This window comes from Stylophora pistillata, chromosome 4, assembly GCF_964205215.1.
Source record: "Stylophora pistillata chromosome 4, jaStyPist1.2, whole genome shotgun sequence".
Taxonomy (NCBI): Eukaryota; Metazoa; Cnidaria; class Anthozoa; order Scleractinia; family Pocilloporidae; genus Stylophora; species Stylophora pistillata.
This window is the reverse complement of record NC_142522.1, coordinates 34,816,964-34,958,663: the sequence shown is the minus strand read 5'-3', so window position 1 is coordinate 34,958,663 and position 141,700 is coordinate 34,816,964. Positions and strand designations below refer to the sequence as shown.

General features: G+C 38.5%; 13 protein-coding genes, 1 long non-coding RNA gene and 1 pseudogene across 21 annotated transcripts in view; 4 read left to right on the top strand and 11 right to left on the bottom strand.

The window, feature by feature from the left end:
- LOC148733486 (melanocyte-stimulating hormone receptor-like) overlaps positions 1-1,625 on the bottom strand; it is a 4,320-nt gene extending 2,695 nt beyond the window's left edge. The window contains exon 1 of the mRNA XM_088758972.1: positions 1-1,625. This exon is cut by the window's left edge and continues 2,695 nt beyond it. Coding sequence (XP_088615098.1) covers positions 129-1,091 — 963 coding nt within the window. The 5' untranslated portion in view covers positions 1,092-1,625 and the 3' untranslated portion in view covers positions 1-128.
- A 1,092-nt stretch (positions 1,626-2,717) lies between these two features.
- On the bottom strand, positions 2,718-4,289 carry LOC148733485 (uncharacterized). Its single transcript, XM_088757998.1, has 3 exons — positions 4,246-4,289; positions 3,374-3,607; positions 2,718-3,168 (listed from the first exon to the last, which is right to left on the bottom strand). Exons 1-3 carry the CDS (start codon positions 4,287-4,289, stop codon positions 2,718-2,720), a joined length of 729 nt encoding a protein of 242 aa, XP_088614124.1.
- Positions 4,290-11,939: 7,650 nt separating this feature from the next.
- LOC148733484 (melanocortin receptor 5-like) lies at positions 11,940-13,590 on the bottom strand. Its single transcript, XM_088759033.1, has one exon. It carries the CDS (start codon positions 13,516-13,518, stop codon positions 12,547-12,549), a length of 972 nt encoding a protein of 323 aa, XP_088615159.1. The 5' UTR covers positions 13,519-13,590; the 3' UTR covers positions 11,940-12,546.
- Positions 13,591-15,573: 1,983 nt separating this feature from the next.
- Positions 15,574-19,721, bottom strand: LOC148733483 (histamine H2 receptor-like). Its single transcript, XM_088756437.1, has 2 exons — positions 18,658-19,721; positions 15,574-16,183 (listed from the first exon to the last, which is right to left on the bottom strand). The coding sequence occupies exons 1-2, from the start codon at positions 19,062-19,064 to the stop codon at positions 15,574-15,576; spliced, it is 1,017 nt and encodes a 338-aa protein (XP_088612563.1). The 5' UTR covers positions 19,065-19,721.
- Positions 19,722-20,714: 993 nt separating this feature from the next.
- Positions 20,715-22,266, bottom strand: LOC148733482 (melanocortin receptor 4-like). The gene has a single exon (XM_088758705.1). The coding sequence runs from the start codon at positions 22,182-22,184 to the stop codon at positions 21,255-21,257; it is 930 nt and encodes a 309-aa protein (XP_088614831.1). The 5' UTR covers positions 22,185-22,266; the 3' UTR covers positions 20,715-21,254.
- A 2,212-nt stretch (positions 22,267-24,478) lies between these two features.
- Positions 24,479-26,447, bottom strand: LOC148733481 (histamine H2 receptor-like; annotated as a pseudogene).
- Positions 25,812-27,743, bottom strand: LOC148733480 (melanocortin receptor 5-like). Its single transcript, XM_088757997.1, has one exon. The coding sequence runs from the start codon at positions 27,741-27,743 to the stop codon at positions 26,775-26,777; it is 969 nt and encodes a 322-aa protein (XP_088614123.1). The 3' UTR covers positions 25,812-26,774.
- Positions 27,744-32,203: 4,460 nt separating this feature from the next.
- Positions 32,204-34,792, bottom strand: LOC111322948 (grpE protein homolog 1, mitochondrial). Its single transcript, XM_022926189.2, has 2 exons — positions 34,387-34,792; positions 32,204-32,725 (listed from the first exon to the last, which is right to left on the bottom strand). Exons 1-2 carry the CDS (start codon positions 34,672-34,674, stop codon positions 32,303-32,305), a joined length of 711 nt encoding a protein of 236 aa, XP_022781924.2. The 5' UTR covers positions 34,675-34,792; the 3' UTR covers positions 32,204-32,302.
- Positions 34,793-36,112: 1,320 nt separating this feature from the next.
- On the top strand, positions 36,113-43,656 carry LOC111322939 (protein SET). The gene is made up of 7 exons (XM_088758221.1): positions 36,113-36,453; positions 37,826-37,948; positions 38,572-38,685; positions 40,267-40,431; positions 41,079-41,153; positions 41,614-41,844; positions 43,337-43,656. Exons 1-7 carry the CDS (start codon positions 36,202-36,204, stop codon positions 43,466-43,468), a joined length of 1,092 nt encoding a protein of 363 aa, XP_088614347.1. The 5' UTR covers positions 36,113-36,201; the 3' UTR covers positions 43,469-43,656.
- Positions 43,657-48,549: 4,893 nt separating this feature from the next.
- On the bottom strand, positions 48,550-83,693 carry LOC111322899 (kinesin-like protein unc-104). 3 transcript variants are annotated; one of them, XM_088757752.1, is made up of 55 exons: positions 83,296-83,693; positions 80,838-80,914; positions 79,930-80,006; positions 78,946-79,045; positions 77,790-77,855; positions 77,007-77,083; positions 76,221-76,322; positions 75,822-75,933; positions 75,276-75,353; positions 74,852-74,917; positions 74,154-74,235; positions 72,587-72,665; positions 72,214-72,277; positions 71,840-71,921; positions 71,089-71,168; positions 70,546-70,625; positions 70,097-70,172; positions 69,710-69,789; positions 69,173-69,264; positions 68,702-68,785; positions 68,520-68,576; positions 67,812-67,865; positions 67,220-67,319; positions 67,068-67,140; positions 66,914-66,949; positions 66,234-66,380; positions 64,939-65,005; positions 64,366-64,451; positions 63,930-63,998; positions 62,980-63,140; positions 62,397-62,516; positions 61,654-61,772; positions 60,889-60,983; positions 60,131-60,282; positions 59,929-60,022; positions 59,256-59,374; positions 58,421-58,464; positions 58,220-58,256; positions 57,777-57,848; positions 57,150-57,216; positions 56,829-56,913; positions 55,981-56,152; positions 55,848-55,899; positions 55,560-55,642; positions 55,428-55,469; positions 55,243-55,301; positions 54,661-54,806; positions 53,927-54,169; positions 53,530-53,580; positions 52,970-53,085; positions 51,843-51,915; positions 51,598-51,645; positions 51,447-51,506; positions 49,776-49,900; positions 49,035-49,218 (listed from the first exon to the last, which is right to left on the bottom strand). In XM_088757752.1, exons 1-55 carry the CDS (start codon positions 83,393-83,395, stop codon positions 49,182-49,184), a joined length of 4,815 nt encoding a protein of 1,604 aa, XP_088613878.1. In that variant the 5' UTR covers positions 83,396-83,693; the 3' UTR covers positions 49,035-49,181. The 3 variants fall into 3 exon arrangements, with proteins under 3 accessions (XP_022781853.2, XP_088613878.1, XP_088613879.1); XM_022926118.2 differs by lacking the exon at positions 66,234-66,380 and having other exon boundaries at positions 48,550-49,218; XM_088757753.1 differs by lacking the exon at positions 80,838-80,914 and having other exon boundaries at positions 83,296-83,412.
- Positions 83,694-85,482: 1,789 nt separating this feature from the next.
- Positions 85,483-102,043, top strand: LOC111322882 (GTPase-activating protein and VPS9 domain-containing protein 1). Its single transcript, XM_022926099.2, has 14 exons — positions 85,483-86,510; positions 86,932-87,063; positions 87,616-88,050; positions 89,571-89,751; positions 90,200-91,222; positions 91,974-92,217; positions 93,091-93,231; positions 94,927-95,061; positions 95,399-95,525; positions 96,218-96,284; positions 96,385-96,499; positions 96,966-97,038; positions 97,669-97,734; positions 98,176-102,043. Exons 1-14 carry the CDS (start codon positions 85,512-85,514, stop codon positions 98,449-98,451), a joined length of 4,014 nt encoding a protein of 1,337 aa, XP_022781834.2. The 5' UTR covers positions 85,483-85,511; the 3' UTR covers positions 98,452-102,043.
- On the bottom strand, positions 101,631-111,784 carry LOC111322915 (pre-B-cell leukemia transcription factor 1). 2 transcript variants are annotated; one of them, XM_022926143.2, is made up of 12 exons: positions 111,658-111,784; positions 111,087-111,296; positions 110,820-110,893; positions 107,795-108,027; positions 107,107-107,297; positions 106,652-106,787; positions 105,813-105,966; positions 105,338-105,516; positions 104,620-104,745; positions 104,251-104,316; positions 103,888-103,927; positions 101,631-103,741 (listed from the first exon to the last, which is right to left on the bottom strand). In XM_022926143.2, exons 2-12 carry the CDS (start codon positions 111,260-111,262, stop codon positions 103,563-103,565), a joined length of 1,554 nt encoding a protein of 517 aa, XP_022781878.1. In that variant the 5' UTR covers positions 111,263-111,296; positions 111,658-111,784; the 3' UTR covers positions 101,631-103,562. The 2 variants fall into 2 exon arrangements, with proteins under 2 accessions (XP_022781878.1, XP_022781877.1); XM_022926142.2 differs by lacking the exon at positions 111,658-111,784 and having other exon boundaries at positions 111,087-111,500.
- On the top strand, positions 111,744-116,241 carry LOC148733479 (uncharacterized). Its single transcript, XR_015999607.1, has 2 exons — positions 111,744-111,883; positions 114,673-116,241. It is a non-coding gene; the product is annotated as an uncharacterized LOC148733479 (long non-coding RNA).
- A 1,046-nt stretch (positions 116,242-117,287) lies between these two features.
- On the bottom strand, positions 117,288-126,890 carry LOC111322916 (extracellular calcium-sensing receptor). 5 transcript variants are annotated; one of them, XM_022926146.2, is made up of 3 exons: positions 126,730-126,842; positions 126,001-126,090; positions 117,288-120,274 (listed from the first exon to the last, which is right to left on the bottom strand). In XM_022926146.2, the coding sequence occupies exon 3, from the start codon at positions 120,249-120,251 to the stop codon at positions 117,624-117,626; it is 2,628 nt and encodes an 875-aa protein (XP_022781881.2). In that variant the 5' UTR covers positions 120,252-120,274; positions 126,001-126,090; positions 126,730-126,842; the 3' UTR covers positions 117,288-117,623. The 5 variants fall into 5 exon arrangements, with proteins under 5 accessions (XP_022781881.2, XP_022781880.2, XP_022781885.2 ...); XM_022926145.2 differs by lacking the exon at positions 126,001-126,090 and having other exon boundaries at positions 126,730-126,890; XM_022926150.2 differs by lacking the exons at positions 126,001-126,090; positions 126,730-126,842 and adding an exon at positions 124,649-124,990.
- Positions 126,891-130,812: 3,922 nt separating this feature from the next.
- LOC111322918 (uncharacterized) lies at positions 130,813-132,718 on the top strand. The gene has a single exon (XM_022926152.2). It carries the CDS (start codon positions 130,940-130,942, stop codon positions 132,335-132,337), a length of 1,398 nt encoding a protein of 465 aa, XP_022781887.1. The 5' UTR covers positions 130,813-130,939; the 3' UTR covers positions 132,338-132,718.
- Positions 132,719-141,700: the final 8,982 nt, after the last annotated feature.

Genomic DNA, 141,700 nt, shown 5'->3' with positions numbered 1-141,700 from the left:
TCTTATGAAGATTAGTGCAGGCGAGTCCAGGCTAAGATGTCACATCTGACTGTCAAAATCAAACTTTTCAGTATCTTTGGGTTGTAGTTTATATCATGGTTTTCAAAAGGCATAAAATAAAAACTCTTTCAGCGGTCAAAATACAGTACCGAGCTTCGTGATAAACAAAACCATCGTCTTAGCGTGTCCTTCACTGCTTGTCTCACTTCGCGTATCTTCCAGCAATACAAAAATGGATTTAACGTTGAATTAAGAAAAACCAACGATCCAGTTATGTTCCAAGCAATTAAACCACACTGCAGGGGTTCCTTACTTGATGTACTGATAGCAGTAACAACAGTATATGGAAGGTAACAAACTATGAGAGTTAAATACATCCACATTGCACTGGCCACAGTTTTTCTGTACCATGCCATGTTCAAAGACGCCCCAGGTTGGTGTTGGTGACTTTGTATCTCAACTTGTTGGCGGCGAAGAACGACGTAAATTTTGAGGTAACAAAATGATGAGACGGCTAGACATACCCCTATCCACATACAAGAAGTGACGAAGAAAAAGCGCTTATGAAACAAGATGGACAAAGCAGTTACAACGCTCATCATCCAAGAAAATATCACGAGAACACGAACCCGTGTTAAAGTAACAATTTGTCTATACCTTAATCTTAGCAATAGAGCGAGAAGCCTGTCAAGACTTAATGCGGTTAAAATGAAGATAGACTCGCCACATAGTATGCCACTGAAAATGCTGGCCAAAAGTTCATTTATCCGACATAAAATCTCATTCTTTCTAGTCAATGAAGCAAGATAAAAGATATATATCGGCTGTGAAATCAGTCCAACCAAGAGGTCCGTGCACGACAGACAACGAAATAAAAGCTTCGATGGCGGATGAAGAGAAGATTCTTTATGAAGAGCGATGAGAATCAGAATGTTTCCTATCAGAGAAGTGATGGATAGAATTGCAGTTATGGAAATAAACATATATATATTGGCCATGCAACTGGAGTTATCGCCTTGATCGTTCTTGACAGCGGAACATGCAGTGAAGTCATTTTCCTCTTTTCCTCTGTAAAATGAAAAGTTGATCATTTTTCTTTCCTTTTTAACTGCCTAAAGAATTAACAAACCAGTGACCCAAATTTTCCCTTCAGCCTAATAAAGTTTCCTTGAACGAAGTTGTCTTCAAAGGAAGTGCGATATCCAACAAGCTGACAAGCAACATTCGTGTTGGCTTTGATAACTCTGTTTCTGGCCTACCTCTGAAAAACCGTCTTAACTTCGTGGTGCCTTCTTCTCATTGGCAATTGTCAAAACAATAAATTACTAAGTTACAAATAAAAAACTGATAGTCCCCACTTCGTTTGTTTGTTTCTTTGATTTTTTTTTGGATTTTTTCTAAAACCCACTTTGTTTTTTCACTTGCTTACGTCCACCTTTTCATGGAAATTTGATAACCAAGGAGAATGTATCTTGCGTTTCGTCAGCAACCCATCTCTCGACGCTCCTCGTTATAGTTTAGATTTTTTACTTTTTATCTTAGTTGTTGTAATTAAGATAATTTCAATTTCCGTGCAAAGGAAACTGCGGAAACATTTGAAACGCGTGTTATCAATGCGAAGAGCACATAGCAGGTCCATCCTGTGCAAACAAATCTGTAGCAATAACCTGTTTCTAGTGTAGAATTAATTTTTTTTCAAAACACTAGTATCACTCGGTTTTTGGTATCAATTTTTATTTTATTTGAGATTAGTGAAATAATTTCATTAATTTTTTGTCATTACTTATTGGTTACATGTAAGTTACATTTGGCGATGAGTTTAGATTGCCTATATTGAGAGTCTCAACCGGATGATGACTTTTACCGTCTAACGGTTAAAATCTTGACTATTTTACGGCTAACGGTTCATATCCTTCCATTGCTTTTACCAGAAAATTTTTTCACGGTTGACTTTTTTAACGACTATCGGTTGAGATTTTTCAATTTTTTACGCCTCACGGCTAAAGTTTTTGGCTGTTTTACCACTATCGGTTAATCCATTGAGACCCTCTATTTTCGTGCATAAGGTGATAAAAATTGATATTTAGATCTAGATGTACTGTTCCTCCCGCTTCCTGTACATTTATTTATCTATTTATTGTTTGCGTTACTATGTAAATTGACAGGTCGGTTCGTTGCTATGGGCGAGGGCGAGTGTTTTTCAACAGCGAGTCGAGTTGAGTTTTGGAGTATCGCGAGCGAGTAAAGTGATTAAAATATACAAATATCGAACCAGCCGAGTGCATTGTCGTTCCACCACGACATGTACTGTTTACATTCCTGAAATTTTTCCCCGTTATGAGGTAAAGAACTGCAAGCTATCTTTCAGTATAACACATTATCAGAGTCATAGATTATTAAAAAGGGTATACCACGGTATACTTAGATCGAACTTAAGTCTTATTCCGATGCCGTGAACCAGTCAACCACAATGACTAAAAGATAATTGCTTTGGTTTTAGTTTTCCCTAGGTGATCCAGTGTCTAATGCTTAACTGTGTATAATTTCAAGGTCAATTTAAGAATCGCTTTTATGATGTTGTTATCATTTTGGGGCTCGTACAAGTTTTCGTTCAAGGGTGCGTCTCATTTCCCGAACAGTATAGTTGGTTTTCAAGCCATCTAGTTTACATGCCACACATTGGAATCAGAACAGGTACTCCCCGAGAGGCAAAATTTTCAATGTATCAAACCTCGTGATACGCAAAACCAATGTCTCAACGTGTTCTTCACGGTTTGTCTCACTTGTCTAATATTCCAACAGTAAAGAAATGGGTTCAGCGTCGAATTCAAGAAAACAAACACTCCCATGATGCTCGAGCCAGTACCACCGCAATATGGAGATACTCCATGGGAAACATTAACAACAGTCACTATAGTGTATGGTAGATAACAAACGACAAGCGTAAAGTGTATCCACGTAGCGCTGAAAACAGTCTTTTTGTAAAACGCTATGTTTAGGGTTAGTCCAGGATGAGACTGTAAACTTTGCACTTGCGCTTGCTGGCGACGAAGAGCGACGTAAATTTTTAGATAACAAAACGTACATACAACTAAACACATCCCAATCCAAGCACAACAACCAAAAAAGAAATAACGCTTGTGCCACAATAACGTGAAAGCAAATACATACATACATACATACATACTTTATTTATTCCAGAAGCAGATGATAACTATTATATACAAATAAAACTAAAAAGAAAATACTTCTAGAAAAGGAAGTTAAGAGGTTATCCCTGTGTAAAAACTCCCTTAAAAGAAAAGACAAAATATAAATCAAAATCATTACAATCAAATATTTAAGTACGATTTAAGTTTAGATTTAAAATGCGGTGTTCGTTGTCCAAGAACTTATAACCAAGATCCTAACTCCTTTTAAGGTCACAATCTGTCTGTACCTTGATCTCAGCAACAAGGCGAGGAGTCTGTCTATACTTATGGCGGTCAGTACAGTGATAGATTCCCCGCAAACTATCGCGCTTGAAATGATGGCTAAACGTTCAGTTATCAGACGCAAAGTCTGGTTATTTTTGGCCATTGCAGTGAGATAAATGATAAATAAGGATCTGTGTTAGGCCCCTTACTTTTCTTGATTTATATTAATGACATTCATCTTTGTAGCAATAAACTTGGCTTTTATCTGTTTGCTGATGACATAAACCTGTTATATGCTGACAAGGAATTGAAATCCCTGGAAACCGTAGTTAGTAATGAGCTAAAAAATGTCTGTGATTGGCTTAATGCTAATAAACTAACCATTAACGCGAAGAAATCAAATTTTGTCGTTTTTAGGCCAGCACAAAAAAGAATTAATCATCAGCTATGTACCAGAATTCCGGATAACAACAACAGTGGAACAGTGGATTCACACTTCTTGAATGGAAAGATTATGTAAAATGTTTGGGTATACCAATTGACAAGAACTTAACCTATAGGCCTCATATTGATCATATTGCTTCGAGGATTAGCAAAATAGTCGGTGTAATCGTTAGGCTTAGACATCATGTACCTTTAAATACCCTTCTTCAAATTTACCGTTCGCTGATTTTTCCCTACACACTCTACGGTATAGCTGCTTGGGGCCAGGCAGCTCAGAGTGATTTAAAAAAGATTCTCACCTTACAAAAGCGTGCACTCCGATTGATTTTCTTCTCCAGCAAAATATCTCATGCTATCCCTCTTTTTATAACTTCGAATATCCTACCCATTAATATGCTCTATTTTGAAACCATTTTTGCCATAATGCATGACGTTTCTACCAGCTCTACACCTAGGAATATTCCCGAACTTTTTATTAATTCATCTGACTTCCATACATATAACACGCTTTTTTCTTCCACAGAGAATTTTTATGTACAGAAATCTAGATTGCATGTGAAATTTGAGTCTTTCTCTGCGTTTGGTACGAGGTTATGGAAGTCTAAACCCTGACTTGCGTAAGCTCACGAAAAGAGCATTTAAAAGGAAAATTAATAAGTTGCTTTTGACTATACTTGGTATTGAGGACTGTTATGTTGACGCCCATTCACTAATATTGAAATTCAATACCAATGATTATCGAAAATTGTAACTGTAGTACTTCGCTCACATCCGTATATCACAATTCTCTCCTCTCTACTTTCCAGTCTGCTCTGCCTGTATTTGATAATTATGTCTTGTTTTAACTCACTAGTAATTTTATTGTATTTCATTTGTATGACAACTGTACGTATCTTTTAGCTTATAAATGTAGTAAACTAATGCATGGCTTATAACCCCAATAATATTGTAGTCATGAAATCTCTTTAGTTTATTGTAAAATCTCTTTAGTTTATTGTGATAATCAAACTTCTTTAGCTTGCAATGTGTAGTATTTACTTATTTATTTCTATTACCCGCCAAGACTAGCTAATGCTATATGCGGGTTGTGTAAATTTGCGTGTAATGTTCTGTAAAAATAATAATAAACAACAACAAAAACAACAATGGATAAAATTGTATTTACAGAAACAAAAATATTAACATGAGGCACGCAAGTAATGTTCTCGCTTCCCTCATCACTAAATGCGAAACACGCTGAAAGGTAAACTGTCCCTTCTCTGTGCTGTGAAGAGTTGGTCATTTTTTCCGTTTTTCTGTTACCGACTGGGAGGATTCCCAAACCAGTGAACTTTCCCTTCAGGTTGGGAAAGTTTTCTGAGAATAATCCGGACTAAAAGTTTTAAAAAAAGGAAATTAATTAAACATGAACTTCATGTCAACTGATTGATAAGAAAAAACATTTAGTTTGAATGAAATTTTGGATAACCTACCGCGGTCAGTTAATTTGTAATGTTGTCTCCTTTTGAATTTTAAAAATGAAAAGAACAGCGTTTTCTTACTAGGTAGGATTGAAACTGGCAGAAGCGCACTGCAGATTCAGTATCAGAAAATTGCGCAATGGTTGTATTTGTTAACTTTGCAGTGAGGCTGTAAAGCAATATAAAGATCATTCGTCACTATAGAAGAAGGACAGGTCAGTGAAATTAAACTTGAATATATAGTTACACTGATGAGATATTAAACATGTTATTTACTCAATGCATTTGGCACCGGATAACAATATGGTAGTTTACCTACGTGTTGACCTTTTGTCATTTCACAATTTTTTGGTTAATTAGCGGAAGGACCTTTCACTCAAACGTTTTGTTTTCGTGTATTTAGTCTGTCCTTTGAAACAATGAGGGGAAATAAATATAATAAAAAGAGACCTTTATTACTTTTTCTAGTCAGTCCTTCCTAGGAAAACATATTTTCTCAACTATTGCTGGGGGAGACGAGGGGGTAATTCGGGTTTTCTTTTGAATAAAGTCTGTCTACCTAATCAGCATTCCAAGATCGTTTGAGAAGCCAGAGAACCAGGTGCTTTAGTCAGTTTATACGATAGAATTCTGTGCATTAACATGCACATTGTCACAATAACGGAACAGAGATAATGCAAATAAGCAGTGCTGTCAACATAAGAGTTTTTCTGATTCTTAACGAAGTGAATAATTATTTTTTAAATAATAACTCTCATTCCGAAGAAGCAATGCAGTAAATAGCTAACGTTAGGTTATACACTTTTAAAAATCGAATTCATCAAATCTAATCGTGACGGTAATCATGGATCCATTATCAACAAGTTGCTCATAAATGAAAGTGAGTCATGAAACGTGCGAATCAAATACCGCAGTATGTTTTCAAAACAATAAAAAATACAATGGCCTGCACCTTACAACGTTTAATAAACACCTTCCAAATGTCTCTAACAGAAGTTGTCGACTAAAACTAATCTTCTATATTTGATTTTCTTCAGTTCTTGCTTCTTTTTCACTCTGTCATCATCTCCCTTATGCTAGCACTGGAAGGAGTCCTTTCTACTTTAAAAACTCTACATCGTTCTAAGTTCGCCCTTTCGTGAGCAAGAGAGTGGGGGAGGGGAGGGTAGGACAGGGGGAGGGGAGGGTGAGGAGAGTGTGGGACAGTGGGGAGGGGAGGGTGAGACAGGGGGAGGGGAGGGTAGGACAGGGGGAGGGAAGGATGGGACAGGGGGGAAGGGAGCCTAGGAGAACAGGGTGCGGGAAAAGGTTGGAAGCGTGAGGTTCTAACCTCCCTGTCCCTCCCACAGGAGAGGAGAAGATGATCATTCAATGCTGCCTAAACTAAGCCCATGTCGCCATGGTTACTAGCACGTCTGAGGAAGATTCCACCATCAATAGATGTAAAAGTTGTTACATGGCTTCTTGTCTCTGCATCTGTAATTGTGAGACCCCCTGTGGCTCGACATCTAGAACTGAAATGTCTCAGTCTTCAAGTGGACATGTTACCCCTATCTGAAGCATGTCGTTTGGAAGGTTTAACATGGGTATCGTCGATTACCTTAGGGGCTACTTTCTTTGTTTGTCACGAATGACGCATATGTAGAGACTGGACTGGAGCCTCCGTGCACTCTCAAAATTTGCAACTATCGTTATCATATGTTCAAAACAATTTTTTTATTAATGGTACAAATAAAAGACTGATGTCTCGGTATTAAAGCAACCTCAAATCAGTGATTCGAATTAGATGAAACTGAATAATGGCACCTTCCATGTGCTCTATGAAGATCAGATAGATCTTCATCTAACGTCATCATATTCATCATCGAACTGTCAGGAGGCGCGCATTTCACGGGAGAGTAATTTTCTCTCGTCACCATCACTATGCTCGGTCCATACATCCAAGTATACTGACAAAACTTGTCCAACGTGTCTTTGACTATCTATTTGAACTCATTTATTCTCCAGCAATAAAGAATATGGTTTAGGGTCGAGTTAAGATAAATTAGCGAAGCCGTAAAGGCTTCTACTATCAGAAGAGTAGGCGAACCACATCAAAAGGGGTTGGACAAGAACATGACATGGCATGAACATATCGAATCATTAATTACCAAAATAAATTAAAGAATCGGCCTACTGAAACGAGTCAAACATCTATTATCATCAGAAACGCGAATCACATTGTACAATTCCTTAATAAGTCCACTTTTTGACTATGCTGATATCATCTGGGTAGACAAGGATAACACTACTATCATGAAAGATTTGCAAATAATAAAAAATAAAGCTGCAAAAGTTATCCTCGATTTGCCGAACTACACCTCATCCACCAACGCTCTAAAATCTCTAAACTGGTCAACACTGCTCCAACGGCGCCTTGTACCACCTTAGGTACATTCACGGCCTTGTGGATTATAGTTTTAACATTTTAAGAAATTATGACTTCCATAAATATAATACAAGAAGAAAGAACGATTTCCGCCTCCCTCGTGTAAAAACGAACTAAGGAAAACGGACACTTTTATATACATGCGCAAAAGAATGGAATCTCTTGGACAATTCTTTTAAAGAAATCGACTCCTTTCTCATTTTTAAGCATAGAGTGAAAAATCACGTATTTAGTTAAGTTAGTGTAGAGATTTTGTCCCATCATGTTTACATACCTTGTGTATTACCCAGTTTTTATGTTTCTAATCTGTTATCTATTTACGATAAATTTTATTTCAATTATTTTTATTTTACAGGGCCTCACAGAATACCACTCTCCAGTGATGTGAGCCCCCTGTATAAAGACTGTCCTTATTATTATCATTATTGTTATCATACGGGAAAAAACATGTGGTCAGTGTAATAATATAGTAATAGATGAAGGTGTAGTCTGATCGTCCGGGTGAGTGTAGTCCTGAGAAGGACTGTTGTCGGTGGTAGTGACTGACGTGTCGACAACCTGTGCGGAAGTCATCACCAGAGTCAAGTGAATGATTGTTGTCAGTAGAATGTTCTTATTCCAGTTCGTGTGAAATGATCGGTTGGTTTTGCCGTGATGTTATTGGCTGTAAGACTCAAGTGACGTAAGTCGGTCGTGATTGGTCTGTTTCGATCTGTCGGTAAAGTTAGGTCGTTCTTTTTCGGTCGTTTGTGATGTTTATGTCGTGAATGAGTCGTTTGTATGGGGCGGGTAGTTGTTGACATCTGTTTAGGGGAGTCTGTTCTAAGTTAGTAAACCAGCTTTCCAGAGTCAGTCGTTGAAAATAGTCAGTGCTGTAGGTTAGGCATTGCGCAGAGTCCCAGTCAATGTTGTGGTTGGTAAGTCGATGGTTTTCAGCAATGTGATTGCTGACATCACCTTTCCTCGTCGCTCGTCTGTGTTCAGTCAGTCTTGTTGTGAGGTTTCTGCCAGCCTCACCGATGTAGGAGGCTTGGCAGTCGGAACAATTGATCTTATAAATCGTTCCCTGTCTGTTCCTCGGTTCGTCTTTTTCTTTAACGTTGGTTAGTAACTAACGTAGTGTGGTGATGGGTTTGTGGGCGACGCGGATATTGAAGGGTAGTAAGATGCGCGAGATGTTTTTTATGTACGGTATGGTTGCTGTAGTCGTAGGGGTTGCGGTGTCGTTTGTTTCGGTAGTGGTAGTGGGTCGGTGAATGTTCCGTCGGATGAAGTCGTTGTTGTAGTTGTTCTTCGTAAAAACACGGTGAAGGTATTTGTTCTCGTCGGATAAGCTGTCTGTCGAGTCATATACTAGTTGTGCGCGTCGTGTTAGAGTTCTGATAGTTGTGGCGTTGTGTGATGTAGGGTTGTAGGATGACTCGTCTAGTAATCTGTCGGTGTGTGTCGGTTTCCTGTAAACTGTCGTTCGTAATGAGTTGTTGTGGCTTACCAGGCAGTCTAAAAAAGGAAGTTTGCCATTTTCTTCGACTTCTCTGGTAAACTGTATGTCAGTGTTTTGTTCGTTAAGGTGGTTGTGGAATGCGTCAATTTCGTCGTGTCGAACGGCGGTGAATGTGTCGTCAACTTAACGTAACCAAAGCGGTATCGTTAGTCGGCAAGTCGAAAGGGCGCGTTCCTCGATGTTCTGCATCACAATTTCTGCTATAACAACAGAATCTGGAGACCCCATGGCAGTGCCGTGTAACTCACAACAAGACTGACTGCTGACTGAACACAGGCGGGCGACGAGGAGAGGTGATGTCAGCAATCACATTGCTGAACACCATCGACTTACCAACCACAACATTGACTGGGACTCTGCGCAATGCCTAACCTACAGCACTGACTATTTTCAACGACTGACTCTGGAAAGCTGGTTCACTAACTTAGAACAGACTCCCCTAAACAGATGTCAACAACTACCCGCCCCATACAAACGACTTATTCACGACATAAACATCACAAACGACCGAAAAAGAACGACCTAACTTTACCGACAGATCGAAACAGACCGATCACGACCGACTTACGTCACTTGAGTCTTACAGCCAATAAACATCACAAACGACCGAAAAAGAACAACCTAACTTTACCGACAGATCGAAACAGACCAATCACGACCGACTTACGTCACTTGAGTCTTACAGCCAATAACATCACGGCAAAACCAACCGACCATTTCACACGAACTGGAATAAGAACATTCTACTGACAACAATCATTCACTTGACTCTGATGATGACTTCCGCACAGGTTGTCGAAACGTCAGTCACTACCACCGACAACAGTCCTTCTCAGGACTACACTCACCCGGACGATCAGACTACACCTTCACATGTTACTCCCGGGTTCAAGCCATTTACTGCATATAGTAATATAGTTTATATCTGACCACTTGCAGCCCAGAGGCTGAATTACGGGTGCAGTGTAAGGTTGAGAACAGACGTCAGCATATCAGGCGCCTCTGGCAGCCACTTCAGTCTATCGATCTCACCTTCCCACCCATCCCACCCCAGGGGAGGACATCCAACACACAGTAATCTCGTGTGTGGGAAATTAACGTCTCCTACCCCTAACCCTGCAGGAGACGGGACCTCCATTTATTCGTTCCTATCCGAGAAGACTAGAATATCTAACTATTTCTTGATGTTATAGAAAGGTAGCAAATTCTTCTCAATTACTTTAAGACCTTGAGTGTTGGTCCGGCCGGGGCTCGAACCCTCGACCTCCCGCACAACAGTTCAGCGCTCTATCCATTGAGGTAACCGGGAGGCGGTGTAGAATGAATCCATAGCGGACGCCGACTTCCGATATCTCTCCCTGGTTATCGAGTCATTTGGGATGCTTTGTGTTCTACTGTCTTGGTATACCCTCTCTTGTTGTCCTCTGGCGGAGACCGTGGCAGAAATATTTTTGTGTAACAGAACGTTTATTTCGCCACACAGAGAGTTACATCTCGAGATCTCACCATTGGGTAAAACACAAAAAGTGGCTGCGAAGTCAGACCAACGCAAAAGTCTGTACACGTCAGATTGCGAAGAAGAAGCTTAGTTGGAGCTTGTTTTACGGAGGACGAGTAAAAAAGAAATGTTCCCCAGAACTGCAGTTACAGCAAAAGGAGTGTTTATACAGGCAATGGCTAAATTTAAACAGAAACCAGCATATTCTGCGCTGTAGATTGTTTTTGCGACGGGAGGGAAGGTGGAATATTAAATTAAACTAATTTTTGAGTCAATTCTCTTTGTTATGTTCATTATATTGTTATCTTCATTGCCAACCGGTCCTTACCAGTCGTAAGATCAAAGATTTTGTTCTGGCATTGGCTTTCGTTACTTGATGGCCATTATCATTTTAAAGCATAAATAAACTTTTATTTTCTCTGACTAATCCTTTATCAAATTTTCTGCTTCACTGTCTCAGACCAATATTTAGCAAATGTGTCTTAGTCATTGCTTTTTGTAGATGTTGTGACGTCTAATACAAATTAACTCTTCTAACGAAACCTTGCCTTTGTTCGATTAATTGTATATCTAGACTTCTTTATCATAACCAATGCAACATCATTCTGTCCCCATTTATTTTAAGTATAAAGATCCCTTTCGAATTCAGTTGATTAATCTGTGGATTGCATTAGCTTACAAAATTTTTGCCAGAATATCAACAAGCAAGATGATTTTCTTGAGCTACGGCGCACGTCTTTCCATACGCCAGTTTAAAGGATTCCGGAATGAATGTTTTATTAAATGAAGGATCAACAGGGAACTGACATTTATATATTAGGAGTTATAAAGATAATTATCAATTTTCTGAATTTAAAAATGTACAGTCATCTTGTGACTAATTATAGCCAATTATTATATTGGAAGTGTTTCCGTCACTGAAAATTCTTTATAAAAAGCAGTTCACCGAAATATTATTCTTTAGAAAGCCTGTTCCTCTTTGATTTCTCTGCATAGTTAATATTGGAGGAGGTGGTCCAATATTACCGCGTATGGCTTGTGAACTAATTAATAATTATTCCACGAGCGCGCGTTGGATATGAAATGATAGATAGCCAATAAGGCGCGAAGCGCCGAGTTGGCCATAATCAACTCTTATCCAACAAGCGCGAGTGGAGTAATTGTTTTATTAAAAAAAACGCCCCCAAGATATTAGACAAATCTTCTTGACTTTATTTTGTAAGAAGAAACCGGATATTGCAATGTACAGATATTAGATTATGGTATATTGGTTCATATACCATAATGGCTAAGCCAATAAAAACTCTTGAATTGCATTATTCAATAATCCAGTTTTTAATAATAATAAATACTCGTGGCTACTGAACACTTGGTGCTCAATACTCTTTACACAGTTTTTCGCCCCTTTTTTATCCTAGTAAGGTTTTGCAAGCGCTGAACGGCACCTTCTGTCTTCCTCGCTTCCTTTGCTTGCCTTTACAGATAATTACCGTGACTGGAAAATAGAAATTGAAATCGCCTAAGGATATATAACTTTTGAGCTTAAAATCAGCACTTGAGAGTCGGTAAAAAACCTTGTTTTTTTTTTATTTTATTAGCTCTTTGACACTTGAGGGATTTATTTCCTCATAAATTATCCAAACATTAACACGCAGAAAGGTCATCAAAACATGAGAACTTATCAACCAGAAGGCAGCTATGCCTGATTTGAAACTAAATTCTCAGAACTAACTTTCTAATAATGTATGCCTGCCTGTAAGGAGAATCGTGTTGTGATCGTGGGGTGAATGATTTTATCAACAAACAACTGTCTTCAAAATATTTTTCACCTCCGCTCTGAGTTCTTTAATTCTCCAGTAATAAAGAATGGGATTCAAAAGCGAGTTCAGGTAAACAAGGGAAGGAGCCGCTCCAAAAGAAACGATAAAGGCTGAAAATGAAATTGAGGGGATAGATCTGAGTACAAGAACTAATGCAATAGGTGAGTAACATGCTATCAAAGTGAGATTTATCCAAAGAGCTGTCGAGACTGATCTTCTGTATTGATTTAAGTTTATCGAAGAACGAGTAACCGAAAATCTGTTGTTGTTGCTACCTTGGTCCCGATTGCCGCTTATCTTTTTCTGATGACCTCGAAGAATGACGAAAATTTTCGCGTAACAAAACGTTGATGTTCCTAACCACAAAGCTATGCAAATGGCGCTGATGACAGAGTATATGCGAACACTGAACTTCAACAGGAGTGTCATGCTTGTAGATAAACAGAAAATCCAAAGAAACAGCAGCGAAATACGAACTCGTGTTAAGGTAACCACATGTCGATATCTCGTACCCGTCAACAAAGCGAGAAGTCTGTCCACGCTTATTGCACACACAGTCATGAGAGATACGCCGCATAGTAAGTAAGTCGTGATATGATTTAATTTTTGTGTCAACGGGCAAATGTCCCATCGTTCGTAAGCGATGATCATAGAATGCAGAATGTACAAGGGCTGAGTGATTAGTGAAACACAGAGATCTGTGAACGCCAAGTTTCGAAAAAGAAGTTTAGATGGCGGATGTAGAGAGGTGTCCCTGTTGAGGGCGACTAAGATGACGGAGTTCCAAGAGAAAATGAGAATCCAGATGGGTAGATTCAGAGCAGAAATGGCGAAGGTTGCATTGAGCCGTACCTTATCATTGAGATCCTTCTGAATGCGCTGGCAAAAGGCTTCTGGATGCATCATATGGTCTAGACTGCTTGAAATTTCATCTGATAAATTCATCATTTTCTTCGCATAGCCCTGATAACAGCTAAATTCGACTGAGTTCTTTTTGGAAATTTCTCGTGTTCCCTTTGGCCAGAGTGGTCAACAATTTGTTTATTGTATCGAAACTTTATAAAGCGAACCGGAAACAAGTAGACCAATATACACATCCGAAATCCTGTTGAGCTATCCATAAACAAATGGCAGAAATTTAATAAAAATGGTGCATTACCGTTGCCAATAGCAATGCCTCTAGGAAGGTTTTTATTCTGCACTTTGCCGGATATTAAGCTTACAAGTCAGTATTACTTATGAGTATTTGAAAACTTTTATGCAACAGTTCGAGGGTGGAATCGGTCTTGATTTTACCTATTTATTATTTTCAAGAATCTAACACCTGCATATAGCAAGTTTCCAGAGAGAGAGATAAGAAATTCTGCAAATCGAGAATTTTATCACACGCAAGCATCTGTAAGATTGTTTTCCGAAATGTTCAAGATAACATCGGTGCAACTTGAAAAAAGTTCGCGCCAGGAAATCATCTTCATTTGCTGATATTACAACGGAAGCATGGACGTATTTTGAAAGTCTAGGTGATGCATTAGAACACTTAAACAAATGAAAAGTGACATCCTGTTGGACAAATATAGATTTCCATCAGAAAAGACGTTATGTAAATGCGTGGGAGGGAGTATAGGTGAAACTAAAATGAATATGCTGCTACTAATTGAGAGTTAGGGGTTATAAAGTATATATATCTTATTAACCAAGCGCGAGGGCCGTACTGGGAGAATATTGGCCCGAGGTCTTGACAGTACGGACGATGTCCGTACAAAAAAGACCGAGGGCCGATATTCTTCCTGTACGGTCCCGAGCAAGCTTGGTTAATAAGAGATTTATTATACGACTGAAGTTCAAAGGGACACAAGTGCGGTATCATTCAGGACCATTCGGGACAGTGCCCGGTCCAATAGTGAGAGAATATTGCCCGGCAATAGAGCATTTTGATTGGTTGATTTTAGTTATTGGCCCTCTGACTGCCTGAGTTGTGTAATAAAGAAACGTCTTTGCCAAGCAATGTTTATATATATTGGGGACTGAGAATTCAAACTGAAAGAATGATCAAAACCTTTTGAAATTTATCAAATAATTGAGGATGCAAGCCACCTGACCCTTACTCTAGCTGTCAGTTTCCATTGCACATTCATAACAAATTAACAAATGGTAAACACCACAGCGTACACTATTGAGTTATGGATGCACGCGTGAGGTTGCTAAGCACGAAAGAAGCGTAAGAGTCGCTCGAGGCGATAGCCGAGAGCGACTCTAGCTTCTTGAGTGCTTAGCAAACCTCCCAAGTGCATCCATAACTCAGTAGTGTACGCTGTGGTGTTTACCATTTGTTTTATAACATAACATTGATACGTTGTAGCTAAAGAGTTCCCTTTTATTTAACAAATCTTTTACGCGACCAGAAAAAACAAGCGCGCGCGGAAAAATAGTCTTTGCTCACGTCAGCAGCGTACACCCATGGGCAAATGGGGGACGCTAAATTGACCAATCAGAGCGCGCGCTTTATTTTGGTTATGTTATAATAGCAATTGTTTGCCACGAAGCACTGATAGATCTACGCTAGCCTCTGAAAAAACTGATAAGTCTTCAGCACGTTCATTTGGAGAGTTATGTACTTAGCTAACATAAGTCATAAAAATGTTTCTGAAAAAAGAATAATTTCGTAACCTCTCTGTGGTTTGTAATAAGTATACGAAAAAGTTGACATTTTCGAAACCAGCTTGCTGGAGCAATTAAGCAATAAGATAACCTGATTTGGAAAATACTCGACGAGTGTCAAAAAGTATCGTCAGGCGACTGGTGGAAAATAGTTATTCTGATATTCTCTGCACACTTTCTGATATTCATCAGCGGATTCACATCTATATGTATCCGTTTGCAAGCATGCGTAGTTACTTGCTTTCTTGAACTATTTTCGTAAACTGAAATAGTTATTCAGCTCTTCACAAGTAAGTGAACTCAGATGTCGGAGTTGAGAATGAAATAAAAATTGTTGTTGCTGCGTCAGAAATTTGGAGAAAAAAGAAATAGTTTAGCTAAGAGAGATTGGGCAGAAGTAGAGTTAAGCGAATTAAGGTTTGTACCCGACCTCAGAATAAGCTGAACCATCGTCAATAAGCTGAACCAAGTGTCCTTCACTGCTTGTCTTACTTCCCGAATCTTCCAGCAGTACAAGAATGGGTTTAAAGTTGAATTCAAGAAAACCAGAAGACTTGAAATGCTCCGAACAAGATATCTACAGGGCGACTTTCCATGGGAAGTAATGGCGATAGTTGTAACAGTATAAGGCAAGTAGCACAAAATCAGTGCTAGATATATCCACAATACACTGGAAACAGACTCTTTGTATCGCTCCACATGTATAGATGTAACAGGGTGGAAAGGTAAACTTTGCACTTGAGCCTGTTGGATTCGAAGGGAAACGTTTATTTTGAGGTAACAGATCGACGAAATAATCAAACATATTCCAATCCAAACAAAAGACCCAATGAAAAATAACAGCTTGTCCCACAAATACATAATGCTAAACGCGGAAGTGAGCATCCACGAAAATACAACCAAGCAGCGAATGCGTTTTATAGTAACCACCATCCTGTATCTTGCCTTAAAGTCCCTCTGACACTTATTTTTTATTGTTATTTTACATCAAAATATAATGACTCTAGAACATGTTTTAGCAGCATTAGGGGTATTATATCGTTTTCTAAATTTTTTATCAAGCTCTGTAATCCGTAGATAAAATCTCTGGCCGAGCAGAGAGGCGACTGGGCGCCGGCGTCACAGTAGTAAGCATGTGTTCTTATCATGACAGCAAGTGGGCTTTGTAATTAGTAATTTCCCTAACTATTTCGGTGATAGTTTCGTGTCATTATGTCCGATGTTTCTTGTTGCTCTAACGAAAGTTTCTTCTTCGATGACTTGGAGTGTAAGCGGTGAGATGGAAGACAGGGAGGACAACATAGAAGGGCCAAATTCAAACGAGCCATTAGCGTATCGAAAAAAATAGAAAAGGGACAGAATGTTAACAAGTCGTTTGAAAGGTCTCGAATCTACTTCGGTGACCGCAAGTTCAGGCTGGACACCGTCGTCTTCTCAAGCCGGGTTCTCGAATCTTACATCAATATCGCTCTTATTTCTCTTATATATAAGACTTACAAAGTTTTGAAGCAAACAACTTGCAACTTGTTTAATATGGTTGGACATATACAAAAACATAAATTTTGTAATCAGCACATCGTCTTAGATCTTTCGAGCGGGAATTTACAAACTGTAATCAGTTTTCTACTTTATGCTGCGAAAGTTATTAGGTGTTGCTGAGGCAATTGATGCACCGAGTCCTTGTTAAATTTTAAAGAAAGCCATTGTTGTCAAAAGAGCAAAGAATGCACGGATTCTCTCAAATCACCGACTGTACTGGAAGATACGAGAGCCGCACGATTACCAAACACACAAATTACTTGTCTTGCGCAAAATTATAGTTACCAAATTACTTTTATTTGAATGGAGCCGTTTTGTTTAGTGGTAGTTTCAAGAATGAGTGTTAATTCGTCGTCTTCTTCGCTGTCAGCCTCACGGCCATCCTATCGTCCGCTAGTTCAGGCAATTTCATCCGTGTGAATGTTATCATCTTCTGTGCCGTTGAGCGCGTTCGAAATCCCGAATCAGTTTGTAGATGATTTCTCCATCATCTGCTCTGGAATTTCTCCTCAAGCCACAGGTAACCCAGGCTCACTGTTTGTGTCACGTACACATGGTTAAATAGAGAGAACATATGGGGCGAGGTTTAGGTCTGAAAATTTGCTTGAAAATGGAAATAAAAATCAATGGAACTTACCATGTGGTGATTTGTTGTTGTCCTCAATATGTACAAGAAGTTTCGGGAAAAATACCCTTCTTCACCTTTCCTTCATAGGACAGAGACAAGGTAGGAGGCTGACGGCAGCGTCGGCGACCGATCGACCCTCAAACCAGCACATTTTTTTCGCGAAAATCCAATGCAGTCGCCAAATAAACACGCCGGGCTCGTAGAACAAGAATAACTATAAACCGTGAATCCACTAAAGCAGCTCCAGCTTGAAACGCAAAGCCAGCAGACTCCGTAAAACTTGTACGTTGACCCACTAGAATGGCGGCCGAAACCGTTAGGATCACAATTGGTCAAATTCAAACTGGCACTGAGCTCGGGGCACCTGGTGACGAGTATAATAAGTCCCCGTGGAGTGAGGGGAGTCCCAGATTGCTCAAAGGTAAAACTCACCGCCCGACTACACCCTCGGGAATATTGGCCAGAATCCATTCTTTCCCAACAGCCAATCACACGCCGAGAAAAAGCTGAGGCTTTGCTTCCCAACATTGCATTTTGTCCCGACTATTCTGTCCCGAAAAGGCGAAAACCAATCCAGAAGCGTTTGATATAATACAGGATACTTCGAATACAGCTCGTTTTGCTGATATTTGCAGTATTGAACATATGCATGAATTGGAAGTCGGTGTCCACTTATGGCGTATTTTTCATAACAATCCAACAGCTTTTGAAAGCTAAAAGTCTAGGGTCTCAGCTAATGGCCAGGATCGCCTTACAGGCAAATAATTACGGTATTGAACATATGCGCGAATTTGAAGTCGGTGTCCCGTTAGCCCACTGCGCTCACAAACTGAATCTAACTCTTTCGGCTTTTCATAGCCTCTGGCCTCTGGCCTTTGATCACCCTCGAAAGGAATCTCGTGGAGCGAAATATTCTTCTTCGAGTCAGGGGTATTCGAACAACCCCAAACTACACATCGAAACGGCATTTTGTCTATTTTATTTTTTGCTTAAAAGATCGTAAGCAATAGGCTCCAAGCCCACTTAGCTTCTTTGATAAACTTGGACTTACTACCATGACGTCGCGAATATTTAGGTTCCAGTACTCTTCAACACGGCCAAAGAGATACCGGAAGCCCAAATTCACCGCAATTTCGGACTTTTGTCATCTCGTAAAATAACAAAGAAGCACCAGAATCACCCAAAAATCTTACCAAACACCTTTATGATTCTACTTTTATGATTTGATGCCAAAAAATAGGTGTCATAGGGACTTTAACAACAAAGCGAAAAGTTTGTCGACACTTATCATGGTAAGTGTTGTAATAGATGGGCCACAAAGTACAACACCTGAAATGTTGCCAAAAACCTTAGTAACTTCACAAAGATTGTGCTTCTCTTCGGCCACTGCAGTGTAATGGATGCCAAGCATGGGCTGCGAAACTAGTCCAACCAAAAGGTCCGTGCACGACAGACAACGAAATGAAAGCTTCGACGGCGGATGAAGTAAAGATTCATACTGTAGAGACAAGAGAATCGGGATGTTTCCTAAAAGTGAGGTGATGGATAAAATCGATTTAAAATTAAAGAACAAAGATATAAGGATGGGAGGGACATTTCGTTCCCTCGCTGCCATCCGTACGAGGAAAGCACATGGAGAACTGGATTTCTTTTTGTGCCGAAAAATCATGGACCATTGATGTCATTGCACTGTGTTGTAAATCCTGAGCACTTTAAGCGCTAACGGTTGGTGGAAGAGCTAGTGCCAACTTTAAAAGCTAGAAGATGGTCCGTTATCATAAAACACCACAGTTTTTTTATCATAAAGTGCGACAGGTGTCATTAAAAAAAGTGGGACCATTCACTATTACAAAATGCGACAACTATTAAAAATCGGGTCAGAACACTGTCAAAAATAAAATTGATTTGGGGCCAAATTACAAGCAAAAGTGATTAGAATAGAAGTCGAAATGTTCCTTTTCAGCTGTTTACTGAAATACTGTCCTATCTCGTAAGCATGAGAAGTCCAACTGGAAAGAAGGTGTAGCAGACTGTTAAAGAACTTAGTCGTCGTTGAAGCATTTTGAAATTCGAAATCATGATTAAAGCTCAATTTTCTCCAGTCATCCTGAATGGAATTAAAAAAAAAAACAACTTAAAAACAAAGACAATGAACTGTTTGCACATTAAAGTATGTTGTGCAACTAAAAGAAGACATAATAGAAGAAGGATCGAAAGCGCAACGGATTTTCCGGTAAAAGCCATTTGCTTGATATGTCACGATCATATCGGGGCGCAAGAGATCCATTAAGATTACTGATTTAAGTGCACCTCCGCTAATATCATTTTTTACACTATAAGCCTTTGCTTTCCGTCATTATTTTCAACTTGGAAGTTCCAAAAATGGTATAAAAAATATAACACCATTCAGTATTCTTCCGATCAGGCAAACTCAAAGTAAGGATCCCTTTTGCAAGTTTTCGTAAAATTTGAAATTTCTTTCGAGAACCCAAATTTCCCATCTATTAGTCTATTTTAATTTCGTTCCAGAAGATCAACAATTTCGGTAACGTGCAACGTGCGTAAATGATGCGGAGAGCACCTAGCACGTCCATCTTGTGCAAACAAATGTGTATTAACCAAGTAAGAGAGACGAGTATGATGATGCATTTTGTAGCCCTTAGATTGTAAAAATACGAGATTGGTTATTTTTTATGGTAATTTAGGTCGTAACACTTAATAAAAATCATATTTTGTGTAAATAGGTGAAGGGAGGAGGGTAAAATTAACATTTAGTAGTCAGTGGAAAGAAGAAAGTTGTCATACGTTCGGTCTACAGTTGTTGAAAAATTTTCCATGTTTTCTTTTCTATCTTCGCGAAAGATGCCTTCAAAATTGCTGATCCAGGCTCTCTTCAGGACGCGAGCTCGTCAGATATGATCCACAGAAAATAGCCTGGCCAATCATCATGAAGTGCTAAGAGGCTCAGTGATTGAAGTAAGGTTGACACAACTTACCTAGTAAAAGCATATCTTGCTGAAAATTTGATCGGTCCGGATGGCTGAAAAAAAAAAAAAAAAAAAGAAAGAAAAAGGTTTAAAAGCGTAGGAATGTACGTGTTGATATGGTGCAACATTCCGCTGAAAACTGTTAAGAAGCTTGTGAAATACGCGCAAATGGTTAAGACTGGTACTCTTGAGATGAATTGCTTTTAACAGTGACAGGCTATTCTTGTTGGCACTATTAATACCTGGTTACACTCTAGAAACATGTTTCCGTTTCGTGGGAAAAAGCCAGTTGGCCAATTCTTTGAATCAAGCAACGCCCTACGATGTTTATGATGAAGACTTTATTTTTTCCAGAACACTGGTATCCTTCAGTTTTTGTTTTGATTTTTATTTTATTTGATATAAGTTAAAATTTTTCATCAATCTATGCAATTAGTTATTACTTACATGTAAGTTGCGTTTGGCGACGAGGAAAGATCGCCTATATTCATGTAGAAGGCGATAACAATCTATATCTATATCTAGATGTACTGTTTCTTAAATTTTCCCGGTTTTGAGTATACCTAGATCGAAATAATATCTTATTTCGATGTCCTGAACCAGTCTACCACACTGACTAAAAAAGATATACAACGGCTTTAGTTTAAGTTTTCCCTGAGCGCTCCACTGATCCATGCTTAACTGTAATCCCTTCATTTCGTTGGGTATCATTTCATGGTCAATTTGAAAATCACTTTTATCTTGTTATCATTTTGGGGGCTGTACCAGCTCATTTCATTAACAGTATAGTTGTTGTCAACCCATCTTTACATGTCACAACTTGAAGTCAAAACATGCTCTGCCCGCGAGGCAAAATTTTGTATCAAACTTCATTATAGGCAAAACCAATGTCTCAACGTGTCCTTCACGGTTTCTCTCACTTCTTTAATCTTCCAACAATAAAGAAATGGGTTCAGCGTTGAATTCAAGAAAACAAACACTCCGGTAATACTCGAGCCAGTACCACCGCAATATGGAGATACTCCATGTGAAACATTAACAACAGTCGCTATAGTATATGGCAGATAACAAACGACAAGCGTAAAGTGTATCCACGTAGCGCTGGAAACAGTCTTTTTGTAAAACGCTATGTTTAGGGTTACACCAGGACGAGACTGTAAACTTTGCACTTGCGCTTGCTGGCGACGAAGAGCAACGTAAATTTTTAGATAACAAAACGAAGATACAGCTAAACACATCGAAATCCACGCGCAAGAACCAAAAAAGAAATAACGCTTGTGCCACAAGAACGTGAAAGCAAATGCGGTGTTCGTTGTCCAAGAACTTATAACCAAGATCCTAACTCCTTTTAAGGTCACAATCTGTCTGTACCTTGATCTCAGCAACAAGGCGAGGAGTCTGTCTATACTTATGGCGGTCAGTACAGTGATGGATTCCCCGCAAACTATCGCGCTTGAAATGATGGCTAAACGTTCAGTTATCAGACACAAAGTCTGCTTATTTTTGGCCATTGCAGTGATATAAATGATAAATAAAGGCTGTGATATAAGTCCAACCAAGATGTCTGTGCACGACAGACAACGAAATAAAAGCTTCGATGGTGGATGAAGAGAAGATTCTTTATGAAGAGCGATGAGAATCAGAATGTTCCCTAACAGGGAAGTGACGGATAAAATTGCATTTACAGAAATAAAAATATTACCATGAGCCACGCAAGTAATGTTCTCGCTTCCCTCATCACTAAATGCGAAACACGCAGAAAGGTAAACTGTCCCTTCTCTATTCTGTGAAGAGTTGGTCATTTTTTTGTTTTTCTGTTACCGACTTGGAGGATTCCCAGACCAGTGAAAGTTTCCCTTCAGGTTGGGAAGTTTTCTGCGAATAATTCGGACTAAAAGTTTTGAAAAAAGGAAATTAATTGAACATGAACTTCACGTCAACTGATTGATAAGAAAAAACATTCAGTTTAAATTAAATTTTGGATAACCTACCGCGGTCACTTAATTTGTAATGTTGTCTCCTTTTGAATCTTAAAAATGAAAAGAACAGCGTTTTCTCACCAGGTAAGATTGAAACTGGCAGAAGCATACTGCAGATTCAGTATCAAAAAATTGCGCAATGGTTGTATTTGTTAACTTTGCAGTGAGGCTGTAAAACAATATAAAGATCATTCGTCACTATAGAAGATGGACAGGTCCGTGAAATAAGACTTGAATGTATGGTTACACTGATGACATATTAAACATGTTATTTACTCAATGCATTTGGCACCGGATAACAATATGGTAGTTTACCTACGTGTTGACCTTTTGTCACTTCCGCACAAGTTTTAGGCTAACTAGCGGAAAGACCTTTCACTCAAACGTTTTATTTTCGTGTATTTAGTCTGTCCATTGAAACAATGAGAGGAAAATAAATATAATAAAAAGAGACCTTTATTACTTTTTCTAGTCAGTCCTTCCTAGGAAAACATATTTTCTCAACTATTGCTGGGGGGAGGAGGAGAGGGGTAATTCGGGGTTCTTTTGAATTAATTCTGTCTACCTAATCAGCAATCCAAGATCGTTTGAGAAACCTGAGAACTTGGTGCGTTAGTCAGTTTCATACGATAGAATTCTGCGCATGCGCATTAACATGCACATTGTCGCAATAACAGAACAGAGATAATGCAAATAAGCAGTGCTGTCAACATAAGAGTTTTTCTGATTCTAAACGAACTGAATAATAATTTTTTAAATAGTAACTCTTATTCCGAGGAAGCAATGCAGTAAATAGCTAACGTTAGGTTATACATTTTTCAAAATCAAACTCATGAAATCTAATCGTGACGGTAATCATGGATCTATTATCAACAAATTGCTCATAAATGGAAGTGAGTCATGAAACGTGTGAATCAAATACTGCAGTATGTATTCAAAACAATCAAAAATACAACGGCCTGCACCTTACAATGTTAATAAACACCTTCCAAATGCCTATAATGAAAGTTGTCGACTAAAACTAATCTTTTCTATTTGATTTTCTTCAGTTCTCGCTTCTTTTTCGACTCTGGCATCATCTCCTTTACGCTAGCACTGGAAGGAGTTTTTTCTACTTTAAAAACTCTACAGCGTTCTAAGTTCGCCCTTTCGTGAGCAAGAGAGTGGGGGGAGGGGAGGGTGGTACAGGGGGAGGGGGAGAACAGGGGGAGGGGAGGGTGGGACAGGGGGGAAGGAGCCTAGGAGAACAGGGTGCGGGAAAAGGTTGGAAGCGTGAGGTTCTAACTTTCCTGTCCCTCCCACAGTAGAGGAGAGTGCTTCCTGAACTAAGGAGAACTACAGGAGAGGAGAGTGCTTCCTGAACTAAGGAGAACTACAGAAGAGGAGAGTGCTTCCTGAACTAAGGAGAACTACAGGAGAGGAGAGTGCTTCCTGAACTAAGGAGAACTACAGGAGAGGAGAGTGCTTCCTGAACTAAGGAGAACTACAGAAGAGGAGAGTGCTTCCTGAACTAAGGAGAACTACAGGAGAGGAGAGAGCTTCCTGAACTAAGGAGAACTACAGAAGAGGAGAGTGCTTCCTGAACTAAGGAGAACTACAGGAGAGGAGAGTGCTTCCTGAACTAAGGAGAACTACAGGAGAGAGTGCTTCCTGAACTAAGGAGAACTACAGAAGAGGAGAGTGCTTCCTGAACTAAGGAGAACTACAGGAGAGGAGAGTGCTTCCTGAACTAAGCCCATGTCAACATGGTTACTAGCACATCTGAGGAAGATTCCACCATCACTAGATATAAAAGTTGTTACATGGCTTCTTTTCTCTGCATCTGTAATTGTGAGACACCCTGTGGCTCGACATCTAGAACTGAAATGTCTCAGTCTTTAAGTGGACATGTTACCCCTATCTGAAGCATGTCGTTTGGAAGGTTTAACATGGGCATCGTCGATTACCTTAGGGGCTACTTTCTTTGTTTCAGTCACATATGACGGATATGTGGACACTAGACGGGAGCTTCCGTGCACTCTCAAAATTTGCAACTCTCGTTATCATATGTTCAAAACGACCTTTCTCTTAATGGTTCAAATAAAAGAATGATGTTTCGTTATTAAAGCAGTCTCAAATCAGTGATTCCAATTAGATGATACTGAATAATGGCGCCTTCCATGTGCTCTATGAAGATAAGAGAGATCTTCATCTAACATCATCATATTCATCATCGAACTGTCAGAACGCGCGCATTTGACGGGAAAATAATTTTCTCCCGTCACCATTACTACGCTCGGTCCATACATCCAAGTATATGGACAAAACTTGTCCAGTGTGTCTTTGACTATCTTTTTCACCTCTTTTATTCTTCAGCAATAAAGAATAGGGTTCAGGGTCGAGTTACGATAAATTATCGAGGCCGTAAAGGCTTCTACTATCAGAAGAGTAGGCGAACCACATCAAAAGTGGTGAAAATTTTAATTGTAGCATACGGTATATAACACACAGTCAGTGTAGGGTGAATCTATTGCCGACACTGACTTCCAATATCTCTTCCCGGTTATGGAATCATTCGTGTTGCTCTGTGCTCTACTGTCTTGGTATACCCTCCCTTGTTGTCCACCGGCGGAGACTCGGAAATATTTTTGCGTAACAGAACGTTTATATCGCCACACACAGAGTTACATAGATACAACTGATTCCTAGGAAGACGCGCATGTTCCAAACAAATGATACGCCGGTAAAAACGCTAGAAGTCTAAAACATGGCCAATAGAATACGAATCCGCGTGGGTGTCGCAAGTTGTCTGTATTTCACACCGCTAAACAGCACAAACAGTTTATCCAAACTGATAGTGGTGATAGTCAACAGTGGAGATATCACCAAGTTCCTCAGTGTATCCAGTGTAACCACGCAGATCCCAGCGCTTTCGAGATATCACCATTAAGTGAAACACAAAAAGTGGCCGCGAAATCAGACCAACGTAAAAGTCTGTACACACCAGATTGCGAAAAAGAAGCTTAGTTGGAGCTTGTCTTGCGGAGGGCGAGTAAAATAGAAATGCTCCCCATAACTGCAGTTACAACAAAAGGAATGTTTATACAAGAAATGGTTAAACTTATACAGACACCAGCATATTCTGCGCTGTAGATTGATTTTGCGACGCGAGGGAAGGTGGAATATTAAATTAAACCCATTTCTGGGTCAAATCTCTTTGATATCTTCATCATATTATTATCCTCATCTTCATTGCCAACCGGTCCTTGCCGGTCGTTAGATCAAAGATTTTTTTCTGCCATTGGCTTTCCTTACTTGATAGCCGTTATCCATTTCAAATATTAATAAACTTTTATTTTCTCTGACTATTTCTTTATCAAATTTTCTGTTTCACTGTCTCTGACCAATATTTAGCAAATATGTCTCAATCATTTCTTTTTGTAGTTGTCATGACAACAAATGCAAATAAACTCTATCAACAAAACCTTGCCTTCGTTCAATTCATTTTATGTCTAGATTTTTTTATCAATATAACTTCTGTCTCCATTTCTTTAAGTATAAAGATCCTTTTCGAATTCATAGCTGATTAATCTACGGATTGCGTCACTTTACAAAATTTTTGCCAGAATATCAACAAGCAAGATTCTTTTCTTGAGCTACGGCGCACGTCTCTCCATATTTTGGTTTAAAGGATTCCGGAATGAATGTTTTATTAAATGAGTGATCAAAAGGGAACTGAAATTTATATAGTAGAAGTTATAATGATAATTATCTATTTTCTGTATCTAAAAATGTATAGTCATCATGTGACTAATTATAGCCAATTATTATATTGGAAGTATTTCCGTCACTTTGAAGATTCGTTATAAAAAGCATTTCACTGAAATATTATGTTTGGGAAAGCATGTTCCTCTTTGATTTCTCCACACAGTTCAGATTGGAACAGGTGGTCTAATGTTACCGTGTATGGCTTGGGAACTAACGATAAATGCTAGAGGCTACTTAACACTTAGTGCTAAATATTCTTTCCAGAGTTTTCCGTTCCATTTTTTATCCTGGTAAGGGCTTGCAAGCGCTGAACAGCACCTTCTATCTTGCTCACTTCATTTGCGTGCTTTTACAGATAACTACACTGGAAAAAAGAAATTGAAATCGCTTAAGGATACATAACTTTTAAGCTTAAATTAAGCACTTGAGAGTCTTTGGTAAAAAACCTTATTTTTTTGTTTTTATTAAGCCTTTGATATTTGGAGGATTTATTTCCTCGGAAATTATCCAAACATTAACAAGCAGAAAGATCATCAAAACATGAGAACTTATCAACCGGAGGGCAGCTATGTCTGATTTGAAACTAAATTCTCAGAACTAACTTTCTAATAATGTATGCCGGCAAGTAAGGAGAATCGTGTTGCGATCGTGGGGTGAATGATTTTATCAACAAACAACTGTCTTCAAAATATTTTTCACCTCCGCTCTAAGTTCTTTAATTCTCCAGCAGTAAAGAATAGGATTCAAAAGGGAGTTCAAGTAAACAAGCGAAGGAGCCGCTCCAAAAGAAACGATAAACGCTGAAAATGAAATTGAGGGGATAGATCTGAATACAAGAACTAATGCAGTAGGAGAGTAACATGCTATCAAAGTGAGATTTATCCAAAGAGCTGTCGAGACTGATCTTCTGTATTGATTTAAGTTTATCGAAGAACGAGTAAGCGAAAATCTGTTGTTGTTGCTGCCTTGGTCCCGATTGCCGCTTATCTTTTTCTGATGACCTCGAAGAATGACGAAAATTTTCGCGTAACAAAACGTTGACGTTCCTAACCCCAAAGCTATGCAAATGGCGCTGATGACAGAGTATATGCGAGCACTGGACTTCAACAGGAGTGTTATGCTTGTAGATAAACAGAAAATCCAAAGAAACAGCAGCGAAATACGAACTCGTGTTAAGGTAACCACATGTCGATATCTCGTACCCGTTAGCAAAGCGAGAAGTCTGTCCACGCTTATTGCACACACAGTCATGAGAGATACGCCACATAGTAAATACGTTGTGATATGACTTAGTTTTTGTGTTAATGGGCAAATATCCCAGCGTTCGTAAGCGATGATCATGTAATGCAGAATGTACAAGGGCTGAGTGATAAGCGAAACGCAGAGATCTGTGAAGGCCAAGTTTCGGAAAAGAAGTTTAGATGGCGGGTGTAGAGAGGTGTCCCTGTTGAGGGCGACTAAGATGATGGAATTCCCTGATAAGATGAGAATCCAGATGGGTAGATTCAAAGCAGAAATGGTGAAGGCTGCGTTGAGCCGTATCTTATCACTTAGATCATTTTGAATGCGCTGGCAAAAGGCTTCTGGATTCATCATGCGGTCGAGACTGCTTGAATTTTCATCTGATAAATTCATCATTTTCTTTGCATAGCCCTGATAACAGCTAAATTCGACTGAGTTCCTACTGGAAATTTCTTTTGTTCTTGCGGTCCGAGGTAAGCCACAATTTCGTTCGTCGTAGCGAAACTAATAAAGTTAACGTTTAAACAAGTAGACCAATATACACATCCGAAAGCCTGTTGAGCTAGCCATAAAATAGCAGAAATTTAATAAAAACGGTTCATTACCATTGTTGCCAATAGCAATGCCTCTGTGTAGGTTTTTTTTGTGCACTTTATACAATACAATATACAATATATTCTTTATTTAACGAAGGTGACGTAATTAACCCAATGAGTTATCTAACTTACGGCCTTCACTTTGCCGGAGCTTACAAAACGGTATTACAACTAAGTCTTTGAAAACTTTTATGTAACAGTTCAGGGTTGGAATCGGTATTTATTTTGCTTATTTCTTTTTTTTCAAGAATCTAACAGTGACTCACGCGAAGAAGACACCTGCATACAACAAGTTTTCAGAGAGAGATAAGAAATTCTGCAAATCGAAAATTTTTGCCGCAGCTTAAAAGACGGTATTACAACTAAGTCTTTGAAAACTTTTATGTAACAGTTCAGGGGTGGAATCGGTATTTATTTTGCTTATTTCTTTTTTTTCAAGAATCTAACAGCGACTCACACGAAGAAGACACCTGCATACAACAAGTTTTCAGAGAGAGATAAGAAATTCTGCAAATCGAAAATTTTATCACACATAAGCATCTGTAAGATTGTTTTCCGTAATGTTCACGATAAGATCGGTGCAAAAAAAGTTCGCGCTAGGAAATCACTGATATTACGACGGAAGCGCGGACGTATTTTGAAAGTCAAGGTGATACCTCTCAGAACACTTAAACAAATGAAAAGTGACATCCTGTCGGACAAATATAGATTTCCATCAGAAAGGACGTTATGTAAATGCGTGCGAGAGAGTATAGGTGAAACTAAAATGAATATGCTGCTACTTATTGAGAGTTAGGGGTTCTAAAGTATAAAATATAGAAACGTCTTTGCTAACTGAGTGTTTCTATATATGAGGGAAGAATTCAAACTGAAAGAATGGTCAAAACCTTCTGAAAATTATCAAATAATTTAGAATGCAAGCCACCTGACCCCTACTCTAGCTGTCAGTTTCCATTGCACATTCATAGCAGATAGCGATTGTTTGCCACGAAGCACTAATCGAGGTGCGCTAACCTCTAAAAAAAAAAACTGATTAAGTCTTCCACGTTCATTTGGAGAGTTATGTACTATTCTTAGCTAACATAAGTCACAGAACAAAATGTTTTTTAGAAAAGAGTATTTTCGTAATTTCTCTTCCTGTGGTTTGTAATAAGTATACGAAAAAGTTGATGTTTTCGAAACCAGCTTGCTGGAGCAATTAAACAATAAGATAACCTGCTTTGAAAATACTCGACGAGTGTCAAAAAGTAGCGTCAGGCGACTGGTGAAAAATGGTTATTCTAATGTTCTCTGCACCCTTTCTGATAGTCATCAGCGGATACACATCTGTATGTATCCGTTTGCAAACACGCGCGGTTACTTGCTTTCTTAAACTATTTTTGTAAACTGAAGTTGTTAGTCAGTTCGAAACCAGTCGCTAGACATTTTAATTTACCTAATCATTCTAAGCAACATATGGCAATCTGCGGTCTTTCCTTACACTTAGGTAGCACGGAAAGCCGTAAAACTCTTGAACAAAAGCTCATCTTTCAAACCGGCAGTCTAAATCCCACAGGGATCAACGAACGCTTTTCATTCCACTAATTTATTCGTGTTTTTCTCGTTGCCATGTTCCCACCAATAACGTAGCTCCATTTTCTTCCTTTAAAAGCACACACAACCCACAATTCCTCTATTCGCTACGACGAAGGGTTAACGCTCGAAACGTCAGCCTTGGTAATCTTTACGGTGGCCAATTTACCATTTTAACTTTGTTGATATATCCAAATTATTTCGTTACTCCCACAGACGCAGCCCCAAACAGTTTCTTTCGAAACTATCAGCCTTTATTCAGTTCTACACAAGTAAGTGGACTCAGTTGTCGGAGTTGGGCATGAAATAAAAATTGTTGTTGCTGGGTCAAAAATCTGGAGAAAAAGGAAAAAGGGAAGGGGGGGGGGGGGTGGCAGTGTTTGGTGTCAGCCGGCTGGAAAATTTATCAGGATGTCGGCTGCCGTAAAGTGTACTTTGCATGATGAGTTATCAGCCCTCCACTTTCATAATAAATGCGAACTTTGAAACAACTGAAGAATAAAAAATAAATAAACTTTTTTAAATAGCTAACACAATTACTGGTAACCCAGTAGTTTACATTGTGGGCTATAAACAAACTGAATTCAAATTGAACATAACACTGTTAAGAATCCCACCTGGCCGGAGGCAAACCAGTTGGCTATTTACAAGCACGGCCGAGGATTTGAACTCGGAGCTACCGTGAAACAAATCCCGGTGGTGGTCAGGGCGGGACTCGAACCCGGTAGCGACGGATTACGAGTCCGACACGCTGACCACTCGGCCACGCTGCGTCCCGAAACATACGCAAGAGCCAGGTAGAGGATATAAATAGGCCGGCACCTTTGAGGACTCATTCACACTGGCTGAAATCTTATTCAGAAAGCCTGTGTTCCAAACTAGTTTTAAGACTGACATCATGCACGCGATTGGGGGCGACCTATGAATATTTCCACAGCTTTTCGAGTGCGTGATAAAACAAGCTAAAGCCGGCTTACTGAAACAATAAAACAACAGACAGATAGATAGATAGGTAGATAGATAGATAGATAGATAGATAGATAGATAGATAGATAGATAGATAGATAGATAGGTAGATAGATAGATATATAGATTTAACAAATGGTAAACACCACAGCATACATTATTGAGTTATGGATGTACTTGGGAGGTTGCTAAGTACGAAAGAAGCGTAAGAGTCGCTCGAGGCTATCGCCTCGAGCGACTCTAGCTTCTTGAGTGCTTAGCAAACCTCCCAAGTGCATCCATAACTCAATAGCGTACGCTGTGGTGTTTACCATTTGTTTTATAACATAACATTGATACATTGTAGCTTAAGAGTTCCCTTTTATTTAACAGATCTTACGTGACCAGAAAAAACAAGCGCGCGCGGAAAAATAGTCTTTGCATTTGCTTACGTCATCTGTACCAAGAATGGTACTTTTTTTTTTCCCTTCCCCTCCCTCTTCCCCGTTGCCCATTTTCCACTTAACACCTACTCCCTCGGCAAATATTTCCTCGCCCCAGTCCTCCACAGTTACCAAATCTAAGATGGCGGCCTAATACGAAAATGTGCACGCGTGCGCCCAAAATACGCCGGCACTGCAGGCTAGTAAAAGAACGCTTATGACACAGCTGGTAACAGGAAGAACAAGTCAAATGACAATAAAAGGACAAGAACACAGTGTAGTGAATTTTACTAAATCTTAGCCTAACTAACCCAGTTGATCAAAGTAACATTGAGGAGCAAATTCCTTAGTAATATGAAAATCCTTGCTGAACAAGGTTCTCTTATAGGAAACCTGGCAGTTGCTCAGGATAGAGCTATCTCAACTTTAATTTACCCAATACATTCACACGAACTATGTGTTGAAATTGCTGATATTATTGTACAAAACTGAATGTTGCACACAGAGGTTAGGAGCTTTACAAATAATGCGAATTTTGAAAAAAAAAAAAAAAATTTTCCATTTATGTCCCATATCAGTTTCAAAGTACAAAGGAAAAACCTCAGATACTTACAAATAAATTCATTAAGCACTAATTTACTAACAGAAAGTTATACACATTGACACACACCAAATATCAATATGTTAGTTCATGGTCAAGGAACTATGAAATAGAAAGTTCAACACCATTCAAGTAGACATGATCAACTGATGTGGGCATGAAAAGCTATTATTCAGGAAATATCAGAGGGTTGTTGTTATGTATAGCATTTTCTCCAAGCATTGTTAACATTCTAGATTTCTGCTTACACTAGGCAGCTGAGGGCAATTGGATAAATAAGGAGCAAGCAACATGAGATCTGTTTTTAAGGGCTCAAGATTTAACATATTTTCAAGAAATCATTTGACTTATGATCATTGATAAGACCTAAGGTCCTCTAGCCTCACAAGCAAGGAAATAATTATTGTCAATGTATCTCGCAGGTAAATCATAATTTGGATTTAGAGTCTTTAATATTTGAAAGGTGAGAGGGTTAGGGGGGGAAAGCAGGTCCAATGCACATATTTTCAATACATGAACTTGCATGAAGCACATTTACATTTTGCCCTGGTATTTGTGAATTTCAAGCTTTCGGGAAAGCTTAAGGGGATACTGCAGGTACTGTACATGCATGATGGTAGACAATTAATTATATAAACTTAATTGCATGTGATAATGATATTACAAATTTGATTGTAATGCAGTCTTACAAGGATGTGGCTGCCAGGATTCTTTATTTTCCCCACCACTATCACTAAGCATAGTTAAAATCCAGAAACCTATAATTTTTAATGAATAAAAACATCATCCAAAGTTCTATTCTTTTACAACTCCCACAAGAGCTGGTCTAAGTGTCCTTCCATGCAGTTTATATCCAACTTTTTCAACAACAGCAACAGAGCCTTTCTCTTTATCTGGTAATGGAATCTGGAACAATGCTTCATGACTGTGTGGATCAAATTTTTCATGTAGTGGATACACTTTCTCTAAACCATTCTTCTTAAAAACCTTCTGTAACTGGGCTTCAGTCATTAGAAGCCCATCATACAAGTTCTTCAAGTGAGTATTCTTATCTATCTCCTCCTTGGGAACAGTTTCCGTTGCTTTTCCTAATATGTCTGCAACTTCAAGAAGGTCTTTGGAGAAGGCCTGAATACCAAACAGCCTGGCTTCATCAATTTGCTTCCTGCTGCGGGATAATATGTTCTCATTATCTGCCAGGGAACGTTTGTACCTGTCCTGAAATAGAAAAGTCATCAGTTATTTTATTATTTTTTTTTTTTGTAACATAAGCAGGATAGAAAAAGCATTTAGTAAGCATGTTTGTTTGACTAAAGACAGGTTCTCACTACTGACAGAGTCAGTCATAGGTGCTCTTACAACCCAGCGAGAATAAAAAAATCAGAGTCCATCATAGGAGCATTTCACCTCAGTGGAAATCCAAAATTGAAGTTGTAAGCATAGTCATAAGCCAGAGGGAATCAACATCAGAAGAACCAGAACAGTTTCATATTCTTCTGATTCTGTTTATGACTCCCATGCTTATGATCCAGTGAAAACCACATTGTTGGAGTCACAAGGAGAAGAGGAAGAACCAATTGATTTCTTGGCCAGTTCTCTGGCCATCTACAGGCTCACACCTCCCACAATCCAGTTTTTACAGAGTTTTAAAGTGTCATTGATATTTTTTCTTTCTATTTTGTTGGCTAGATTTCACCAGAAATTGCTTTGCTTCGCTTTAAATGGCTTCAACTCCATTATAAATAAAAACCAGCCTTAATTGGTTTGTTTACTGATTGGGCAATGGTAGATTGACAGATTACATCAGACAACAGAATCACTCAAGCCTGGTTCACATATAATTGCAGACGATCGCACGACCACTGAAACCACTCAACCAAAGATCATGAATTGCATGTTCACATATGATCGTAGCAATCTGTGACAACTGAGTCCATGGCTTACCATTCAGCGGTAATACAATGTAACTCCAGTCAACCAACATAAACGCTAAGGACGCTGAACTTTCAATTAATAGATGTTAACATTCTGCTTCTGTTGTCTTTACTTAAATGGAGAATTGCTGCCAGATCAAAGAAGAAACATCACTTCTTGGTGCAGAAAGTCTTAAGAAAGAGAGAATTCTTTGCTAAAGCGATTGAACAAACAATCGTATTTTCTAATTTCTTCCATAAACTGCTCCGTGTCAATTTTGACCTTCCATCTTGTCAAAACACACGCACGTGTAAAAGTTGATAAACAACTGGTTGTCTTGGTATCATGCCGCTTGCCACATTATTGGATACATTCCAATCGTATGATCGCAGAACTTTGTTCACATATGATTGCACTCCATCGCAGACGATCGCACAGCTGTTCACATATAATCGCAGATGATCGCTGGCGATCGAGTGCGATCGCCTGCGATCATATGTGAACCAGGCTTTACTTGAGACTTAATCACAATGTTCATGTTCAGAAGTGAAACCCCATAAACAAACACTCTCCCTTATACTGATTTGAATGCTATCTCAGTGAACATTAGGTAACTGAATACATTCAAACGTTAAGCAATATTTGGTGCCTATAATTTTTCCTTCTCTTTTTCAAGTAATCTGCAAATATTGGTGACTTACAGGACGTTGTAACATAAGTCCTTTACGCAAATGTTTGCGCTGACATAACTCAAATTATTTTAGATATAGAGCACTATAACAAAGTCATCGATCCTGTGAATTTTTCTTTTCCTAACCGTCTTCATACTACCGTGCAAAGTTTCCCAGCATCGAGTACGTCTTAAAAATTAAATATATAATTTAGAGATCTTTTAGTTCATAGCTTCATGATCTCCTTTAGAGTGCTGTTACAGTGTCCTTCTGCCATTGAAGTCTTTCACCTACCTGAAGATCTTTTATCAAACTTTCTTTTTCTTTTAAAAGACGATCGTTTTCGGTTTCTTTAACTTCATTGGCAGTATCTGATGCTTTCCCTCCTGGCTGCGAGGATTTCTGATCAGATTCAACGCTTTCTTTCGACGTAGTTGCGTTCTTGTTGGGACTTGACTGAGCAGTGCAATATCTAAATTTTGTCCCCAGTAAACGCGACAGCTGAACGTAAATATTCAGTTGCCTGGAATGCTCGGGCTGTAAAACAGCAGTTCTTACGGTTGTTAAGGTAGATCTCAACATCGTTCTTACTGAATTTGAAGAAGAGAATTTTGATTAACTTCACTACTGCCGTAAATTATGTGCAAGTTGCATCACATTCACGTGGGTTTTTTTTCCTCGAGCTGTGTAACCGAACCATTCCATGGCTATTCAGGCCGCTTAGCTCCCCGGGTATTTATTTGCCTCCTTCCACTCGTAACCAGTCTTTCTACTTCAAGGCATTGTCATGATATTACATGCCAATCACTCCATATTGTGAATATAAATTGTAGTCTTGGAGTTCATTTATCGGTCGCCTGATTGATAGACTGAATAAATAAAATAAGACTCAGGAAAGCCTATTTCCTCTACAGCGTGGAGAGCAAAAGCGCTGCTAAGGGTTGTTAAGGACTAAGTAAAGTTACGTTTTACAATAGTAACACAGAGGCACCTGGAATGTTTCAAGTTTCAATTGTGTAAGACCCCCCAATCCTTAGAAAATAATTTTACAGTCTACATTCCCGAAAAGGAAAGTCCTATTACGGGTGCTGTCCTTTTTACATTGAATTACCACTGTGTTTGTTGTTATCATTGTTCTTCTTATTATTAACTGCTCTCTGAGGCCCCAATTATACGGTCGTCGGGTACCCGAGACAGCCCTCCCCCCAAGAAAACTCTACGGAGCGTTTGTATGAAATTTGACATCTGTGTTAGCGTAGCTTGCGTACATCCGGTTATATTACCTGACGGAGTTTAGAATAAACGGCGGCTGAACTCAGGCTATGTTAGCGTAGCTTCTTGTGACTCTCCTTTTTTTCTGGCTATCAATCATCTCAAGATCATTCAATTTCAAGTGTGAAAAAACTGTTCGAACTCATCTATTCGACTTTACTTTCCCCCTGTTCATTTCTGACAAGTCTCTTTAAGCCGAAAATTAACGCGGGCACATGAATATTCAATTCACAGCTTTTTAACCTCCACTGAGGTAGATCTCAATCATTTACGGCCCATTTTTTAAATTTCATTTGACTTGCGGATGAAAAACAACTGAATACTAGTTTCTGGGGGCAATAGTTGGAACTCCGTCAAGTCTGAAATTTTTTCAGGCTTCCTTCTGCAATCGTTAAAATTTCGGTCCACCTGTGAAGATCCCTTTTTGCTTGACCCCTTTTTGTAATTCCATCTCTAAAGGCGTTTTACGAGCACTCAACTAAACGCTATGGACAGCTCGAAGCGACGGCTTCGCCCTTTGCAGGTCGGTGGAGAGGAGAGCTCATTTGAGAAGAAGCCAAATATAATCACACTTTTCTCTACAAAGGTATTTTGATGAACGCTAGAGTCTCTTTGCTGGTGGAAAAACATAGTGACCTGATGACGAGTCCCTACCCTCCCTCCCTTATACCCAACCAATAACCATTGGACCCTTATTCAGCGAGAAAAGGGCGCCAAAACAGTTTATATCATGTCAGCGGATACTCCCAAGTAGACAAGTAGAACGCGGGCATCTCCGAACTCAAAGAAAGTTCGGAAACTTGGAGTGAGCTTAGAGAATTAGTCTTATATTTTATCATGTCTAATCTAAGTGTAACTCCAAATAAGATCCGGAAGGTCGACCCCGTTGACGGAGCACAAAATTCGCATTCCGATCAGCAAGAAATCATCGAAGAAATCAATGCTGTACAGAATCAAATCGACGCACTAAATGAGCAAGCGTCCGAGGAGATTTTAAAAGTTGAGCAGAAGTACAACCGACTTCGAAAACCACACTTTGAGCAGAGAACGGACCTCACGAAAAAGATACCAAACTTCTGGATGACGGTTGTATCCTTTTGTTACTTTCGTTTTGTCCCAAAATTTCTCTACACATCGTTCATGTTGCACACTGGGTAAAGGTCTGTGACATGTTGCCTGGAACATTTTAGCATATTTTGAAGTAGGGGATCACTGGTTAAGCTTAATTCCCTTAATCTTCTCTCTTTTAACGAAATTAAACACAATTATTAAATTTATTGTTCCATTTAACATCAGGAGATCGGTTGCGAAGGAAGCTTTTTCATTAGTGAACAATATTAATAAATGCACGAATATATCTGTTTATCATCTGTTTTCCTCGAGTAACGCAACGATCCGTACATTTGCATCGTAAAATTCACCCCGATTTTGTTAATTTACTAGCGGCGTGTTTTCCATATGGCTTTAAGTTATAAATCCTTCAAAGAACAGATGTATTGATCATATAAGCCTTGTTAGGTAACCCTTACTGACTAATTTTCAATTTACATTTTTCATTTTGGATGCAATAATCGGAACTGACCCTAATTGAATTCGCGAAGGAACCACTTATGATGCTTTACGCGGCCAAGACTGGATTTGTTAACACTATATTTCTGCAGCCTGCGAAAAATTTAAGTCTTTGATGTTGAAGAGAGATACATGCTAGAAAATCAGTGAAATTTGACCAAGTCAAGTGAGAGCGACAAATCAAGATGGAGGAAGAACAGAGTATCTACATTCTAGTTACCAGACCCCCAACGAAATTCCACGGGAAGTGAAACAGATTACAATGTGGGGCCGGAAAAAATTTGAAATTAGTCACTTCTTGAGGACCATCAATCACTTAAGCCACATGTATTTTCTAAAGATAAACTGATCTGTTGATAGATTTTTAAATTTTTCAAGGTTAAGCACTGAATTGAATCCTTTAGAATGAAATGCCTTGTTAATTTAGTATTTAAGTAATAGATTATTATTTATACATTGATATTTAAGGACTTTTAAAAATGCATTTTAGAAATGCTTAAACTTGAATATAACAAGGTGTCCAGTGAATATAAAAGATTTCTTGGGTTAATATTCTAAAATACTCCAACTGAATTTTTGTGGCTGGTGCTATTTTTCATCCATACATGGAACCATTGGGATGTGTTTTCTCTTGTTACTTTTAACTATTCCTTTCTATATTTCTAGATCAATGCCCTTTAATTTAACTTTGATTTAGAAATATTCAGAACTCTCGGAGTCCATATCACATATACAAACCATGTGATTTTTGGTACATCACGTTAGATATTTCATCTTTGAGTGGTAGTTTCTTAAATCAGTTTTGAAACTCTCAAGCTGGAAATTGATATCTGTACACTACCCATGGTAAACTAAACTCTGGAAAAAAATTTCCTTGACATTTGTTGCACAGTTTATAAATCATCCACAGATGCAGTTGTATATAGATGAGGAAGACGAGGAAGCTTTGCAATACATGACATCCTTAGAAGTTGAAGAATTTGAAGATATTAAGTCTGGCTACAGAATAAAATTTGTAAGTCCTTGCTTTTATTAATTTAGTGCCATATAAATGTTTTATTATTTTGACCACCTCCCGGTTAGCACAATGGATAGAGCACTGGACTGTTGTGCGGGAAGTCGAGGGTTTGAGCCCCGGCCGGACCAACACTCAAGGTCTTAAAATAATTGAGAAGAATATGCTGTCTTTCTATAATATCAAGAAACGGTTAGATATTCTGATCTTCTCGGATAGGGACAAATAAATGGAGGTCTCGTCTCCTGCAGGGTTAGGGGTAGGAGACATTAATTTCCCACGCACGAGATTACTGTTTGATGGATGTCCTTTCCTGGGGTGGGATGGGTGGGTTACTGGGCCTGCAGTAATTGGCGCAAAGCTGTTGCGGTGTCCCTGCCTGTCGGCAAATCTTGTAAATTAAATCAAATCAATTTATTGTAATTATAGCTTAGATTTACCAGTGTTGTTTTCTTTCTGCTCTTTCTTTGGAGTATAACTGGTATTGAGTATCTCTTATTATCATGAAATTAACTGTGAAATTAATTGTGAAATTAACATAGTCAGGAGAAGTTGTATGGGGATTGCTTCAGAAAGAGAAAGTGTTTGAAGTTCATTTGCATTAACCTATGGTCCTATTTCAGGGTTTTGCAGAGAATCCATATTTTACAAATGAAATGCTTTTTAAGGAAGTTATTGTCAATGAACATGGCCATCAGTTATCTAGGGCAACTCCTATTAAGTGGAAAGGAGGAATGGTAAGACATATTTTTATTGTGTTTGTAGTAGATACTGCTGCACTGTTAACCTAAGGGTTATTTTGGACAGCATGCTATGATCTCTCTGTTATTAATAGGGACCTAAAGCAACCATGACGGCAACGAGGACATGGAAAAACAAGAGATCTAATTGGCAGAACAATAGCTTAGCACATGCGTTTTGAAACTTTGTACATTTCTTAGCCGTCCTATGCAAAACAACAATGTGAAATCGCCAAAATTTGCGTCTGCAAACTGAAACTGCGACGGCAAATTATTTGAATTTCCATTTGGAACTCAATGCTACTTTTAAATGTCATGCTGAAGTTGAGCTGTGGCGCCGTATAAGACAGTAAGCTCCTGCAACCATTTTGAAATTCTAACTAAGAGTAGAAATTCATTTTTTAATCGAAGTCTTCCTTGGCGTTGCCATCCTGATTGCGTAAGGTCCCTAATAATAGTAACAGGACTGATTGGAATCTAATTTAGTCTGTAATCGTGCAAGTGGTCACAAAATTAGATGAATCCCACAGGTATCAACGAACGCTTTTCATTCCACTAATTTATTCGTGTTTTTCTCATTGCCATGTTCCCACCAATCACGTAGCTCCTTTTTCTGCCTATAAAAGCACACACAACCCACAATTCCTCTATTTGCTCCGACGAAGGGCTAACACTCGAAATGTCAGCTTTTATAATCGTAACGGTGGCCAATTTACCATTTCAACTTTGTTGATATATTCACAAAATTAGTTGACTGCAAAGGGGGAGTCTGATTTATTTATCAAGAGTATGACTGCAGACCAAATTGGATGACACAAAGTCCTCTAACCAATTTATTTTAACCAGTTCAATTTCTGAAAATTAACAAATACAATCTCTTTGGTAGAGATATTGTCTAGAGTAAAAAATTCTTCTACTTTGAAATTTCCCAGTTTTGTAGGGTAAGTGGTCGTGGCTAGGGTTATTGTAATCAATTCTGTGTTTGATGGATTTAGCTAAGGGGAATTTTTATGATTGGCTGCCTTAACTGTCCAATTACAGGTGTCTGATCACATTGTCAGGCTGCACTGTCCAATCACAATTCTACAGAATAATTAGTGTAAAATAAAGCAGCTGATATATGAATCAAATTTGGGGAAATTGTACTGGTTGTGATTAATAGTTAGGAAACTCAGTGGCTCTAAGTTTTTTTGCACATAGTATTGAACCTACAGACCAATAAGGACCTCTCATAAATTTGTATTGATAATAACGTGATTCCAAGTGCAATGTGATGTAAATAAGCACAAGTAGCTTTTTTACAGACAACAAAATTGAGTGAGTCCATAGGGCAAATACAATTTGTAGTCTTTCAAAAATTTACACATGAAATAGCATTAGCAAAAGTCATGAAAGAGAAAATCATATTTGTTGCCTCTTCTCCACCCGATGTCTTATATGAATAAAGCAGCTTTGCCCATGGTAAACTCTAATGAGACAATCATTTATATATCACTGTCAATATTTCTTTTTTGTAAAAAACACAGATCCCTCACAAAAGAATAATATTAATGTCTTCATCATGTGATCCCTCAACAGGACCTCACTGAGCGATACAGGAGGCAAAGAAGAACAAAACTAGAAATAATGAAAGGGGAAGAACCACAAAGTTTTTTCAGGTGGTTCACAAATCAAGAGTCTGGAGATGAGTTAGGAGACACAATTAAAGATGACATATGGCCAAACCCTCTGCAATATTTCTTGGTATGTTGTGTTATGTTACAGTGTTACAACAAACTGTTTATAAACCACTATGGTCTAGTTCTCAAAAGAAGTCTTGGTACTGGTTAGTCTGTATGAAAAAAAAGAGCTGTCCTCTTTATAGTAAGGGACGAAGGGCTAGCGTTCCGATGAAGGGCTAACATTCCTTTGCTCCGATGAGGGGCTAACGCTCGAAATGTCAGCTTTTGTAATCGTTACGGTGGCCAATTTACCATTTCAACTTTGTTGATATATCTAAATTATTTCGTTACCCTCACCGATGCAGCCCAAAACAGTTTCTTTAGAAACTATCAGCCTTTATTCTCTTTATAGTAAGCACACTCATTTTTGTACTTGAAAACTTATGCAGAATGTGTTATTGTTTTGTTTTTAGCCTAGTAGTGTTTTTTTTTTTTTGTGGGGGCGGGGGGGGGGGGGGGTTAACTCCCCACAAGATCTGGCTGTGGGAGTACACCCTTCATAGGACAGAAACCAAAATGTATTTCAAAATCTATGCAAGTCAGTCTTGTTTATGCCAGCCTCTGTAATTTACATGACTTGTGCGGCATCACTGAAAAAATATCTTTTTCCCTCAAAGAGTAAAGCAGATATAGTTTTGCAGCATCTTAATATTGTTTTCAAATGTGTAGGGTTCCACAAGTGGAATTCAGGAAGAGGATGAAGATGATGATGATGATGTTGACGATGACGAGTCAGAAGATCAGGTCATGTCTCTTGCATTTATAATCTGCCAAATTTTTTTAGGTGTAGCTTCTACATTTTCATTGCCTTGTCATTAAGTCAAGACTTTTTTGTTACAAAGGAGATGTACCAAAAATTGCAAAGACCCCTAACTAGTCTTTTTTAAATATCTGAAAATGCCCTATTTGCGTGGTAAATCAACTGATTAATTGATATTGAGTGAGGAAGTGGGTGATTTAGAGACTGAATGACCGACTGATAGACTGACTGCCTGACTGACTTACTAGCTAACTGACTGAAAGTCTGTTGGCTAACTGACTGATTGGCTGATTGATTGATTGACTGTTTGAAATCATCAATTAGTTCATCATGAGTGCATTTATCAAAAAATGTAACTGAATGACCAAGGAGAAGGTTCAAAGCTCTCATTAATCACTTACATAACTGCATCTCAACTAAATCTGTGTCTGCCTTTATCTACAGGATGATGTCGTAGTTGTGGAGGAAGAAGATGAAGATGATTTGGGTGATGAAGGGGAAGGAGAAGATGATGATGAAGAAGACGACGAAGATGATGACGATGAAGAAGAGGAGGAAGTGGTTGTTGAAGAGGGAGAAGAAGAGGAATTGGCAGAAGGGCAGGAAGGGGAGACACCTGTTGTGTATGAGCTGGAGGAAGAGGATGATGATGGTGATGAGGAAGCAGAGCAAGGGGTGAGACATAGAGGAACAATTTGACTCTTAACTCCCATGAGTGACCAAGGCAGAAGTTCATCTTAAAATATCAATACAGTATTAAGCAGAAAAAGTGATAAGAATAAAAGAAACAGATCAATTAAAGAAAAATTGTAAAATGATCTAATACCAAATTCTGTGAACTATCTTCATTAAAATTGTTTGGCAGACAGTAAGGAGAATTACTTATGAGATCGTGGGTGTGAAATGGTTAAAGAATCAAATTTGATAAGGAAGGGGGGAGTGGAAAAGTTTAGGGAAAGAGGACAGAGGTAGAAGGGGAAAAAGGGCCCCTAAGTGTTTCCATTTACAGCAGAATTATTGAGAATTGCATCCATAATTATGATGCTTGTATCAACTGTGAATGCATAGACATGTCTTATTCCCATAGGTTCAGAACAAACACCAAACAGCAGGGCTATGCACTAATTTTTCTACTTACTAGCCAAGTGGCTAGTGACAACTTAGATGTTACAACAATTTCAGTTTGTTTACTCACCAAACTAGGTAGTGGAAATTGAAAACCACTGGCAAAAACTGAATTTCTATCAGTCTGTGGTTAGTTGGCTACTGTTAGTGTTAAGCTCTGCAAACAGGCTGTTACTGCTTTTGAGCCATTTTAGTCTAAATTTATGAATGGTTTTGAGGATGTAGCTCATTTAATGCCATAGCCTAATCATAGTTATCGGGGACGTAGCGTCCATATACGCACGTACGCCCGTGCGTACAGCTGAAATCTGGAAAAAAAAAATTTTATTCCCCTATGGCATTTGTCACAGTTACCATAAAATAGGACCGATTTTTAAATTTCGAATTAAACTGACGCGTGTGTATGTTTTTCCAGTACCTTTTCTACCCCCTTTTTAGTTTTAGGTTACCGAAAACTCTAGAGATGGGTAAAATAAACAACTAACTACTACATTTTCCGACGCATTTATTTATAAAAAAGTTCCGCGGAAACAGTTTGAAATAGCATTTCCGAGACCCTAAATTTCAAAATTTTCTGGGGGAGCATGCCCCCAAACCCCCTATAGTTAGGGGCCCTTTCGGCGCTCCCAATTTCCGCGCTGTGTATACACCTTCAAAATCTCACGCTACGCCTCTGTAAGTTATACTTTAACTTGCCACTCTTCATAATAGAGTTGACGAAATTTTAAAGCAATTGTTAGTATCGAGGACTCTCGCTTTAAGGGGTGCTTTGACTTCTGACCAAGTCATTGTGTTATATGCTAAGACATAACACTTGTCGTAGTACCTATTTCCACCCAGGGGGTACAAATGGGTAGTATTAAATTGAGGAAAACCTTAGGAAATACAGGACCACACTACGATCCTATCGGCTAGTGATCATACTCCTTTTCCCTTCTTGCCAAAGAAACTCAAGCTCTGACAACCATGCAAGGCAGTCTCATGTAGATTTTGCCTGGAGGAAGCTGAAAGTTGAAGTTAACAGTTTTGTTTACTTTTTAAGGAGGAAGCCCTTCTCGAGGGAGAAGAAGACGAAGAGGATGTGGAGGAGGACGAAGGAGTTGAACAAGAGGATGATGACGAGGGAGATGAAGGGGAAGAAGAAGAAGAAGATGACAGCAAGACAGAAGAATAACAACGTTACATTTCTACCTTTGTGTAATCAAGATATCGTGTTCAAGTCATCCACTAAATTGTGGATGTTTGACCTTGACACTCGAGTGAAACATCCAAGTTTCTCTCCTACTGAAGTTACACTGTGAGAGTGCTTTCCAGTCCTCAATCAAAAACTTATTGTTTTACAAAATTCATATTTTTTATATGCGCTTTATCACTTCATTTATTTCCATTCACAGGTTTGCATGACTCATTGTGTGATGCCAAGTGTCACACTTGTTAGTCTTTGGTAGGTTTGTCGGATGGCATACCTTCGCCCTTCTTCTATTTCTCGAATTCATTGCCCTATTGACGCAAGTTTATCCTTATTAAGGAATACCTGTTGAATTTTCGGGCTATGGATCGCTGATTTCTGATTGTTCATCCCGAATTAAAAACCCATGTAGATAGAAGGTGATTATCGAAGGTATGTGTGTAATCAAAGAGATGTTTCTCACGAAGGTTGTATGTATGCTATCTCAGGGCTACGCATGTAATCCCAAAGATATTTACGTTATCCACAGATACATACGGGGACATGCGTAGTCCTAAACTTGTGACGTAATGTGCTCACAGCATTTATAGAATGCGGGAGGTCCTTAAATTCAGAGAAAGGCTTTTTTAAAAAAGTTGTCATTATTTACCCAAACGTTGATCCTAAGTGATAGTCACTCGACATATTGTCGCTGTAACGGTTCTTGTAAAATTGTACCACTTCAAGTCACCAAGTCTACCTACGCACAAAGAAACTCGCAAGCCAATCTGGATGTAAGGCAAACGGAGGAAAACGAATAAACGACGAGGACAGATAAATAGAGAGTGGCTTAAAGAAAATAAAACGAAAATGTATCAGACAGGTACTAAAAAGTTATCAGGCTTAACCTACTTATTGGTTAAACGCCTGCGCATGTGTGAACATTGTAGCGACTTGGTGGCGTGGTTTTAGGCTGTCAGAACCAAGTTGTCTTACACGAGTTACAAACAACCGCAAAAGCCAGGAAGTCGGGGTGGTTTAGAAGCGGAAAACTGTATGTTAAATCAACATGATACTCATACTTGGTGAAGCTTTGTGTTCGAGAAGTCTTGAATTTTCATTTTCCCAATTTTTGTCTCCTCTAAAGGTTTCTAAACGAATGCGATTTTTCCTATGTTTTCCTTTAAAGTTTTGCGCGGGAATTTGGCGCGCGGCTGGGCAGGAGTAATCCCCTCGCGCATGCTCGACGTTTGACTGCTGTGTTAGCTTAACCTTGCTTTCAATTGGTCTGTTAATCATCTGATCTATTAAATTAGACCGCTGGGTTTCTGTTGTCAATGTTGGTCGTCACTCCTGGCACTCTAAGTTCGTTTGCCAGTCTTGCAATTTGTCAGACTCGTTTAACGACCGGTACCTCCCCCTTAAAAAGCATCATAAGAAAGGATGATATGAGGTTGATACTTGCAAATCTTCTGAAATCCTGTTAAGTTGAACGATAGAATAGTATTCCTTTGCCCTTTTAACGGTATTGCAAGCACTGACTTTTCTCTCTGAAGGGTTAGCGATAAATCATGATTTTCATTGTTCAAAAGAGGAATCTCAAATCTTCCAATCAGACTTTTTGCACTTTCATCGTGTGATTGCCGTAATTTATTGCAAACTGTTTATCATTTGATTGTAATAAAGGTTTTTAAGTACAACTGCTCGTTCCACTTAACCGTAACTTAACAGAACTTGACCGTCACTATCTGTACTTCCGTTAGACATACTTAACCGTCACTGGACGTATTTGATCGTTCCTGGACGTATTAGACCCTCGCTGGAAGTATTTGACTGTCATTGGACGTATTAGACCGTCCCTGGACGTATTTGATCGATATTACAGCACATATTTCACCGTCTCTGGACGCACTGGACTGTCACTGGAACAACTTGACCCTCACTGGACACTTGAAACCGTTAATTGACGTATTAGACCGCCACTTCACGTATTGGACCATGACTGGACGTATTAGATCATTACTAGACGTATCTGACCGTCACTGAAGGTATATAACCGTCATTAAACATATCTAATCATTACTGGATAGAGCGCTGGACTGTAGTGCGGGAGGTCGAGAGTTCGAGCCCCGGCCGGACCAACACTCAAGGTCTTAAAATAATTGAGAAGAATTTGCTCCCTTTCTATAACATCAAGAAATGGTTAGATATTCTAGTCTTCCCGGATAGGGACGAATAAATGGAGGTCCCGTCTCCTGCAGGGTTGGGGCAGGAGACGTTAATTTCCCACACACGAGATTACTGTGTGATGGATGTCCTCCCCTGGGGTGGGATAGGTGGGTTAGGACAGCAGGTCCACATCAGCTATTACAGCTGCCAAATTAATCAACCTGCTAAAACAAATAAATAAATGAAAAAAAAAAAAAAATGACTGGACGTAAAAGACGTCACCACGTACAGTCACTGGACGTGTTGGACCGTCACTTCACCTGATTGACCGTCATTAAATGTACTTTAGAGAAAATAAGGGGTCCCTTTGTTTTCTTTGGATGTTTTTCACCTTAACAAGACGAATTTGACGGCAAACGGTTAAAATGTTGGCAAATTTAAGGCTGACGAAATATCTTTCCATTGCTGTCACCATAAAAAATTCTTACAGTTAAATTTTCTTACGACTGAACGGTTAAAATTTGTCAATTATTACGCCTTACGGCTAAAGTTTTTGTCCGTATAGCGGCAAACGCTTAACCCCATTGAGACCCTTACTTAACCATCGCTGAGAATATTTTGCGGTCATCGGAAGTCCTCGACTGTCACTGGAAAAACTGATCGTCACTCGATATCTTCCCCGTCTCTGGATGTATTTGACTTCATTTCGTAACCTACTTCCATTCGTGCTTGATTAACCCTTACATTGACTTAAACATCAGTATGCATATTCTCCCTGTCGTTCTCCATACATTTCCTTGAGGCACTCAAGGAGAATTTGTTTAACAATCAAGAGCTTTTTCTTAGTTGATGATCATTTCCTTTATTCTCACGACCTTAATGTTTGATTCAGGGGTGATATTGTATGGAGAAATGAAATTAGATATTAGTCACTCTTGGGTCAAAGGGTAACAGTATGTGTGCTTCAACATCACTGGTCGTTTTTGATCGTCATTTCATCAGTCACTAGAAGTACTTGATGGTCTTTAAACGCGCGTGACCTTAACTAAGTGTATAATTAACAATTGGTTCATGCTTTAGCGTGCACTATCGAGTTATGGAGCACGTGAGAAGTTTGGAGAGCACGAAAGAAGCGTAAGAGTTGCCCGAGGCGATAGCCGAGGGCAACTCTAGCTTCTTGAGTGCTCTCCAAACTTCCCTCGTGCTCCATAACTCGATAGTGCACAGCTGAAAGCATGAACCAATTGTTTTAGAACATAGCCGGTGGAATTGTGCCTCAAATGTGACGCGAAAAACGGACAACAATATCAGTTGAAGCGAATCGTGAAAGCGCTGATGCCAAGTCTCCTTTTCCTTTGTTTTTCTCTTTTCCTGCCTCATTTAAGAACTCTAGCCCATGGGAAAAGGTCGAAACATTGTCTTCGTGTTCGGACTAGCAGGCCAAGTTTCTGTTTGTATCCGTTATTGTCGCGAAATGTATTATTTTTCCCCGCACTAGCAATGGCCGCTCGCGCGAAAAAAAAATTTCTGGCGAAGTCGGATTTGTTGACGCTATCAGCGTGCACTATCGGGATTTTGAGCACGCTTACTTATAATGAATTTGATTGCGCGACTCTGCTAGCTATGTTCTAATTAACAATTGGTTCATGCTTTAGCGTGCACTATCGAATTATGGAGTACGCGGGAAGTTTGGAGAGCACGAAAGAAGCGTAAGAGTTGCCCGAGGCAATAGCCGAGGGCAACTCTAGCTTCTTGAGTGCTCTCCAAACTTCCCACGTGCTCTATAACTCGATAGTGGACAGCTGAAAGCATGAACCAATTGTTTTAGAACATAGCCGGTGGAATTGTGCATCAAATGTGACGCGAAAAACGGACAACAATATCAGTTGAAGCGAATCGTGACGGCGCTGATGCCGAGTCTCCTTTTCCTTTGTTTTTCTCTTTTTCTGCCTCATTTAAGAACTCTAACCCAAGGGAAAAGGTCGAAACATTGTCTTCGTTTTCGGACTAGTAGGCCGAGTTTCTGTTTGTATCCATTATTGTCGCGAAATATATTATTTTTCCCCGCGCTAACGATGGGCGCTCGCGCGAAAAGAAAAGTTTCTGGCGAAGTCGGATTTGCTGACGCTATCAGCGTGCACTATCGGGATTTTGAGCACGCTCACGTATAATGAATTTGATTGCGCGACTCTGCTACCTATGTTCTAAAGGCTGATAGTTTCTGTTTGGGGCTGCGTCGGTGGGGGTAACGAAATAATTTGAATATATCAACAAAGTTCAAATGGTAAATTGGCCACCGTTACGATTATAAAAGCTGACGTTTCGAGCGTTAGCCCTTCGTCGGAGCGAATCAATCAATTTTCACTCCGACGAAGGGCTAACGCTCGAAACGTCAGCTTTTACAATCGTAACGGTGGCCAATTTACCATTTCAACTTTGTTGATATATTCAAATTATTAACTAAGTGTAATTCGTCATCACTGCATGTATTTGATTTCCTTTAACATCAAATATGGAACCTTTCATCAGTTATCTTTTATTTTATTTTTTTCAATGCCTTAATTTTTTTTTTTAAATAAAGAGCACAAATAAAGACTATTAGTATATACTAAAACAGTGGATGGCGTTGAAGGCGCGCTCTGATTGGCTAGTCAAACTCCGAATATCCTTTGCTATTTACCTCCGAGCAACTCGGGAAAAAATGGCGCCCGGTTTGCATCCGTAACAAGCGAAGAAATCACTCAAATTAACAACGGTGGTGTATATTATCTCACTGTGTTAGTATATACTAAAACAACTATTCACCTCAGTGTCGGTGGTTAGCGTTGGATATTTACCTCGCCGCTTCGCGGCTCGGTAAATATCCACCACTAACCACCTCCACTTCGGTGAATAGTTGTTAATTATTGTCGTTGCTGTTCATGCACACTGCCAGCTTCAATGAAACCAATTGTTTTTCCATAAACACCCCCTTTTCCCTCTCATTATTTGGAAAAAATTCTACCACAAGTATCCCTTCATTAGTTGGCGGTTCTCCACCAGCCAATGATATATTGAAAATATTAATATGTAAGTCAACGAGGGCTTTTTATCCCATTCACGGAATATTCTATGGATACAATTATGAAAAGATGTCCTTTTCCCGCAGCTACAATTATATGGATTTTAAAAAATAAAACAATTCTGTTAAAGATGATCACCTCTTTCCTTATGAGGTAACGAAAGGGACATTGGCAAATTGAAAATTTTTACACTACTATTATATTTAAATATAGTTATAGGAATTTTATACATAAAATTTACCTTTAATCTAAAACTTCCAACCACTCTTAAGTCTACATCCCCTCTGGCGTATTCAACACTAACACAAAGCATATAAATTATGTTAAATACTCTATACTTTAGATGACAAGCCCCTCTCGTGGTGCAGATGCCTTACATTTCTGTACAGACAGCATCCTGACTTTTGAAGAAGCTTATCATCAAATCTCTCCAAGTAAATTTGCCAACGAGATTTCTAAAGGCATCACAATCTTTTACGGGCGCGCCATCATTTGTGTCCATGTTTTGAACTTCCTTTTCTTGACCTGTGAAGTTGGGAGATTCACTCAGTTGGCGCAAGACACGATTGATGCACACGCAAACCGGTATAACAGACGTTCGGTCAGAACGCGACTTTCACGCGTGTGTGTTGATATGAATACCTCACGAATTGTTATATCAGTTATGAGGAACGCACACCTACAAAAACAATGCTCCCTGAGGTTTTCTCGATGTACGAAAGGATTTCAAATTGCCCCGATTTTTTCTACGGACCCTGAGTTTCTTTGGGACCAGCAGGAACCGTGATTAGGATAATTCAATGAGCAGATTACCACGGAATTGACAAGAGGTAACGAGACAAGTTTGTAAATAGCCCCTATTTTTGGGTCTTGCATTGTTTGACGGGTAGGAGGGGTGTAAATAAATCCTTTCTCCGTATCCACAGGGGGCAGGGGAAGCCCAAGACCCTCTTGACCCTTCCCACACGGAGGAGGTCACTGTGAACACGCAGCTCTTTTCTCAAAAACCCCTTACCTAGACCTGAGCAGAAATTAACCGCCCCTCACATTTACGGTAAATACACGTTAAATGTACGAGATACCTCAAACTTCCAACTAACAGAGGATCGAGCGCATAGAGCCAATCATAAGCATCTTCCTCCTTCTCCGTTGTGTTACGCACAAGAAATCTGCAGTGTTTCGTGCGAATTGAGAATACACTGAACGACTGAAAGAGATTGTAAAGCAGTCCCAGTTTCAAGATTTACAAGATTAATTTCTCATTCATTCGTATGGGGAAACAAATAACTGTAATAAAGCCATAAAAACGGGCTTAAACATCCAACTTTTTGTCATTATTTCAGTACAACTGTTCCCTTTAAGCAGATTTCAATTGACTGCCGTAAAACTAAAACCAAAGTAATTTGGTAATACCAACTACGTTGAAATTGTAAATTGGCCACCGTAAAGAGTTAAAAAGCTGACGTTTCGAGCGTTTGCCCTTCTTCAGTTCGAATTTGCTCTGACGAAGGGCTAACGCTCGAAAAGTCAGCTTTTTAACTCTTTACGGTGGCCAATTGACAATTTCGACTTAGTTGATATTACCAAATTACTTTGTTACCCCCACCGACGCAGCACCACAGTTTCTTTAGAAACTTAACCCCTTTAAAAACCAAAGTAATTACAAAAGAACGTCATAACAAAGATTTGAATCATCCTTAACCCAGGAGGAGTCAAAATTCTGACCACACTCAGGCAAGATATTCAACGTGAAAGTTTATTTAGGATGAGTCAGCCAGTCTTGTAGTATACGCACCCTACTACAATCTGCAACGTACTGCAAGTATTCACTGAAACTGAAGGGTTATACAAAAATAGCCTGTGCTACGCCAGATACGAAAAACCACTAAAAAACCACTCTTAAGAAGTGGCCAAAAACTACGTGGAAACGTATTCCTCATCTACTGCAGCAGCACTGTACCCCGAGGAAAGGGTAACTAAAATAAACCTAGTTACACTACTAATCACACAAAAATTCAATGAAAGCCGTGATATTTTACAGAGAGTTGTAAAACAAAAAAGAAAGTGATCAAACCCTAGACTGACCGACCCGGCTAGAATGACTTAATTTTCCCGCGAAACGCTTAAATAATCCGAAACTAACGTGCTGCCACGCGAACCTCTTCAACGTGCCGTCAGAATATTAATTTCTGACTAATTCGTTCCCACGTCACTCAAACGTCAGAAATTACATCTACCAAGAGCGCGGGAAAACACAGACGACCAAATCAAGATTGGTTTTCATTTGGTGTCTGATTGGTTTGGAGCATGGCGCGTGCTCTTTGGACCAATCGAAGACCAAAGAAAGCAAAAACCAAAGAAAACCCAAATTACTTTTGACAGGAGGTAGTGTGGCCGAGTGGTTAGAGTGTCGGACTTGTAATCCGTCGCTCCCGGGTTCGAGTCCCACCCTGACCACTGGATCTGTTTCACAGTAGCCCCGAGTTCAGATCCTTGGCCACCCTTGTAGATAGCCAACTAGTTTGCCTCCGGCCAGTTGGGGTTCTTAATGATGTTCTTAATGATGTTATGTTCAATTTAGACCATTTGTTTCATTTATTTGCAAGGACCACAATGGAAACTACTGGTTCACCAGTAATTGTGTAATCCTATAAAAAGACTTTTTTTTTTTTAGGTCAGGAAGATTATTAACTTGAAACTAACAGTCTCGTATTGCTATAATATACCCAAAAAAAAGAACTACAAATTCTCACCACAACATAGTCAGGACACTCCACTTTAGAACGCTTCAAGTTGATCAGAAACTGTTCAACCTGTGACCAATCACAATCAAGAACATTAGATGTAAACTGAGGCTCTAAATTTCAAGTCACTTAAACTATTTTTCTGGAAGATTTTACTCACTGGGTCCCCTTCCTGGCGATAGAGAAGCACGTAAGGTTTCCGAACAACCTGAAATGATATAAAATAGATGAATAAAACATCACACCGTTCTAAGAGACGCTGGTTGGTTCAGTAGAAACTGTGCTGCCAAAAAATGAGAACCTCTGCGCACGAACGAGGAAATACGCTGCGAAAATTTCTCACTGAAGGCAAACCCATACGAGATGTAGCAAATTACAAGAGTTGCAATGAGATTTTATACTCACTACATAACATTTGCTCCATCTACAGCTGCACTCGTCCATAATGTGAAGGTAACCTCGCTTGCTTGTCACCGGGCTGTGGATCACAGATTCAAGATCGAATCACGAGTTTTTGAGGCAGTGTGGCCAAGTGGTTAGAGTGTCGGACTTGTAATCCGCTGCTCCCGGGTTCGAGTCCCACCCTGACCACTAGATTTGTTTCACAGTAGCCCCATGTTCAGATCCTTGGCCACGCTTGTAAATAGCCAACTGGTTTGCCTCCGGCCGGTTGGGGTTCTTAATGATGTTATGTTCAATTTAGACCATTTGTTTCATGTGTTTGCAAGGACCACAATGGAAACTACTGGTTCACCTGTAATTGTGTAATCCTATAAAAAGACTTTTTTTTTTTTTTTTGATTTAATCCATCAATATCATTCTCTCAGCATGGGACACACTTAAAAATTGCATTTTTTCGCAGTTCGACGTAGTAGCTTTGTCTGGCAGGTTTCCAGGATGAACTATCTAAACTGATTAGCTAATGAAAATAGAATTGTAACGGAAGGCCCCCCCCCCCCACAAAGTTACAATGGATAAACGTAGCAGAGACGGTAGTAATTGTAGTAGGTATGTTCTCGAATGTGGTTGTGTTCATACATTCTTTTTGGCGATTCTCCCTTTCACTGAGAGATCACTCAATTATTTATAAAAAATGTAAACTCGTCATTCTATGACATCGTTCACAAACCGTCTGGAACACAATCCGGTAATGGAGGACAGTTAATACGCAGAAATCGAGGTCAAAAATAAGAAATAACTACTACAAAAAAACTAACAGAACAAAATCAACAGACTTCTCGTTGAAATGGAAGTTCAATAATTGGAAAAATGACTGGGCTCAAAGTTAGTATCTGAACAACTGTACACCTACCCCTCCATCCCCTAACCCAACAAGTTAGGGATAATGTTAGGTTGGGAGAGGGGTGGGTGCGTAAGTGCTTAGACGCTGACATTGATCCCATTTTTCCACCTTAGGACACTTTTGACGCTCTCAGAGCGACACTCACTCCCACTGTCGCTAAACAGAAAACATGGAGGCCAATAATAAAAGCAATAAGAAAAAACAAAAATTATGGTGGGGGATTACTTACTTTCTCCTGACAAGAAACACCTCTGGTACGTAATACTCCACTTTAGATTCATCTTCTTGTTCTTTTTCTTGTATTTCCAACGCGCTCGCACTGCCCTCAGACGAAGGAACTCGACTCTACAAACAATTAGAAGAGAGAAACTCAAAGCATGTATTACAAAATACGAGAAAGAGAAACTGCTTTCTGTTGGAGTCTTGATTAAGCGTTAACGCTTTCACACCCAAGATCTGATAGGTAATCAGTCTCCCCTGAAGCTGCTACACACTTTTTTGTAAACAAGTTACGTAAATTTGGTTCTAGATCAATATTTCAACTTCTACTTAAAAAGGTTGAGTATTCTCATAACCTGTTTTCTGGATAATGCATGGATATTTTAGGGAGAAGTTACTTGTCAATCACACCTAGGAATTGAAGGGTTCAATTTTATTCTTACTTTCAAGCATCTTTGGGTAACAAGTACGCTTCAATTGCAACCCTTAACACTATCCCAATTACATTGACTTCATCTCTTAGAGAAGGAGATATAGTGTGCCAAAGACAATAATGCATAAATCACTCACCAAAGCCTTGGCTTCACACAAGTGCTTTCTCCACGTTAGGAGACGAAGACACTGAAAAACAACATGTAAAAAAAAAAAAGCCAAATCATGCAAAAGTGACTGCTTCTATGATGACACTTATTTATTTATTTATTTATGCACCGACAGCCAGCACTTCAAAGAGCTTCTAGGAATATTTTCGAGTCAGCGAAACGCTACGTGGCTACAAAAAAGGTCCTAGTAACCTCCGGTGGAATCGCAGGTTCATTAACTATTCGAAATCTAGTGTCCATAAACTATTTCACGTAAACAAAAATTTATCTCTTTTTTTCTTTATTCTTTTTTATTTTCTTAATAAAGATACATGATCACATCGACGTGTCTATCATTAACAAAAATAACAGTAGTCGTCCATTACCTTTGTTATCAAGTTTTCTTTAACTTTCTCAGGGTTAACATCTCTTGTAAAACGCAGTGGTTTCCCAGCCGGAAGTGACGCAACTGACAGAAACGAGGAAGATAACGAAATAGAACCCAGGCTAGTCCGGCTGGAATAGGTACTTCCAGCCGAGAAAATTCCCGGATCAACCAACACGTTGTCGGGACGGTCAGAGGACATGAGCGTCTCACCAAGGCACAGGATGTGACGAGTTTTACTCACCTTGGAAATAAGAATTTGTTACAAGAAAACTTCACAAACTATGTTTGACGAAAGGTTGGACATTGCTACAATTACTGCAGATATAAATGGCTATTTAAAATTGACCTATTCTTCAAAGACTGACGAAGAACCCGGTTCCAAGACGGAAAGATTTCTAAAGCAGTGTTTGATAAGAAAACCGTATTCGTTAAAAAGGCGGCAACATTTGACGCGCTATCAAAGAGAGAGAGTTTGAAATCACGTTAACTCCGCGCAAGGAAGTTTGAAAACTCTTTTTTAATGGCATTAATTGGCATCAGCTCTTTACTGGTCTGCAACTACTCAGCCACTCCACTACTTTCATTCCATTCCGCCTTAAGTATTAAACAAGGATTCCTTCCTTGAACCCCTAGTCTTCCTTAGTCTCTCACAGTCCTCCACGGTTTACTCTCCTTTTTTCCTTTGCGCATGCACAAAAACCCGAGTAGGAAGCCATGGCTATCATCACTTACCTCCTGAATTCTCTCCAGTTTATCTAAATGTGACTGATGCTCATCAAGCAGTGATATCCCCCTCGGTTTCCACTCACCAAGGTTTTCTTCTCCTCTTACATAAATACTCGAAGTGTCCATCACTGCTCTCTTCTTCGTTTTCATCACTACACAAACAAGAATACACTTCGGTCACATCAACAGCGTACATGCAGGTACATGGGAAGAAATAATATAGTTTGTTGGTTTCGTTAAACGAGACTCTCTGAAATAGCAGATGTGTAAAAGCGAATTGGTGAATTTAGCATTGCTTTACTCCGTGGCGGTAATTCAAAACCAAAATAATTACTACAACCATCGTACGAAAGGAAAATCTTGTAGGGAAGTAAAGAGAACTTGAAGCAAACACATGTAAACTGTCTGAAGTGTGGGGAAACATGACAAGTCAGGTCGACATTGCTTTCAGTTTTGTATCTGATTGTTAGAGAAGGTTGAGCGAAATTTCTGGAAACCCACAGCGCGTAGAAAAGCAAAATTCAAGCCGTTGTAGTTCCCAATTACTTCCGACCCTCGATAAGAAATTCCTTGAAGACAGTTACTTACGTTGGCCGTGCTCATCAGCGGGATGGAATACCAGTTCAAATATATCGCTGAGTTTATCACTACACAACAAGAAAAAAACAATAAATCGAATAAGCTGACACTAAAGATCCAGCAATTCAGTTAGATAACAGCAATTTTAAAATCCAACCATCTGCTTTAACGGCGTAGGCTGATGTATAACTTACTTTTCAGGACGTCGCGAAGAACCGAACAAACTCCACACAGACCTGTAATTAGACAAAATAAAGCTTGGAAAAGAGTCCTGAGTGCCAAGTGCTGAACAGACAAATAAAACCAACGGTATGTAGTTTTCCTACCGTGAGGAGGTTTTGGAATCTCTTCCAAAAACGCAAACGGGAATATCCTTTGTGAGACACGAAGTTTGGCAACAGTTTTCGAGCTGCCAGTAAAAGAAATTCATGAGTTAAAAATTGCTAGAATCTTCCATACCCCGAGGAAAAAATGGTCTCATTCTATTGTCTTGTTCATACTCATGAGAAAGCATCTTGGTTGATTTCAATTTCTTTGAAATAAAAGCGAAACTTAACACTGAAACAGTTCTTACAACACAAAGTTGAATTTTGATGTAATCAAACAAAACGAACCTCAAGGTACGCAGATATGGTAACGAACACAAGCTCTCCTGGCGGAGTCACCCTGCAAGGTAGCATACGTGAAAAACGTAAGGCAAATCACGGCATTCTCACAACCTACATACATACAAATCCGGCAGTTCACCTGTTCAGTAAAATGGAATTATGAAGCGATGAGTCCCAGGCTGCTTCGAACCTGAATACGCATTTGTTTTCATCCGGGTGGGACTGGACTTGAGGTGACAGCACGTTTAGTGATACAGTATGAGGTGAACTTTCCCCTGAAGGGGGAAGGGTGACAGTTGTGCGTACACGACCTGTGAGGAAACCAATAAACTCAGGGTAAGTCTTTTGCGCGTCCTTCGACTGATTTTGTTTTAACCATCGTTGAACAAAGTTGGATGTCCGTTGAGACAGCTGTGACAATGATCACAAAACGAAACTTAAGCTAATATTTACTCTCTTGCACCATTAGGTAGACCGCGAATTCTTTAAAGCAAGATTTCCACGATTTATCCGGTTAAAGATGACTCGTGAGTAGGTCCTTTGTCGTCCTTACATTCCGAGCTCGGAATTAAGGACTTTTGACCAAACCCAGTTGTCCAAACCCAGTTGTCCAAACCCAGTTGTCCAGTCCCTAAGCCATTAATTAAGGGCTGTTGTCGCAAACCGATAGAGTACTGAGGAGCGTTTCGATTGAATGTCCAAGATTGCATTAGTTTTCCCAAGAGCATATCAACCCGTTGATATGCCCCTTGTTTTCATTGACTTCGCTATGTTTTTCATCTAGAAAACTCTTACCGCTAGCACGACCAAAAGTAAATCGAGTTGGTCACTTGTGTATTCTGGCGCTTAAGTTCGGTTACGCGTACTTACTTTGAGTTCTGAGTGGCTCTTTGTGGTATTTTTCCTTTGTTCTAATTGGCTTCTCTTTTGGTTTTAAAGCACTCAATCGAAAGGGCACTATGTCATAAGAATAAACAGCTGGCTTACCCACAGCAAGTTCTGTGATTTTTCTGATTCTGATGTCCATAGAGTTCTCGTGTATTATTGTAACAACAAGGCGCCTTTGGATTCCCTTAAAATAAAAATCATCCCGAGTCAAAGACTTTTCATCAACAACACTACTCTGTGAGAAAATATGCTCAATAATCTCATTATATACACAGCTACTAACAAATCTACTAACAATGGTTATGATCTTGACTTCCCATACCTTTCCCTGAGTCTGCAAACGATGTCGAAGTTGCTAAGGACAGGTAAGAAGCATAAATCACAAGAGAATGTGTTACACCTAAGAAAAAACAATGATACCTGATGAAGAAGGAAAACTCCACCACAAGGTGTGTCATTTTTACGTCTCACAACACAAGGAAAATACCTAAAAACAAGCAAATCATAGCACGGTTATAAAAATACAGCAGGGAAAAAGGAACTTGAAAACAATCTGAATATCTATTTGGTTATACCTAGTTTGCTAAATACTGTGGCGCGACGAATTAGCATAACTAATACGAAGGAGAACAGGGAACGGAAAACAAATTTCACTTGAGGAAAACAAATTCCTTGATTGATAAGGATCAATCCCGCAGTGTTTGTGGGAACATCTTTGAGGAATCAATTATATTTTAAAGCACACAGTAATAATCTTAATCTGCTTCCTAATAACATTCTGGCCATAACAATAATATGCCCTTTGCAAAACAATTTTCGACCCTATCACTTCCAAGCGCGACAAGAAAGGAATTTGTCTTTGTACCAATATTTTGTCAAGTAAAATGATGACGAAAAGTAAAAGAAATACCAAAAAGAGAATACTCTGATTTACGATCAAATTCCCAAAGCTAGCAATTTCATAAATGCATGGTATGTTGGGTGGAGAATTGGTATTTTGATGACGGGAGTCCATTGGCACATCCCTGGCAAGATTTCAAAACTTACTCTCCAGACGGTGACATTTCGAAGACCTCAACCCACACCAACAAATCAAACTTAAGAGTTCCTTCTTCGTCACTAAAAAGAAACGAAAATATCACGCATAACACGATCAAATGTTTTTCCTCATTTGGTATATTGGGGTTGGAGAATTTTGGTTGTGTCATAACAAAAATTCACCTTATCCTCCCCCCCCCCCCCCCCCGACTCTAGTATTCTACTAATTCCCCAAATTGACAGTATCCTATTTATACTCTGTTAGCGACGACTGATTCCCCACCCGTCCCCCCTGAAAACCATGTGATCCCACCCAAACCCCGCCTCCCTCCAAGGATAAGCAGTGACTTTTACCTCAAGTTCAGAGAAATTGTTCTGTAATATTTCTACAGCGCAAAACAAGCGGAAGTTTAAGAACGGTGTGCATCAACTAATACTGAGCAATTACTTACCAGGATTGAAGTGGCAAAGGAACAGCAGGTGACGATTCTAAAACAAAAAAAAAAGGACAACAACAAAAATAATCTTGCCTGAGTAATTGCTACTCAACTGGCACAAGCTTCTTAATATGCAAAAGTTTAAACAAATGAACAATTTTGTAATCATAAACTGAAAAGGAAAGAAGCAAGAAGAAGTCCAGAGTCATTTGTTACCTTTAAGATGTTTAGAACCAGTTTCCCCTTCCTTCACTATAGCCCTAACAGAACAAAACCACACTACAGCAAATCAACACTTTTCTGGTTTGAATAAACATTTAAGTAGAAAACTACTCCTGTTTCCTTCCCTTATCTCCCTTCACAAACCATTCAACAGACTAAGGCGTATCATAAGGTATATAAAAAAAATTACGCGGTTCTGATTGGCTAAAAACGAGTACATTCTCATGTAACACGAGTGTTCATGTGTAACAAGAGTGCAAATTTCAAAACTTCGTCTGTCTTGTAATATGATTTTTCTTGCACTTTGATGTAATAAGCACTAGTAAATTTTTCAAAGGCTACAAATTTCACTCGCCCTTCGGGCTCGTGCAATTCACTTGTGCTTATTTACACCAAATTGCACTGGAAATCACGTTATTATCCATACTAAACGTATTGCTGATCCTAGCAATAAGCAGGACGCATGTTACATATGAACCTACGTAATGGCCTCGCTCACCAATGAGTTCCTTAGAGTTCATAGAGAGCGAATAGAAGCGCGAAATCTGAAGGTCTGGGGTCCGATTGCTCGAGGACGACTAGGTTCTCTTCTTGTTCCACACTCATGACAAAACATATAAGTGCTTTTTTTACTTAATATATCAGTTTCCACTCAGGGATCGATCGACACTCTACAGGTAGTCTCCGAATAACATACTAAGTGGGCAGTATTCCTAACCCAGAAAACACAGTATTAACCCATAAACAACTGTAAAAGGTTCAAATATAAGACTATACATTCTCCTCAATCGAGCTGGACCACTGAGGAGAATCTGCATATTGATCAAACCTTGGAAGCTGCGATCTTGATTGATGCTGTGGGTGATGCAGATAATGACCGAACACTTCAACCTGCAGGGGCCTGGTGCTGATGTAGTCTATGAACTCTCTTGTTACCACAACGCCAATCTTTAAAAGAAATCAGAGAACAGGAGTTAACGGTGATGTTAAATGGAGAAAAACATCTGCGCATCCCTCTCTTTTTCCTGGAAATTTCTGTCTCTAACAGCTGTGCGATCAAGGCTCCTGGCTTTTGGAAGCAACAGAAGTTAACAGTTGACGAACTGTAATGGTATAATGCTACCGTTTGTCTACCGATGTGAGCCCTTCCGATGTGGATCGCGAAGTTTCGAATGCATAATGGCTGGTCTTTTTCAGGCAATAAGGTTGAATTGTACACGATAAAAAAAAGATAAAAGGCTTCCTTTCTAAAATAGTAAAACTAGGCATAAGTTTTTCCCCAGCTGTACATAGATGTCTGCAAAGTCGTACTGTACCATAGAGTTTTCATTCTAAGAGACATTTATTAGACTACCAGTCCCTTCTTTTCGGCGAATCCGTCGCGCGCGTCGAAAAAGATTTGTGAAAAAAGTTGCGAAGGGCGCCTCACCGCTTTAAGAAGTGTTTAGCCAACATCAACGCAGTCAACACATAGTTGTCAAATTTTCAGGTTACTCTGGTACCTTTTGGTTAAAGTAAAATCCCAGAGGACCACCATTTGGTTTGTTAGTAACGGGCTCAGTGGAAAATCCTTCATCTTCTTCACTGCATAAAAACCTACAAATAACCAGACATCGTCACAAAAGCAAGCTACTTTTTCAATTTTTGGAAATACAAGCATGTTTTAAAATATTTTTCACTCGTGTGAAAAATCTTAAAGTTCACCTTATTTGACAGAATATATCAGTGTATTGAGAAGGAATTCCACGAGCCTGCTGTACAGTGATGCTGATCACATAGGGCTGGCCGACATGAAGTGTCCCTTTAGAGAAAGGAGGTTCCTGTACTTCGTCTGCTTCAACCGCTTCTTCAATCTCCTGCCGAAACATTCAGATACGTCGCGGTTTGCAATTCGCGTTCATCTTTTTCCACCCCTAACCATGTTCTCTTCTTTTTGCTTAATTCTTACTTGTTTGAGTAGTAGGGGACCCTGATAGATTCGTAACCAATCAGAGAGCAGATGGAACAATACAAATGCGTACTTGACCAGTCAGATTTCTGCATTGGAAACCAAAATGGCGCAAGTGATTTCGACATTGCTTCATGAGCCCCTGTTAATATTTTTTGGTGTTTGTCTACCCCGTTCCCAATCAACGAAATCGTCCAGTTAAATTTCCGGATAACTCCGGGGAATAATCGTGCGATTTGAGATCGGATGATAAGAATCGAAAATTTGTCGGAATTTGTCGCAAGATCACCAGAGCCATCCTCGCACTTTTCTCAAAGATGGTTAATGAAAGAAGGCAAGTTTAAGATCCGGGACAATTTAACAAGACTTTGTACTTTTCCGACACAGAGACCTACATTTTTAACTACTTTATCCTCTTGAGGTCTCGTTATTCAGTTACAGTTGAGAATAGGAAAACAAAAGACAAAGACTTTTAGAGTCTAATAAAATATATTTACTGCGGATCATGTTTCACCTCGTTCTCACTCTTCTGTTCGGGATCATCAGATAGGAAATTTAACCACAGAACACAGGAGTAACCCGTTTCGTCCACCTGCCAAGTGCCACGATCTGCGACCGAAATATGGTAAATATTCAGAACAGTAATGCGGTCGAGGGATTCAGTCCTTAATAGCTGGCCACTGCGGGAGTTTATCGGGGTCTCCGTCGGACGAAGATCCACAAAGCACCTACTCATCCTACCTTACAAGTGGGCTTTCATGTGCTGGGGCACGACGGGCAAAGCTTCGCGAGATGAGCCGGTTGAGAAAGTGAGGCAGAGAGGCGAGGGAAGGGGGGGAGGGGCAAGGGAAGGGACAAGGGGGGAGGGGCAAGGGAAGGGGGAGGGGCGAAGGAGGGAAGGGGGGAGGGGCTCCCTCGAAAATTCGAGAGGCTCTCATTTATTGCCGACATGCTTCACTCATCGACTCATATCTAAGGGTTTCCCCGCTGGTACAGGAGCCCTAAAGAGAATTCGCCTATTCTTTTTCAAGAAAGGATGGTTTTAATGTAGCAGAAGCCTGCGAAGAGTTGTGCTCATATCAAGTTTTCAAGACAGTTCTGGGTTGAGAGAACCTGGGCTATGTATGAGTCAAGTGTGATGTCCGCGAACAAGACACAGTAATCCTTGGCCAATGGACTCAACATGAATGCCAATGAAACTTAAAAGTTTCATTCTAAGAGGACTAAGGAAGGTGAAAAGTTATCTAAAACAGTATTGTTTAAGTGACAGAATCAGTACCAGTGCACTGCTGAATGTTGATGGACAGGTTCCCTTGTATGTCTCCCAATTCACTTACAATCGGTACCGTTTGCTCCAGCGCAACACCAAATATCAAGTTGCTCAGGTATACAAACGATCTGTTGACAAAAATGAAGCAGAGATTTAGTTGTCTAATGGTAATCCCTGTGTTTATGTCGCCAATTTGGAAACCAAAGCTCAGACAAAAAAGGTAGGGCTTCAGACCTGTTGGGGCCAGCTACGCTTGGCGAACTAAACACAATAACTCGTACGCGTCCAGATTCTTTGTAATGTAATAACAACTACAACGATTTTCATGCAGCTATCTAACGATTCAAAGTTATAGGGCTTATTGCTTCTTCAAAACCGACCAAAAAAACTACGAACGCACCTGGCGTGGGAAACTGCGCCATCTATCCATATCAGCAGCACTTATCAGTTCACGTAAACTTAACGAATCGTACAAGACCTATCGACAGCACGCAAATTAGGGGACTTGGCGGGTTGCCTGCGATCATTTCGTAAAATTTACAAATGGCTTCTGAAGGTAAGATATCGACGAAGACATAACTAGCTATTACCAATAATGGACCCGGTTGGAAATTTTTCACACAATAGCTTACTTTCTCAATTTTTCCCCTTTTTTTGTAAGGGAAAAGAATTCAAGACAAAAATTATTTTAAAACTTTTTAGAGACTCTCAGCTGCAATAGTAGTTTAAATCAAAAGCTAAAGCTGATATACCTTCCAATGAGTCTGAACCATGGAAGTGAGTCGTAGAAAGGGTCAGCAGAGTCAAAAGAGATTTTACTGTTAGTTTCTGCGGCGGTGTCATACAAAAAGCGCATGTCTTCCAGTCGGTCCCTAGGGAGCAAAATAAAACGGTTGAGAAGTAATGCCGTAATATCGGTACTTTTGTTTAGAAAAAACAAAACCCTTCTTACATAGAGTTGTTTTTTTTTTATTATTTAAAGCAAGGTTTGATATAGGCAAGCAAGTTAAATTTGATGAGAACCTTACTCTTAACAAAGACACCAAATTATAACAAGCCTTTTGTAAAACGTTGCAAAATAGGTAAGCAAAATTAAGTCCACCGAAAAACCATAAAAAAACTTACGAATAGGAACCTCTTTTTAAGGGTGAAAAGAAGCATAAACCGTTCTCTTACACTGTCACGAAAACACATTTTCGTGAGAAGATAACATTATTCCTGTGATATAAGAAGTCAAATGCCCTAAAGAATTTTTGTCGCCGACTTGTCCAAGAAACAACTGCGTAAGTTGTATTATTAACGACAAGTTTGATTGTGTTCTGACTGAGCGCTCACCGTAGCTTTCCAAGTGACCAGTAGTGTGAGGCGCCATGTTTCATGTCTTTGACCTCCACAGCCAGTACAGTGGGGTTATCCTTGTGTCTGACATCACTCAAAAGAAACGATGGAAGGGGAGTGTAGAGTGTGTCTGTTAACAGCGTAAATTGAAACTCCACCTGCAATGACAGAGACGGTTGAGTCTTCACTAAAGACCCTGCGAAGTTGCAATCAACTCTCTCATGTTTCCATCACCGTGAATATACATCACCGTAAAATACCGTCATTATGAAAAATTTAAAAAAAATAATAATTTCAAAAACCCTCGTGTCGTTCGCTGGGGACTAAAGCGCACAAGATAAATGACCGATACCGTGAAATATACATCGTCGTAAAATACCGTCATTATGAAAACATTAAAAAAAATAATAATTTCAAAAACCCTCGTGTCGTTCGCTGGGGACTAAAGCGCACAAGATAAACGACTGATACGAAACACAGACTATGGTTGCTATTTGAATAAAGGCTGAAAGTTTCTAAAGAAACTGTGGTGCTGCGTCGGTGGGAGTAACAAGGTCATTTGGTTATATCAACTAAGTTGAAATTATAAATTGGCCACCGTAGCGAATAAAAAAGTTGACGTTTCGAGCGTTAGCCCTTCGTCGAGCTTTTTATTCGTTACGGTGGCCAATTTACAATTTCAACTTAGTTGATATAACCAAATTAAGGTTGCTATTTAACCACTGGACCCCTTTGAGTGACTAGTATCTAATTTCTCCGCACAATTTCACCCCTGGATCATTCTTATAAGGTCATGAAAATAAATTAGATGATCCTCAATTAAAGAAGCTCTTGATTCTTCAACAAATTCTCCTTGTCAGCACCTTAGGAAATGTATAGAGAATAGTAAGGAGAATACGCATACTGATGTTAGGATGTGAAAGGTTACGGTGCATGGTATTACCTACCTTCTTTCTCAACTCCACGCTGATGGCGTTCGCTTCTTTTAACAGAACTGCATGACTCAATAAGTCATCCTAAAGTTCAAACAATGAATATAAAGCGCAGAATGAAAGGTTCATCCAGTGGTATCTACATAGAAGGGACCGGTCAAAGAGTTGATCACCTGATGGGGAGGGGTTCTAATAGTCCCCTCTCATTGGCAATCAATTTTCTTTTTTCTCCCACCCATTAAACTTTGTTAGAGACGACTCTAAAAACCATGTGATCCCCTTCCCAAAAAAGCGCTCCGACACCCCCCCTCCCCCAAACAGGTGATAAACAGTGACTGGTCCCTATGTAATCAACCTCGTTCCCAGGGCCTCTTCGCTTAGTTGGTGAAAGGCCCTGGAAACGATGTTGCTACGTAATGATAATAAGAAACTGTAACAGATTCAAACCAACCCTGAGTGAGGTGCATACATAACATCTCCACTTGTCGATCACTACTTCCGCCAAGTTGAGCTCACGTTCGGTCAGTGGGCTTTCGCCTGTAAGAAATTCAATTTCTTGTTATTAATATGAGCTCTCTTAGGGGAGTGCCATCGCAACAGTTCTAACGTTATTCACATTGACATACCCTGCGAACATTTTGGGGTTCTAAACTGTGACACAGTTCGAATGACAACAACAGAAACGTGTTGTGCGCCACAACGCAAAGGTTTATGCCCAACTCTACTGACAATTTCAATTTCAATTTCGCTACAGGAAACGAGCAGGCACCCACAAGACTTTTTCCTTCTTCTTCTTTAATCTACGTGACAATCTGAGAATTGATATCAGCGAAGTTTGGTTACAAGTTTTCAACACGAACATGCTCTTATCCTTCTCGTCTTACTTGCATTCCCCTATCTTCTTCTTCGTTCTAGGAGGGGCACAAGGCCTCAACTGACCCTAACATGTCAACGCGTGTTATTCTGTTGGTCACAACAATCACTGAAGGAAGGTAATCAAAAAATAGAAGAAAACGATTCTCACTGTCAAAACTGTCGACATCTATGTCACTGTCCACTGATTCACTGGATGGTACTGACGATTGATCCATCTGTGAGACAAAAAAAATCCACAATTGTTTCTCTTAAGAAACTCATAAAAAAGTCTCGTTCTCGAGAACTAAAAAACATATGAAGTATAAAGAAAAAAAGGATATCAATTCACCAGCGGTTTGTTATCATGCACTAAAAAAAAAATACCCTGTTTTAAGACTCTGGGTGAATATGGAATTATTCCAAAACCTCTAAAGATACTGAGCCTACAAAGTAGAGAGCCTATGAGTTACCTACCAAAATATCTCAATGTTTACATCACGCAACGACTAAGCAGAGAGAGGGGGCACGTATTACATCGTATGCGTAAAAATAAGTCTGGACACAAATGCCATGCTTACAACCTCGTTTACCATCAACATTTTTGTTACAGTTATTGAGTCAATTTAAGAAGTGTTTTCGTCCCATATGCATCACTCAGTTATATTTGAATATTAGGTCTTTTATAGTAGAAGCGGGACCGTTAAGTGTTTTGCGGAGAAACACTGGTTATGATGGCTCTTTGCTTCTAAGCGTGCCGTGACAAAACATACCTCTCTAGACCCCAAGATTTGGTAATATCTGCTCTCTTGTTACAATATCGACACGAATTCTTACAGCATTACCTAACTTTGTTCTGCCACTGCTTTAAATAAACTTTGTTCGCGACAGCTATCCGCTTTAATAACTGCAACATGGCCACCCTTTTTGTGTGTGTGCGTGTGCGTGTGTGTGCGTGTGCGTGCGTGTGTGTGTGTGTGTGCGTGTGCGTGTGCGTGTGCGTGTGTGTTTTTAACGAAAATTCACTTTGAGTTCCTAAGGGTATCAGTTCAATTTAAGCATATCAGTTTAGTTTAAAGTAACGCGAGGAGTGCGATTGTGCTACTAGGAAGACGAGACGAAAAAAGAACTAAGTTTTTGCTGCTCTCGCGTCTGCCTTTCACTCGCGTTTATGTTAGGACAACCTAATGAAACAGCTATCACTTAAAAACAATCATACAGTAGTTAAAATACTGAGTTGTCCTAGAGAAAACTCAAAGGCGTAGACATGAAGTGTAACGAGGATGATATCGAGCATATGTCTTGAAAGGAGCATGTGCTTTAGAGTGTAGTCCAATGATATATATTTTAAAAAAAAATCAAGTCTGCACAACGTAAAAGTCCAAACTTAGGTCTTGTCTGGCAGTCTTCAATAAAGAGATCTTATCGATTCATCACCAGAGTTCCTCCAACCGAAGCATTAAGTACCTTAGCAAAGCTTTCAGTAGTTGATGCCCGTCCGTGACGAACACGGCGAGTATCCTTCGAAGAAAAGTGAATTTGTGCTGTTTTCGTTTGTGGAAAGATCCACATGAGTTTTTTCTTTTTACATGAAGAACCGTGCAGAGAAACCTTCTAAAAGGTGAAAGAGAGAGAGAGAATAAGAAATTACAGAGCAAAGAAATCTATTTGAGATGTTCTTTCACCAAGCAGTGCACAGGTACCCTGCAGCCTTGTAACTAGGCGATCTCGTCTTGTTCACTTGATTTGGTACAAAAATTCAGAACACACTAGATGACAATCTCAGGTCCCGCTCACACGAAGATGACTCTTTCGCGACTGGACGAGAGCTCCTAGGAACTAGCCTGGCAAGTACAATGACATCTAAAAGTAATTACGCATACTTAGGAACAATACTTACTCTACCTTTACCATATTAATCATTAGTATTATAAAATCTAAGAGTTTAAAAGTTAAGACAAAATTTAATAAGAAATAGTTGTAATTTAGGTTGAGACTCTCGAAGAATTTGCTGCTTCTCTGTTTAGGACTAAAAGCTTTATTGCATTTTAGACGTTGGAATATCAGTCTGTTTAGATGTTGAAAGATAAAAAAGGACAAAAACATTTCAGATCATATTTTTTGTTGTACTCAAAAGGACGAGTTACCTGGCGCTGAAGTTCCAGCAGTCGCGTTTCATAGCTCTAAGTAAGGAAAACAGGACAAAGATATAGTTGAAGGTTTCAGTGTGGGTCGATTTTCATGGGTCGTTATGTCAATCAATGCATTTACGATTTACATAAATTGTTCGATTGCCATTACCAGTCTCTGCTGCTCTAAAAGCAAATCTGCTTGATCTTTTTCTCTTTTAATTTGCTCCTCGAGCTCAACCACCCTAGTTAAAGAAAAAAAAAAACAGTTACAAGTAACACAATAGCCAAAATTCAAAAACTAACATAAAATAAAAGCCATACCTTTCATTCATCTCTTTTACATCCCAACCCTGTTCTCTTAGCAGTTCCAACACCGCAAATGACCAGTCCACGGGTTCCTCTGCTTTACTCTCACTTTTTCCTGTCCAATAGTGGAAAAATAACTTAATTGACCAGATTTTTGAGATCATTTTTTCAAACACATGTTAACTACCAATGGATTCATCTCTTTAGTCTTTTTTTACTGGAGATCAACGTGATCAAAATCAAGATGGTAAGACGTGGAGGCTTTTAGATCTCTAAATAATCAAATAGCTGCTTTCAAGAGCAATTTTTCCGGGATTGTATCGTTTTTGCCTTACTTCGCTCTGTGATTGGTCCAAAAAAAGCACTCCATTCTCAGCACGCCTCTCTCTCTCTCTCTCTCTCAACCAATCAGATGCAAAACTACAACAAATCGGAAGAACGCCGCTCGTGCCTTCACGCTTATTCTCTTTGAGTTTTTTGGCGCCTTAAAATATTTTGCGAGACAAAGAGACCAAAGACAGAAGACCAAACATGAACAACGAAGCAGACTACATTCTATAACTCTCTATTTATAATTGCATTAACGACAAGTGAACTGTTAACGTACCATTTAGGTCCTCGAGAAGATTCCCTCGAGACTGACGGATACGCTCCTCACGAGCTAAATGACAGTGTAAAGAAAGCAAGAGGGTTTCTTGAAAAAATATACAAACAGTGCCGAGACAGAGAGTCCATAAAACAACGAAACAACCAAATATTCGAATAACAATAAATCCAGGTTATATTTTTAGTCCGAGAAATGGGAAAAAAACAAAAACAAAAACTTCTTTCCTTTCGATTGGTAACCGGAGTAAAGGTCTACAAATACTTACACATGGGGTATCTGTTACAAAATGTGGTTTTAGAAGACCATTAATGATGTCAATTAATTTGTCAATCATTTAAGTGTAACATAATTTTATATTTAGATCTTCTTCTGTGGGAACACTTTGCCATCATGTTGGCCATATGAACGCCATGATCTCGAAGCCTGGCGAGATTTTTTGCGCTCCTTCCCTTGCGCGTGATCCACGCTCACGCTCACTTCGTGCTTACCTCAAATCGCCCAAAAAGTGAAATTACGCCTGTTTTGCAGCTAGAAACAGCTGACCATAGCTTCTTACCTGGTGGCTCAAATTTTTTCTCGCTATGACTGACGCCTCGTGCTAATTCTGTGCTGTAACATTATCTACCATCGTAATTTCAATATACTACCTAGACGTAACGAATGCTAATTGCAGCTTAGAAAGTTAGCAATTACTCATTACATCCTAACCTTGATCGGGAAAATTAAATCTGAATACGTGATTATTTCCAAGAATGATACGAGCCCCTAAAAAACACAATTGTAAAGAACAACAATACTGAGTCTGAGCAAGATAAAGTGAACAACTACTCTTCGAAATTTACAAGAAAACGGATAAACAATGAAGTTTATTTCTTCATTACAAAATTGACCTGATCTCAACAGTGTGGATTCTGTGATCAGCTTTCCATTGACGAACGTACGGCTATTCTCGCATGGAATTATCTTCACTACACCTACAATAAACAGGACAATAACAGTCTAGTTTCAATGATATCAGCATCTTCGTAATTTTATTCGTCATCATCACAGTTTTTACTTTAATTTCTTTTGAAAGTTGTTAATAATATTACTGTCGTCAGTACACAAAAAGCTAACATGGTGTTTGTCATGAAAGAGATAAACTCTATCCTCTAATCTCAAGGGCTATGGAACTTCAACTTACTTAACTACTGCAATAGTTTTCCAACCTGCGACGAAATCTTGCGGATTTCGTACAACGAGAAGATCTTAATATAGCGAAAACGTTTATAAATTGAACGACAACGAGAATCATTCTTGGCAAGTGCGATTGAAAAAGTATCACCTTAACAACATGCAGTCTTCAAAGTTCACCCACTCACCTTGGGTGTGTTCTAAGAGACAGTGCTCATCAAGAATATTTTCCCCGCTGAGCTGAATATCTTGATGACTCTTTGCCATAGCTTGACCAACTCTAAGACAGTAAAGAAAAGAAAAGAAAAAAAAAAAACAAAACATTACTATCAAGTTTAATCCTCTCTGTATTTTGTGTCCTTCGTAGCCATTCTTTGGGATATCACGCAGCGCCTCCCTCTCTTGAGGGGAGCGTTGCGTGACATCCCAAAGAACGGCTGCCAAGGAGTACTCTGTATTCGATCGAATCAAAAAGTTTCACCAAGAAAATTGCGCTACTTACAATACACAACTTGTGAAATACAATACTTGTACATGTTCTACTACGAATATGAACAGCTTGTAATCATTAGATTGAATATACTACTGCTGTTATTTCATGGAAATTGCCACGCACACACGCACACACGCGCACACACACAGACACACACACACAAAACATTTACAGACATCATTTATCAACAGTGCGGTTAAAACTTGTATGCTCAAAAACGTGGTTCATTTACCTTGTAATTCCGTCCTTTATGTAGTACAGAAGACACTCGGACATCAAAGGATCCTCATTTAAATTGACTAAATGAGGTCTCTGAAAAGAAAAAAAAAACAGAAAAAGGACTATTACACTTGTCTAACTTAATGAACAAGTATCGATTTTTCTTACGTAGCAACACAAAAGGAAATACAACCACTGACTTCAAAAACTAATAAGTGTTATTTTAAGAAGGTTGAATGAAGATACTATAATTAATCAAAGTAAAAACAGTTTAAAAAGAAGTTCTTCATCAAATTGAAGAAATGGCTTTTGACGGGACTCATTGTTTGCTGACCATGCACAACTTGTTACGGTGAAAAAAAAAAATGGTTACAAAGGTGAACAACTAAATTTTACTCACCCTTCTTGGCTGAAACAGCCCAACTGTATGACCATCGGTGTGGATGGCCACACCCATTTCCGCTAACATTGCCTCTCTGTCGACCAATTGAAACAAAGTTACTCTATTTGCAATTTCTAAACGATAGAGGGGAGAATCTATGAAAAGAAAGATACCTGTCTTTGCTAATACCACCAAGAGAACAAAGTTCTTTTTGCCATCATTGGCCAACTTGGCCCAGTATGGTCGGCCGTCATTTGCCCAGTATGGTCGGCCTTCATTGGCCCAGTATGGTCGGCTGTCATTGGCCCAGTATGGTTGGCCATCAAAAGAACTTGTGATTCCTTTAGCAGACAAAACATGACCTCCCCCCCTCTCCAAACATGACATATCTGGAAGTCTTATAAAAAAATCTAAATTTCAAATACGTGTAGAAACATGTACTTCATATTCCAAATTTTCATACTTACCTTTCCTGCTTAATGGCCTCTGTTTTCCTCAGCTTTTCTTCCCAAGTTTCGTTTAGCTCAGCTATCAGTTTCTCAGATGCCTGAAAAAAATGATAAAAAGTAATGAAAAGGAAATTATACCTCTGGTTAATTGATATTTGGTGGAGGCGGAGGTGGAGGAAGGGAAAAAAAAAATCATTCAACAAAATGTAGGTAAATTCAAACATTAGGAGCTTACAAATAGGTAGGTAAACTCAAACATTTAGCAGCTTCATACCTATTTGATGTGTCTTTCTTTCTCTATGTTGTTCCAGTTATCATCTCAGTTTTGTTTATTGTAAGTAATGCAGTGTAAGTGTTTTATCGTAAGAAATGTATTGTTACTAGCCAAGGTTAAACTATGTGTTCTTACATTTTATTACAAAATGTTGTCAGAAAAACAATAAGTAAAAAGAATGATATTTGCACACGTAATCAAATAGAGCAAAAGTTACTCTCAGGGTTTCTTTCTTTCTTTACCAACTTTGTTCTTGTCTGGCAACAGCTAAACTGAAAGAATCTAACCTTGAGCCTCTCTAGGGTTCCATCATGGAATTCTTGACTGTATCTCCTTGGTAGGTGTGTAGACCCTTGCTTTAACACAGCTTGATAAGGAAACGTTAAGAAATTAATAAAAAAGATTGTAAGGGTAAATGAATATGATGAGAATGAAATAATAAAAGGTATTGCAGCATAACGTGGCAATCAATTTGAAGCTTCAATATCCCCCCTTCCTGGGCAACCCCTGGGCATTTGCCCCAGGGGCAAAAATTGCATTAAAGTGCCCCCCTCAATTTTTTAGTTAAAGGTAGAATCAGCAACCATGACTTTCTACACATTGACCAAGCTTTAAAATCTAGAACTTGTAGACCTTTCCTTCTGGGCCATTTGCTCACAAGAGTGAACCATTTAAATTCAAACACCTTCATATTTAAAGATACAACACTTCTATTATCCCTGGAAAGACTGGACACTCCCAGTACAAATTCCCCACCCCAGCCAAGCAAGGTTCAAATTCCCCCTCCTCTGGGCTTGGACAACCATCGGAAAAAAAAAAAAATACACCAAAGAGCTTAATTTGTGTTCTGGGGAAGATGTGTACAGGGGAAGATGTGTACAGGGGAAGATGTGTACTGGGGAAGATGTGTACTGGGGAAGATGTATACAAAACAAAACATAAGTGCAAGAAACTTAAGATCATAGATATAGAGATTTAATATGAATAAAGTCCAATTCAAATCTGAGAGAACACATTTCTTGTCAATATCAAGCTTACATTGCAGGTCATTAGGATTGTAGCCTTCATTGACAAGTAGCTCCTTTAATTTTGACACTTCTTCCTTTAGTTCGCGAATAATCTATATTGGGTAAAACCATATTCTATCAAATTCTTATAATACTCATAACAGACAAAAGTAGGTACCAATAAGAACTATTTCATTACCAGTAGTAAGTAATGATTTGGGATACAGGCTTAGCTAAGGGCTATCTAAGCTCAGCTCAGTTGTGAGTTGCATTTGTTGCAATACTTTGAGTTGTGTGTGTAGCAAATTCAATTAAATTTTAGATGAAAAGCAACCTCAACACAGGAATTTCAAACTTCCTTAAATAAGAAGTCTAAAAGCATGGCTAGTTTTTGTATTAATGTACCTTGGCATTGGGATCCTCATTTACTATAGCTTTGCATAAAATCTGTTTTGCACGATCAGCATACCTACCCAAAAAATTGCACAACAATTAAAAATGAAAATAAAGCATATGCCATTCAACTTACAAATTTCTGACCACACACTAAATTCTTCGAACCAATATTAAAAATGAAGGGACAACAGTGTGGAGATTTACTGCTGTGATCTTGAGAGTATAAAAAATGCATATTAAGTAGAAGTAAGAACTTTTTCCTTAGAGTTCTAATCAATCATTCCTACCCTTTGAAAAAAAAATTATTTCAGACCTTGTTGAATCAAATACTTTGTGAACAGACACATCATTTGTTTTGTGCATCAACATTTATGCGGCATACCTCAGGGTACTCAAAGTTTCCTCAAAATTTATGTCTGCTGGGCTAATTGCAGCAATCATAGCTGTCTTCGAGTTTCCACCTGTTTTGAAAAAAACCAAGATTGACTACCATAATTTTACATATTTTTAAAACGTACTAAACAAATGAGCTCAGGGTTACACGTAAAGGATACTCTTTTGCAACTTGAGGTAGCAGAGACTCAAGGGACTCGCATATACTGTAACCCTCTCATCCCAGAATTGACCATTAAAAGTACTTTCTCCCTACAATATCAATTTCCTACCAAGTTGACCTGTCAAAGTAATAAGGAGATCTTGAGAGGGAAAGGGTTAAACAAGAAATTTATACTTGGTCTAATGTTATCAAAAGTTTTATTCTACTGGCTTGAAAAACACATCTATGTATCTCTCTGTTTTCTAAATTAATCATTCTTTGGACATTGTAAGAAAGAGTGATATGCACTCCTACAATACACGCAATAACGATACTATAAAGCTACCCAAAATCAAATACAATTGGGGAAAACGTCGTTCGCAGTATCACTGTTTCAAAGACTTTAGTGAGTTAGAGAGAACTGTAAGAAACTCAGTAAGTTTGCCAATTTTTAAGAAGTGTCTTTTTTCTGCTTTTTATAATTAAGTTTTTTTTTTTAATTAATTTTTGCAGTGTATATGTTGTAATCATTTTTATATTTCGATTTTAGCTCAAATTTCTATATTTCAATTGTATTTTTATCTAATACACATCTAGTATTTAGGACCTCTATGTAAACCACTATTGTCATGGAGCTTCCCAATAAAAGATTATTATTATTATTATTATTATTATTATTATTATTCTACTGTCTTTGACAAAGAATGTGCATTATAAGCCTCTCAACTGTGTCTTAGTTGCTCTGAAAAAGGGCTAATGTATGAGTTGTGAGCATTACAAACTCTTCACGGTGACCAATTCACATTATCAACGCAGTTGATAAAATCAAATTATATCGTAGCATCCCACCCCACCCACACGGTTTTGCTAACCATGTCTCACAGCTTGACAAAATAAATATAAAAACTTATTAATCAAGCGCGAGGGCCATACTGGGAGAATAATTATTGGCCCGAGGTCTTGACAGTACGGACCTCGCTGTGCTTGGTCCGTACAAAAAAGACCGAGGGCCGATATTCTTCCACTACAGTCCTGTTGTATTCTGTCTGTAACTACATCTCTTTAATCACATAATAAGATAACTAACAACAAACGAATTCAATCGACGTCCACCGCTCCTTGCTCCACGTGTCATTAACCCCCAGGTCATGTGACCGACACAAAAAGTCCCGAGCAAGCTTGGTTAATACAAGATTTATTATACGACTGAAGTTCAAACGGACACAAGTGCGGTATCATTCGGGATCATTCGGGACCATTCGGGACAGTGCTCGGTTCAATCCTTTGAGAATATTGGACCGGCAATAGAGCATTCTGATTGGTTGATTTTAGTTATTGGCCCTCTCACTGCCCGAGTCATGTAATAATTTTAAATACACAGTAAACACAATTAAAACAATAATTCAGAGTGTACCTAGATTTTCTCTCAACAGCCATGTCAAAACAGAATCTCTGAATGGAATGAAATCTGATTTCCTTTTCTTCTTCTGAGATGACTGAAAATTTTGAGGAAACAGTTTATTGATCAAGTAGAATCACATAATTACATAAAATCTTGCATTCTGATTGGTTAACAAAGTGAGGTATTAAGCATGGAATTGGGAGTTAAAACGGGGGTTAGTGATATTGTTTTGCATCTCTTGTTTCATACGATATCAGTTTTTGCATGCAATTTAAGGTGGAATTCCCTCGCCAGGTAATGAATTTTCCCATGAAAGCAGTGGTGACTTAATATTCAATTCAGGGGCCCATTTCTTGATGGTTCTGGTAACTATACGAAGCCTTTACACTGTTCTGTTTTGATTCAAGATGGGGTTTTAAAAAGTTTTGAAAATTATACAATATATTTATCAACTAATGAAACAAAATGGCCTTGTTAGGGTGCCACAACCTGCTCCTCTATTCTTTACATTTTGATTTTAAGATTATAGTTTCACGCCCATTAAGTTACCTGGATTTTAGAGAAACAGGCCACTGGTTTTTTAACAGACAAGGAGGTCACCACTAACAATGTTACATTTGATTTTAAAGATTCAAATCTTTACAAGAAAAAAAAACAGGTGGTATCATAATTCCCCTTTCAAAAATTGAACACCATTATCAATAAATCACCTGTTCTGCGAGAGCAGATATCACCTTTCCAAGAGTCGTCAATGATTTGTTGATGTTTGCACCTTCCTGAAATATTCAAATAGGCAGAACTTCATTTCAAAATATGTTTTGGGTAAAATGAGATTACCGTGGAGTCATGATTATTGTTTCTTACCCAATGATCTTTGTTTTAGAAACACCAAGAGCATTACTTTGTAAATGAAACAATTAATCACTATAAGTACCACTACATGTAAGAGAAAAAATCTAGAAGGAGTAACTCCATAGCCTTCTGAAACATCCTTCGGAACTTAATGAAGGCATTTTTGTAACCAAGTTTTTCTTCAGGAAAACAGTAGCCATTTTTAGCTTCTCACTGACAATACTTGGTGTCTAAAATAGTATTAATTTATAACTTTGGTATTACCAGCACACATTCACACACCTTAAGTCTCTCCCCTTTGGCTCCTGTTGCATCTGCTCTCTCACTCCCAGCAAGATCTACCAAACTCAGTTTGCTAACCTTCAATTAAAAAAAACAAAATACTAAGCTTAATCATCATGGTTAGAAATAGAGGAAACTCTCACTGGTCAAAAAGGAGAGTGTCCGTACAAGTATGATACCTGCATTATGACTATTAAGTACACGACTCGGGCAGTCAGAGGGCCAATAACTAAAATCAACCAATCAAAATGCTCTATTGCCAGTCAATATTCTCTCAGTATTGGACCAGGCACCGTCCTGAATGGTCCCAAATGATACCGCACTTGTGTCCCTTTGAACTTCAGTCGTATAATAAATCTCTTATTAACCAAGCTTGCTCGGGACCGTACTGGAAGAATATTTCTGCCCTCGGTCTTTTTTGTACGGACCGAGCTGTGCTCGGTCCACACTGTCAAGACCTCAGGCTGACATTCTCCCAGTACGGCCCTCGCGCTTGGTTAGTAAGATATATTTAGTGTATTTAGTGACAGCAGAAATATCACAAACCTTTGCTGATGATAGGTCCGTTAAGGAGTCATGTCTCCTCTGTGTAAACACAATACTAAAGATTGCATGGGATCTACTGCTGGTTTCATTCATGTTTGTTGCTGCTACTGTCCTGTAAACATTGAAGAAAGCCATGAAAAAATCTTCTTCACACTACACAAATATTGTTAATATACATGTACCTTTAAGCTGCCTCACAAAATTAAAATACTTGGTGAAAGATTCCTTAGCACTACGTGCAATAATGTCAAAATCCATACATGACCTATATCAAGATCTTAAATTCAAAAACACACTGTCTTAAATTTGAAAATTTTTCCTGTTGACTACAGTCTAACAAATGACTGTTTTATTAATATGACCTTCTTTAAAAAACCAAGAGAAACCAAATTTACTCACCTAGCTTTGTTGCCTTCATCAATAAGGTCATTTATATCCTCAAATGAAGTGACAGCAAGTTTAGTCAAGTCTTCTACATATGGCCCCAACATTGGATGTTCCCTGAGGAAATAATCATTCCAGTAAAATGATATTCATGGGGAAAAAAGATCTTTAACTAATAGGTAGCCAAAGGCACTTTCTCTCATGGGTCCTCAATTGATCCAGCCAGAAATCACCAACTGACAATAATTTAAAGACAATTATATGAGTCAGTGTAGTCGAATTATGGCCAGGACCAATTAGAGTCAAACTACAATTTGCAACAAATAATAATAATAATAATAATAATAATAATAATTATTATTATTATTGCTATAGTGCAAAATCCATTAGATATATGATCTAATGCACTTTACAAGTTAAAAAAGAAAACTAACTATGAAAATATTATTTTAAATCAATGATATCATCATTACAAGTCATTTGATATAGTACTTAATAACACTTTATATAGTAGATAAAATTGACAAACGCAGCTAACTAACAATGTAATATAATAATAAATCGTCGGATAGATAAAAACTCTAAATGCTTTCCTTGGCAAGCAATATTTTGGTGAAGCACTAGTCCAAAAAACTTTTAAGAAAAGAATTTTCATAACAAGTGTTGGCTTGAAGGTCATCTGTATTAAGTTCAAACGTCAAATTTTGTTTAAATTGTCAAATTTTTCTTTAAGAATTAAGTCTTCTTAAACAAAATAAACACACCAAGTTTGAGGTAATTTGGGGAACTTGTCAGCCTCACCTCACTCTTAAGTTGTTCTTAGCTTTTGGACTTAGCAAATCCCTCACTCTTTCACAGTAAATCTCAAGATAGCTGACCTAATGAAAGATTAAGAAATGCACTGTAAAAAAGAATGTTACTTAATATTCAATTGATTAATATGTATCAAATACCAAAACAGAGACTGTAGAGGGCCATTGGCTGAAATAATAAAGTTTAAAACAAAAACTGTTCATATCAAAAATGAACATTGCGGCCAAGTGACTGATGGACCACACAAGTGGTCTTTGCACATGCAAGTGAGGTTGATGGAAAATTTCATTTTAGTAAAAAAAGTAAAGTCTGTTTACAAGCCAAGTGGCCCATCAGGGTGGGGCTTAACTCCAGTTTCCATAGCATTAAGAAACTAGGGGTATTTCTACTCCCCCCTAGACGGGATGCTAGTCCATTGCAGGGTTACCCCCAGCATTACATTCACTGGCATTTTTAACTCTTAGGTTATTTCGGGCAGCCAGCACCCCTATCATTGTCTGTACTATTATTATAAATTTTTCTTTCTTGTATATTTTGGGGTGAAAAAAATAAAGTTGTTGTTGTTGTTGTTGTTGTTGTAAACACCTGGTTGAAGAGGAGCATGCACTGTGAGAGTAAATTGTCTTTCCCAAGAACACAACACAATGTCCCAGGGTTGAGCCCAGACCACTCCCTCCTAAGTTGAATGCACTAACTGTGAGGCCACTGTGCCTTGCCCAAAATCTCATTCAGTCATGTGTTTTTTCCTTTTTGCTTTAAGAAGTCCTATACCTCAGCAGATAAAATCAACTCATCACTGCTCTCACTGTCAATCTTTTGAAACAGCTCTTCACAAAGCTACATGGAAATAAAGGAGAATGTCAAGGGCAACATCTTAATCACTTTTATATCTGAGAATGAAACTTTAAACTCCGTAAGTTATCAATAAGTAACTAATAGTTTCTCTACACAATTTCAGTTATAATAAAATAAAAGATAAATAAAGAAATGGGATTTAGCAGTGGATGTTCCATAAGGTGGCTCTTCTCGTCCACTGTTTCCAGGTCAAATTGGAATTTAGAATCTTGGTTCTTGCTTACATCCTCCACTTCAACACATTCTTTGCTCAACAAAAAAGTGATCAGAGCAGACAAACTTATTAACAAATAGATTCCACCTTCACATTTACATAAGTCCAAATACCCCTGATAAACACTTAGATACTTTAGATAAGATAAGATAATTTATTTAATGTCAAAAAATACACAGGTGGTTTCCCAATCCCCCAAGCCAGAGGCTCATGATAAAAGTGTTTGACAATATAAAAGAAAGCTAAAATTGTAATAGCACTGATTAAATTAGAAATAATGTATATATCTATTTAAAAAAAAAACCAATTAAAGGCAACCACTGCATTCCCACGTTCTTAATAGAGATTCTCCCTTCTGTTTGCTGTACATTTCTTACAACAATAGTTCTGAGAATTTTGTGTTGAATCAAATGGTATCCCCTTGCTGACATTTTTCTTTACTCTCAATACTCTTGTATGTGATATAATAATTATAATGAACGAGAAATCACATATTAATTGCTTTTGAGAATGAAAGGGTTATTACTAACTAAAGGAGGTTAACTTATATGAGATGTTTAGCAGCTGAAAGTTAGAATCAGTTTCAATATAAATACTAACAGTTAAATTTGATCTTTGCCATCAGCTTGAAATCGAGGAGAGTCATTAATAAGATCTCGTTTGATGAAATATGTGAGCTTCTCCTGAAGTACGTAACATTTTCAAAAAACAAATTAAAGAAATTTTACTTTTTTTTCCCAGATTTAACTGCAAGATGAGCACTCCATTTCTTTCTTAGTTTAGAATCAATCAGTTCTTTTCTATGAATTTAATTCCTTCACGACTAGGTCTTCCTGAGGTAGCTCTTTAATATCTCACCTGTGGTATGATTCCTTTCTGGTCAGCCTCCTGTTTGCCCATCATTGTATAAGACTTTCCGGAGCCTGTCTGGCCATATGCGAATATGCAAATGTTGTATCTGAACAGAAAAATAACAATTTAAATTTTTTTGCATAACTGGAAATGCAACATCATTCATATCAAGTGACTGACTGAATATATGGAAATCATCTTGTGAACTGCAGGCTAAGAATTGAATATCAAAGCGATCTATGCAGTTACAAATTATTATTTTTCACTTCTGCTCATTCAAGTAGTATTCACCACTGCAAAGATTGCTTTGATATTCATCATTCATATTAATAATTCTCATGAGATGTCAATCTGACTTGAAAATTAACAATTGAATGACTGATAGAGTAATGAAAGTTGCAGTAATTTTTAATTCCAGATAACAACATTTCTTCTATCCAGGATGATGTGTAGTTCTTTTCTTTTATCTCATGGCTCACCCTAATTATGAATAATTTGAGTCAAGAAAGATATTAGGAAATTAAAAATCAAACTAGGTAGACAACCTTTCAACCTAATATAAAATGAAACTGTGGCATGAGCTATCAAATGTGTTAATACAGGATTTCGTATGAGTAAATAACTGTTTAAATAATTAGATAAAAGGAATTAATTAAAACCTTTTCACTCTCAAGATCCAATTTAATTTATTTTATTAGCAATTCTCCTTACTGTCAGCTACACAATTCTTATGATGTTAGTTTGGAGAATCTGAATCTTCCAATCGATAATTTTCTTTATTCTCATCACTGAATTGTCTGCTTGATAATGTACTGTTGTTGCTAAGAGAAATTCTGTCTTGGTCACTTATTAACAGCTTCTTAATAAGAGCTTATTGAGCTTCTTTCTCCTCTCTTTTCCAATCATTGGTTAGTTCACTGTTGACATTTCTAGAGAATTAAATTATAAACATCTTGACTCATGTACACTTAAAAGCATGCCTTAATTTACCCCTCAAATGCATGTGCCAACATTTCTTTGCCAATGTCTGCATACACTTGCTTCTGTGATGCAAAATGGGAATCATTCTATGAGAAAAATAGGAAAGAAATGAAAAACATTATGACAAGCATTGAGAGTTAATCAGTTAACTCTGAGACAAGATAATTCGGTTTTCTCAACTGAGTTCATAGGCTGACGTTCAAGTGCCAGCTTAGAAACTCTTTATGTTAGCCAATTTACATTTAATTATCAGTTTATAACTTGAACCAAACTATCTTGTTATGCACCCCCGCCAATGCAGAACCTGCGTTTCTTTAGAAACTTACCCTCTTAACTATGAGACAATTATCCCATTGGAACTTTTACTGCAATACAGTACAATACTTTATGAAGACATGTAACATCTAAGAGATGTACAAGCTCCTTCAAAATGTGTGTGCATATTTACTTTTCCTTGAAATTTTCAGTGAGAGTTAAAAAATCTTAAACTTAAAAAAAAATTATAATTATAATCTGATACATAACTTATTCACTATTGACTAAACATTGGCACTAAAGAATTAAATTTTGATAAAATAATGATGGAATAAAGTGAGCAATTCAAAGTTTAATGTTCTAAGTTTACTCTTAAAGTGGGCAACATTCATAGTTTACCTGTTAATTAAATTATGGTTTTACAAGTTACATTCAGCTGAATTTACAATAAGCCAGTACAGTGAATGAATTAATTGTTGGTGACCTTCACAACTCTACTTTGCACATAAAGTCACCAATGATTTGAATCCCAACCCTTAATCATGAATTCTGCTAAATGTCTTTTGAGCAGTTAAACAGTTACAAGATTAAAATAGAGCAAAGTAATTGGACACCCAAACGGGAAGATTTAGGTACCAGATAGATTTATTATCAAACCTTACTTCATCATGAGACCAATATGAGTAATCAAAGTTAAAACTCTTAGGCTTTTCACTCAGGTTTCGAGGATTTAGGATGGCTGAAAGAAAAAAAAAGGGAAGTTATAATGTCACCTTCCGCATCACATAGCTTTCACGGCAATATTGTGGTGAGGGATTGGGGGCGGGAGCCCAGAAAAATGGGGTAGGAGAGGTCTGAAAGCAAAATATAAATTATCTTAGTACGGGAGGTGAGAGCAGAAATTAAATAGGCACTGGTTTGTTGTTTATCACTGCTCATTCAATCAAAATATGGGAGTAATACAGTAAAGGGTGGGCATCAGGAAGTAGAGGGGCACAAAATTATGGGAGGCGGGAGAATGTGTTATGGGAAGTGGGAGGTGGTAACTCTCCTGTTCCCCTCCACAATAAATTATCATCACAAACAATCACTACCCCATGGACTTAGTCAACAGAGTTTGGCCCATGAAATAGATACACCTTATTCGATGGTAAGACATTTTAATTTATAATATGTGCAGATATTATGCCTGGATATTATGCATGTTACACAGTATTTTTCTGAACCCCAGATGGACATGGAAAAATAGTAACAATCAGCAAAATGTCCACTCATATCATATATCAAACTATCCACTAAAAATTCAAGTGGGTCAGGACATCACTTAAAAGGAAACATCACTAGATTTCAGATTTCCAAAGGTTAGCATCTCTTTTGGTCAGGAACAAAACTTGACAGTGAACCCCTATCCTGTGCACTAAGAGGCACCGTGTCGTCCTTTGTGCTTTTTTCTGACCAAAATAATATTAAACAATTTTATTCTTAAAAAGCTTGGGCCAGCTATTTACATGATGTCTAACCCAAACTGCAGTTTTATGGAATCAGTGGACCTCAAACTTTCTCTATAAGAGAGTCATTCTCATTTAAATAAATGCCCCTCTACTGGTTGGTAGCTTTCAATCCTCTTGACAGTGTTCACAAAAATAAATGTTCAGATAAAAGATTCAGCTAAATTTGAGATAGTTTAAAATATGGTTTTGTTGAAATAAGGCTAAACTTTGTTTAAATAACTGGCCCATTGAATTTATTTTCTGAACCTTATAACTCCTGGGCAGGACTGCATGACTGTCCAAAAAGCAGTTTGTCTTTATCTCAGATTAAAAGTTTCACTTGGTTTTGATTTCTCTTCTAAGAGAGCATATACACTGTATTATGTCTACGTTTTACATAGTTATATCTTAATGCCAGCTAATCTGCACCTGGTAAAATATAAATGTGAACACTCTTTACAAGGATAAAAAAGACTAAATATTAATTAACAAATTCATTCGAACCTTGAGTTAAAATGAAGCTCCATTGTGTTTATAGCATCTCCCTAATATTATGTTTTCTACCGGAAAAAAAATAGATTTGGGGGGAAATTTTTGTGGCCATTTGATTTTAAACCATGCATTTATGAACAGTATTGATCACTGCATCAGTCAAAGGCTTACTAAGTAAACCTGATATCATAAAATTAATACAAGATAGAAGTATGACTAAGTAAAATGTTAACCTGAAACATTGTTCAGTCAGTATTGCGATCTGACGCAACTCAAGCTATCACAAGTACTAATTTGAAATATTTCTCTGTAATAACACCTTTGACAGGCAAAAGACTTTTTACTGAAATTCTTTGCTTAGCTGAACCATTCATTTGTCAAGAAAATGATTCCTTTAAAATATCTGTATACCTACAGCTGTTTTTGAGTAAGTATGATTAAATGCAAATCTCAGCAAATAATTCTAGTATCATCTTACATGAATCAAACCACATTCTAAACCATGCATTATTAACAGATCACCATCTTAAGAAAATTAAGTGTACGAATTTTTTACATTTAACGCTGAGTTTTGAAATTTCATCTCTTACAATATCATATTACATCCTTGTTAATATCAGAAAGTAAACAGCACTAAAATAAATTTGAATAAATCTAGCTATAGGAACTTTCAATTTCTTTTATGTGGGATGAGGAATTGACTTTTAAGAAGGCTAATGTTTAACCATCAAAACCAAAAAATTAGCATATTGCATTTTCTTTAAATTTGCAAAGAAAATCCTTCAGAGATACCGGATCAAAAATTTCCCTCTCGAGTCTTGTCGTGACTATATGATACCAAATGTGTCGAAACAATTTTTTGTTCTGAAGATCTCAAGGCCTTCAGACTGTGCATTAGCTTAACATAGTTTAAGGAAAAATAATACGAAATTTAACAGTCGACACGCACAGTGTCAACTAAATTCCATATTTACCAACTGGCATTTTGAAAAGATTGGGAAATTATACTCCAATAAAAATATATAAGGAAAAAAAATAATATTTCATTTCAGCTGTTAAATCGCTAATCAAAATATTGAATGGCTGATAAACTTTCAGCCGAATTAACATATCATTACAAGTGCAGACAACAACTCACTTGTGGTAGCTCCGTGCATCCCAATTATACATTTGCAGCTTCGATTGTTTTCTCGGCTCGCAAACGGACGAACTCGAACAGCTACTTTCACAGACGACATTTTCCTAAGCAGCTTGAAAACCGAACACCATTCTGAATATCTTGGAGAAAAGTCTGGGTAACTCTTGACTCCATTGCATTACACCATTGTCCTTTGGCCGGCCGAAGCCGTCATTGTTGCAAAATAAAAGACGCGTAGTTCTCCCCCACAAATCAGCTGTAAAGCATTCCCATATTCCAATAGCAAAACAGAATGGCGAAAGCAATAATTCCACGAACTGTTTCCGACGCAAAAGGACGAATTCCAAGGAAATTCAAGCACTCGCCTACAGGTCACGAAATATTTTCAATCACGAGTTTAGCGATGGGGTAAGCCCGCTGACCAGAAGATGAGCTCATGCTAGTTCTACTATATGAGGGAGGGAGGGAGGGAGAAGAGAAAGAGGCGAGATGGGGAGGGGGGAGAGGAAGAAAGATCGTTTCTTGCTTATGGCAGATGAGAAAGGACTACTTCAGATGCAAGTGTCTTAAAAACAGTAACAGTTATAGATTTTGAAAAATAAAGGCAAAAGCTAATCAACTAGAGGCTATAGAAGCGTCTGATGCAAATCTAGTCTCTCCGATGAACTAAAGACGACTCCAAAATGAAGTCTAGTTTGTAAGGTTTGCCTTTAGCTTCTCCTGGAGCATGGACCATCGACGTTCTCCCCCCTGAGGACCTCGTCCTGTACTGGTCTAGCCTTTCGAGTGTGGTCCAGCTGTAGCCCCAGTTCTTCATCTCGACGGCAGGTGTTTTTTCAGGCGTCCTCTTTTCCGTTTGCCCTGGAGTTTCTATTTCCCGGATTGCTCGGTGACACTGTCCAGAAGTTTTCCTAGGGTGTGGCCGATCGATCTCCACCTCCTCCGACTGCTTTGTGTTTGAATGAGTTCTTGACCTGATCTTTCCCGTACATCATCGATTGTTACTCTGTCTGTCCTGCTATTTTTAGAATCCTTCTAAAATAATGAATGACGTTTAACGGTTTCGAAAGACGAAAAATGAAATATAATGATGCAGAATCACGGTGTCTCCTAAGGGGAAGAATGCCTAAACACAGTGAATAATGCTTAGAATGTGATGGCTAGTGACAATAAATGATGTCTAGTTCACTTTTTTTTAATCGGCAATTGAATACTGGGCAGCGATCACCATTTACATAGTGTGCAAGATATCCTTCTGTCTGGTGTTGTATATCACGTGACATATTGACGTAATGATGATCGTAAGAAAAAGGCTATATTATGTTCAGTATCGCACCAATTTGAAAAAAAATGAGAATATTGTCCCATCCCTGTCAACCGGAAGTGAACGAAGCCAAGTCTTCAAATTCTTCGCTTGCTGAATTTGGCGGAAATTTATCAAAAAAAAACCTTGCGTGCCGTTCCGGAGCTCTTCAACGGAGACTTCAACAGGGGTCAATTTAACAATACCCACATAATTCTAGTGACATACGAGCACGAATAACTCGAGCTCTTATTACGATTGTTGACAAGAAGAGAGCTTGGCTCTAGAAGATCAATTCTTTCTTTTTCCGTGTTTTGTTTATTTTTTTGGACGTACGTTTACTTAAAGAAAAAGAACTTGTTGCCGATTAAGCGAAAATAACGAGCGGTCATTGCATAATCCTCTTTTTCAATTAGCTTGTGCTCAGTTGGTATCTTGCCAAGGTAGAGTAGGGCTAGGGTTGTTTAGCTCAATCTTAACGTAAGCGTGTGCTGAAATTGTAGTCTTCCGTACTCCAAAAGGCGGAGAAGGAAAATTGACAGATTGATTCTTCTTTTTCCCATTTCTTTCCGCAGGAATCGAATTAGATTGTGTCCGTTTGAGATAACAAAACTGGTCTGTGTATTAATTTTGCGGATGTTTTGCTCCTACCCTTCCCCACCTCCGTGGACTTTAAGACAAGAATATCAATCCTGCCTTGTCTCAACAAAATTGGATCGAAAGACAATCAGAATGCTGTTTAATTTTCCAAAGAGTTTCCATACTAATTGAGTTATCTCATTGTTCAGGTCAATTTCCACTACATGCGGAAATGCTAGAAACCTCAAATAACAACCAATCAAAGCTCTCGTTTTATCTCATATAAGACCCTCCATGATTGGCCAGTTTTCTGTTACAACCCGAAGATGCAGCAATGGCGGATGACGGGAGTACAACTTGGGACTGTTTGTGGTATCTTCAAGAACGTTTGAAACAAGAGAGACTGTTTGTCAACAAAGAGAAAGCTGAAATATCAAACCTTAACATAGATATACAGTCAACTTGTGAAAGACTCTACCATTTGTCTTGGATAACTCGGCAACAATGGAAGGTGGTTCAGCGAGTGAGGGCTTCACCTGAAGAATGTAGCCAGGTCGTAAAGAGGCTGGATTCTGCCCGCTTTGTGGACGCTTCAAGACATCTTGGCTACTTAGAGTCAAAATACTGGGAATTTTTTAAGGGACTGAGAGAGAATCCCTCGCTTGTCGCGTCCAGTTTGGCTTATGCGGACAAAATTAATTTAGATACCTCTCAGCTGGTTCGTTTGTTGTTGAACTCTCTGTATGGGAATTGCCTTCTTCCGCGAGATGAAAATTATGTGTTGATGCTAATGAAACACCTGATCGATTTGAAAATCACAGGAGATGACAACCCTGAAAAATTTCTTCAGCATCGACGGAATTCATTTACTTCGCTGTTTGGGATTTTAATCGAGAGCTTGTTCTCCGCAAAGTTGTATCTGACAGCGGCTCTACATGCACCCATTATGCAAGTACTCTCGGAAGATTCACTTTTACAGAAGCGCTTACCCCTCAAGTGCACTAAATTTGTGGAAAACCTTAAAGCGAAACTCTATTGTTTTCCTCAAAGCTTGCGATGGTTAATGTGTCAGTTTGCAAATATTCTTTCTTCCCATGGTATGAAGGACAAGGAAGTGAGGTCGATGGTATTAAATCTGTTATTTGATTGCCTTGTTTGTCCGGCTATAATTCGACCTGAGCAGTTTGGCATCACGTCTGATGTTCAAATCAGTGAAATAGCCTCACAGAACTTGCAAAGCATAGCTTCCTGTTTGCAGAGCTTGCACTCTCATTTATATTCCTCAGAAGGTGAGGATGTAAGAAATTTGGACATGTTTTCAAGGATAGATCCAGTAAGTATGTTTTGTGTAGACTATTGTATCAGGAGGGATGTCCTTTACACTCAGACAACTGGGGCTAATCACGTAAAACAAGATTAATTAAATTTTTTAAGTATCGCACTTCTCTTCCTGTCCACTTGAAATTAGGATACATGCCTAATTGCACAACAGGGTTATATATTATATGTCATTGCAGAACAACCAATGAGAGGGGAATGGCCATTTCTTCCACATGACATTTGAGAACTGGCTTACCCATTTATCCGTCATATCTTTGATAACCATTCTTGTTGCAGATTTCCAGTATTTACATGAGTTAAAGCAGCTTCACTCTCAACAATAGTCATGAACAATTTTCTGTTTTGGATATATAAAGTTCCAACTTGCATTCATTGTTTTTGCTGTGTTTTAAATGACATTTGTTTCTTTTCAGGTTTGTGTGACTTCATTTTTAGATGCCATATTGGAGAACCAAAAGGACACTCAAGATTTTCCAAACCACAAGTCCCTTCCTGGCCTTTGTCGTAATTCAGTTCTCATAACAGAAAATGAGCTGCATGCATTGGTGAGTTTCATGCAAGTGATATCAGATCTAAAAGGAGACAGTTAGCTTGGTTTGTTTTTGAAGGGGATGAGAATGTCTTGATATCGTATTGTTCGTGCACTTTTTACTTTTAAAACCTCTTTTTTAACTAGAGAGTTGGTAGTCTGGTGGTTCTGGTTTTGGTTACATAACTTTAGTGTTCTGATCTTCAGCAAGACACTTGACTGTTGGTCACAGTTCCTATTTTCACCCTTTTCATTTCCTTTATACCCTAAAATTGATATGCATCAATGTATTCTATCATTCAAACATTTCAAATGGTACCAACAGGGACAATTTTTAGATAAACATTTCTTTGATCAGTGATCATGAGATCCTTATAGAAGAAGCTGCATTACCTCTAGTTGCTTCATATCACAGAAAACAGGAGAAGCTTTGACGTTAGTATGAAGCCAGGAAGCTTTAATGAATTACACTTTTTCTCATTATATAGCTGTTTTTGTACTGCATTGAAGTAAACTGCCTTTCAAAAAAGTTCTTGTATATATAACTTTCTTTTGTCCCTTCTCTTAGACAAGCTTTCTTAGAATGGTTCAACACAGTGAAGACTACAGAGATGATGTTAACCGCAAGAAGCTGGAAGAGTTACTCCATCCTCTGCCACCCCAACCAGAGATTAGTCCTGTGGGGCCCATTGCAGATTCACTAACACATCCAATTTCAGAGTCTTTAACAGAGAGTCCAAAGACGCCAAAAAAGAAACGGGCTTTCAAAGTAAAAAAAGAAGAGAAACCCCAGAAGCAAAGCCTGGGAGAAACTCAAGCAGCTGAGTTTGAAGGAAAGATAATAAAGCAGCATAACCCTTTATGTGTTGAAAGCAAATCAGAAGGGTTCAAGAGGGAGTTTCTTCAGCGGATGCCACTAATGTTGAAGGAAGATGAAGAGGTGTTAGTGATCTCACTTGGCTATTCTGGTATTGAATGTCCTGGCTTGCAGTCTGAGGAAAAAGTGGGTATCAAGTAACTTTTTTTTGTCTCCATTGTAACTTAATGTATGCATTCAGCTGGTATGTGTACATCTCCCATCAAGGCTATTTATACAAGAATTGTTAATAAAATGTTGAATCAAGAAATATCAAAATTTGCTCACAAGTCCTAAAAGAAATTGTTTAACAATAGTTGCTCAAATTTTGTTTGAGCATTTAGTAACCAGATGTAGTGTAAATTAGTACAACAGACATAATTTATGTGACCGGGCACAGGATTTCGTACACTAATGCTTTTCCGTTAAACGGGTAAAAATAAACGGTTTGTAAACAGATAGTAAACAGGTAGTAGGAGCATTTAACGGTTTGCATGTCCGTTTAAACGAATAGTCCAAAGCGTTAAACGGTAGAGCAAAGTCCAAAAACGGATTCCATAAACCGTTAAATGGCCGAGAAAAAAAATAAACGGATGGCTTAAAATGTTAAACGGTTGAACAGCATCTATAATTATGTTATGGATAGCTCAAAACGTTAAACGGATGGACAAAAACCTTGAACGGATGAGGAGGGCTAAAGAACAGCGGGAAGCCATGCACATATCAATCAGAAACCGTTGCGAACAATTATACGAATTGTTCATGCGGAACACTGACGTTTCATGCTAATAATATTCGACTGACAACAATAGAAAACTAAATAAAATTAAATTACTAGCGTGCAATTAAGCTATCCACTGGTGAGTGAAGCGAGCGGAGAGCGAGTCTCACCCTGGAGAGCTCGCAATGCATTTGAAAATTTGTATAAGCAGAGGAAGCAATCTGTCAATCATACCATGTGGACTGAACATTCTCGACTGAAAGAAAATAGAATTGAGAAGCAAAGTCGTTTTTTTTTTTCATGTTCCTACATTGTTTCTTCTACGTATTGACTGAAATGAAAATGCACTATCAAGTGAAAAACATTAAGAAATGCTGCTGATTTTGTAGATTTCACCCTTGGTTAATCAAAACAATTTTGCATACGCATGTAACAAAACTCAACTTTCTTTCACTCGTGTTTCATCTAGCATTCGATTTCGTAAAGTAATGTGTAATTACAGCTTTTATAGAGCAATTTCCGTTTCCTTTCAATCAATGGAAATAAAAGATGAGAAACTCGATAGCCACGGATTTTGTAAATTTTGCCGTACACGTCAATCAAAATAAATTTGCATAATCATGAAAACAAATCTCGCTCTCCTTACACGGATGCATGTAACTGTTAAACGGATGTATTTTATTTTAAATGGATAGGTGAACCATTTAAACGTTTTGTCGAAAACGTTAAAAGGATAAGCAAAGCATTTAAACGGATGAAGAAAACGTTTAAACGCTTTAATGATCCGTTTTAAACAGATGGTAAACCGATTGATTCGTTAAACGGTAAAGCGTTAGTGTATGAAATCCTGTGCCCGGTCACATATTTTCTATAGAACAAGGCTCTTGATCCTCAGCTATGTTTCTCAAAGCAGGAGTATCAACTAACAGGTGTCCAATTTTTCAAGGTTCTTGGCATTAAAAAGCCATCCAAGAATGAAGCAGAAACAAGTAAAAACTTCAGACCAAGGAGCAGTTCTTCTCAGTTTTCCAAGCATATTTTTTCAGACAAATCTGTCACAAAGAAAGGGAAACAAGGCTGTTACAAAGATGAAAGTGATGACAAGGAAATACTAACCACACATCATAGTGAGTGTAACAATATGTACTTATTGACTGATTGGAAGGGCAGAATGGGAAAATAGTGGGCTCAAGGTAATCGCATGAGAGCCAAATATTTTCCCATTCAGCTCAACCAAACCCAGTCAATAAGTATCTTATCATACGACCACTAACTGTTGAAAGTTTCATTGTAATTAGGACAGGACGGATGGGGGCACACAGCCACACAAGCACAAAAAAGTTCCGCATTTAAAACTTGTCTTTTAACGTTTTCAAGTCAGAACAGGAAACTCCCAACTTTTTTCTCATTTCTGTTTGCCTTTAGTTTTTGTAACAAAGTGATATAATGGCAGCAGGGCTGGACAGCTTTTTCAGTACTTGCTCACATCAACCTGTCCAGCCTTGCACACGTCAGCTTAGTATGAAGCAAGTAATTACACTTTCAAACACTATGTTCATGGCATATGTTTTTCAGATGACAGAGAGCTTTCAGCGGCACCTCAGCAAATCATTGCTGGTTCTATTAACCAAGAGAGCAGTGCTGATTTGCCCAAATCTGACACAAGTGAGAAAACAGGGACAGATCCTGTTGATTTGCTTCTCAGCAATTCTGATTCCACAACACATAGGACACCAGATGTTCTGGAAGGAGATGCATCAAAAATGCAAGACTCTGCCAGTGTTGATTTGATTGATTTTGAAAGTGAGAGTCCACAGCCTTTATCCCCAGTTTCACCAGGAAATTTCACTGAAAACACTCCAGTAGAGAAACAGTTCCCTCTTGCATTTGAAAATCATGCTGCAGGTAACAGAGATAGTGCCATCAGCAGTAGTAGTAGCACACGCATTAGTTCCATCAGTACCACAAGTACACGTAGTAGTGGAGTGGAGTTCACCAAAGAGTGCATTTTTGTAGATAGTGGCCATGGTGACATTTTAGAGGAGAATTCTAACGTGAATTTGTCTGGTATGGAACCCCAAGATGCACCTCCTGATGGGTTCCGAAAACGCAGTGTTGTCCTTAGTGACCATGAGAAAAGAGACAGCAGGATCAGCAATCGTGAAAGTACAAGTAGTAGCACATTGACTGGCTTCTATGGAGAAGGATCCAACCGAGACAGCCAAGCAAGTTTCTTGAGCTTTGATTCAGAGTTTCCACCTCGAAGCGGGTCGTCAAGCACAGCTGATGATGAACGCGAGGTACCTGTCCCCAGGGAGAAGAAAGGCTCCCGAGCAGCCTCTTTGAAGCGACATTTTAGGAGCAGGAAAAAGACCAAAGGGAAAGGCCCCTTTGATGGGCCACTCAATGTGGAGAGTGATGAGCAGAGTGTGAAGAAAAAGGAAGGGTTCTTTGGAAAGATAAGAACTGTTCGTGAGAACAGAAAGACTAAGATGAGTGGGGAGAAAGCATTTGTGAAACTGGCTGAGAAAACACTGGACCCTTTTAATATCACCAAAAGAATGGCACACCCAGAAATGGAAGAGAAAACACCTAAAGGTAACTACTGGCATGATTCCTGTATAGTTTGCCTTGATTGATCACCATAATTATACACACTGTACACCATTATAACATACCTAGCTATTTCCGTGTCACATAAGACAAGTGTACCTTGAATTTTGTTAAGTTCGTCATATTGGTTCACGATAATCTTCTACATCAAAGTCATATATTTCAACTGCAATTAAAGAAACGCATATGCAAACGATCTTCGCAGTAAGGAGCACTACTTTTAATAAGCAGTAGTGAAAATAAGCCTGAAAAAAAAAGATTCATAAAAAAAAATTAATTTTTTTTCAGGTCTTATTTTCACTTCTGCTTACGTAGTGCTCCTTACTGCGAAGTTCGTTCTCATATGTGAATCCTACATCTTTAACTATCTTTAATCCCCTTTTGTGTTTTTTCTTTTTACTCCTTTGACAATTGTGAATTAATGCAAAGTTTTACTCGTAGGTTCCTTCAAATAGAATGCACTATTCAACAAGATATTATCATGTAGCTCCTTTAACAAGTCAAACGCTAGTGGTTTTGTTCAACTTATTTGCTTTGCTTTTTTTTTAACGTATTCTCCATGAGAAATGCATTTTGTTTTGAAGGGGCAAGCATTTTAGGGAAAAATTAAGACACCCGTGAGAAGGTTTTGGTGCAAATTTACTTTTGTGGTCCTTATCAATCACAGAAGGATCTCTATTTTGTTCATGTCCAGATTCCAGTTTTACTAATTTTCGTAAGTTTTTTTTCTTGACAGACATTGAGAACGTTATAAAAAAATACACAGATATTGCACGTTCTACTGCAGAAGAAGGAAAGTTGAATGTTGCAGATGGTGATGATGATGATGATGATGATGAAAGTGATGAGGAGGACGATGATATTGTTGATGAGGAGGAAAAATTTGAAAACTCCAAGAAAAAACTAAGACTGGTGCTTTGCCAAGCTGACTTTCAAAATCTTCCCATGGTTCATTCAGAAAACAAGATGCCAGAAAAAAGGTCAGTTTTGAATTCATTTAACCCTAGGCTTTGACCCCTAATAATGACCAGTATCTAATTTCTCCTTACAATATCGCCCCTGAATCACACATTCAGGTGAAAGGAAATGATCATCAACTAATATAAGGAAGCTCAGGATTTTTCAACATATTATTGTTGTCAGTACCCTACGAAAAGTATAGATAACAGTATGGAGAATATGTGTACCAATAATATTATAGGGTGTAACGGTTAATTTCAAATTCTCTCAAGGAGGGGAACATTGGGGCCTCTGGGAAACCACAAAATGGGAGAAAAAGGCAGCAAAACCGAAAATCGCATGCAAACCCAACAAAACCACTACATTTTCACCTTAAAAGGAGTCAAAAAGGAAAAACCAAAAACCGCATTAGAGTTTTTGTGAAAACCGAAAACCGACTGCAAAAACACGTAAAATCAGCAAACCGCTCTGAGCATCAAAACTGAAAACCTGAACCTTTTTGGCCTAAAAACCGAAAAAGCGATCCAAAAAATGGTCAAAACCGAAAATATGAAAGCCCCCCTCCTCAAGGTACTGTTCATAGCCACATGAAGTGCTTGTACTGTAGATTTGCAGTAGATTGTAAAAGGAAATAAGTGATAGAAGGAAATAAGTGATAGAAGGAAATAAGTGATAAAAAGAAATTGAAGAGAACAACCAAAAGGCTCCTCCTCACTTCCTTGAATAGTTTAGAACTGGTATTGATAATTAGATTATGATTATAATACAATAATTAAGATTAAAATTCTGAGCTCTATTTCTAATGCTTAAAAGTTGTGGATCAGTGATGTGCAAATTTCTTGCAGTGTCTTCAGTTGTAAAAAAGTATTTTAAATTAATGTTGTTTTTCTCAGTGTGAGTGGTAAATCTCAATGTCAAGAACTGTTGACATTCCTCCATGTACAACTTGCTGAAGCAATTAATCTTCAAGACAGAGCTCTGTCTGCTCAGTTACATGAGACAATAAGGAGTGTGAAGGACCTTCCACCACAAAGGTACAATACTTAGTTCTTATTAACTGAGTGGGAGGTCTGTATGGGAGAATCTTGACTGAGGTCACCAGTACAGACCGAACGCAGTGAGGTCTGTACCAGCGACCGGGATCAAGATCCTCCCATACAGACCAACCTAGCTCGGTTAAAAAGATGTTTATTATATGGCTGTGTCTTATATGCCAATTCTTTATATTCTTTGTACCTTTTTCTCTAGACTGGTCTAGATGCCGGTCTAGATGCCGGTCTAGATGGGAAAATTTAGACCGCTTTCACTATTGATTTCAGCCAATCAAATTCGTGGATTTGGTTGTTCTCAGTCCTTGTGAGACACAACCATATAATAATGCACTTTTTTATGGCACACTTGATTCATAATAAGCCTTCATGGCTTCTTGAGACTTCCTTACCTTTTCCTTTTTCTATTTTGTAATTCCTGTGTATTAGCTATGTAAATTAGCTTTGTTCCCCTTTTAATATATGATAAAGGCAAGTGATAAATAAAAGTAAAATAATCATTACAAGCTGCTCTTTGTATTGTTCTCACTAGACTTCACATTCAAGTAATTTCCTTTCTTAGAGTTAAATTTCAGGGTAGCCCTGATATTAATGGGCTGTTGCCAGTTTCTAGCTTCTATGTCATGAGGTTGCTTGCAAAGAACCATGATTTTACTTCTGATATTTTTATTTCTCCAAGAGAGGTTTACTTTAAGTTGCTTAATAACCCTTTCACCCCTTAAGAGTGTTTGGCCTCCAATTTCTCCTTACAATAGCACCCTTCTGTCAAATCTAAAGCTCATGAGATTAAAGGAAATGGTCATCAATTTAAGAAGCTCTTAATTATCCAAACGAGGTGCAGTAACCTCATGGTTAGTGCGCTCAACTCTGTATCAAGTGGTCCAGGGCTTGAGCCCTGGCCAGGGACATCATGTTGAGTTCTTGGGCAAGACACGTTACTTTCATAGTGCCTCTCTTCCCCCAGGTGTTTAAGTAGGTACCAGCAAATTTAATGCTGGGGGTAACCTTGCAATGGACTAGCATTCCATCCAGGGGGGAGTAGAAATACTCTCAGTCGCTTCGTGCTACGGAAACTGGAGTTAAGCACTGGCCCAATAAGCCGCTTGGCTTGTAGGCAGGCTTTGACTGTCAAATTGATTCTCCTCATTAGTTTCAAGGGAAATGTAAAGAGAACAGCATTGAGAATATGAATGCTAATGTTGGGATTACTGGTAATCGTTTCCAGTAGAGCAAATGCCTCGCAGTTAGCTACCGCCTCCCGGTTAGCTCAATGGATAGAGCATTGGACTGTTGAGTGGGAGGTCGAGGGTTCAACCGAACCACCACTCAAGGTCTTAAAATTACTGAGGAGAATGTGCTACCTTTCTATAATATCAGGAAACGGATAGACATTCTAGTCTTCTCGGATAAGGATGAATAAACTGTAGGTCCTGTCTCCTGCAGGGTTAGGGGTAGGAGACGTTAATTTCCCATGCACGAGATCACTGTGTGATGGATGTCCTCCCCTGGGGTGGGATGGGTGGGTTGCAGTCCGTAATACTCTGTTGAGAGTGAGGACTTAACTGGTAAATAAATAAATAAATAAAATGTGTTCTTTGGTAAAACCAAACTAGATGATCCCAAACAGAAATGCCTGGAGCTATTTGTGCAGAATGCTAACTTGTGGTCACTGTTCTGTAGCTTTGCTAGACTTCTGGAATCACTACAGGAGGATTATAAGGCCCGTGCTCCATACTTAGCGTACTTGGTCAATGCACATCAAGGATTATTAGCGACTCATTCACACTTGGAGAGATTAGTAGAAAGAGTGGAAAGGTAATATTCCTAAAATTGGGCATTTATTGAAATTGGTTAATTCTCAAGTAATTTTAGGTCCTCAGATATTATTACCAAATTGACTGAAAGAAAATACAGACATTATATCTTATCATAAGATTATTGTTGAAAAATAACAGTCGTGTACTAGATTACATTGTAGGTACAGTCCTTGGCTGTGAAAATTATGTGAGATTGCATTTGAGGCCCAACTACTGTACAACTACATCATTCTGAAACAACTGTTTGTACATGTTTTGCATGTTCTCAGTAATGAAGATGGTATTGATGATGTTGAATATAACTTTTGATCAGTGGTTCTTTTCTGAACTCATAGAGACAAAATCATTTGCCGCACCTACTTTACAACCTCTTGTGTGAAGCTATTTCTTGAGTCAAAGGAGAAAGGAGAGATTAACAAATTTACCCAGGATTTCCAATCGTTGCCAACACCGGATGAAAAGGTTTGACACAATTAAGTGTTGCACTCTCATTGGTGTTTTGACATCAGGTAGTTCTTATGCTATATGCATGTAACCGATATTGAACATGTCAGATGCTATGGTAGTTATGCACAGATAATAACGGTTTTAGTGCTCCATGAACTCTTGGAGAAACAAAGGAAAAATACATTCAAGCATTTTGCAAGGAGTACAAAGCATCCCCCTCAAGCTCCCTACCTTCCTTCCTTGTACACCCATTAGTTTTCTAGCAAAGAGACATTTTGGGCATGCAGTGACCTGAAAATTAAGAGCAAACTACCCTTAGTATTGTGTGAATTTTGTGAGTTGTGCTCTTAAACAGCAACAGAGACTATTAATTATTTTTCAGTAATGTTAACAAAATAATGGAAACAGACTTAATTCAACAGTGACTCCTACGAGGGCTTACCTATCCTGCACTATAGATTACTCACATTTTATGTAAACATAGCTTTAGTCCTGTAGTAAATGTTTTCAAGCTCCAGTTTAAGCTGACATTGCTGGAAAAAAAGACCACATCAGTATCAAGCCTTACAGCCATGGTTTCTGGGCTACATCTTGAGTTGAAAGCACAAGTAGCTTAGGGAAAGCCTTTAGGGTAACCAGCAAGGTTGCAAGTGGCTATCATGTAAAAACCCTCCAAACAAAATAATATTCTTTAAATCTGTTGGCAGTGTGCATTGCTTGAGGAATTCCTAGAGACATTAGGGGAGGAGATGGAAAAGCATCCCATCTGGTCAGGTACAAGGCATCAGCTCTAAATGAATGTCTTTAGTGATTTTATACGCAATCATGTATGTCAAATTATCCAACAAGTATGATTTTTCAATTGATTTGGCAGGTGTCAGTGAAGAACAATTTCAGGATTCCTTGGTGGCAATAGAACGTGCCATCATGAGCAGTATTTACATTTCTGCATTTTACCCTTTTGGTGGAGTAGACCAACAAATAGATAGGTGAGCTGTGCTCCAAACTGAAGGTTTTGCACTGATAGATTTTTGACCGTGGTCACTATAATAATAGTGCCTTGGAAATGTAGCTAAAAAGTGTTACCGGTATTTGTTATTTAACTGATTAATTGTCTAGAATGCAGTGCAAATTGTAGCATATTAGACTCTGGTCATAAATTTCAGGTATATGGTCCTTGGCCAAGGACATTTCTATGTGGGTAAGACAATTAAGTCAATCATGACAATGCCTTTCTCCACCCAAAGGTGTAAACATGTAGACATAAATTATTATGCTTTTTGTTAGAATACCAGACAAGAAGCTTCTCCTTGCAGTCTGCGAATTTGGTGCTTTTTCAATTCAGCTTATTATTTGCTTAAAACTTAGTGGGCTCTAATTCATTTTGGTAATTGGGTTTATTCCTGAAATTTTCCTTCAATATTCTCAGTGTCTTATTTGTGTTTCTTTACTCAGCACATTTCATGAGCATGTGATCAACCTGCAGAAAGTTATTCATCCCAATCACAAAGCTGTAAGAGTCCCCAAGGTATGTAATTCTAAATCTTTAAAAAGTTTCAGTACCATTTTGTGCCCAATCCTTATTTGGTGCAACTTGATCAAAGAATGTTTTTATTGCATTAATTATTATTTGTACATTCAAACCTGTATTAAGGGGTCACCTGTGGGGAATGGCAGAATGAGCATTCAATACGGGTTCCAAAGATAAGGGGAATTACAAAAAATGAAAAACAATGCCACTTTATATTACATCATAATTGACCACTTAATGTACAGAATCTTGCTCAAGAATACTACTTGCTTTGATTTTGGAAGAGGAACATGGATTAAAAATTACTTGAAAGATTATTCTTAGTTTTATTTGAATGGTCCCTCTCTCAATGACTGTTCAATTTGAGTGGAGGACTATAAAAGCAGGGGGTTGAGACTTTATAAAGGGCAACTGTGACCACTCAATAGAGGTGGCCGCTTGATAGAAGTGAACATTAGAGTGACTAAGAGGGAAACAAATTCAGAACTTTGGCAACTGGCTACTTAATGCGTTAGGTGACTGCTCAATACAGTGTGGCTTAGAACAGGTTTGACCGTATGTAGTTCTTTTTTGACCAAACTGAAAATGTGGATTGGGTAGAAGGCTAACATCCTAGTTTTTTAACAGATGTACCGCAAGGAAGCACCCTGGGAATCAGCTCAGAAAGAACTGCTTGCAATTAATGCGTACAAGGTAATTGCATAACTTATTCAGTAGTTTTTCTTATTCTTAAGAGGGAACAAGGGGCTCTGATTCCTCCATAAATCTCTGTCCTTCACACTGCCTGAGTGATGGCTCCCTGTCAAGGTGAATAATACATCACCTGGCTCTCCATTGTTGGTCTTCTCCAAATCCTCTTTGGTTGTGTCCTTTTTCTCTCGATTTGGTGCCAACATTGCAGTAGCACACTGATTTCTTTTTTTCTAAGTTGTCGATGCACAGGGCATGCGATATTGTTTGCCATTGTCATCCCTTGACTTGCTCACCAGCAGCTGTATAACCGATGAATAAAAATTTTGCTTAGCGGTAGTGAAATTTTCAATAAAAATAATGCTCTCAAGATTTGCTTTGTTGAAGTATCAGAAACTAGAGTAATAAGTGTTTAAATTTGAGGTTCTTCTCTTACTCCTCTAGACACCTACAGACAAACTAAAGTGTGTCAAGCGATGTTGTGTCACCATTATGAACCTGTTGTGTTTAGCAAGTGAAACTAGTGTGCCTGGTGCAGATGAATTTGTTCCAGCCTTGGTGTATGTGGTAATACATGCAAATCCCGAAGGCCTCCTGTCTACTATGCAATATGTTAATAACTTCTATGACAAGAGGCTCAGTGGGGAAGAGGCCTATTACTGGATGCAGTTTTGTGCAGCTATCGCCTTCATCAAAACATTGCGCTATGGTTCTAACTAAAGCAATTTGAGGTTAAAAGATTTATCAGACACAATTTTGAAAGGGAGAACTCAACTTGATTTTGAAAGAAGACAGTAGAGAGTTGAAAAGGCAAAAGAAAATGAAGGAGCTGGTTCATTTTGTTAAAGTGAGAAAAGGTTGGTCCAAAGATACAGCAAAGTGACTCCTCGGGAGCCAGCTAATGAAGTCTACCAAAATGTACTACTTTACCAAAATGTACTACTTTAACAAAATGAGTTGTCTGAGATGAACTTGCGTAGGTACTAAAAGTTAGAATCACCTGAGACCACCTGAAACCATCTGAAACCACCTGAAACCATCTAAGACCACAAAGGAAACCTTCAAGGAAACATTCCATTGTTCTTGTTGAAAACACACTCAATTAGCTCTACAAATGGCTGGGAGTTGCACGGGAAAATGCAAATTAATTTCTTGACAAAGCACTTGCGTGACAATATCAACATGCAATCGCGAATGCAAAGAAGAAACTGTTTTAAATCGAAAGAAATACATGAAGTTGTTTCAACGGGATCATGCAAATTATAAATGAAAAAGCCCAGGAAGGCCTGAAGACTTTCAAACCTCCTAAGGAAATTTTGAACATTGTGTTTTTTTTTAATCAGAGATGAATTCATATCGTGACGTAGAATTTCACTGACTTTGTTTTTGCAAGAGTGAAATATATGTGGATTTTTTGCAAGGTATTTTACTGCAAATGACAGAATATAGCTGATGAATGGTGGCGTTAACTTCCGCTGCCTAAGTAAATTGATTAGATAGTTGAGATTTTGAGGAAAAAAAAGCCTATAGCCCTGTTTGTGGTGCCTATTCTGTACTGTAGGGCATTATATATGATATCCATAAGCCAGGCTCCCCATGGTTAAACTCAATTGTTAACACTTATTTTCTGGTGTTACCCATAATTTTTTAGGTGCTTTCAAGTTGTTTTAAATTGTTTCAAGATATTTTCAGGTAATTTCAGATGGTTTCCTTGTGGGTTTCAGATGGTTTCAGGTGGTTTCATTGGTGGTTTCAGATGGTTTCAGGTGGTTTCAGGTGATTCCAACTTTTAGTACCTATGGATGAACTTGATCATAAGTGTATCTATAATTATGGCTTCTTTAATTTAGACATTTTACTGTCACTGTTACTTCATTTGTCATTTTAGAGACACGAACAGTCACCTTTGAATCAAAGGAGAGCTGCAAGGTGAAAGGTATCAAAAACAGACAGCTCTAAGAGGCAAAAAATATATATTTAGAATAAGGGAAGATTAAGTTGTTTAGTGACAAAGGAATTTGAAAATTATACATCACATTATTTTTACAAATGTGCCAGTTGTTGCAGCACGAGATTAGGGTAATAGATTTCATTATTTTGTAAATGTACTCTTGATCTTATGTGCTCTTACTTTTTTACAACAAGAATTTTTCTTATCACTATACCAGTAAATCCCAGAAAAGCCATGTTTATATTTTGTCTCACATTTCAAACCATAACTTGAGAAAGCACTTATGTTCAGTTGAAAAAAATTTGTATTTAGTATCTTAAAATGTTGTATGGTTTTAACTCCTGTTATGTTTATAACAGCATATAGGTATAAACTTAAGAAAGATATCTTGACTTTTTATTGGAAACTGTTTGGGATAGTTTGTAAAAAAAGGGGTGTGTTTGGGACAGTGTGTTTACATTTTCTTGTGATAATTATTGGTTCAAGGTACACATTCAAAATTCCAGATTTCCCCTGCTCATTTGTAAGATGTAGCAGCTCTATGATTATTGATAACCTGCCATTTAGAAGGTAGAAGACAGCATGGTGCTACCAAGCAGTTCCATTGTAGGAGTCAAGAATGTCATGTAAACTTGAAATGGATTTATTTTATATAACTTAAAAATAATTAATTTTATCCAAAGCAGTGCTACTCTACAAGCAAGCCCTTCGTCATGACCACTGTAGCACAAGAAGTTTTTCACCTGGGAATCAGTTCAAGGCCTTAGCCCTTGAACTCCCAGAAGTGATTAACATGTAATTTCTCCCTATAATGTCCCTACTCATTCTCAGGTGATGAGAATACTCAAACTTATCTGGTAGAAGTTGATATCTTGGTGTGACACCATTTTTATAAGGAAATGTCTAGCAGCTAGAGGAGAGTGTTAAAAATCTGATTGTGGGAGATAAAGGGTTATGAAGCGAGCCCATGAGAGGTCTATAAGGAATTTATTAAGGCCCTGCTTGCAAGCTTAGGTGTTGAAAAATGTGAATACTCACACATAGTGACAATTTTTTTATTATTTTAGTTGAACTTGAGGATTTTATCAACCTGGTGTCTGAAGGGCTGTTACAAGTACTTAATGAATAAATCATAATAAATACTTAATGAATAAATCATTATGAAGCTGATAAGGTAGTTTTCAAACTGGTGTGGAGAGTAATTTGGGATTACATTTAATTTAGTAATGCTCCACTGCACTGGTGAGGAAATTCTGTTTAATAATCAGTGAGAGCCTCATTAGTTGGTCATCATTCTTCTTACTCTCATGATCTTTGTTTGATTCAGGGGTGACACTGTACTGAAATATAAGTTAGAGTGTGCAATGGTGCCAAGTGGCTTATCTAGCACAAGCTTGTGCAGGTTTCTGTAGCATGATGCAAGTATTCCCCTCTGGATGGGATGCCAGTTCATCAGAAGGTCACTCCCAACATTTTATCAGGCTTTCCTGACAATTTACCTGAACCCATTTGTGCTCCTGGATGGAGAGAGGCACTGTGGAAGTAAAGGGTTTTGTCCAAGAACACAACACAATGAGCTAGTTAGGTCTATTACCTGGACCTAGTGACCTGAAATTCAACACCCAAACTTGTAGGGCTACCTATCTCACCTTAAAGTTAAATCCTTGATCAATTAAATTTGATGGGGAAAGATAGTTTTTCATCTTGTTTCAAGTGTGAGACAAAAAAACAAAATTTGCATCCCTATGAGGAATCCAACCTTAGACCTTTAGTTTCCCTGCCCTGATGCTCTACCACTGAGCCACAGACTCTACGTTGGGCAAGACCTGTTACAAAGTTCATACCATGCATGCCCTGCATAATGCTAAGATTGGCACTATTGATAGCATTATGTTTTGTAAGTAGAATAAGAAAGATGGTAAGGAATTGGAGTTTCTCAACAAGTCAATGATCTTCATATGTTTAATCACCAGCATTGTCTTATTGTATCAAACCCAAACTATAATTATGCTAAAACAATTAATATTGACAATAATATATTTATTCACCTATATTAAAAATTTATGCTGCTAGTAACTCACATATGTACACTAACAAAATAAGACCAGAATTACACTTGAGTGTTTCTCCAAAACAACATGTACACATTTCAGTTTATCCATCCTTGTAAAATATGTATGTCCACAATACAACTAATTCTTTTGTTTCTGTCACTGTGAAACATGAAAAACAAAGTAGGAGGGTAGGTAGACTTTATTTAGCCAGGGTGGCCCATTCAGCAACAAGGCTGATATCCAGAGAGGACCTGGAAAGTATGAGAAACTACAAATGCCAAATCAATAAAACATACAACAAATAAGACTCAATTTTGCTCTTTTACTATATCCTATTTATGTTTAATAAATTAATCAATTCAAAGCTACAACACCTTCCCCCTTCCCCAGGCATTTCAACTCTTTGCTCAAATTCCCACCTCCTGGGCAAAAATTGTGTAGAAGAAAAATAAGCAAGCTTTATAGACATTTTTTCTGGGCCAATCACTTGCAAAAGTGAACTATTTACCTTCAGCACATTCATATTTAATGATGTAACACTTGTATACCACTGGGAAGACTTGACACTTCCTGTTCATATTCCCCCTCCCCCAAGCTAAGCTAGGTTCAAGTCCCCCCCCCCCAACACACACACAGCACAGGAGACAGCCAAATCCTGAGAGGTAGAGGGATCTTAAAGCTTCAAATTGATTGGTGCATTACCTAAAAAGAATTACCTTTACTTAACTAAGTTGTAAATTGACTGCAATTCATTCCTCACACTAAAATTATAGAATTTCTCCTTACAATAATTATTAACAGAATATCAAGAACACAAGTGATGAGAATAAAGAAAAATATCAATAATATTAGGGGATTACTAGCTGATCCAATACCAGATTGTCAAAGCGTACATCATAAGAATTGTAAGGTCTTGTATAGCAGACTGTAAGGAGAAGTACTAATGAGATCTTGGGAGTGATACAGTTAATCAGCTTGTCTTACACTATTGACACTTTACTTTTCCCCAGTGCAAGAAATTTTTGAGTGACAAATCCATCACCATTCAATCTTAGTTTCATGTAAAGTGCAAAACAGACATTGATCACAAAACAATAACATCAAGGAGTATACTGCATCTTGGCCAATAACCACGAGGGAAATGCATCCTACACACTGTTCATATAGCAATCAAACATTCCAGGTTTTCTGAGGCATAGGATTAATTTTTAGTTATTTGGAAATATGATGAGCAAGTAAGACTTGCTTATGCCAATGCTGATGACTTTCAAGGACTAATGCTATACAAGAGCTTTAATTAGAACTTTCTAAATCATTTTTAATTGTTATAACCAAGCCTGCATTCATATATTAGAGTAGATACTATAATTTTGATTACATTCTGTATTCCAGTTGTTAAAAACATAATCTTCTCAGTTTGCTCTCATTCCCAAATATACACAGATGGTACTATAGCAGTGCGAAAGCAGCCATTCCATGTTTGCTGTCACATCATGAAACAAACAGAGAGATCAGTTATAGCAGTTTTCTTGACAAAAGCTATAAGACCAAAACCTGTAAACACACTAGCACTAGCAAGCCACTGCTTTTTTTCATACATCAACACCATGAGCTGAACTGAGAATGTAAAGTCACATCCAATGTTTATCAAGGCCTCTTTGATTCATTTTACCTACATGTACCAAGGCACACCTTCTTAAATCAATCTTTCAGCACATAACCTCCTAAAATCTTCAAATAATTCATTAGTGTCCACTCCAGTTTTCTTGAACACAAAACACAGCCTGCCAGCAAAATCCCCCTCATTTCCGTCCATCAAGTACTTCTCACATCTTTGTTCTTTTTGATGGAGGTTCATCCCTGGACCGATCATTTCCACGTGAGTCAAAGTCAGCATTGGTCATTTCAGTCAGCCCCTGTAAACTAGAGAACTCTGGGCCTCCTTGCTCATCTTTGTCCTCTTGGGAGACTGGTAAGGAATCTGAGGGGGTGTTACTGCGACTTCCTAAAAGACATAAGTAAAAAGTAACTTATTCAACCAAAATTTGTCAATAATCAGGATGTTCATTATGCAGCCATCAGCAAATTCTTTAGCTCCCATCCACTTATTTTGGTGCTACACAGTCACCTTGCAGACCTATTTCTCCATACCTGCTTTGCCATTTTGCCCTCTCTTTCTCTGTTCTCCACTCTGCAAAGACAAAAATTTAGTTACACCAAGTTGGGAAGATTTTGTGGCATTGTACTGCACTGTTTATACAAAACTGTACAGGCATCTCATTACTTAACAATGAAAACTACGCAGGAAAGTTAAGAAGTTTAGCCAAGTATGACAGGCAGTGTTGTCATTAGAAGTGGTAACCCATTTGTCAGATGGTTTTGAGTAGCTACTTTGCAAATTGTGATCAAAGACAGAAAATACATATTTTTTTGAACTGAATTTAACAACTGACAAAAAAAAGTTACTCAAATATTTCCCAGAATGGTACACTGTAAACTGTACTATGGCCATACCTTAGCTGATCCTGCCTTTCCAGCCCACACATTAATTGAGTCAAACAGTTCATTGAACCCTCTTGCCTGATAAACCAGAGAAGATAGATTAAAGACTGTTCAATTAACCTTTTATACTCTAACATCACTCTACATATTTTCCATACTGTTCTCTATACATTTCTTAAGGTGCTGACAAGGGCCATTTATGTTTAACAATTAAGAGCATCTTTAGTTGGTGATCTTTTCCTTTATTCCCATGACCTTATATTGTTTGTTGTAAGGAGAAATTAGATGCCAGTCAATGGGTTAGCACTAATAACAGGCAGTTCTTTCATGATGGTAGGATTGCCAAGGGCAACTTAGTCACTGTTGATACTTTTTTCTTACTTGATGATGAAGATGATGAGGTTCATGGTAGACTTGACCCTGTCCATGAGGCGGCATGTGTCCTGTGGCTGGATCAATACCATAACCTGTGGCAGCCTGGGAAATCACATGTCGCAAACCTGGTACCTTGAATGGTAAAAAAATTAATTAATTAATTTATGAATATAGTTTATATCTGACCACTTGCAGCCCAGAGGCTGAATTACGGGTGCAGTGTAAGGTTGAGAACAGACGTCAGCATATCAGGTGCCTCTGGCAGCCGCTTCAGTCTATCGATCTCACCTTCCCACCCATCCCACCCCAGGGGAGGACATCCATCACACAGTAATCTTGTGTGTGGGAAATTAACGTCTCCTACCAAATGATTGCTTTTGATCACCCAACAATCACTTTTTGCAAAAATCATCATGCCGCAAGAAGAAACCAACTCAAAGGTATGGCAAAACCCAACTTTGTGGTAAGTTGGTGGCTCCTGTCCCAATGCAACTACAGTTGATTACATGTTGTATATCTAAATGTAGTGTGCTTAAATTTCTGAAAGAAACCACACAAATCACTCCAAAGTAAATGAAATCAAGAACGGTAGTTTTCAAAGTGTAGGACACCCCACCTGGGTAGATTGAACACTCATGTGGAAATACAAAGACGGCTAAAATTTAATATGCTTATGAACCATATGCTCAACCACAGGGCTCAACCAACTTTCATTACCACTAACCTGAGACTGGACGTTAGCACCAACGTTAGATCCAGTCTGATATTCAGCACTCATGCCACTGCCGTTCATCTGAACACCATACATGTCTGGCTGAGGCTGACTAGTAACTGGCATTTGATGCTGTGATGACGACACAACGCCTGTTGGACTCCCTGCTACAGCACCCCCTGGGTATTGTCCTCAAATTGGTAGGGAAATATAAGGCCAATATAAATTTCTTTTTTTTCGTTTTCTCAGTATGCACAAGTTTTCAAGGCTGACCAATCCAGTATCTACCAGAAGATTTAATAGTTTAAATTGAAATTCAGCTCTCAGGAGTGAAAGGGTCTTAGAATGTCATCTGGTGCATTCCTTGAACTAAACTCAAAGAAACTTTAATATGATCACTCTATCCACCAATAGATAGGTTTGCACCAGCCTAGCAGCTTTTAAATGTTCTTCAAAAAGCAAAAGTTATTAGATAATTAACACAAACCTTGAGCAGAGGGTGGCACTCCTGGCTGACCTTGAACTTGACCTGCTGGCCCACCTCCAGAGGCAGCTTTAGCGGCATACATGTTAGCCTCTTCTTGGGCTTTTCCGATGTTTTTCTTGTATCTAATTCTTTTATTACCAAACCAGTTTGATATCTGCATGGAACAGATGTTACACCAAATTCATTGGCTTGGTAATGAAACTTGCCATATAAACTTCTTACAAAGCACATATAAATGTAACACATGAACATGTGGCTGTACATAACGTTACATACTGACTTCAACAGCAGTTAACACAACTTTTGAAGTAGGGGAATTTCAGTAACTAGCGGGGCAAGTGGTTGCTGGTTTTCCAAAGACCTGGATTTTGGCAAGGATACTCAAAAAGCTATTTTACTGCACGTTTCTCTTTCACAGCTAACCCTTTAACTCCTAGAAGTGATTAGCATGTAACTTCTCCCTATAATATCCATATATCACCCAGCAAACAGGTAATGAGAATACTCAAACTTATCAGGTTAAAGTTATTATCTTCATCTGACACCAAATTCGTATTAATTATTTACAAGGAAATGTATAGCAGCCATATGGGAGAGTTAACAATTAGATCTTGTGAGTTAAGTGCTTTATAACAAAGCCAACTTGACCCTTTGAAGCGGCAGATGCACTGAGTTGCACTAACAGAAGTAGATCTTTCCACCTGAACAGTGCATTTCTTCCAGTAAGCCCAGTCACTGATTAATATTATTTACATGCAAGAGTGATGAACTGTACTATTTAGCCTGTACTATTTAGGTCAACATCCACTATAGTACCACCAGTTTATGTTGTACTATACCTGCGCAACACTGATGCCACACTTTCTGGCCAGTTCTTCTTTTGCTTCCTCACTTGGGTAAGGGTTACTCAAGTGAGAATAAAAGTATTCATTCAAAATTTCTGTGGCCTGTTTACTGAAGTTTCTTCTTTTTCTCCTGAAAAAGTCAAGGAAAAAACTTGGTGCATTAATTCCTCTGATTGTCTGATGTCTTATCAACCTCACCGCTAATGATCAGTATATAAAATAAAAAAAAATATGATAAAATAATATGATTAAATGTTGGTTAAGAGCACTGAAGAGGTAAAAGTACAATAGCCTAACGAATTCTTTTTCTACTGGTCAACTGCCTTACTACAATCCTAGATAATGTACATCTCACCTGTGCCAAAACTTTATTGTGAAAGAAACAAATGCCATCGTCATACATTATGAGAAAAACAGTTCATGAAAAAATGATTAATGCTTAGGATTACCTGGCATCCAGGAACCTTGATCTCAAAATCATAACAGCTTCACAAGTGCTCTGTTTCAGCTGCATCTGAATTGCACTGAACTTGCGATGAATGATATTCACCATACGCTCAATTTCTTTGGGAGAAATAGGTCGTGTTCTTGATTGTTCTCTCAAGAGATTCATGACGTGGGTGGTAAATTCATTGCAAGCCTAAAAGAGGAAAATTCAAATTTTTAGCAAAGGCTGTTGAAATGACTTAAGATTTACAAAAACTGTGCAGATGGTGTTCAAGAACTTGTAATAGCATAATAACTCTTGCTGTTGTCGCATAATATATGTGACCAGGTAAAGCTCTTTGTCAAATAACCTTGTCCTCAATTAGTAGTCATTGAATGGTGTTATAGTTTAGTAGCAGATGTCTGGAACTGTTCCAAAGGATCTCAGTATTAGTTTATGTTTAGAGCTGTTCTAAAGGTTCTTGATATTGGTTTAGTGTTCATTTTTGGTGTCTTGTCTGACCAAAGGCTATGATCTGAACCAAGCATCTGAAATAAGTTAAGTGAAAGAGTTCATCACATAACCTATAGAAATCCAGAGGATTTACAATGTAACACCCATTTTCAAAAGCTATTTCTAATAGGTAACTAATTTTAGTTTTACTAAAATTATTCCAAAGAGAATCCCGTACTTTGTTAAGCGGACTGTACCTGTTCATATTTTTCCAGTTCTGTATGATAAATCTGTCTGATCTGATTCAACTTAGCTCTGTACTCTGTATGTTCAGCTTGATTCTCATGTACCCCTGCTGCTGCTGCTGCTGCTGCAGCCGACCCACCTCCCTTCTCAGGGCCTGCCACACCCTCTGCAAGGAGCATGTTATCCAACCTCATCAGCTGAGGATCAGGAGGTTCATCTTCTTGGGATCCCCTAATACTCAAAACTGTTAAAGAAAAATACAATTATAGTAAGCAGGGCTCAACACTAACGGTAGCCCACTAGCCACAGACTAATAGAAATTCGGTTTTGGCTAGTGGTTTTTGGTTTCCACTGACCAGTTTGGCTAGTAAATGAACTGACATTGTCATAGCATCTAAGATGTCACCAGCCACTTGGCTAGTAAGTTGATAAGTTAGTGTCGAGTCCTGGTAATTGCAGCCTTATAAACATTTCACTCCCAAGATCTCATTCACAACTCTCCTTACTGTCTGTCACACAATTTATGAGGTTAGTTTAGAGAATTTGCTATTGGACCAAGAAACAATTCCCTTGTCAATATTTTGCTATATCCTCATCACTTGTCTGTTGGTATTGTATGGATGTTCTAAGGAGAAATTCTGTCTTGATCACTCATGAGAGTTAAAGGGTTAAGACCTTCTGAGCCACTTTGGTTTTTTCTGTTTTCTGTTCTTTTTTTTTTTTTTTTTTTTAATAAAACAAGACTGATTTTTTGATCATAGTATTGTGGGTAACATTCTAATTAAAGCAATTGTGTTAAGTATCTATGCTATGTAGGAACAAGGATGTAATGAAAGAAAAAGCAACTAAAAACACAAAATGTTTTATTTACATTTTGGCTGAGAGAGACAATAATAATTCAATCTTAAAATAAAAAAAAGGATGGAAGTCTTTTTACACATGCTCTGACAAATGAACATTTCAAATTTACATGATTCCTGGGGGTGGTCTTCTATACAACTCCAATTGGATGCTTTGCAATTTTACTGCAAGATTGCTCATCAAAATTTTACCAATACACATTGCATTGGAGGCAATCATAGGAGTCAACTGAAAAAAAAAAATGGAAATCCCTACAAAGTTTTTTTTTTAATATCTGTTACTTTTTCATACCCTAATAATTCATTCAAAGATATACAATAAAAAAAAAAAAACAAGGTAGGTTTTTTTTTGTGCTTCCAAAGTTTCCCAAATGTTTCATGCCTGTGGGTGACCACAAATCAAGAAATGTCAACACTGAAGTATCCTGCTCAATCTCTGGAGACTCTCAGCAAAAACTCATTTTGCTGGAAGCTATCCAGCAGTCACACCAGACAGATCTTGGTTTGATTCAACTCGCCAGCAAGTTTATAGTTACGACTAAATGTGTGCAGCAATGATTGCTTAAACCACAATTGCCATTCCTGGACCAATTGCTTTAATTTCCTTGCTCCTTTTATCTTTCCCCATTCACAGTGTAGTTAAGTAGTGCTGACCGATAGAAAAGATTGGCACATGCAACTGAAACCAGGAGATCTTTAATTATTGTAATGAAAAACCAGAATGTTTTGCTGTGATGTTGACACCTTCTAATCGGCTTTTCACTTTTTGGCAGACTGAAGATTAAGTTCAAAATTAGACTATTGAAAATAACTTACGTACATTTCAATTATTTTTGCTTCAAAGAACAACATTTTCTCTCATATTCCATGTCTTTCACTGACTCACACTGGAATTTCATGACTCTCTTAACATAGAAAATGGTGAACAATTTCATGACTTTCCATGACCTGTAAAACCCTTATGCAAGACCATAATCTTGTTATCATTTCATTTATCAACCGGACATTTAACCAAACTCTAAAGAATCTTGACCAGCAGGCTAACTCAGGTTTACATAAAGAAAAGATATTTTAAATGCATGCACAATAAGCAATTCTTAAGTGATACCGAACTGAGTCATGCTAGGCTGAATTTTGAATCACAAAATTTGAAAGTTGTTCTCTGCATCACAGTTTATTGTATCTACACAGAATACGCAGTTAGAAGAAATTATCAGAATTTATCAACAAAAGAAGTAAGAATCAAAAACGGTTTCTGCTATCTTTGTTCAAAACAACTGCAAATTGATTCAGTTACTTAAATAACAGAACGGTTATGAAGTGGCTTTCATAGTTACAAAATTCTCAAAATACTGTAAACAGCAGATATTGGATATTCCATGGTTCTTGAGTACAACTACGTTTGAGGGAAACCTTGTATCCTTCAAATCACTACGGAAAGCCTAAACGAATAATCGAAAAATAAAACAAAGGCGTTTTCTTTGTGTAGTTGGCTACCATTGTTTGCCTAAAGGGAGACCGAAGACAAACAATAAACATTCGCGCCAACAAACTATTATGCTCACACTACAGTATAAACACTCTGTGATATCCGAAATCAGTATCTTTCACTTTAACCGCAACGAACGAGCGATCAAGCGAAAAAACGAACCTGAAAAAACTGGTCGAGATACTAAGGAAATTTATCAGTGAAATCTACACAAACCTTTTCTTGATAGAGGCCTTCTTTCAGAAATCAAACACGTTTAAACGAGCGATTAATATATTATCTTTCCGCTGATAAAAATTTGTTGTCATACAAACTAACTGATGAATGTGTGCGCTTAAGTCGCAGAAGTCTTTGGTTGATAAGCTCTAAAACAATAACGGCAAGGTGAATAATCTTGACAAAAAAAAGGTGTCGTTAATAAAATTAAAATGTGACCGTTTGATGATATGAAATCAGAGGAAAACATCCCTGACAAAACGCCTGTAAACTGACGATTTAAAGTCAGACAACGTTTCGAGAGATGATGGATGAATCGTTCTTTCGAGGATCTTGACAAAAATTTCGAAGGATTTATTGAATACCACCAGATCCGAGTGAGGAAGAAGAATAAGGTGCAAGTCCCATGTTAGCTCAAGCGTCGATAAAAAAAATAAACACGTGGTAGGGTTAAAAGCTGTCATTACTTGCCTGTTTTTTCCTTGATCTCACAGAGGACGTTGAAAAGGGCGGGCTTCATTCGATGGCAGTTCAGAGCATGTTTCCTAAATGGATATGTGATGGGAAAACAATGCATTATCATATGATAAGCCAAAAGGCATGCAGTCAAAAGATCGACAGTTATTAGTATACATAAGAGGGAACTGAACAAGTTTGCGTCACTGCAAAGTCGAGCGTAGTGTCGTGAGGATTTTGAAGAAACGACGCGAAATCAACGATGTGTTCGATTTCACTCACCTCGCTTGCGCTTCGTCCAGAGACTGATCTGTGATGTTCATGATTTGCTGCAAGATATCACCGATGTCCTGCTTACGACCGTCTGGACCTTCTTCAGGAGGCTTCATCTGCTCCAGTGCAGCTTGCTGACCCGATAACATGGGAACTTGGACAGAATTCATCACATTTCCTTCCATCGCGCGATAAAGATCCAGCTCTCGACAAATAAACCTACAAAATCCAAGATGTCCGCGCGCTTGAGTGACGAATTAGGAATGCTCAACACTCTACTTAACGGACGGTCAAAATAAAGCCCCGTACTGCCACTTTTCGACCTCGCAGTTTCAAAGCAACAACACTTTATGATAGCTGTTATATTTCACAGAGTGTTACGCTCGGTTGGCGGTCGTGTTTCCAATCTGCCACTCAACAAATCTTTTGAATTTGAAGCACAGACGTGTCAATATCTTTCGGTGCGTGAGAAGAACGCGAATGATTGACACCACAGGATTTGCTCAATTAGCATAAAAACCCTCATGTAAAATTCATCAGAGGAAAGTCACACAGCTTTCACTCAGTTGTTAAAACTCACCTTCCTTCCCTTAAGTGCTTCCTGGCTGAACCCAGAACGTCAATGTACAATTTCCTCGCTGAAAATGTAACGAGAACAAAGGATCATCGAAGGGACGCCCCAAAATTTCCAAAATGGCGGCCAACTGAGGACAGAATGTCAATATTCATTACAGTTGCTATGGTGCTTCTGCAGGTGTTGTTTTGGGGCGGAACAAAGAGAAGAAATTTACAGAAATAACAAAAAGGTAAGTGGAAAGACGTCCGGTCACGTTTTTCGTTCTTTTTTTTTTTTTTTTTTTCAGTTTACTATGAGAAAGACATTTACGTAACTTTTACGTGAAGAAAAATCAAACACTTTGTACTACTTTCAGGCGAGAAATGGTGTCACAACACGGTATTACGTATGCAAAATAATTAGTGTCAACATAAAAAAAAAATTGTTACCAGCATCATCTTGTTTCATTCTTGCATTTTAAATCAGTGGGATAAAAATCGTTAAAAGCTAAAAGATTCCTTCTTCTACCCACCAAAACATAAATAAAAATCTTGGAACCCCATAGAGCAGGACTTCATTTGACGCCATCAACATCAAAACAAAACAAAAAAAATGAGCTGCATCCGAATATTGCAACATATCATCTTTTGTGGTTTTCGCTGGACAAGCATCTTGACAGTAAACCACCCTCAGCTTGCTAGTTAAATGCTTCTGGTCGAAATTTTTTAGCTCGTAATGATATTTTGGAAGTATTTCGAAAACAGCGAATCATATTAGAAGAAAAAATGGGAGACTTTTCTCTGACGTCGAACGTGCGTCTGTACTATGCTAAATTATGGGCAACAGCCAATCACAGATCGTGAATTATGTCTATTCAGTTTTAAATGGTAAAAAGGCATTACGCATCTAACGAGAAGTTGAGAAAGTATGTTTCCTATTTCCCGTTGTATCATCCCGTTGACAGAGGCGATTGCGTTTAATTACTTGAGATGGGCTTAAATGGTTTTCGATTTGACGTCGCCAAAAACTTGTCGGCTCCCTTGCAACATATTAAAAAATCCCTCCGCTAAGTAACAATTTCAATATTTCTCACCTCTCCCGCATAAGTCTGTTGCGGTGAAATTACTACTCGTTTGTTTTTATTTATTTATTTATTTTTTTATTTTCTAATACATGGCTTTCTGTCCCACCTCTCCACAAGGCCACCAAAAACAAACTGAAAACCTTGTTTACTGCAGGATCGACGGAAAAAATAAACGGAATAAAGCAACAATTAGATTAATCATTACAGAGTCGGCAGCAAAATCTCCCACGCCTAGGTAACAATAAACCCGTAAAACCTTATAACCACGTGCGTTTAGTTGTTTCCCTGGGTGATCTCAGCAACTTGGAGATCTTACGAAGACTTTTGTCTCAATTTTGGGAAGAAAGGATTTTCTGAGAGAATACCTTTCTTGAAACATCTACTTCTACCTAATACACGCAGTTGTTAAGATCATTTGTTTATTTTTTAAGGAGAATCTTTTAAAAACGATACTGCCGTCTAGACACAAGCAAGCGTGATATGCCGGAAAGCGATCTTCCGAGTAAGCCTCTTTGATAATATCTACATCTCTTGGGACAAACTATTTATGCGCTGAAGCACTTAAAGTTGTATTGAAAGTGAAAAATTTTCTTTTTCTGGGATAGTTTTTCTTGCAAACATGCTGTGGCACCGGATTAATATCGAAAAGAGATATGCTCAGAAAGGGGACATACTTTTCAGTAACTGGTACCAGGAACCCGTATGTAATGACCCCTGCTAGTACAGAGTGAAAACTCCTAACAGATATTATCAGGGTTCTACGAAACACCTTTCAAGATTATTTTCTGAGGTCTTTCTGAAAACAAATTTTTTGGGTGCATCCAACACTTTTTTTGTTGTCAATGTCCATTTACGACAGTTTATATTTCGCCATATAAAGCCCATTTCTCGCTGGATTAGACTTGACCTCGAACTAAAACAGAAAGCCAGTCGTAGAAATATTTCATTTTTTAAGTTTCTTCCGTGATCAGTAAACGCTAATTAAAATCTTTAAAAGCATTGGAAGGCTTTTCACATCTGTTCATTTTGCTTTTTGTTTTTGTGTTGCGTATTTTGCTGCAGATTTTATTTAATCGACCAGCTTTTTCCAAAACAGATGTTATGAGTCTTTCTTACGGTAAGGTAAACAAACATTTTGACTGTAGCGAAGTTGTGTAAAGAGAAATAGTTATCATCCGGCTTAAGCACAGAAGCAGTATATTAAAATACGTTTAAAAAAGCTGAAGCTAGCACTGTGAACAGACAGGGAGCATGCGCGAGATCTAGCCTTGAGATGAACATGGAGCACGTGACGTTCACATGACGAAAAGCGAAACTGGCTAGGTTCGCTCACTGGAAAGTCATATGATCTTGGGGAAAAATTTTAGGGTTGAGCCTAGCCCTGAGAGCGCTCTAACAGCACGAAGTTTTAATTTACATGAAAAGATTTTGTTACAGTCAGTTTATTTTCTTCTGGACTTAGCTTCCAGTTCAAATTAGTCATCCGAATGTTACCGCTTCACTTTCACAGGAAGAAAATTCGATTTGAAATGAATTAGATTTTTTTTTTAAGTGTACGACTGAACTACGTTTGATTGAGATAAATCAGACCAAAATATTAAATTTATTTTATTTACCTCAGTTTGCAACAAATACAAATTATAAATAAGCAGAGAAGAATTAGGACATAAGGGATGAAGTAATAACTACAGACTAAATCCTAAGTTGTTGACGTAGAATGATTTTCACATCCCCCACGAATGACATTGCAAATGATAACGCGATCTGGTGATATTTGTTATAAAAAGTCAGCAAGCAGATACGCTTTCAAGCTGTGATCGACAGCTTCAGTTTTGTCTCAGGTTTGCTAGACAGTTTTTGCCTTACGCACATATTGTTAACATATATTACAATTTAGATTGCTTGATGTAATATTTAATCGATTGTAAAGGGCCTCAGTTCTTCTGACTTTATAGATAGAGAAAGGGATGAACCAAACTTGCAGACTGCGGAAAGCAAGGGGAAAAAATCAAACGCTGTCGGAAAGCTTACACAGTTTTGCTAAAGAGCTACTGCCCGTGGATTCGTACATCTGGCATCCTCTTCTTCAGTCCAGTCCAGTCCAGTGCAGTCCAGTCATCATAGTTTCTCCCTGCTTTTGTGCACACGACTTTGCTGGGAATGAATCTCGTGTCGGCTTTCTTATCTTACCCAGTAGATGTCGCTTTCGAAATGAAACAGGCAGAAGAGGTTGAATTTCCCGCAGTCACCGTTTGCAACGTAAACGCGGCGAAGAAATCCGGTTGGAGTGAAGTGGATCGTAGGGGAGGGTCCAAAGGTTACTAGTTTATCAGTGTACACTTATACCTCATATCATAGAGCACTTTCACAAATGGCTTCCGGATTAATAATATTCTTTTGTTTAAATTAAAATTAGCCCTTCTGGCCTCGTTCTCCAGTACAAAATTCAAAAGAATACATTATCTCAAGCGAGGCCAGAAGGGCTAAATTAAATTTAAACAAAAGAATATTAATCCGGCAGCCATTTATGAAAGTGGTCTATATTGTGGTCGCTTGTTATCGTTCAGTTAATTTCCTTGATATATTAAATTCTGCAGACTGTATGACCTTCGGTGGAAACTGCCAGTGGAAAACTATTTAGTACACACTATGATTTCAAGGTTTCAGACACAATTTTTCTTTTGCAGCAAGCATGTCTGCGAACAAACTCTTTACTTGAAAATTGTGCTAGGGAGGAGTGTGCTTTCCCACCAATCGCCTCTCTGGCAAACCAAACTGAGAGTTTGTGCGAAGTTTATAGACACATCTTTTCCGAGGACTGAAAGTTAGGCTTACCACTGCAAGTGCGAGAATATGGTCTCTGTTTAAGGAAAGTCTATCGCCTTTTCGATTTCAGCATCTCAAAAACCTATGCTTCAACATCTCTATCAATATTTGTTTTGTTCCCTGACCCTGGGAGTTCCTAATTGCCAGCTTTGATAAAACTTTAGCTTCACCTGCGCCATGTAAAAATAGTAACAGCACATGCAATAAAATAATAAGGAAAAGGAAGCACACACCTTCACCCGGAATAAAACTACTTGTGAGAAAAACATTCACAAATGTGTCTTTTCCGTGACAGCCGTTCAGACCTTTACAAATAGTCTTGACAACCAGTGTGAACAAATAATTTTAACAATCGTAACAAAATCACTAAAATGTTTTCTTTTTCTAAGGCTAACAACAATCTTGCGTAACAACAATAGATATGCGTTATTGACCACGTGTGAGATCAAGATACTGCATTTTAGCTGAGTTCATCAGTTTTTTAACATTTTTATGGTACAAGACGAATTCGAGGTCCATAAAAAAAAAAGAAAGAGGCTAATATCAGGCCATCTTGACCGAACCACCTCGATTAATCAAGGTTTTATCATATAGCAAAAATACTTCGATGTAATAAGAATCAAGAATAACTTGTTTATTTCGAGAGCCGGGAAAGAAATCGAACTGTGTCTGTGGCACAATAAACCCATGAGAGTCGTTGAATGTTTCCTTTTTCGACACCGTCGCCGACATCTTAAAAGAAAAACGAACCTTGAAGTCCACCCCACCCAATATTTTTCCTACTCGGGATTAGGGCGGGCGATCCCGAGCGGGCAAGATGGGTAACCAATCCGAACACAGGACTCACTTCGTGTTGTCCACGGGCGTTGCCGGCTGCGTAATAAACAGTTTCTCTCAAAGGGCTCACCTTCTGACCCAGGTTGCTCAATAAAATTTCCTGTTTTAATCCTTGATACACTCATTTAGACGCCCGAGGGTCTTCATTTGCGCTTTGTTACGGTCGTTTTCTAGTGTCAGTCAATGAGGAAAGTTCCTTTTACCCTATCACTTACTGACAAAAAGTTTTTTTACGCTTGGTGCCTGTAATTTGGTCCCTCAGGAGGGAAAGTTATGGAACCGAGTATTTTAAACAAACTTTAGCTCTTGTTTGGCAAAACCGCAAAATAAACAATCTTCATTTTGGCTAATCATCCTGTCTAAAAATATTGAACAATTGGGGTGGACGAATTGTAGGATAATTTCAAGAAGGTAATTTGGTTTTATCAACATAAATTGGCCACCCTAAAGAGCTTACATGCTGACGTTTCGAGCGCTAGCTCTCGAAAATCAGCTTAGAAACTCTTTACCGTGGCCAATTTAAATTTTCAACCCTGTTGATCACACCAAATTACTTTGTTTTACATTCCCACCGACGCAGCTCCACGGTTTCTTTGGAAACTCCCCCTCCCCCCACCCCCTAGTTTCAAAATGGTATGATATGCCTCTTTGGAGTTAACAAGCGATTATTTTATCGTGAACGGTTAGATACTATTGACCCCTTTTAAAACTTTTAATTTTTTTTTTTGCCTTTTATTATACTTTCCTTAGATAAGAGACCTCGCAGGATCAGAGGATCACTGGGTCTTTTGTTCTATCTATTTACGTAAATTTGAGATTGCTACTCGCGTTTACAATATTCTTCCAGTGCAAAAAGAGAGAAAGAGGGCTCGATCATTCAACTGATATGAAATGGAGTCCGAGAAGCTTTAAGTTTGACTTATTTATTTTGAACGGCAAAGATACAACCAAGGCTAGCTCTACAGGCTTACCTCTTGAGACTTACCCACGAATGCTTCTTCTTACAGAGGAAATTATGAATAGGGAGCTAATAAACAAAGTTCACGTCGGCGTTAGGCAACCCTAGTTAAATAATGGATCACACTCTCAGCAGAAGCTTTTACTTAGAAATTTTTCTTAACGGAGAAGAAAAACTCTCAGAATAGACGACCTTTCTAATACTCGCGTTTTTTTTTTCTTTTTAATCCGAACGAAGTCATTCCAGAGCTTTAAGATAAGCGCGGCAGCCATTGTTGTCGTTAGTTCAAAGTGAAGACTGCGATGAAGGGACTGGGGCTACTCTGGCTACCGCTCCCCCTCCTGCTACCGTGGAAGACAATGAATACTTAGCAATCTCCGTGCTAATCGCCTCGCGTGTGTTCTGCTCAGGACTAAATATAATTACGTACACTTTAGGCCCGAACATGCAACCTAACAGAGCGAATGAGCTAACGAGAGTGGTTACTCCGCCAATAACGCCTACATACCATCCCTCCAAGCCAAAAACCACAGGGTAATACGCAGCGGAGCACAACAGTAAAATGTACATTGCAAAACCAATATATCTCGCCTCGTTGAAATTCTCGGGAATTTTTCTACCTTTGAAAGCATAATAGATGCACGCAAGTGAAAGGATCATTAGAAATGCTACACTAATGATTAAAAGTACATGACCAGAAACGGATCTGAAAGGCTTACAAACCGCGAAAATATATTGAAGAGGACGGACAATGGTTTCTTTGGAGGGTGGGTCCACAAAAATCCAAATCAAATTCAGCATCACCTGTATGGACGATATTATAAGTAAATGAAGTCTCTGTCCTGTGAGACAGAAGTTTTTCCGTTTCTTTGGTCTGGAAGTCAGGCTGTCGGGTAACTTACCCTGAAGCCGAAAAGCTTTCACGATTTTCATTGACTTCAAAAGAAGTATGGAGACGCATAAAGTGTACACAGTGTCGCGCCAGATGCAGGTAACACGACACAAGATGTCTGTAGGGCTTAACAAGTTTAGTAAAGCAAAGGCGAAAAACAACACCACTACAAATAGCAAAAGAAAGCTAAGTTCCTTATTCGAAGCTTTTACTATCGGTGTATTGCGATGCTTGATGAAAATGGCAAAGCATAGGAAGGTCAAACCCAGACCAAGTGCTGTTGTACATGTCACTGCGATGGCTGAGAGATCGCTCCATTTTAAGTTGTTCAGTGGAAGATCCAAGCATTTTGTCCTCTCCTCGTTGGGTTTCTCTCTCTCGGAACATTCGGAACAGTTAGAAGAAATACCATCGGAACTTATGGTACCAATTGGGCAGTCAACGCACTCCCAGCAACAAGACGATCTTGTGACTTTTCTTTCCCCCGGCTTACAATCTTTGGAGCAGACTGATAAAGGGATGCCGCCGAATCCATTTTGATTGTTCCAGGTTATCTTCGTTAAGTTCAATCTAAGTTTAGAATTGCTTCTTCTTGTCCACCAACCAACAAGGACGCGCTCGAGACCTTTGCCAATTTGGCTCTTGAAGTTCACAATATCGTAAGAAGCTTCCAATGGGTCTCCATGTTGGTCAAATTGTACTGTCCCTGTCAAACCTTGGAAACTCACATTCCTCAAGTAAACGTAAAGGTTTTCCCCCATCACTTTCAGATCTTGAATTGAAGGGCATTCTCCGCCCTCCAAGAGACCATGTGGCTCCCTACAGTTGTACATATTGTGTAGGGCGTGGGCGAAGGCGTCCACCCCATCAATAGTGTATGAAACGTATGGACTGCTTATGAATGGATTCTCATCAGAAAAATACTCTTCTAATGAACCACCAGAAATGTTTTTATCTCTTGGGTTATCCCAGTATTCTTGCCACCACAGATAAGTGCTGCCTGAAAAGTTCCTTTTAGCGAGATTCACCAGATATTTTTGGTATTCTTCACTTCTCGCAGCCCTGTGCAAAATACCAAATGATCCATTAAGTAAACCAGCGAAGCGATCATCCTCGAAAAAGGGATCTGTTGGTGTTGTTCCGTCAGTAAATATCCATGTTTTTCCTTTAACACCTTGTCTTACTACCTCATTCATGAAAGACTGCGCGTATCGTCCATAAAGCCAAAAGAGCACCACCTTAACATTTTCCATTTTCTTGAGTTCAAGCACGATTTTCTCAACCTGATCAAATGGATCCACTCGGGGGACAAACCTTGTCAAGGCAATACAAAGGTTTTCTCTCGAGTTTGTTTCTTTCTCTATTCCCCAGACCCCATATCGGCCGAAGGAGTCGTCAAGCGCTATTGCGGCAACATAAGTCCAGTTGAAGAACTGCGCTATGTCTGCAAGTAAACTGGCGCGCCAACTATCAGGTGAAACTGTGCGATAAAAATGATTGTAAAGCGTAGAACTCAGTTCCACGCTTGTCGCTAAGGAGCTTATGGACGGAATGTGCGCGATTTCAAACAAACTTGAGACCATGATAGCACTGGCAGAATCCATTGGCCCAATCACGCCTGCTATTTCCTTGCCTGCGTTTTTGCCTGTACAATTTTGGAGTGAAAATCGGTGATCACTTTTCACTACTAACTCATAAGACGTCTCAACGGCTATCGCCGGCTGGAGACAGTAATCCAATATTTCATAACCAATTGTCACATTTGGCAAGAATGTCTTATTGTCGTTGATTCTTTCGATGGCAAATATCATTGCTTGAACAGAACCCAAGTTTGCGGCAAGGAGATTGCCGCAGCTGTTGTTTTCTCCCGCGTTATGATGAAGATCAAACAGTCCCCCTAACATGATTGTACCATCTTCATAGGCAGTCCGTCGAGGAAACGTTTTGGCTCCTGCCTTCACAAAACACGATAAGACCGCGGCAAGAAAGATGAACATGAGAAACGATGAAGGCATCGCCATGCTGTTTTTCAGTATGCTATATGCTATGTTGGAAGACAAAAAAAGGAAATCACTATAATCATCAATTGTCTCAATGAGACACAAGTTATTATTCTAAATTGTGTGTTTTTTCACTGAGCCGTCTTACCGGCGTCATTTTAAGTGCGTTCATTACATAATTACAGAACTTCGAGGTTCCCTGCCTTTTGAAAGCCGACAAAGTTTGGAGTTTCGCGTAACAATCGACTTCAGAATTAATAATTTCTTCCTTTATTTCTAAAACGATTTTTCAGTAAGGCAGATGATTTGCTCTGTAAACACAGTACCAGTGAAACGTGCTTAAAAGTTCAAAAGGGAAACTGTTTTTAATAGCTCTGACAGTTTTTAAACATACACAAGCCTTTGCAATCCAGGCTAGCCAGTACCATGTGGCTTTTGGTCACCTGATGAAACTGCGTAGTGAACTAAGGAAGCGGATGCTGATTTTAAAACTTCGTCAACACACATTAACGTGTGCAACTTAGCACGCTCGATTACAAAATCAATGGTTGTTTTATCTGTTCAAATCCATTCACCTCGCCAAGGTGAAATTAATTCAAGCAGCTTGAAAAGATGAAAAACATAGACTTGCAATTAAATTCCCAAAAAATGGCGCACATGCATCCAAATTGAATTCGTCTTTGCACCAAGCGTAAAGAATTTTATAGCTCATCTCAGTTCCGTTTCGTCCTAAGTGCAAATGATTCTGATTGGTCATGTTTGATTTGAATTACAATGCCTACCCGGAGAATTTTAATCTACATGGAAAAGTTCCATTTGTGTCAAATTTGGCACAACCTAAATAAGCCTTAGCTAATAAACTAACAAAAGCTAATGTCTTCCTTATTTGAAGCCGGTCGGTGCTAAAAAAAAACTAAAACGACTGAGTGATTGATTGTCTGTTCGTTCACAAAATGGCGACAACATCAGGGTTCCTAATCAGCAAAGAAGTAATTTCTGATGGATTGGTCATTCTTGGTAACAGAATTTAATAAAAAATATTAATTATAAATAGAGCTTTAATAAAGGGCCATCTTAAGTGTAGCAGGAAAAAAGTTTTGCAAATAGAAATAACTGAAATTTCTAGAGTAAACTGATTTCTGCGAGTTCATATTAAACATTGCACAACTTTGACGAGGAAAGAAGCGTAATTTATTTCCCAAAATTAGGATCCCTCAGGTGATTCGTACATGAATATTTTGAGTTGACTCTTAATTCGCATGCGAATTTTTCTATTGGGTGAAATTGCTTTATTTTTGCGGCGCTGTATCTATTTTTTTTTGTAGATCGAGTATTATCGACAAATATTAAAAACTTCAAATCTTCACGCAACTCATTGAGCTTAGCAGATCCTACCTTCGGGTGAACTAATCAGGCTAAACAGGTTTCTTTGTCACCTACTCTGCCACTGTATTTATATCATCCTGGAAACTTTTTCCGCTTAATGAAAATGTTATGAGCATTAACTGAACTGTAATACATTTTTCGATAATCTTTGGTTCCTCGCTCAAGTCTAAGCGAGCGGTTGGCCGAAGTCCCTTTCGCTTTTCTTCTCCAGAGATCTGTGAATCCCTTGAGCGGTGGAATGGATTAAAAGATATTGTATGACTTTATGGAAGGCGGCGAACTACAAAGAACAGTCTCTGAGTGCCTTCTTTTTTCTTGGATACCTTTAGTTGTGACTTTCGATCATACTTGTCGATAATTAGGAATAAAGATTTGATTATGCTTCACCAAACATAAGTTAGTGTGAATCACTATTACTTGTCATGAAGGGCATACATGTATTGCCTCGTGAAGAAATGGCTGCAGATAAAAAAAGAAAACTTTTGCGTGGTAGCGCTTACTACGAAGGTCATACCTGAAGTTTCTTTCTCTACAATCTCGCCGTGTTTGAAGAATGAAATCGTATTTTGAGTTCTTTGCTGATTAAAGTAGGAACATTTTCTCTGGAAGCATCTTGTCGGAATTAATCAATAGACTGAACATTACCATCGAAACATGATTGAATTCCGTACCTGTTCTGAAATGCAATTAGATAACAAAACATCACCAACATGTCAGTACCTTTACAACTGGATCAAGAACGCGGACCATCCCATCTTAAGCACACTCTCTCGGTCACGAGCAAAATTATGAAAGCTGAATATCCGGACACCTTCACCACATGTCTGAAGCCAGAATTTGAATCCAACTAATTGTTGTCCTAGTTACGATGTTCCTCCGAAAAAATTGAAAGTTCCTCTTTAAGGGTGATTTGCATTTAAATGTGTTTCGAATGACAGGTAGAGCCATCAAGGCCTTTCAAAAACGATTTACAACACAATGTGGAAATTAAATAAACGGGACCTCCCGTCATTGTTTGTATACGGTCGAATTTTCAAAGGTAAAATTTCTCAAGACATCGAGATCTGACGATCTTCCCACGGTTTTTCGAATAGCCGATAATGATAGCGAATTTGAGCGTGAACCAAGCTATCGGCTGAAGCGCCCGAGACACGCAAAAGTTTGGATGGATTCCAGTTCATTGAAGTAAAAAGTATTTGTTGTTTTGAAATAGGCTTTAGAACATAAAATAGAATAGCTTTTCTTTTCTGAATATGCGTTTTTTAGAGGTTTTTGAGTGTTTGTATCTTGAAGTAGAAGCAAGTGATAGTGTCGTAATTCATTCCATTACGAGCGTAAATTACAATTATTCGAATCAACTAAAAAATAAATTCAACATCTTCAAAGATAGGGGAGAAGTGTTCCTAATATTTTTAGCGTGCGATCTGTTTCAATGTAGCCTGACACCTCCAGGTTTCATCTTTACGAAGGCACTCCGCTCTCCATGAGCCCATTAGGAGACTACAAATATTATTGGCATTGCTTGTGTTACTTGCAACTCAAATCTGGTTCCAAACGGAATGTCTTGTTTAGTACTAAGCACGTTTCCATATTTATATTATAGAATTCGCTATCTGGCATTTTGACGAAGGTCACCATTTCTTGAGTCAAATTTGAAAATATCACGCACAAATTTCGCAAAATGTCTTCGATCTCGTGATCTGCTCTTTTGCGAAGTAGTGTATGACATCACCAATTTGTGTTGCCTAATTTGCAGCTTACAACTTGAATTTCTCTCAAAGTTCACATTGCCCAAAGGAGAGTGCCATTCTTCTCTAATTAATTAAGTAAACAACATTTATTTTTATTTCATGGACAAATGAACGCCAAGCAATGTGCGTGTATTGTTGGAATCCCCTTTACAGAAAAAATAAATAAATAAATAAAGCTGAATTCGAAGGTGACAGATCGTACTAATTAACCTTAAAGCGAAAAACAGGGCAAAAAAACGTTTTGTTTTGTTTTTTTGTCTTTCTTTTGGACGAAGACCGGGGACCCACGCCGGGTAAAGAGTAATTGAGTTTGAGATGTAGAACGCAAGCCTTCATTAAGCCGCCCTCGGTATTAGGCCAATATGAATAATCTTACTTAGGGAAGCTTAGCCTATCAAAGGGCTGTATAATTGAAATCATTAAATTCCCAGCCGCTGGACCATAAAACAAAATATGAATGCAATTTGTCGACTGCTGTTGCACCGTCATGCTAAATCAAACGGAATAAAATAGCGAAATTTAAATAGGAAGAACTTTCGAGAAGGGAAAGCACGATGACGTCGATATCTTGGATCAAGCAAATCTTTTAGGTTTCACTTTTAACTGTGAAATGTTCAGCAGGCAACCGTGGACGATACTCCTACTCTTGTACGTTGGATCAACGATGATCTGATCGGCCCAAAATAACGAATATGAAATATAAATATAGAGGCAAGACCGATACAACGTAGATAAGTAAATTTTAAGACGGAGCACTATATTTCGGCTTGCCAAACCAGCCTTCTTCAGGTGCAGTGGGAAGTATAGTGCTCCGTCTTAAAATTTACTTATCTACGTTGTATCGGTCTTGCCTCTATATTTATATTTCATATTCACTTTTGACAGCTCCCTGACCCACCCCCACTCAGTCGTAAAAGCATTCTCCTCAGGAGTTGTGATCACGAACCAACTTGGACTGAGTTAGTAAAAACACGATGAAGTTAACCCGTAATAGGTGTACATTTTCAGTAACGTTTATGAGCCTCGCGGAAAGTTTTATTGCTCACATTTTGTTTCCTTCAGTTTCCCTCCAGGTGATAACCTTTTCAAAATTTAAAATTCGATTTATAATCGTGGATTTTCGCCAACTGCCTCAAAAACAATGGGTTCCTTTCTGTCGGGTTGTGATAACATTATCTTTCACAGAACAAGTCAAAAATATTATTTCTGTCGAAGAGTCGAACGTAGCCTGACGAATAAGTACGTTTAAGTTAGATTGACCCTTCGACATTATTCACCAACCTGAAGTGATTAAGATGCAATTTCTCCACACAGCATTGGCTGGCAAATGAGAGGGGACAATCTAGATATATGAACTTGTCGGGTTGAAGGTGTCACCTTTACATAACTCTCAAATTCTCATGATCGATGTACTTAGAGCTGTATTGCATCCGGAGGGGAGAATTGCTGATCAGTGAGATCTTCTGAGATCGACAGCGCCGGTTTTAAGCTACCGTTCCTTGGACTTGCGCCAGAATAAGTCAGAAACCTACGTTATGCAGATTTTCCCAAAAAGAGCTGAAAGTAATGCCTACTACTTTCTCGACCTTTCGATATCGCAATAGAAAATGAAAGAATAAACACTGTTTATCATAGTTTGAAAAATGAAAATAAACGAAACTTACCATGAACTCTACCATCAAAAAATGATACCGTTGATCACAACGGATTTCTTTTCGTAGTTATCAGAAATCTCTTTATCCATGTATTAAGACAAATTCAAATTTGCAAAATGCAGCCGTTTTTCAATGGTTGTAGCACAATGACACCTGTTCATGTAGACACAACTAGTGATGTTTTTTATTCACATTTCATCTCTCGTCATTGCCTCGATCAAATCAAAGAGAATCAGGCAGGTTTTTCTGATGTTATATGTTCACATCTGCTCTATTCATGTTTAACCCAACAAGGTGGGAAGTCGATAAAGAGGAATATTTCGAAATCACGTAGGACCAGAGCTCCTGTGTGGCACTCAGCAAGTGCTACTCACGAGCAGAAAAAGATCCAAACTATTTACGCTATCTTGCAGATGAAGTAAATTATCTCGTATGTTATCTGAAAGATGAGCTGATGACCCTTCAAAACAGCGTCGAGTTGGCATTTTCTTTGCAGTTCGAACCAATCGAGAAAGCTTACCCTCTAAATGTTTTGAAATAACGCTATGATTTGCGAAGTTCAGGGAGGGATTTTAAAATCATCCTTTATGATTTTTTTTTTCATTTACGGGTTATATTTACAAATTTGACATTTGCCATACATACATAATTCAATGTTTCCATGCCTGTTTTTCGAACCCAAAAAAGAACAGCTTCAACTCAGTTTTCTTGTCCGCAAAGATATCCACATGCAGATTGTGTTTGTTTTTCGGTTGTACTAGAACTGTCAAATAGATTGGCATTGATAGATTTTCGTTGTCGTGCAGTCTCAACTAAAAAGGAATTTAGCGAAGTCAAACAAAGGAAGGAGTGATATATTTCCATAGCGGTCGAATTTTTGTGCTGATAGTTTCATTAAATTGGAACAGCTGTGTAGCATAATAACGAGATACACTAAAACCAAATGATAGCCTAATTATTCAAAGAGGAGCAACTCACTTGGTTTTTGAAATGAGTATTATCATTTCCAATTCACCGAGAGTGCACTCAAAAGCTGTGTTCTTCGATAGCAAAATGTTCCTGACCCGGCTGAAAAAAGATCACGGTAGGATCAAATGGAGTGTGCATCACGACAAGCACGAAACATCGGGTGCAAGTAAAACTGCGTTTCCAAATTTAAGAAAAAATTTTTTTTGCATAAATTATAAACAAGTTTTTCGCGAAACATATGAGGGTGAGGTTAAGTTTTTCAAACCTGAGCTTTAGTTCATGATTTTTGTTTTCATACGCCACAGGAGAATGCCAATGTTTCGAACCTTCGCTTTCTCGAAACTACAGATGATTCGAACTTTACGAGTCTTCCCTTACAGGTTGAATACAGTAGTTTAACTTAAATTTATTAAACCCACCGGTGTTCCAAACGTTCCTCTTTTTCCTAACTCAGACGGCTTGAAATGCAAATTTTACTGAATTGCAAAACGAAGCACAGAATTTAGGTATTATTGTTCAAAATGATACAATTTGTTTTTCTAGAGTTGCTTTAAACGTCTTCTGTGTATATATGCGTTCTATTGACGAATTTCATTATAAATCGCCTGCCTCAGGTCTTGTATTCTCCAAATATACAAACCATTTAGTTCAGCTTGTTTGGTTCAAGCTACAAAAATGCGCTATTTGTAATTTTAGTATAAGATATTTAATGTTATGTCACTTATCAGTGATACTAACCTGGCTTTCACATTTCTTGGCGGTACCTTTTGCTTAGGAAGAAACACGACAGTTGGCATTCAAGTTTGAAAAGTGTCCAAAAAGCACTTTGAGCCGTCAGTTTTACCAGTCGAGTTTCGATATTCGATATTGCGCCAATTGAGCTAAGATGTAAAATAAAGCACTCTGATTGGTCCATAGGTAAAAGTTACTGAGTCACGTCCCACTTTCTAAAGGAAGATAAAAGACGTATGGCACCCGCTGGGATACCAAACGCGTCATGATATTTCCTTAAACACCCTACTGGACCATTCTAGGTGCCCTTGATTCCAAAACGTTTCACTTTTGGAAGGTCTATCAAACCCTGGGGCTTTCGTGAATATTTTACAACCGTTTGCATGACTCACATGGAAAGTAACAGAATAATTAAGTAGCGTTAAACGTTTCATATTAGTTTTCTCGAGAAAAAAAAAATTCATCAAAAGGCATTAGTCAACTGCAGAATTTTAATTACAGCTGGCGACATAATTCAATGTTCGATTTGGCGTTTACGACAACGAAAATTCAAATGACTTAATGTTGAAAATGAAATATTATTGTTCCAGGGTCCACCCAGTTGTTACTGCTGTGTTAGAGGACTTTCAGTTTTGTCTACTTTCGTCTTGTATCTATTGATCAATTATTAATTTCATGATTCCTGTCGCCATTGAGACTGCAGTTAAGTTCAAAGTTGACAATGGCCCTGAAAAGAGGGTTGAAATTGGTCGCTTTATGAAAAGAAAACATTATCAGTTATAACGGACATATATCGGCTGACAAATTCAAAGAGAGCTCTTCAAAAGACAAGATAGTGTGTGAATATGATTATCATACAATGTCTTAGTATGTAAATGTAATCCTCATTTGTGAGGTTTTAAAAAATTGGCTTTATTTATACGTTAAGTTTATTAATAAGGAAACTCTTCAATGCAGGCTGTTTAAAAGTTTAATTAAGCTCTATCGGAGTCTTCAGTTTAGAGAAGATACAGTTTCTAAGTAAACCCTATTGCTATCTAGTCGATGGCAACGTAGTTACAAATTTGCCTCGAAAAGAATTTTTGCGTGCCATGTAACAGCCAAAACTATGTCGAAACTAATTCATTCACAGGTAATCCAGTTTCAACTGGTGGCAGGACACTTAAATACTTACTTTGCCGGCAAATTATACGTTTTCTCATTATTATCATTTATTAAAATTCCTAATTTGTAATCTTCAAAATGATTCAGCTAATTCTGACGACTCGTTTTCCTCGTTTATCACAGGTTTCAGGTGACCAAAAATTCTTTGTAAAGTCCGACAAGTTAACAATTATGACAGCCTAACAATCCTTTTAGATCCTTAGAGGGTCATATAATTACATATGCAAACTAATTGCAGATGCGAAATACTTATCCGCCAAGAAGAAAGGACTTGCTAGTTTTTTACCCTATCGTTCGCTACAAGTTTCTTGTAATTTGGCAGTGGGGCGTGTCAAACTAGTCATCACACGAACGTGGGCTGGATTGTCTGCAATGACCTGAGTGTTTCCTCTTACAAATGCTGATGACAAATTACTGATTATTGTTAGAACCTTCACGTAGCTTTTCCAAACAAGCAGACACGCTATAAGCCATTTATTTGATAGGAGAAGTTTTGCCAGTCCTATTCTTAAACATTTCCATCTTGCCCGCTTGTTGAATCCAGAGTTGTTCCTTGATGACAAGGAACATTCTAATGAGCAAAAATTTCAGGCACATAAATTAATATTTATGCATCTATGGTTTCAGTTTAAAGACAGTTGCGTCACGTTATATATTGAGTCATTTCACTTGAAAGTAAGATTAAAAAATAATGACAAAGTTCGGTGCTCTTAACTGCGTTGAGACCCTTTTATTTGTGACTCGGAAGTGGGTGCGCTGCGGTGAAAATTTTTATACCAACCACGTAAAGTTTGTTTAGGGGCCGACCATTTAACTTTTGAGAGGGGGGGTTGGGCGATTTTGAAAAAAAATTTCCTGCAAGCGCTTGTTGGAAGAAAAAAATTGCATGCAGCCCAAATGTAGCAGAAAAAATGTACCAAAAAATCGGAAATAAATATCCTGCATAGCAGATTGCTAGAAAAAAAATTTGTTGATGACCAGAAATCACCCACCCCCCTCAATAGTTAAATGGTCGGCCCCTAAAAGTTCTTTAATCATTTTCATTGCAAATCAATTTCATGAAAAGATGCCGAGCTACAAATGTGACGCCAGGGCGCATTTACGTTCGTAATGATAAAAAAGATCGAAGTTTACCGCGCACCACTACCTCTCAATTAAAGAGCCACCTGTCTTTGTCAAAATGCCAGTATTCTTCAACTCACTCGGTGTAAAAGGTTTTGGAACTCACAAGAGTCATTAATTTCGCTGTAGAAGGTTAAAGATACCGATATATTATAATTATATATATAATTATTACACGACTCGGGCAGTCAGAGGGCCAATAACTAAAATCAACCTATCAAAATGCTCTCTTTCCGGTCAATATTCTCTCAGTATTGGACCGGGCACTGTCCCGAATGGTCCTGAATGATACTGCACTTGTGTCCCTTTGAACTTCAGTCGTATGATAAATCTCTTATTAACCAAGCTTGCTCGGGACCGTACTGAAAGAATATCGGTCCTCGGTCTTTTCTGTACGGACCTCGCTGCGCTCGGTCCGTACTGTCAAGACCTCGAGCCGATATTCTCCCGGTACGGCCCTCACGCTTGGTTAATAAGATATATATATTCATTTTCTATAGAATTCTTTTCTTTTTTTTTTTTTTAATTTCCCCTCTTGTGCCCACCTCGAATAGCCCTAGCTACTTGCGGGCCCAAGCATTGTAATTTTCCGTATAAATAAAATAAAATTTGTTGTTGTTGTTGTTGTTGTTATTGTTGTTGTTGAACAATGCAATGAAAGATCGTACAACACTGTACATAAGTTTCTGCCTGTTAATCCGTCTTAGGGAAACTGCCTTTACTCAGGAAATTGTAGGTTTTACAATTGCATGAATGTTGATTATTCTTTCTGCTGCAATGACCGTAAAACTTATTATGAAAAGGCAACTCTTTAGAGTTAATCACCGTATTTTTAGGGCCAATAGACTAATTTCTTTGTCTTAACACGGGTGAAACTAAACTTAAAATGCATTTAACGATTTTTTGGCGCTCGTTTCAGAGTTAGTCTTCTCATTTTCAATTGAGGAAATAAGATGACTTAGGCTGGGATGGTTAAAAATAGAGAAGATTTACAAGGATGACAAATGACAAACCTCGAAACTTTTACTGATGTACTTATAGTTACTTATTGCGGAGAACTAAGCCTAAAAGAGAATTACATTTAACCGAAAATATAAGAATATCTAGAAGTAACGAATTTGAGAGTTTCGCTCGCTGAAACCATCGGTTTTGCTTGCCGCACAATTGCAATTAAACTTGTTAACATTTTTCAGAACCTGAACCAAGAGGAAATTTTTCACGGAATTCTGTCAAATGTGATTATCGAGGGAAATGGTGTAAATTCTTTTGTTTCACGACTTGTTTTAACAAAACAAGTGTTGACCTGTTTTGTTTTTATCGAACAAAAAAGATAAATAGAGCAAGCTAACATATCTTATAGGAGAAGAGTCACTTAGAACGAGAAGATTACGGACTATTTTGTGACCAAAATTATTTACCTATTTTTTATGAGATTATTGATACTAGAGACCGAAAAATGAAAAAAGGTTTATCCGCATTTGCTGGATTGCGTGCGTCGTGATCCGAAAAGTTACAAAATGTTAATTTTACTGTTGCGTTTTTCCTGTCGTCAATCCAAACCTATAAGTAAATTTATAAAAGCATTCTTCGAAGGTCCATTTGAAGTAGGTAAATAATTGTTATGTGGCTGTTGTCACACTTGTGAGATAAGTATAAATGGGGCGAATTGGTCAAAACCATCTTTGACCATAGCATTTGATAGAATTAGGTGTTGGCATGGAAACAGCAGTGGAAACATTGTTCGTAACAGCGATGCAAACAATAGTAGAATAATTTGTGAGCGGAAAGTAAAATGCAAAATAAGTTAAAGAAAAACACACCTGCTCATATAGAGATGAAACAAGTGATGAAAGTATATGTATAAGCCATGGTTCTCGTGTTTACCCAGTTCAAAACGATTGCCATAGTTTTGTCGCGGTAACCCGCTAAAATGGCGGCGCTGAATGCAGCGATCGGACGGAAGCGATTCTCACAAGTGAAGATGCTTCTTGATATCGGAGTTGATGTTAACCAGCAGGATTCTGAAATGAGGCGGACTGCTCTAATGCAACTTTGCTTTCTCGACGATGAGAGCAAAGCGGCCAAATATGTTAAAATATTACTTAAAAGAGGAGCGAAAGTCGGTTTGAAAGACAAGGATGGACTTACTGCTCTTTCGCACGCCTGTAAACTCGGACTAGAACAATTAGTTTCGATTATGCTTGAAGAGGAAGGTGATTTTGATCTCAACTCGCAAGATAAGCTCGGAAACACAGCACTCCACTACGCCGCGTTGTCAGGCAATTTCGTGGTCTTAAATCTTCTGCTGAACAAATTAAAACGTTTTAAATTGAGCGTCGACAAGGTGAACAAAAGAGGAGAAACCCCCTTGATTGTCGCGTCCAAATCAGGGAATTTCTTTTGCGCACGAATTCTCGTTTCAGAAGGAAAAGCTTCTAAAGGGGCGCGCGATTATATCGAGTTCAAAACTGCTGAAGAATGGGGAAGAACGAAAGAAAGTCTTCGCTCCGCATCGAAATCACCGCTTTTTCGAGTAATGCAGCTTCCCCCTCGAATCTCTGTAGATTCTCAAAGCCGAGGATCAAAGGATAATGTTCATTTACCAAAACAGAAGGATAATAAGAGGCCGTACACCGCACCAGGGAACCTATTGAACCTCCCAATCGAGAGAAGCCATCGGGAAAATCTTCGAGATCTCTTTCATGTATACGAAGGGCACGTCTCCAACGCGTTTCGAATCGGAGTTAAACCGAGACCTGTTACTGTGACCACAGAATCAGTTTGCAACATCAACGAGAGCACTAATCAGGATGATGATGATGATATTTGCGAGCTGCCTGATCGCTCGGTGTCGCCGATTTCTTTCCAACCCCTCAATCGTCGCTTTAGCATTAGTAAAGCAAGCAAACTGGCTCTCAACGCAAACGCTGTTTTCAGGCGGGCTTCCTTAGCAACGGTCCCAACAACCGGCAGCCCGAGTAAACCGTTACAACGGCGAGGATCACAATCGTTCGGCCCGAACACTGGTAGAAGACTTTCTCAATCGATGCCTTTGTCGCCGAGAGTCCGTAGAGGCTCGATGAACGTGATGAGTCAGATCACGAAAGTGGCCTCACTAAATGTAAACAAAGAAAAGAGCGAACCGAAAAACACTTTGGCTCCTGCTGACGCTAATACTTCACCTTCAACACCTTCCATTTCTGTAAACTCGGACAAATTGTTTGCCAAACTTCAAACTTTGGCCGAGGAAAGTGATTCTGAGGAAGAGGAAAACAGTAGCGAGGTTTTACTAAGAAGCTCACCGGCAAAGCTTTTTTCACAAATGTGACTGTATTTTTACTAGGCGGAAAAAAAGCCAAATAATAAAATTAGTAAATTGTGTGCCTTTTTGAAGCGACAAGCGTAGAATAACTTAAAGTTAATGAAATCAAACTAGGGCCAAACAAGGCTAACAAAGGAAAAATGCCTGAAGTGTAGGATTTATTTTTTAGAAGACAAAATTAATTATTTCAGAAGAAATGAGGAAAAATATATTGTTCGCCGACTACTGTCAAAAGTGATAATTATCGTTTGACTAATGGAGATTTCATTTGTATTCTCATTGGCGAGCTCAACTCGTTCAGAGAAGTTTATTGACCTTAGCCCAACAATTTTCAAAGCGAAATTCAGCCTTTAATAAGTGCAAGTAAAGATTGGCTTTTTTCTCCTATTTCAGTGACTATTCTATCGCTTCTATGTTCGCCTTGTGCTAGGTAAACAAAATAAGACTCCCGGAAAAAAAATTACCGGTAATGAGAATCGATCGAATGATCGATCGAACATCGTCGACATTCGTATTGAATCGATTGTGCTGATCGCAGTGATCGGAATGAATTAGTGCTCTCAGTGAAATCATCAGAGAACTTAAGTAAGGATGTGTTTTCCATAATTTCTATTTCGACAGCGTTTTCGTCCATTCTAAGACACAACATTTCATTTTCCCACATGGTCCAAAAATAAACAAATCGTAGCTTTTCAAACTGTATTCACTCACTGCTTCAAGATCTCAACACATTTTTCTTTTTTTTCAGCTGATCAACTTCACAGTTGGCGTTTAGATTCTCTATGTTGTAAGACCGACTTTTCCGTGTTAAAGACTCAATTTTTCATCCAATCTACGGCAGTTAAGACCAAACATTGCCTCCTCTGTCACCTCAGCGCACATTCTTTGGCTGCTACTTGCCACTTGTCTTCTCTTGTAGAAAGGGCCGATAAATATATCTTATTAGCCAAGCGCAAGGGTCGTACTGGGAGAATATCGGCCCGAGGTCTTGACAGTACGGACCGAGCGCAGCAAGTTCCGTACAAAAAAGACCGAGGGCCGATATACTTCCAGTACGGTCCCGAGCAAGCTTGGTTAAAAAGAGATTTATTATACGACTGAAGTTCAAAGAGACACAAGTGCGGTATCATTTGGGACCATTCGGGACAGTGCCCGGTCCAATCCTGAGAGAATATTGACCGGCAATAGAGCATTTTGATTGGTTGATTTTAGTTATTGGCCCTCTGACTGCCCGAGTCGTGTAATAAAAAGATATCACGTGTTAGTTGAACCATCCTGTCGAACTAATACATAAGCACCTCTACTTTTTATTGAATTAGTCCAGGAGAGGATGAACTGCTATCCTCTCTTAAATTTGCCATGTTAGCGTAGATTAACATTTACGAGTGCACAGGTTTGTTGATCCAATAGTTTAATCGATTCATTGTTGCACCTGTAGCTCTAAAAAGACCCGTTTGTTTTAAGTGTGCCGCACTCTTTTCCCTCCCTGAAATATGTCAAATAAAAGATATTAGACAGGAGCATCCCCCCCCACCCCACTTTTCAGCGAAATCAGTCAAAAAACAGAAAACAAGAAAATTGACGTTAGAGCGGGACGCGAAACTCAGAGAGCGAGGCGCATCAGTACTTTTCGTGCGCCTCTCTCCTCGAGTTCCGCGCAAGGTGCTGAAATCAATTTTTTTTACTCGCTAATCTTTTTTCATTACCCTGACGGACACCGCTGAAAGGAGGGACTTCTCGTAGTCTAAAGTAATTCATCTTGAAGTGACAAAAGCCTGGTTTACATATTTCCCTTCGAATTTGCGTTTAGGTAGGTAGGTAGATGGAAAACACTTCCGTCTGTTTCAGAAATAGAAACGGAAACATGTACGGAGCCCAATGCATGTAGTAATACAATCTTGGGATGCCGGGTTGTTTAACAGATTAAAGTTTTTACGCGGGGGGATGCCAAGGTTTATCCCCAGTCCCATTTCATTTTTATTTTAAGTAACCTTTGCTACTCCTTAGACTAAACAGCCCTTAGAAACCTCCTTACCAATAGTTAATGATGGAGAAAGAGAAAAAAAATACCATCCTTTTTACTCCATTTAGTCAGTTATAGTTTTTCTTTCAATACCTAAACTCGAAAAAAAAGGGTGTCACTTTCGGGCGAAGTATATTCCCGTTTAGTATAAAACTACTAGCGCTCTATCACAGACGCTGCAAACTGATTGGCTACGTTACCCGCTATTGATTCTGTGGTAGATAGTGGGTAAAGTTAGGAGAAAAACATAACTTAGCCTTTCTTGTTGATAATTTTTGAACGACTAGTAGATTTATATTATCACGCGATAGAACACTAAAGTTTATCAGTCTAATTGTTAAGTAGTCTGCTACAGAAAATATCCCCTTTCCCACCCCCTGAGGATATAAGTCCGATACCATAGCGCTATTTCTGACATGTCCAGGTTTCCCAGACTCCGAGGGTACTGGCATGCCTGCACGTGATACCATTGTAACAGTATCCACACCTGCTCGAACACCCTTTGTTTTCGACTAGGTGTTTCTTTCCATTGCTGGCCTTAAACATCAATTTACATCTGGGCTGATATTTCTTGTTACAAATACACTGAAATGCAACAACGGTGTTGGATTTAGTCCATAACCCGTAACAATAACCAAAATGAGATTAAGCTCTCTGACCCTCACGGAACAAAATAAGAAAATTTTCTATCTAACATTATTGACCACGGTTTTTGATTGAAAGAAAGAATAACAGAAATTTTTCGAAAGTAATTTAAGTAATTCGCGACTGAATTTCGCTCTGTGATTGTTCAATTAAACTCGCGCCACTCTCTCGATCAAAGAGCTTTAAAACTAAAACACCTGGCGATCGTTGCCAGGAATCTCGGAGAGATCAGCCAGAATATGGCTGGTCCTCCTCCCCTCCCCCGCCAATACGCCACCCACGTAAGCCTCTGCAAGCCTCGACCTGATGTTCTCTACCCAGACCCTTTTCACCGAGCATATCTTTTTCTGAGTTTCTTTAAGACGCAGAATCATCATTCGTAAATTAAGCAAAAAGCAAATAGAAGAAATTCAACCAAAGAGTTTCGAAAAGAAGACTATACGAATAAAATCTTACAGATCCAATTTTGTTTCTTTTTCAGGTTTAAAAAGAATTGAAGAAAGAAAACTCTTCTTTTCTTTTTTTTAACAGAAACCACACTCCGATTCTGAGCTGTATTTTCATCTTACTGCTTCGTTTTGTATGTTCTGATGTAACGGCAAGCGTTGTTTTATGTAATTTTCTAACGAAATCGAATCACACGAAGCGTTACTTTTCTCATCTATGCGAAATTAAGTTTAATTATGAAAAACGTGGTCCAGAAAAAATTGATTTCTCTTCCGGATTCAAAAACTTTGTTGGACTCCATCCGGAAAAACAATTCAATACATATACCATATTTTTTCTAATTCAACAGGCTAAACCAGCTTGCGATATATAGTTGGTGAATAAATGAAAGTAGTTTCATAAATATCTTATCGCGTGATTATTTGCACTGTCTTATGAAACATGATATATTCTGATACGCGTTGCGTACGTCTAACACAGCTACGACTGAAACTTGGATAAAAAGCTGTCTACTGCAAAACATCCTGCAAGTGAGGCACATTCTCATAGAAATTTGCGTGAAGACGAAGAACAACACACCATGCAGGCCAGAGAGTGAACAGCACCAACGGGGAGCAATTTGCTTATGAAATCAATGAAAACGACCCTGGAGGAGGTTTCCCTTACGCTTTTAGATTTTGTCTAAAGTGGTCTTTTAAGATAATCTGGGAATAGTTTTGGGCTTGGAATCAATACATTACAAAATTGAGGAACGCGTGATTTATCTGTGTTGCTCACCTTTGGTCGGATCCACCTTCTCCTTCGCCAACTAAAACTCAACGACATTTGCAATGAAAGTATCAGAAACAATACCAGGAACCACTTCCATGTACAAACCATTGTTGGAAATTCGTTTCTGTTCAGAAAAGGATTGAAATGTTGGTGTTCAGCTGTGAAGTAGAGAAATCTTGAGCTTTAAAATTAATTTTCTAACAAGCGGCTAAGAGAGGATAACTATTAAACTGGCTGTACATGCCTGTTTTAAAAAAATGAGTGCTAGATCCAGATTACGCAAACGGTTCAAAGTTTCTTTGAAATAAACCGACAAAATCTGTTGCTCAGTGGTTAATTAGTACTGTTGTCGGAGGAAGCATAAATACTCAGTGTCGAAACTTGTATTTTGCGCAATCAAATAATAACTTGGAAAAACGACAATTATTACCAAAGAGTCATAGCTGAATTATCTCCTTTTTGGACAAACAAAACACTAACCAAATAAATAGCTACTTTAATCGCCGAAATAACCTAGTGTATGAGTGTAACCTAGGCTTCGTAATGTATTTCGCAAGAATGATCTTCATTTTCACTTGATAAAGTACATTTGTGACGTCAATGCAATTACTTCCATTGGTTGTAAAAGAGATTTTTAATTTCGTTTATGAAATTCTCTCCCGAGAACTTCAACAGTTCTCTCTGTGTAAAATCGGAATAATTTTAGCCCTGTTGTTATGGTTTTTTTTTTGCCGTTAATTTACGCGCACCGCGCACGTACAAGTAAACACAGGGATTTCTCAAGTCATAACCTGTCAAATTTTTATACTTTTCTTTTTTTTTTTTTTTTTTTTTTTTCCTGCAAAAGGACATGATCATTTTAGAAAAGAGGCTCCATTTTTTTTTCTGAGTTGTGTTTATGTAATCACTTTCACCAGAGTATGGTGAGGGTCGCACAACAGAGCTAGGCTCCAAATTAAGTGCGCCCAATATCCCACCCATCCCACCCCAGGGGAGGACATCCATCACACAGTAATCTCGTATGTGGGAAATTAACGTCTCCTACCCCAACCCTGCAGGAGACGGGACCTCCATTTATTCGTCCCTATCCGAGAAGAATAGAATATCTAACCATTTCTTGAAGTTATAGAAAGGCACCAAATTCTTCTCAATTATTTTAAGACCCTGAGTGTTGATCCGGCTGGGGCTCGAACCCTCGACCTCCCGCACAACAGACCAGCGCTCTATCCATTGAGCTAACCGGGAGGCGGTGTTTTGTCTGAGCCAGTAGCAATAGGAACTGTTTACAAGTAAGTGCCTCTACGTGAAAGTACAATTTTTCCAGCTCCTCCATTTCCCCCCCACTGTGGACATTATATCTCCTCAGTGTCACACGCGCTGTGATCGTTCAATTAAGCGAGTTGCGTAGTGAAGTGAGGGCCCGATAGATTACAAAGCTGATTTCGTTTTAAGAATCTCTCGGTTTTAATCGCCATTTATTCTTCTTTCTGGCGGGCAAATAAGTGCTAAAATGCTTTGCTCTCTGTAGATTGGTATGTTAAATGTTGCCAACGAGTGACTAAAGATTTGAATTGGTTGTATCTCTTTCGATGACAGCAATCAAAACCTGCCAGATTCGTTGTAATAATTTACTAAACATCTTTCTAACGTCGTTTTTTAGATTCGTTCTAAGTTAAGAATCCCTCGAGCTTCACGTTTCGGCCATAAAACTGGTTTTCCTTTCTACTAAAGGATCATTAAAATGTGAAGTCGATAAATTAAAAAACCCATTGAAAACGACTAGTCCTAGTGAGAGAAAACCCCTTGAAAAGCCATGCTTTTGATGTTTCACTGTTTTTTATCGTTTCAGTTGGTTTTATCACAAGTATCCTATATCCAATATTGTGCAGGAGAAATACTAATTGAAGTTATGAAAAATCATCCATTTACCAAATCTAACCTCAATCTACCTTCAAATCAGATATATTTCTTGTTGATTTTTAATTTAACAGAACCTCAAAGACATAGTACAAAAGTCGCAATATGAAACATAATATGAGCGGGTATGATGTGCTGTGACACTAACTGCTCTAAATAATCGTGATTGTGACGAACAACAACTCCTTAACTCTTAACTGCCCTATACTAGATGTAGTTCTCGCTAAGTGTCAACGAGCAAGCAATCAAAGCAAACTTGATCACATCTCCACACAATGAATGCCAAAGTTGCTGAGCATCGATCATCAGAACCATACGGGCTTGACGTCACAATCTCTGCGCGTTAAGATTGGTCCGTTGCAAGACAATCGACCTCTTTTCCATTACGTCATTGGAATTTCAGGAATCTTACCTTACAAACATGTCTCTCACAATCACTCGAGATTTTTTCCGCTTGCACAATACTTTCGCATGGCTCTATAATGCTGCCGCCTCGCCAGCCTCGCGTCTTCGCTCGGTTGGCTCGTTGGCAATCAATGCCCATGTACTCCGCATTCTTCTCTTTACATTTCTATTGTGCTGATAATTTTTTTTGTTTTACAATCAGGAGCTTCTTCGAATGGCGATTATCTCGTTTATTCTCATGACCTTTGCATTTGATTCCAAGGGCGATCATAGCGTAAGGTGAAATTAAAAGCCAGTCACTTTTAGAGGCCGGGTTTAAAGGAGTAATTCCACATTCGAGGAGACAGAAAATGAACACTCAGCTGCAGAAGTGCAACGGATATAGTAAAAAGAACACTAAGTCAAAGAGTGTCATCTAGTTTTGGCCAGTTTATTTTTTTGGCTAATTTAAAAACCCGAGGTAAAATTGGCCGAAAAACTGCGATCATTTGTTACTATGTTGTGATATTAATCATGCTATTTATCCCTGTAAAACATCGCGCACAAGAATGATCATCCCTAAAACGGCACTACTCAGGGTCAACATCAAAAGACCGACCTTTACAGATAATGCGGAATAACGTAATACCAGAGAAAACAGGAAAAACTATTTGAACCATCTTTGGAACCAACTTTCTCTACATATCACACTTATCCAGATCCTACCATGCGAGTTTTGTCAGATGTTTTGAACACTGATTTCTCGGCTTATACACTACGAGTAAATTGTGTACTATATTTAAAGATAGCTTATTGTATTGAGTATTGATCATAATTTTCCGGTGAATTTGAGGTGAGGTCGGCATGAGATCCGTGGGAAGAATAAGTTTAAAGGGGGCCAGTGTTTTGTGGCAATATGAGAAAGTTGCCTTAGTCATCTCGTTGTTTTACTACATAAGCCTTAAGCTTAGAAAGACCTTAAGCTTTCGGTTCGACCTTGTTGAGCTGCGTCGTCGCTGTACTTTGCGACGGCGATTAGCAGTGACAATAATTATTATTATTATTATTATTAGAAAGGTCGGAAGGAGTAAAATAACAGCGAAATAGCTATAATTCTCTGAGATATTATGTCCACGGTCGGAGCACGAATAATTCGAAACAAGAAAATTGTTCATACCTTAGCACTATGGGTAATCCAAGCTTCTGGCTTCTGAACAGTTTTGTCTTCGAGGGCTTAAAAGTAGTCAAACAAAACTGCACTGACTTCAAACTATCGATGTCTGCTAAAAGCCGGTGTTACCTTGTTCAACTAGTAAACGCAGAGTCATGCAGGAATAACTGCAATCTCAGGTTGAGCATCATTTATTAAAAAAGTTCCTGTAATACTACAAGGAACTCAACTACCCACAATTCAACCACTTTGCTACGGAAGATTCCGGGAATGGTGATCAATATAACTGTGTGGGTTCCTTTTGTAACAAAGTTGATGGTCTTTCCCATCAGTGTACCGGCAAACCACAACTGAAGTCATTCTCAACCACATCCACAAGTATCATCCAATATAATGACACCCCACGTCTGCTCATCCTCTTTTCTTCATAATTTTTTTTTTAGTTTATTACTGGTTTTAGTATTTTGTTGTCGAAAAATGATACAATTCAACGTTATTATGAAAAACTGAAATGCCACGTAAGTATATCCAATGAAAGGGAACTAGGAAATTTATCTTCTTGTTACGAGCTCGAAGGAACCAAAATTCATTCTGTTTTGACGCCATAGCTTAATTTCCTTACCATGTTATACATCTTTCTCTCTTGCTACTAACGAGGAGGAAAGCAAACCGAATGAAAATATTTTCATGATCAAGCAAGTGTGTCAAGTCTGGCTATCCTTGAAAGAATAAGCATTAAACATTAATCATAAGACTTAAAGTGCTACTGAGACGAAAATTGATGTTCCTCAGAACAAAATTTTTATGCCGACAATTTAAGTTTAGATCCTAAACGAAAAGGAAAAATACAATTTAGACTTATCGCGGTTAGCAAAGTCCGAAAAAAACTTGATTAAAAGCCACTAAATTTCGTCCGCCATTGCTCAAACTACAACTTCTGAGCCAATGATAATTTTTAGCGTCTTTCTCCATTGTGACATCATAGTATTCCTTTCATCGAAGCTCTGTTGATGTAAATAGTAAATCCAGTGGCGATCTTGCTCCAAAATCGTCGCAGTTCTTTATTTTAAACGTCAGCAATGGTTCTGTTTCTTCCGATGAGGGGTCCATGAATGACTGTTGTTGTTTTGAGGAGAAATATTGGATATATCGCAAAGCTTCACCATAATTTAATGCTACCCTGGCCTGTCATGACATTTCCTTTACATCCTTGTACTTTGGGTAGGTTACCCTAAGACGAGGCTGGCCTTGATTTTCCACCTTTGTTTCCCTTCAAGCTGCCAGTGGCAGGATTGATAGCCCATTTTGTCATAATAATTGAGAATAAGTAATTGACTACCAAATGTTTCTAGAACCAAGAATTAGAAAACAGAATAATATGGTCAACCATAACTATAAGTAAATAAATGTACACGTACGCGTACAACCTTTCATCTTTGAAGTTATCTGTGTGGTCATGCTATGCATATCATGGAGGAACTAATTTGACCTGCCCCCCAAAATATAATTACTCCTGATAATTTTTTAGTTAATGAAAGTATTCTGTTTTTAGCAAAATAGTACCTGGTGCTTTGCTCTTCTTATACGGTGAAATTAACTACCTGTACTGTGCTTTAAATGAAATTTCATAAACCTGCAGAGTACAGGTAAAAGCTGGTCTACATCTTTGGGGCAAATTGATTAACCACAGAATGGTAGCCTGCCAGAAAGTTTATCTTTTCAACTGCAGAGGCCTTTTCCATGGCTTTTGTCAGGCCTGGTTAAGTTAGGAATGTAGAAAATTGTTCACACTACTACAGCAATATAGAACTATTGATATTCATGAATTGAAGCTTATATTGCCTTAATAAAGCAATTTTAAAAGGAAAGGTAACACTTTATTCCAGCAGAACAAATATTTTTGTGTACAAATCTTACATGGCGGATTATGAGTCTCAGTTGAGAATAAATGAATAGATAACAAAGAAAATCAAAACAATTTTAACTCACGGAAAGTTCAATCGTTGCATGT

Excerpts from the sequence above, each read along its gene's own strand:
- LOC111322948 (XM_022926189.2), bottom strand. The coding sequence starts at position 34,674 with ATGTTGAGATCTACCTTAACAACCGTAAGAACTGCTGTTTTACAGCCC. Across the intron at positions 32,726-34,386 it reads GTTTGATAAAAGATCTTCAG|GACAGGTACAAACGTTCCCT; the intron begins GTAGGTGAAAGA and ends TTTCTATTTCAG.
- LOC111322899 (XM_088757752.1), bottom strand. The coding sequence starts at position 83,395 with ATGTCGTCTGTGAAAGTAGCTGTTCGAGTTCGTCCGTTTGCGAGCCGA. Across the intron at positions 72,666-74,153 it reads GCTGTTGAGAGAAAATCTAG|GTGGAAACTCGAAGACAGCT; the intron begins GTACACTCTGAA and ends TTTTCAAAACAG. Across the intron at positions 57,849-58,219 it reads CCTTTGCCACTTCAATCCTG|TGACGAAGAAGGAACTCTTA; the intron begins GTAAGTAATTGC and ends GTTTCTTTTTAG.
- LOC111322939 (XM_088758221.1), top strand. The coding sequence starts at position 36,202 with ATGTCTAATCTAAGTGTAACTCCAAATAAGATCCGGAAGGTCGACCCC. Across the intron at positions 37,949-38,571 it reads CTGGCTACAGAATAAAATTT|GGTTTTGCAGAGAATCCATA; the intron begins GTAAGTCCTTGC and ends GTCCTATTTCAG. Across the intron at positions 40,432-41,078 it reads ACCCTCTGCAATATTTCTTG|GGTTCCACAAGTGGAATTCA; the intron begins GTATGTTGTGTT and ends TCAAATGTGTAG.
- LOC148733483 (XM_088756437.1), bottom strand. The coding sequence starts at position 19,064 with ATGATTTTTCGGCACAAAAAGAAATCCAGTTCTCCATGTGCTTTCCTC. Across the intron at positions 16,184-18,657 it reads GTCGACAAACTTTTCGCTTT|GGACTTTAAGGCAAGATACA; the intron begins GTTGTTAAAGTC and ends TAAGTGTCAGAG.
- LOC148733480 (XM_088757997.1), bottom strand. The coding sequence starts at position 27,743 with ATGAATTTATCAGATGAAAATTCAAGCAGTCTCGACCGCATGATGAAT.
- LOC111322916 (XM_022926145.2), bottom strand. The coding sequence starts at position 120,251 with ATGGCGATGCCTTCATCGTTTCTCATGTTCATCTTTCTTGCCGCGGTC.
- LOC111322918 (XM_022926152.2), top strand. The coding sequence starts at position 130,940 with ATGGCGGCGCTGAATGCAGCGATCGGACGGAAGCGATTCTCACAAGTG.
- LOC148733482 (XM_088758705.1), bottom strand. The coding sequence starts at position 22,184 with ATGACCAACTCTTCACAGAATAGAGAAGGGACAGTTTACCTTTCTGCG.
- LOC111322915 (XM_022926143.2), bottom strand. The coding sequence starts at position 111,262 with ATGGAAGGAAATGTGATGAATTCTGTCCAAGTTCCCATGTTATCGGGT. Across the intron at positions 103,928-104,250 it reads GAAAGGCAGGATCAGCTAAG|AGTGGAGAACAGAGAAAGAG; the intron begins GTATGGCCATAG and ends TTGTCTTTGCAG. Across the intron at positions 103,742-103,887 it reads AGGGCAAAATGGCAAAGCAG|GAAGTCGCAGTAACACCCCC; the intron begins GTATGGAGAAAT and ends TATGTCTTTTAG.
- LOC111322882 (XM_022926099.2), top strand. The coding sequence starts at position 85,512 with ATGGCGGATGACGGGAGTACAACTTGGGACTGTTTGTGGTATCTTCAA. Across the intron at positions 88,051-89,570 it reads GCTTGCAGTCTGAGGAAAAA|GTTCTTGGCATTAAAAAGCC; the intron begins GTGGGTATCAAG and ends CAATTTTTCAAG. Across the intron at positions 95,062-95,398 it reads TTAGTAGAAAGAGTGGAAAG|AGACAAAATCATTTGCCGCA; the intron begins GTAATATTCCTA and ends CTGAACTCATAG.
- LOC148733485 (XM_088757998.1), bottom strand. The coding sequence starts at position 4,289 with ATGCATTATGGCAAAAATGGTTTCAAAATAGAGCATATTAATGG. Across the intron at positions 3,608-4,245 it reads AAAATAGAGCATATTAATGG|ATCCTTATTTATCATTTATC; the intron begins GTAGGATATTCG and ends GGCCTAACACAG. Across the intron at positions 3,169-3,373 it reads AGTTCTTGGACAACGAACAC|TGTATTTGCTTTCACGTTAT; the intron begins CGCATTTTAAAT and ends TGTATGTATGTA.
- LOC148733484 (XM_088759033.1), bottom strand. The coding sequence starts at position 13,518 with ATGATGAATTTATCAGATGAAATTTCAAGCAGTCTAGACCATATGATG.